The 135,000-nt window shown below is 46.5% G+C and overlaps 1 protein-coding gene across 2 annotated transcripts; it reads left to right on the top strand.

Annotated features, from left to right (window-relative positions):
- Positions 1-21,558: 21,558 nt before the first annotated feature.
- slc6a11b (solute carrier family 6 member 11b) lies at positions 21,559-112,749 on the top strand. 2 transcript variants are annotated; one of them, XM_071336927.1, is made up of 15 exons: positions 21,559-21,710; positions 26,421-26,636; positions 29,362-29,496; positions 34,704-34,844; positions 35,014-35,095; positions 44,022-44,154; positions 64,096-64,230; positions 88,168-88,271; positions 93,152-93,276; positions 95,683-95,795; positions 95,966-96,103; positions 96,708-96,810; positions 100,526-100,626; positions 100,862-101,032; positions 104,405-112,749. In XM_071336927.1, the coding sequence occupies exons 2-15, from the start codon at positions 26,435-26,437 to the stop codon at positions 104,555-104,557; spliced, it is 1,836 nt and encodes a 611-aa protein (XP_071193028.1). In that variant the 5' UTR covers positions 21,559-21,710; positions 26,421-26,434; the 3' UTR covers positions 104,558-112,749. The 2 variants fall into 2 exon arrangements, with proteins under 2 accessions (XP_071193028.1, XP_071193027.1); XM_071336926.1 differs by lacking the exon at positions 21,559-21,710 and adding an exon at positions 22,145-22,819.
- The last annotated feature ends 22,251 nt before the right edge of the window (positions 112,750-135,000 follow it).

Raw genomic sequence — 135,000 nt, 5'->3', positions numbered from 1 at the left:
CAAAGCACACAAATATGCAGCAAAAGGAAATGTCTGACTTTGTCAACATCTTCAATACATTCTATAGGACGGACAAAATGAGAAAGGACTCCAATAACAGGACTACAATAAACAGACTAAATGAATCCATCGTATGTGTTATGACGGTGACGCACTAATCTTTTCAAATCATTCAACATCAATTTGACTGGAGAGGAGAGGAGAGGAGAGGAGAGAGGGGAGAGGGGAGGAGGGGAGTGGAGAGGAGTGGAGAGGAGAGGAGAGGAGAGGAGAGGAGAGGAGAGGAGAGGAGAGGAGAGGAGAGGAGAGGAGAGGAGAGGAGAGGAGAGTGCTTGACCATACTAACATCTGGACAGTATATTCATAAAACTTCTCAGAGTAGAAGTGCTGATCTAGGATCAGATTTCTCTTTTTATATTGTAATGAATGGACAGAGGGGACCTGATCCTTGATTAGCATTCCTACTCTAAAACACATTTTGGACTCCCGTGGCTTAGATTTGTTGGCACCTTGGAAGGTCTCAGTCTCTGGTCTGGTGGGTGGTCTGGTGGTGCGTCTGTTTGTTAACCACCCTACGCTCTGCCTCTCTGGCAGAGAGACACGCCGGCCGAGCAACTCTGTGTCTGAGACCCAATTGGCATATTATTCACTATATAGTGCACTAGTTTTGACCAGGGCTCACATCTTTATATTTTTTGTTTACAAGGGCTCAAAACTAGTGCCCTATATAGTGAATAGCGTGCCATTTGGGTCTCAGACACAGGGACACTGGGGGAATAGTCCCAGACTGTAATACTCTGGAGGAATAGTCCCAGACTGTAATACTCTGGGGGAATAGTCCCAGACTGTGATACTCTGGGGGAATAGTCTCAGACCGTAATACTCTGGGGGAATAGTCCCAGACTGTGATACTCTGGGGGAATAGTCTCAGACTGTAATACTCTGGGGGAATAGTCTCAGACTGTAATACTCTGGGGGAATAGTCTCAGACTGTAATACTCTGGGGGAATAGTCCCGGACTGTGATACTCTGGGGGAATAGTCTCGGACTGTGATACTCTGGGGGAATAGTCCCAGACACAGGGACTCTGGGGGAATAGTCTCAGACTGTGATACTCTGCGGGAATAGTCTCAGACTGTAATACTCTGGGGGAATAGTCTCAGACTGTGATACTCTGGGGAATAGTCTCAGACTGTGATACTCTGGGGGAATAGTCCCGGACTGTGAAACGCTGGGTGAATAGTCCCAGACTGTAAAACTCTGGGGGAATAGTCCCGGACTGTGATACTCTGGGGGAATAGTCCCAGACTGTAAAACTCTGGGGGAATAGTCCCAGACTGTAATACTCTGGGGGAATAGTCCCAGACTGTGATACTCTGGGGGAATAGTCTCAGACTGTGATACTCTGGGGGAATAGTCTCAGACTGTAATACTCTGGGGGAATAGTCTCAGACTGTAATACTCTGGGGGAATAGTCTCAGACTGTAATACTCTGGGGGAATAGTCTCAGACTGTAATACTCTGGGGGAATAGTCCCAGACTGTGATACTCTGGGGGAATAGTCCCAGACTGTGATACTCTGGGGGAATAGTCCCGGACTGTGATACTCTGGGGGAATAGTCTCAGACTGTGAAACTCTGGGGGAATAGTCTCAGACTGTGATACTCTGGGGGAATAGTCTCAGACTGTAATACTCTGGGGGAATAGTCTCAGACTGTGATACTCTGGGGAATAGTCCCAGACTGTAATACTCTGGGGGAATAGTCCCGGACTGTGATACTCTCGGGGAATAGTCCCGGACTGTGATACTCTGGGGACTAGTCCCGGACTGTGATACTCTGGGGGAATAGTCCCGGACTGTGATACTCTGGGGGAATAGTTCCGGACTGTAATACTCTGGGTGAATAGTCCCGGACTGTGATACTCTGCGGGAATAGTCCCGGACTGTGACACTCTGGGGGAATAGTCTCAGACTGTAATACTCTGGGGGAATAATCCCAGACTGTGATACTCTGGGGAATAGTCTCAGACTGTAATACTCTGGGGGAATAGTCCCAGACTCTAATACTCTGGGGGAATGGTCTAAGACTGTAATACTCTGGGGAATAGTCCCAGACTGTAATACTCTGGGGGAATAGTCCCAGACTGTAATACTATGGGGGAATAGTCTCAGACTGTAATACTCTGGGGGAATAGTCTCAGACTGTAATACTCTGGGGGAATAGTCTCAGACTGTAATACTCTGGGGGAATAGTCCCAGACTGTGATACTCTGGGGGAATAGTCCCAGACTGTGATACTCTGGGGTAATAGTCCCGGACTGTGATACTCTGGGGGAATAGTCCCAGACTGTGATACTCTGGGGAATAGTCCCGGACTGTGATACTCTGGGGGAATAGTCCCAGACACAGGGACTCTGGGGGAATAGTCTCAGACTGTGATACTCTGGGGGAATAGTCTCAGACTGTAATACTCTGCGGGGAATATTCTCAGACTGTGATACTCTGGGGAATAGTCCCAGACTGTAATACTCTGGGGAATAGTCCCAGACTGTAATACTCTGGGGGAATAGTCCCGGACTGTCATACTCTGGGGGAATAGTCCCGGACTGTGATACTCTGGGGAATAGTCCCGGACTGTGATACTCTGGGGGAATAGTCCCGGACTGTGATACTCTGGGGGAATAGTCCCGGACTGTGATACTCTGGGGGAATAGTTCCGGACTGTGATACTCTGGGGGAATAGTCCCGGACTGTGATACTCTGGGGGAATAGTCCCGGACTGTGACACTCTGGGGGAATAGTCCCGGACTGTGATACTCTGGGGGAATAGTCCCGGACTATGATACTCTGGGGGAATAGTCTCAGACTGTAATACTCTGGGGGAATAGTCCCAGACTGTAATACTGGGGGAATAGTCCCAGACTGTGATACTCTGGGGAATAGTCTCAGACTGTAATACTCTGGGGAATAGTCCCAGCCTGTAATAATCTGGGGGAATAGTCCCAGCCTGTAATACTCTGGGGAAATAGTTTTATGTATTTAAACTAATTGCATTCTAAACTGAAGATCATGATTAGGTGACTATTGGATTTAGGTGTGTTAGCTGTGTAGTGAAATCTGTTGTGAATGTATTGTAATGTTTGTAAAACTGTATCACTAACTTAATTTTGCTGGGCCCCAAGAAGAGCAGCTGATGCCTTGGCAGGAACTAATGGGGATCCATAATATACCCCCAGGAAGAGTAGCTGCTGCCTTGGCAGGAACTAATGGGGATCCATAATAAACCCCAGGAAGAGTAGCTGCTGCCTTGGCAGGAACTAATGGGGATCCATAATAAACCCCAGGAAGAGTAGCTGCTCTCTTGGCAGGAACTAATGGGGATCCATAATAAACCCCAGGAAGAGTAGCTGCTGCCTTGGCAGGAACTAATGGGGATCCATAATAAACCCCCAGGAAGAGTAGCTGCTGCCTTGGCAGGAACTAATGGGGATCCATAATAAACCCCCAGGAAGAGTAGCTGCTGCCTTGGCAGGAACTAATGGGGATCCATAATGAACCCCAGGAAGAGTAGCTGCTGCCTTGGCAGGAACTAATGGGGATCCATAATAAACCCCAGGAAGAGTAGCTGCTGCCTTGGCTGGAACTAATGGGGATCCATAATAAACCCCCAGGAAGAGTAGCTGCTGCCTTGGCAGGAACTAATGGGGATCCATAATAAACCCCCAGGAAGAGTAGCTGCTGCCTTGGCAGGAACTAATGGGGATCCATAATAAACACCCAGGAAGAGTAGCTGCTGCCTTGGCAGGAACTAATGGGGATCCATAATGAACCCCAGGAAGAGTAGCTGCTGCCTTGGCAGGAACTAATGGGGATCCATAATAAACCCCCAGGAAGAGTAGCTGCTGCCTTGGCAGGAACTAATGGGGATCCATAATAAACCCCAGGAAGAGTAGCTGCTGCCTTGGCAGGAACTAATGGAGATCCATAATAAACCCCAGGAAGAGTAGCTGCTGCCTTGGCAGGAACTAATGGGGATCCATAATAAACCCCAGGAAGAGTAGCTGCTGCCTTGACAGGAACTAATGGGGATCCATAATAAACCCCAGGAAGAGTAGCTGCTGTCTTGGCAGGAACTAATGGGGATCCGTAATAAACCCCCAGGAAGAGTAGCTGCTGCCTTGGCAGGAACTAATGGGGATCCATAATAAACCCCAGGAAGAGTAGCTGCTGCCTTGACAGGAACTAATGGGGATCCATAATAAACCCCAGGAAGAGTAGCTGCTGTCTTGGCAGGAACTAATGGGGATCCGTAATAAACCCCCAGGAAGAGTAGCTGCTGCCTTGGCAGGAACTAATGGGGATCCATAATAAACCCCAGGAAGAGTAGCTGCTGCCTTGGCAGGAACTAATGGGGATCCATAATAAACCCCCAGGAAGAGTAGCTGCTGCCTTGGCAGGAACTAATGGGGATCCATAATAAACCCCCAGGAAGAGTAGCTGCTGCCTTGGCAGGAACTAATGTGGATCCATAATAAACCCCCAGGAAGAGTAGCTGCTGCCTTGTCAGGAACTAATGGGGATCCATAATAAACCCCCAGGAAGAGTAGCTGCTGCCTTGGCAGGAACTAATGGGGATCCATAATAAACCCCAGGAAGAGTAGCTGCTGCCTTGACAGGAACTAATGGGGATCCATAATAAACCCCAGGAAGAGTAGCTGCTGTCTTGGCAGGAACTAATGGGGATCCGTAATAAACCCCCAGGAAGAGTAGCTGCTGCCTTGGCAGGAACTAATGGGGATCCATAATAAACCCCAGGAAGAGTAGCTGCTGCCTTGGCAGGAACTAATGGGGATCCATAATAAACCCCCAGGAAGAGTAGCTGCTGCCTTGGCAGGAACTAATGGGGATCCATAATAAACCCCCAGGAAGAGTAGCTGCTGCCTTGGCAGGAACTAATGGGGATCCATAATAAACCCCCAGGAAGAGTAGCTGCTGCCTTGGCAGGAACTAATGGGGATCCATAATAAACCCCCAGGAAGAGTAGCTGCTGCCTTGGCAGGAACTAATGGGGATCCATAATAAACCCCCAGGAAGAGTAGCTGCTGCCTTGGCAGGAACTAATGGGGATCCATAATAAACCCCAGGAAGAGTAGCTGCTGCCTTGACAGGAACTAATGGGGATCCATAATAAACCCCAGGAAGAGTAGCTGCTGTCTTGGCAGGAACTAATGGGGATCCGTAATAAACCCCCAGGAAGAGTAGCTGCTGCCTTGGCAGGAACTAATGGGGATCCATAATAAACCCCAGGAAGAGTAGCTGCTGCCTTGGCAGGAACTAATGGGGATCCATAATAAACCCCCAGGAAGAGTAGCTGCTGCCTTGGCAGGAACTAATGGGGATCCATAATAAACCCCCAGGAAGAGTAGCTGCTGCCTTGGCAGGAACTAATGGGGATCCATAATAAACCCCCAGGAAGAGTAGCTGCTGCCTTGGCAGGAACTAATGGGGATCCATAATAAACCCCCAGGAAGAGTAGCTGCTGCCTTGGCAGGAACTAATGGGGATCCATAATAAACCCCCAGGAAGAGTAGCTGCTGCCTTGACAGGAACTAATGGGGATCCATAATAAACCCCCAGGAAGAGTAGCTGCTGCCTTGGCAGGAACTAATGGGGATCCATAATAAACCCCCAGGAAGGGTAGCTGCTGCCTTGGCAGGAACTAATGGGGATCCGTAATAAACCCCCAGGAAGAGTAGCTGCTGCGTTGGCAGGAACTAATGGGGATCCATAATAAACCCCCAGGAAGAGTAGCTGCTGCCTTGGCAGGAACTAATGGGGATCCATAATAAACCCCCAGGAAGAGTAGCCGCTGCCTTGGCAGGAACTAATGAGGATCCATAATAAACCCCCAGGAAGAGTAGCTGCTGCCTTGGCAGGAACTAATGGGGATCCATAATAAACCCCCAGGAAGAGTAGCTGCTGCCTTGACAGGAACTAATGGGGATCCATAATAAACCCCCAGGAAGAGTAGCTGCTGCCTTGGCAGGAACTAATGGGGATCCATAATAAACCCCAGGAAGAGTAGCTGCTGCCTTGGCAGGAACTAATGGGGATCCATAATAAACCCCCAGGAAGAGTAGCCGCTGCCTTGGCAGGAACTAATGAGGATCCATAATAAACCCCCAGGAAGAGTAGCTGCTGCCTTGGCAGGAACTAATGGGGATCCGTAATAAACCCCAGGAAGAGTAGCTGCTGCCTTGGCAGGAACTAATGGGGATCCATAATAAACCCCCAGGAAGAGTAGCCGCTGCCTTGGCAGGAACTAATGGGGATCCATAATAAACCCCAGGAAGAGTAGCTGCTGCCTTGGCAGGAACTAATGGGGATCCATAATAAACCCCCAGGAAGAGTAGCTGCTGCCTTGGCAGGAACTAATGGGGATCCATAATAAACCCCCAGGAAGAGTAGCTGCTGCCTTGGCAGGAACTAATGGGGATCCATAATAAACCCCCAGGAAGAGTAGCTGCTGCCTTGGCAGGAACTAATGGGGATCCATAATAAACCCCCAGGAAGAGTAGCCGCTGCCTTGGCAGGAACTAATGGGGATCCATAATAAACCCCAGGAAGAGTAGCCGCTGCCTTGGCAGGAACTAATGGGGATCCATAATAAACCCCCAGGAAGAGTAGCCGCTGCCTTGGCAGGAACTAATGGGGATCCATAATAAACCCCAGGAAGAGTAGCTGCTGCCTTGGCAGGAACTAATGGGGATCCATAATAAACCCCCAGGAAGAGTAGCCGCTGCCTTGGCAGGAACTAATGGGGATCCATAATAAACCCCCAGGAAGAGTAGCTGCTGCCTTGGCAGGAACTAATGGGGATCCATAATAAACCCCCAGGAAGAGTAGCTGCTGCCTTGGCAGGAACTAATGGGGATCCATAATAAACCCCCAGGAAGAGTAGCTGCTGCCTTGGCAGGAACTAATGGGGATCCATAATAAACCCCCAGGAAGAGTAGCTGCTGCCTTGGCAGGAACTAATGGGGATCCATAATAAACCCCCAGGAAGAGTAGCCGCTGCCTTGGCAGGAACTAATGGGGATCCATAATAAACCCCAGGAAGAGTAGCTGCTGCCTTGGCAGGAACTAATGGGGATCCATAATAAACCCCCAGGAAGAGTAGCTGCTGCCTTGGCAGGAACTAATGGGGATCCATAATAAACCCCCAGGAAGAGTAGCTGCTGCCTTGGCAGGAACTAATGGGGATCCATAATAAACCCCCAGGAAGAGTAGCTGCTGCCTTGGCAGGAACTAATGGGGATCCATAATAAACCCCCAGGAAGAGTAGCTGCTGCCTTGGCAGGAACTAATGGGGATCCATAATAAACCCCCAGGAAGAGTAGCCGCTGCCTTGGCAGGAACTAATGGGGATCCATAATAAACCCCAGGAAGAGTAGCTGCTGCCTTGGCAGGAACTAATGGGGATCCATAATAAACCCCCAGGAAGAGTAGCCGCTGCCTTGGCAGGAACTAATGGGGATCCATAATAAACCCCAGGAAGAGTAGCTGCTGCCTTGGCAGGAACTAATGGGGATCCATAATAAACCCCCAGGAAGAGTAGCCGCTGCCTTGGCAGGAACTAATGGGGATCCATAATAAACCCCAGGAAGAGTAGCTGCTGCCTTGGCAGGAACTAATGGGGATCCATAATAAACCCCCAGGAAGAGTAGCCGCTGCCTTGGCAGGAACTAATGGGGATCCATAATAAACCCCAGGAAGAGTAGCTGCTGCCTTGGCAGGAACTAATGGGGATCCATAATAAACCCCCAGGAAGAGTAGCCGCTGCCTTGGCAGGAACTAATGGGGATCCATAATAAACCCCCAGGAAGAGTAGCCGCTGCCTTGGCAGGAACTAATGGGGATCCATAATAAACCCCCAGGAAGAGTAGCTGCTGCCTTGGCAGGAACTAATGGGGATCCATAATAAACCCCCAGGAAGAGTAGCTGCTGCCTTGGCAGGAACTAATGGGGATCCATAATAAACCCCCAGGAAGAGTAGCCGCTGCCTTGGCAGGAACTAATGGGGATCCATAATAAACTCCAGGAAGAGTAGCTGCTGCCTTGGCAGGAACTAATGGGGATCCATAATAAACCCCCAGGAAGAGTAGCCGCTGCCTTGGCAGGAACTAATGGGGATCCATAATAAACCCCAGGAAGAGTAGCTGCTGCCTTGGCAGGAACTAATGGGGATCCATAATAAACCCCCAGGAAGAGTAGCCGCTGCCTTGGCAGGAACTAATGGGGATCCATAATAAACCCCAGGAAGAGTAGCTGCTGCCTTGGCAGGAACTAATGGGGATCCATAATAAACCCCCAGGAAGAGTAGCCGCTGCCTTGGCAGGAACTAATGGGGATCCATAATAAACCCCAGGAAGAGTAGCTGCTGCCTTGGCAGGAACTAATGGGGATCCATAATAAACCCCCAGGAAGAGTAGCCGCTGCCTTGGCAGGAACTAATGGGGATCCATAATAAACCCCCAGGAAGAGTAGCCGCTGCCTTGGCAGGAACTAATGGGGATCCATAATAAACCCCCAGGAAGAGTAGCTGCTGCCTTGGCAGGAACTAATGGGGATCCATAATAAACCCCCAGGAAGAGTAGCTGCTGCCTTGGCAGGAACTAATGGGGATCCATAATAAACCCCCAGGAAGAGTAGCCGCTGCCTTGGCAGGAACTAATGGGGATCCATAATAAACCCCCAGGAAGAGTAGCCGCTGCCTTGGCAGGAACTAATGGGGATCCATAATAAACCCCCAGGAAGAGTAGCCGCTGCCTTGGCAGGAACTAATGGGGATCCATAATAAACCCCCAGGAAGAGTAGCTGCTGCCTTGGCAGGAACTAATGGGGATCCATAATAAACCCCCAGGAAGAGTAGCTGCTGCCTTGGCAGGAACTAATGGGGATCCATAATAAACCCCCAGGAAGAGTAGCCGCTGCCTTGGCAGGAACTAATGGGGATTCATAATAAACCCCCAGGAAGAGTAGCCGCTGCCTTGGCAGGAACTAATGGGGATCCATAATAAACCCCCAGGAAGAGTAGCCGCTGCCTTGGCAGGAACTAATGGGGATCCATAATAAACCCCCAGGAAGAGTAGCTGCTGCCTGTGGCAGGAACTAATGGGGATCCATAATAAACCCCAGGAAGAGTAGGCAGATACTTTAGAGTGAAGTGAGAAGTGTTCTGTAAAAACATCTAAAACATTACTATTGTTCTTTGTTGCACTAACATTTGTCGACTTCTTAGGAGCACATATTTTTCAGAGAGCTGCTTTACAGAGGAACATTTTCACTTCCTGTGACTGGTTGTTTCAGCTACCTCAGCTGAATGTAAGTCTGAATGTAACTGTAAGTCTCTCTGGATAAGAGCGTCTGCTAAATGACTCACTAACTGTAAGTCTCTCTGGATAAGAGTGTCTGCTAAATGACTCACTACTGTAAGTCTCTCTGGATAAGAGGGTCTACTAAATGACTCACTGACTGTAAGTCTCTCTGGATAAGAGGGTCTACTAAATGACTCACTGACTGTAAGTCTCTCTGGATAAGAGGGTCTACTAAATGACTCACTGACTGTAAGTCTCTCTGGATAAGAGGGTCTACTAAATGACTCACTGACTGTAAGTCTCTCTGGATAAGAGGGTCTACTAAATGACTCACTGACTGTAAGTCTCTCTGGATAAGAGCGTCTGCTAAATGACTCACTGACTGTAAGTCTCTCTGGATAAGAGGGTCTACTAAATGACTCACTGACTGTAAGTCTCTCTGGATAAGAGGGTCTACTAAATGACTCACTGACTGTAAGTCTCTCTGGATAAGAGGGTCTACTAAATGACTCACTGACTGTAAGTCTCTCTGGATAAGAGCGTCTGCTAAATGACTCACTAACTGTAAGTCTCTCTGGATAAGAGCGTCTGATAAATGACTCACTAACTGTAAGTCTCTCTGGATAAGAGCGTCTGCTAAATGACTCACTAACTGTAAGTCTCTCTGGATAAGAGCGTCTGATAAATGACTAAAATGCTAATGAATATTATAATAGAGCAACATAAAGGGAAACAGCAGCCAGTGTTGCTTTTCAAAGGACCAGTGACTTCCTGCTTCTCTGGTGACCACTACTCTTTATGCACAGCACTGCTCCGACCAATGACTGACCCCAGTGCTGCATGTTGGTTGGTCTGTTAGCTTGGGCATTATGACACGTTTCTCGTGTGTTTTGATTGGAGGATATTCAATAAAGGAGACCCGGACCAGATCGCAGTGGCTTAAAGTGATTTGCTTCATCAATAAGAATTCGAGACGGAGCATTTTTTGATGTTCTAAACTCAGCAACAACAAAAAAAGAAACGTCCCTTTTTCAGGACCGTGTCTTTCAAAGATATTTCATAAAAATCCAAATAACTTCACAGATCTTCATTGTAAAGGGTTTAAACACCGTTTCCCATGCTCGTTCAATGAACCGTAAACAATTAATGAAGACGCACCTGTGGAACGATCGTTAAGACACTAACAGCTTACATACAGTAGGCAATTAAGGTCACAGTAATGAAAACTTTGGACACTAAAGAGGCCTTTCTACTGACTCTGAAAAACACCAAAAGAAAGATGCCCAGGGTCCCTGCTCATCTGCGTGAACGTGCCTTAGGCATGCTGCAAGGAGACATGAGGACTGCAGATGTGGCCATGGCAATAAATTGCAATGTCCGCGTTTATCATCAAAGGAATGAGTGTGACACCCAGCCCTGTTCTCTGGAGCCGAATCAATTTGGAGGTGGAGGGTCCATCATGGTTATGGGCAGTGTGTCGCAGCATCATCGGACTGAGCTTGTTGTCATCGCAGGCAATCTCAACGCTGTGCGTTACAGGGAAGACATCCTCCTCCCTCATGTGGGGTACCCTTCCTGCAGACTCTTCCTGACATGACCCTCCAGTATGACAATTCCACCAGCCATACTGCTCGTTCTGTGAGTGATTTCCTGCAAGACAGGAATGTCAGTGTTCTGCCATGGCCAGCGAAGAGCCCGGATCTCAATCCCATTGAGGATGTCTGGGACCTGTTGGATCAGAGGGTGAGGGCTAGGGCCATTCCCCCCAGAAATGTCTGGGAACTTGCAGGTGCCTTGGTGGAAGAGTGGGGTAACATCTCACAGCAAGAACTGGCAAATCTGGTGCAGTTCATGAGGAGGAGATGCACTGCAGTACTTAATGCAGCTGGTGGCCACACCAGATACTGACTGTTATTTTGATTTTGACCCCCCCCCCCCCTTTGTTCAGGGACACATTATTCCATTTCTGTTAGTCGCATGTCTGTGGAACTTGTTCAGTTTGTGTCTCAGTTGTTGAATCTTTTTATGTTCATACAAATATTTACACATGTTAAGTTTGCTGAAAATAAACGCAGTTGACTGAGAGGACGTTTCCTTTTTTTGCTGAGTTTATTAGCTACATTCAACCATACATGTTTCAACCAGAATATAGCAAAGAGGATTTTGAAACAAATAATTGGGTTTTGCTAGAAGCTCAGCTACAGCCGATGACAGCAGCTATGATGACTAACACTGTGGTATTTTTCCTGCAAGCTACCTAGCTAGCTGGCTAACTTTAGTTTATTTAATGAAATCCATATTGTGTATTACTGGCTAACATACTAACGTTTACTGTGTTAGAGTGGGGGGAAATCAAATATTTTTTCTGTTTGCTAACTTAGGTAGCTAGGTAGGTTATATTAACTAGCTAGTCTAGCTAGCTAGCCAAGTTAGCTAAACAACTACAGGTGGCCATATCTATGACCAAAGATAGAAGAGGTTTTACAATCAGAGATCTATTGTATCTCGATCGCTATAACGTTACAACCAGCCACCTAAAGCTAAGTTTACCAGAAAATGTGAGCACATGACTGGAGTTGGCTAGCTAGTTAGCCTGCTAACTTGTTATGTGCCACGCCTCACATGCGTTACTTGTTAGCATACATGTGTAACATCAGCAACTGTAACTACTAGCTAGCTATGTAACATAATTGACAAGGGTTGCCGTCGGTTATGATCATAACAGTGAATGTATTTCAAACGCACAGAATTGTAGGCATGACGCAAGATACAATTCCAAACAGATATAAATAACTATTATTTGCTATCCACCTAGCTAGCTAGCTAAATTTACTAGCTAACAGTGAGGAGAAACAATAATACAACAACTTACTCTTGTAAACCTCTAAAACGGATAAACTGGTTTTAAATATCTAAAGATTTGCCTCAGAATGCCTGATAGACATGGCTGCAGTTAGATACTGTCTGCCTACATACCTGCACGGTCTGGTCACTGTGTAAAGGTTGAGAGTTATGCCATATGTCTTTGTATTAGGCTAGATATTTTTCTAAATGTAATCTCTTTTCATGTTCAATTAGTCTACCCTAATGTTGATGTTGTGCTGGCACAAAACAGCTGTCGTTCAAACTGTACAAAATAGTGTAATTTATATATATACACTGCTCAAAAAAATAAAGGGAACACTTAAACAACACAATGTAAGTCCAAGTCAATCACACTTCTGTGAAATCAAACTGTCCACTTAGGAAGCAACACTGATTGACAATAAATTTCACATGCTGTTGTGCAAATGGAATAGACAAAAGGTGGAAATTATAGGCAATTAGCAAGACACCCCCAATAAAGGACTGATTCTGCAGGTGGTGACCACAGACCACTTCTCAGTTCCTATGCTTCCTGGCTGATGTTTTGGTCACTTTTGAATGCTGGCGGTGCTCTCACTCTAGTGGTAGCATGAGCCAGAGTCTACAACCCACACAAGTGGCTCAGGTAGTGCAGCTCATCCAGGATGGCACATCAATGCGAGCTGTGGCAAGAAGGTTTGCTGTGTCTGTCAGCCTAGTGTCCAGAGCATGGAGGCGCTACCAGGAGACAGGCCAGTACATCAGGAGACGTGGAGGAGGCCGTAGGAGGGCAACAACCCAGCAGCAGGACCGCTACCTCCGCCTTTGAGCAGGAGGAGCACTGCCAGAGCCCTGCAAAATGACCTCCAGCAGGCCACAAATGTGCATGTGTCTGCTCAAACGGTCAGAAACAGACTCCATGAGGGTGGTATGAGGGCCCGACGTCCACAGGTGGGGGTTGTGCTTACAGCCCAACACCGTGCAGGACGTTTGGCATTTGCCAGAGAACACCAATATTGGCAAATTCGCCACTGGCGCCCTGTGCTCTTCACAGATGAAAGCAGGTTCACACTGAGCACATGAGCACGTGACAGACGTGATAGAGTCTGGAGACGCCGTGGAGAACGTTTTGCTGCCTGCAACATCCTCCAGCATGACAGGTTTGGCCGTGGGTCAGTCATGGTGTGGGGTGGCATTTCTTTGTGGGGCCGCACAGCCCTCCATGTGCTCGCCAGAGGTAGCCTGACTGCCATTAGGTACCGAGATGAGATCCTCAGAGCCCTTGTGAGACCATATGCTGACACATGCACATTTGTGGCCTTATAGAAAAATAGGAAAATACCTTGTGGTACCTGGGCTTCTTCCTGGAGTGGATTCTAGATGGAGAGAAACATAATTAATTTGCCTATGTGTGTCATTGCAGCAGAACTGTATCCTGTGAACTATCCCTCTCGGTGGATTGGACACGCTGGATTTCAAAGCAGAAGATGACTCGAGGAGCTGAATGGCAGTTTGATCTAAAAGAATAAAATAAATTAACCTTTATTTAACTAGGCAAGTCAGTTAAGAACAAATTCTTATTTTCAATGACGGCCTAGGAACAGTGGGTTAACTGTCAGCCTACCGGGGAACACTGGGTTAACTGCCTTGTTCAGGGGCAGAACGACAGATTTTTACCTTGTCAACTCTAACCACTAGGCTACCTGCCGCCCCATGATCATAACAACACCGTACAAGTATTCCCTGAACTTTACTAGACTGATCATAATGTATTTTATTACTGTATGTTTCTACTATATGTTCTCTTTAATCATGACCACCTCTCCCATTATCTGCTGATCACCAGTTCTCTTAGCTACAGATTGTTACACCAGATCATGTGATTTAACCCCAATTTATTTTGGTATCCATTACAGTGAGTTACAAGATAGGTAGTGTTTGGTGTAGCACAGATAATTATCAACCAACCTTAGTGATACCGTCTTCGTCTTAGATTCGTGGAAACAGGAAGTCTCATCAAATGTCCACTTGCAGGAGCTCCGTTTGAATTGAGAAAATACTTAAGGTATTCCATGAAGTAATCCAACAACGCAGCTCTTATCTGTTCCAAGTCTTCTCTCATTCATCGAGACAGGTGTCTGTCATCATGCGGCACTTCGGGGTGGACACCCTCCTGTCTCGATTAATGAGGACACCCACCTGTCTCGATTAATGTGGACACCCACCTGTCTCGATTAATGTGGACACCCTCCTGTCTCGATTAATGTGGACACCCACCTGTCTCGATTAATGTGGACACCCACCTGTCTCGATTAATGTGGACATCCACCTGTCTCGATTAATGTGGACACCCACCTGTCTCGATTAATGTGGACACCCACCTGACTCGATTAATGTGGACACCCGCCTGACTCGATTAATGTGGACATCCACCTGTCTCGATTAATGTGGACACCCACCTGTCTCGATTAATGTGGACACCCACCTGTCTCGATTAATGTGGACACCCACCTGACTCGATTAATGTGGACACCCACCTGTCTCGATTAATGAGGACACCCACCTGTCTCGATTAATGTGGACACCCACCTGACTCGATTAATGTGGACACCCGCCTGTCTCGATTAATGAGGACACCCACCTGTCTCGATTAATGTGGACACCCACCTGTCTCGATTAATGTGGACACCCGCCTGTCTCGATTAATGTGGACACCCACCTGACTCGATTAATGTGGACACCCGCCTGTCTCGATTAATGTGGACACCCACCTGTCTCGATTAATGAGGACACCCACCTGTCTCGATTAATGTGGACACCCACCTGTCTCGATTAATGTGGACACCCACCTGTCTCGATTAATGTGGACACCCACCTGTCTCGATTAATGTGGACACCCACCTGTCTCGATTAATGAGGACACCCACCTGTCTCGATTAATGAGGGAAGACTTGCTATTCTGAGGGGTAATATTAATGCTAGTCTCTATTGGCTAAGAGTTGAGGAAAGACTGACTGCGTCACCTCTTGTTTTTTTAATAAGAAACATTTTAATGTGTTGGGAAATTCCAAATGGTTTGAATAGTCAACGTACACACAGCACTGACAAACACGCCACCAGACACAACTGTGGAGGCCGTACATTGTTTTACATTTCTATTACAGCTTATTGGATGACTGTCATTCGTATTACATTCACCCAGCTCAATGTAACAGCGATAGGTTAAGGCTACTACATGATATTCAAATTTTTCCTGTACAGGTCAAGAGAATTTTCAGTAATCAAGGTGACAGACAGTGACACATTCAATACAGCCTTGCATCTAGGTGATCTAGGGTGTAATTATTCGTCCAACAGTTTCAAATGACAGTTTTTATTGGACAAATTCAGGTAATGTTTGCTTCCGTTTTAAGAAACGTTTTTCAACAGAATCGGCGTAATGAATACACTCCTGATCACACACAAACAGTTCACTATCATAGCAGCCATATAAAAACAGTATGATCGCTTTCCTCGTTGTATATATAATTCATTCTCGCTACTATCTATGCGTTCTCCTCCTCTCAGCTTTTCCCTTCACTTGTGGACTTCAGCGCACAAACACATCAGCTGTCTGTGAGAAAACCTTTTCCAAACCTTCTGTAGCGTGAGTTACACTGAGAGTCAGGAAGCAAGTTCAGGGAGTGAGTGTTTTAATAAATAAACGGGACATAATACAAAACAAGAAACACGAACAACACACAGACATGAAACAGAAACAATAATGCCTGGGGAAGGAACCAAAGGGAGTGACATATATAGGGAAGGACCCAAAGGGAGTGACATATATAGGGAAGGAACCAAAGGGAGTGACATATATAGGGAAGGAACCAAAGGGAGTGACATATATAGAGAAGGAACCAAAGGGAGTGACATATATAGAGAAGGAACAAAAGGGAGTGACATATATAGAGAAGGAACCAAAGGGAGTGACATATATAGAGAAGGAACCAAAGGGAGTGACATATATAGAGAAGGAACCAAAGGGAGTGACATATATAGAGAAGGAACCAAAGGGAGTGACATATATAGAGAAGGAACCAAAGGGAGTGACATATATAGGGAAGGAACCAAAGGGAGGGACATATATAGAGAAGGAACCAGAGGGAGTGACATATATAGAGAAGGAACCAAAGGGAGTGACATATATAGGGAAGGAACCAAAGGGAGGGACATATATAGAGAAGGAACCAAAGGGAGTGACATATATAGGGAAGGAACCAAAGGGAGTGACATATATAGGGAAGGAACCAAAGGGAGTGACATATATAGAGAAGGAACCAAAGGGGAGTGACATATATAGGGAAGGAACCAAAGGGGAGTGACATATATAGACAAGGAACCAAAGGGGGTGACATATATAGGGAAGGAACCAAAGGGAGTGACATATATAGGGAAGGAACCAAAGGGAGGGACATATATAGGGAAGGAACCAAAGGGGAGTGACACATATAGGGAAGGAACCAAAGGGGAGTGACATATATAGGGAAGGAACCAAAGGGAGTGACATATATAGAGAAGGAACCAAAGGGAGTGACATATATATAGAGAAGGAACCAAAGGGAGTGACATATATAGGGAAGGAACCAAAGGGAGTGACATATATAGGGAAGGAACCAAAGGGAGTGACATATATAGAGAAGGAACCAAAGGGAGTGACATATATAGGGAAGGAACCAAAGGGAGTGACATATATAGGGAAGGAACCAAAGGGAGTGACATATATAGAGAAGGAACCAAAGGGGAGTGACATATATAGGGAAGGAACCAAAGGGGAGTGACATATATAGACAAGGAACCAAAGGGGGTGACATATATAGGGAAGGAACCAAAGGGAGTGACATATATAGGGAAGGAACCAAAGGGAGGGACATATATAGGGAAGGAACCAAAGGGGAGTGACACATATAGGGAAGGAACCAAAGGGGAGTGACATATATAGGGAAGGAACCAAAGGGAGTGACATATATAGAGAAGGAACCAAAGGGAGTGACATATATATAGAGAAGGAACCAAAGGGAGTGACATATATAGGGAAGGAACCAAAGGGAGTGACATATATAGGGAAGGAACCAAAGGGAGTGACATATATAGAGAAGGAACCAAAGGGAGTGACATATATAGGGAAGGAACCAAAGGGAGTGACATATATAGGGAAGGAACCAAAGGGAGTGACATATATAGAGAAGGAACCAAAAGGAGTGACATATATAGGGAAGGAACCAAAGGGAGTGACATATATAGAGAAGGAACCAAAGGGAGTGACATATATAGGGAAGGAACCAAAGGGAGGGACATACAGTGGGGAGAACAAGTATTTGATACACTGCCGATTTTGCAGGTTTTCCTACTTACAAAGCATGTAGAGGTCTGTAATTTTTATCATATGTACACTTCAACTGTGAGAGACGAAATCTAAAACAAAAATCCAGAAAATCACATTGTATGATTTTTAAGTAATTAATTTGCATTTTATTACATGACATAAGTATTTGATCACCTACCAACCAGTAAGAATTCCGGCTCTCACAGACCTGTTAGTTTTTCTTTAAGAAGCCCTCCTGTTCTCCACTCATTACCTGTATTAACTGCACCTGTTTGAACTCGTTACCTGTATAAAAGACACCTGTCCACACACTCAATCAAACAGACTCCAACCTCTCCACAATGGCCAAGACCAGAGAGCTGTGTAAGGACATCAGGGATAAAATTGTAGACCTGCACAAGGCTGGGATGGGCTACAGGACAATAGGCAAGCAGCTTGGTGAGAAGGCAACAACTGTTGGCGCAATTATTAGAAAATGGAAGAAGTTCAAGATGACGGTCAATCACCCTCGGTCTGGAGCTCCATGCAAGATCTCACCTCGTGGGGCATCAATGATCATGAGGAAGGTGAGGGATCAGCCCAGAACTACACAGCAGGACCTGGTCAATGACCTGAAGAGAGCTGTGACCACAGTCTCAAAGAAAACCATTAGTAACACACTACGCCATCATGGATTAAAATCCTGCAGCGCATGCAAGGTCCCCCTGCTCAAGCCAGCGCATGTCCAGGCCCGTCTGAAGTTTGCCAATGACCATCTGGATGATCCAGAGGAGGAATAGGAGAAGGTCGTGTGGTCTGATGAGACAAAAATAGAGCTTTTTGGTCTAAACTCCACTCGCCGTGTTTGGAGGAAGAAGGATGATGAGTACAACCCCAAGAATCCATCCCAACCGTGAAGCATGGAGGTGGAAACATCATTCTTTGGGGCTGCTTTTCTGCAAAGGGGTCAGGACGAATGCACCGTATTGAGGGGAGGATGGATGGGGCCATGTATCGCAAGATCTTGGCCTTAGCCAGTCTCCAGACCTGAACCCAATAGAAAATCTTTGGAGGGAGCTGAAAGTCCGTATTGCCCAGCGACAGCCCCGAAACCTGAAGGATCTGGGGAAGGTCTGTATGGAGGAGTGGGCCAAAATCCCTGCTGCAGTGTGTGCAAACATGGTCAAGAACTACAGGAAACGTATGAGCTCTGTAATTGCAAACAAAGGTTTCTGTACCAAATATTAAGTTCTGCTTTTCTGATGTATCAAATACTTATGTCATGCAATAAAATGCAAATTAATTATTTAAAAATCACACAATGTGATTTTCTGGATTTTTGTTTTAGATTCCGTCTCTCACAGTTGAAGTGTACCTATGATAAAAATTACAGACCTCTACATGCTTTGTAAGTAGGAAAACCTGCAAAATCGGCAGTGTATCAAATACTTGTTCTCCCCACTGTATAAAGGGCAGGTAATCCAGGAGGTGATGGAGTCCAGGTGAGTGTCATAATGCGTGTAACGATGGTGACAGGTGTGCGCCCTAACGAGCAGCCTGGTGACCTAGAGGCCGGAGAGGGAGCACACATGACAGTACCCCCTCCCAGACGCGCCTGCTCCAGCCGCAGGACACCGACCAAGATGACGATCCTGGGGATCAGGAGCGGACCGGTCACCTCTGCTAAGGTGCGGGAACCTGTTGATCCAGCTGAGGTGCGGGAGCATGGCGACCTAGAGCGCCGGAGAGAGAGCATACCTGACAGTACCGTGTCCCCGGGATGGGAGCCTGTCGAGCCAGCTGAGGCAGGGGAACCCGTCGAACCTGCCGAGGCATGGGAATCCGACAAACCAGCTGCAGTACAGTGTACAGTCAGAAAGCAGTTTAGCAGTTCTGCCGGAGGGCCCCGGGGGCAATAAATTAATACAAACAAAAGCTTACCTTGACATGGAAGAGTTCCAGTGTTGGATAGCCATAGCCAGCTAGATAACATAGCATCCCTCTCCGTTTGAGTTGGGTGAGTATGTTTGAGTAGGCTAAACTAGCTAGCTAGCTGCAATCAGCTAAGTGAAAGTGAAAGCAAAAAATATATACAGCCAAATATAGATCTCTCTCTCTCGAACTCTTGCTTCTGCTTAATTTTGGAATTGAATTTGTTCAAAACTGCTCAACTATTGTCTTTCTCTCTCTTTGAGTCAACTACTCACCACATTTTATGTACTGCAGTGCTAGCTAGCTGTAGATTATGCTTTCAGTACTAGATTAATTATCTGATCTTTTGATTCGGTGGACAACATGTCAGTTCATGCAGCAAGAGCTCTGATAGACTGGAGGACATCCTCCGGAAGTTGTAATATTTACTGTGTAAGTCTATGGAAGGAGGTGAGAACCATGAGCCTCCTAGGTTTTGTATTGAAGTCAATGTACCCAGAGGAGGATGGAAGCTAGCTGTCCTCCGGCTACTCCATGGTGCTGCCCTACAGAGTGCTGTTGAGGCTACTGTAGACCTTCTTTGCAAAACATTGTGTTTTTTAATCAATTATTTGGTGACGTGAATATATTTAGTATAGTTTAATTTAAAAAGGATCACTTTTGAAATGTTTCACTATTGAAATGTTTATGAAATTCACTGAAGAGGATGGTCCTCCCTTTCCTCCTCTGAGGAGCCTCCACTGTTTCACAGTCCCCAGGTCCAGAACAAATTTCAAGGAAAAGTACAGTATTATACAGAGCCATGAGTGCATGGAACTTCCTTCTACCTCATATACAGTAAGTGAACAGCAAACCTGGTTAAAAAAACAAATAAAGCAACACAACGCCTCAGTAAGACTAGATGTTGCCAGTAACGGTGGCTAAAAGGGATCCTAATGAATCAAATCAGACATAGAACACATGCAAATGATGACAAACGTTAGTGGAAAAACAAACGTTTTCAAATATATCTTACCTAAAGATGTTATTTATTTATTTTTTGCACTTTTTCTCCCAAATTGGTAGTTAAAGTCTCGTCTCTGCAACTCCCGTATGGACTCAGGAGAGGTAAAGGTCAAGAGCCGTGCGTCCTCTGAAACACGACCCTGTCAAGCTGCACTTCTTCTTGACACACCGCTCGCTTAACCCGGAAGCCGGCCGCAGCAATGTGTCAGAGGGAAACACTGTACAACTGGAAACCGGAAGTCAGCACGCATGCTCCCGGCCTAGAGCGCGATGGGAGAAGGACATCCCGGCCGGCCAAACCCTCCCCTAACCCGGACGACTCTGCGTCACCTCATGGGTCTCTCAGTCGCAGCCGGCTGCGACAGCCTGGGATCAAACCCGGGTCTGTGGTGACGCCTCCAGCACTGCGATGCAGTGCCTTAGACCGCTGAGCCGCTTGGGAGGCCCCCTGCCTAGAGATGTTCTGAGATTACTATGTGTTGGTCGTTCAAAGTAAACAAAGCCATCAAGTTACCTTGTGGGTATCGCATGAATGAAAATACCAAGTTTTGTGGGCATGCCCCATCTACCAAGCGGGGTATCTGCATTTGCTATGAATACCAGGCTTTGTTTTTCACGATGAGCAGACGAATACACAGGAAGTCGAAAATTCCCAATTCTACCAGTGAAATGAAAATTCTCTCGTTCCAGCTTGTGGTTTGGATAATGTTGATGTTTTATGACAAAAACATAATGTTGTTAATATAGTAATGACTATATATCTTGGCAGAAATACCCCTTTAAAGGAAATTGTGTGTTGCCTTGACGAACTCGGAGGGTTGTTTGTGTTGTTTGTATGCTGCCTGAACCTCTGTCTGTGTCCCAAATGCCCCCCCCCCCCCTCCCTATATAGTGCACTCCTTTTGACCAGAGCCTCATGGACACTGGTCCAAAGTAGTGCACTATAAAGGGATTAGGGTGCCATTTGGGACACACCCTTTTGTCTCAACAAAGGATACAACACTGGCAACAATTCATAAATCAATGGTCTCTAGCTCTTTAGGTTGGACTTTCCTTCTCTTGACATTTCCCTGGTGATCAAGTGGCTAGGATTCCGCAAAACAGTTACTTGTACCCCGTAAATTCCTTTAATTCTCATCATTCCCTTGACACGGTTATTCATCCGCTCATTAGGTTCGACGTTCCTTCCCAACACCCCTGAACCAAGGTAAAAAAACTAAACTATTTATAAAACTATTTATAACTATAAAACTATAATAACTGTGTTAAAAAAAGAAAGATTTATAACTACTAAATAACTGTGTTTTGAGCTAAATACTATGATATATCTGCGACATGTCTCTACCTGTACGTCATTGATCTTTACAATATTGATTATTTCCACTTTGTTCAACTAGTTTTGTAAAAAGAAAAGTTTAATCCACCTGTTTTGGAAAAACACATTTTTGAAGTCATCAGAATACCTAGTAACATTTTATTTAAGTGTTCATTCGGTTTTTAAAAGCTAGAACTGGACATTAAATGTAATAAAAGTTTATGACAATGTGTCACTTTGCTACTGTAGCGACCACATGTTACGGGAAACATGCAGTTGTGATGGTTGACAGGTTACTTATTACACACGATGCACTGGAACCACAAAAAGCTTTTATGACTCTATACAGTACATTCACAATACAGTTATGTCAAATTTACATGCAGTCTACTAGTGCACATGATGGCAGAATTTGTTATTTCTCAACAACAACAAAAAACCCTCTATAGAACTATCCAGGTCTTGAATAGATTATTTGCCTGGCTCAACGACAACAACAACAAAGACCCACACACCCAGAATAAAACCTCACACTCTCTGATTCTCTGAGTCGGTGAGCTATAGGCTATCTTTTTCCTCTTTTTGTTCAGCCTGGTTATCTTTCCGTTGGTCTTCGTGACTCCGTCGTCCCCCCTTTTTCCCTGTGCTGTGTAGCGAGAGTTTACAATGGTGTGTGAAACACCGCGCTGTGTGGTTACGGTTACCTCGTGGCTTCTGTCCAACGGGAGGCGTTAGGAGATCACATCGCGCGCATGACCCACCGGCAGCGCAGTTGCATGTTATCCTATCCAGCGCGAGCCTGGTACGAGACATCTACCGCAGCCGGCTAACCGGAATCTTCCTTTATATCAACGGAGACAAAACAAAAACAACCACATTCAACTAACGGCGGAAAAACATCCAGAAGTTCCTTTTTTCTCTCTCCTTCATTATCGCGTCCTGGTTCTCTTCTTAGAATCTAGAGCCACGGAGCGCTTTACTATATAACCTACAGTATATCGGTGAGTAGTGTGACTTCAGACTTCACCTCTTTCTCAATTTATGCTCTCTTTCATCCACTAGACGAAGGGGAAATGCGGGGTCGATACGAATCTTTTTATTTATTTTTTTAATCACTTGTAAGAGTTGATGCTGTGTCGTTTTGCGCTCATTACTTTGTCACACCTACATTTCATTGTGTCATGCTGTTCCAAATTGGAGAGACGATTGTTGCATTTGGGGGGAAACAGCTCTATTTTTTATTTTATTTCAATGTCCGTTTATAAACTATATCATACCAATTTTGTAACAGGTCTTAAGTTGAGGTTCTTGTAGGTTATGGAGACCCCACATTGTAACTGCATGTCAGACAAATCTCTAGTGTAATTTCCTGTGATTGTAGTCGAAGACTCTCAGTCATCCTAAAGTGGTGGAACTCTACTCTACTCTACTCTACATTACACTACTCTACTCTACTCTACTCTACTCTACTCTACTCTACATTACACTACTCTACTCTACTCTATTCTACTCTACTCTACTCTACTCTACTGTACTCTACTCTACCTTTACTCTACTTTACTCTACTCTACTGTACTCTACACTACTCTACTCTACTCTACTCTACTCTACACTACACTACTCTACTCTACTCTACTCTACTCTACTCTACACTACTCTACTCTACACTACACTACTCTACTCTACACTACTCTACTCTACTCTACACTACTCTACTCTACTCTACTCTACTCTACACTACACTACACTACTCTACTCTACACTACTCTACTCTACTCTACTCTACTCTACACTACACTACACTACTCTACTCTACTCTACTCTACTCTACTCTACTCTACACTACTCTACACTACACTACACTAACTCTACTCTACTCTACACTAACTCTACTCTACTCTACACTACACTACACTAACTCTACTCTACTCTACACTACACTACACTACACTAACTCTACTCTACACTACACTACACTACTCTACTCTACACTACTCTACACTACACTACACTACACTACTCTACACTACACTACACTACACTACTCCACTCCACTCCACTCCACTCCACACTACTCTACTCTACTCTACACTACTCTACACTACACTACTCTACTCTACTCTACTCTACTCGACACGACACGACACTACTCTACTCTACTCTACTCTACTCTACACTACACTAACTCTACTCTACTCTACTCTACTCTACACTACACTACACTACACTACACTAACTCTACTCTACACTACTCTACTCTACTCTACTCTACACTACTCTACTCTACTCTACACTACACTAACTCTACTCTACTCTACTCTACACTCTACTCTACTCTACTCTACTCTACTCTACTCTACTCTACTCTACACTACACTACACTAACTCTACTCTACTCTACTCTACTCTACACTACACTACACTAACTCTACTCTACTCTACACTAACTCTACTCTACTCTACACTACACTACACTAACTCTACTCTACTCTACTCTACTCTACACTACACTACACTACACTAACTCTACTCTACACTACACTACACTACTCTACTCTACACTACTCTACACTACACTACACTACACTACTCTACACTACACTACACTACACTACTCCACTCCACTCCACTCCACTCCACTCCACTCCACTCTACACTACTCTACTCTACACTACTCTACACTACTCTACTCTACTCTACTCTACTCCACTACACTACTCCACTCCACTCTACACTACTCTACACTACTCTACTCTACTCTACTCCACTCCACTCCACTCCACTCTACACTACTCTACTCTACTCTACTCTACTCTACTCTACTCTACACTACACTACACTACACTACACTACTCTACTCTACTCTACTCTACTCTACTCTACTCTACTCCACTCCACTCCACTCTACACTACTCTACTCTACTCTACTCTACTCTACTCTACACTACACTACTCTACTCTACTCTACTCTACTCTACTCTACTCTACTCCACTCTACACTACACTACTCCACTCCACTCCACTCCACTCTACTCTACACTACTCTACTCTACTCTACTCTACACTACTCTTACTCTACACTACACTAACTCTACTCTACTCTACTCTACACTAACTCTACTCTACTCTACTCTACACTAACTCTACTCTACTCTACACTAACTCTACTCTACACTAACTCTACTCTACTCTACTCTACACTAACTCTACTCTACTCTACACTACTCTACTCTACTCTACTCTAACTCTACTCTAACTCTACTCTACTCTACCTTTACTCTACTCTACTCTAACTCTACTATACCTTTACTCTACTCTAACTCTACACTACTCTACTGTACTCTACTGTACTCTACTGTACTCTAACCTACTCTACTCTACTCTACTGTACTCTACTCTACTCTACCTTTACTCTACTCTACTCTACTCTACTTTACTCTACTCTACTCTACTTTACTGTACTCTGCTCTACACTACTCTACTGTACTCTACTCTAATCTACTGTACTCTAACCTACTCTACTCTACTCCACTGTACTCTACTCTAACTTTACTCTACTCTACTTTACTCTACTCTACTTTCCTCTACTGTACTCTACTCTACTGTACTCTACTCTACTCTACTGTACTCTAACCTACTCTACTCTACTCTACTCTACTCTACACTACTCTACACTACACTACACTACACTACTCTACTCTACTCTACTCTACTCTACTCTACACTACACTAACTCTACTCTACTCTACTCTACTCTACTCTACTCTACTCTACTCTACACTAACTCTACTCTACTCTACACTACACTCCTCTACACTAACTCTACTCTACTCTACACTACACTAACTCTACTCTACTCTACACTCACTCTACTCTACTCTACACTAACTCTACTCTACACTACACTAACTCTACTCTACTCTACTCTACACTAACTCTACTCTACTCTACACTACTCTACTCTACACTAACTCTACTCTACTCTACACTAACTCTACTCTACTCTACACTAACTCTACTCTACTCTACTCTAACTCTACCTCTACTCTACTCTACTCTACCTTTACTCTACTCTACTCTAACTCTACTATACCTTTACTCTACTCTAACTCTACACTACTCTACTCTACTCTACTCTACACTAATTCTACCTTTACTCTACTCTACTCTAACTCTACTCTACTCTACTCTACACTACTCTACCTTTACTCTACACTACTTTACTCTACTCTACCTTTACTCTACTCAAACTCTGCTCTACTCTACTTTACCTCCACTCTAATCAAACTCTGCTCTACTCTACTCTACTCTACACTAACTCTACTCTACTCTACTCTACTCTACACTACTCAAACTCTGCTCTACTCTACTCTACTCTACTCTACTCTACTCTAACTCTGCTCTACTCTACTCTACTCTACTCTACTCTACTCTACTCTACTCTACTCTACTCTACTCTACTCTACTCTAACTCTGCTCTACTCTACTCTAACTCTACTCTCATTTATCTCATTTATGCTTCAAAATCAAAATATCACTGTATAGTCTTAAACCAGAGGTTAAATCTAATTGAAGGAGTGTAATCGATTTCTTTCATTTCAGGCTGTTGCAACGCCATGACAGGCGAGAAGAAAGTCTCAGTAATCAATGGCAAACCAGAGGACGCCCTGGACTTCGAGTCAGCCAATGACAAGAAGCCGGTCAACGAGAGGGGCCACTGGAACAACAAGATTGAGTTTGTCCTGTCGGTGGCCGGAGAGATCATAGGGCTGGGAAACGTGTGGCGCTTCCCCTACCTGTGTTACAAGAATGGAGGAGGTAAGATATTACACTGTATTATAGATATTCTACTGTATTATAGATATTCTACTGTATTATAGATATTACACTGTATTATAGATGTTCACCCTGACTGGGACTGGATCCTGGATCCAGCGACTATCAGCCCAACATCTAAGCCATTACATGACAGTTGGTCCAGCGACTATCAGCCCAACATCTAAGCCATTACGTGACAGTTGGTCCAGCGACTATCAGCCCAACATCTAAGCCATTACGTGACAGTTGGTCCAGTGACTATCAGCCCAACATCTTAGCCATTACATGACAGTTGGTCCAGCGACTATCAGCCCAACATCTAAGCCATTACATGACAGTTGGTCCAGCGACTATCAGCCCAACATCTAAGCCATTACGTGACAGTTGGTCCAGCGACTATCAGCCCAACATCTAAGCCATTACATGACAGTTGGTACAGCGACTATCAGCCCAACATCTTAGCCATTACATGACAGTTGGTCCAGCGACTATCAGCCATTACGTGACAGTTGGTACAGCGACTATCAACCCAACATCTAAGCCATTACATGACAGTTGGTCCAGCGACTATCAACCCAACATCTAAGCCATTACGTGACAGTTGGTACAGCGACTATCAACCCAACATCTAAGCCATTACATGACAGTTGGTACAGCGACTATCAACCCAACATCTAAGCCATTACGTGACAGTTGGTCCAGCGACTATCAGCCATTACATGACAGTTGGTCCAGCGACTATCAGCCCAACATCTAAGCCATTACGTGACAGTTGGTCCAGCGACTATCAGCCCAACATCTAAGCCATTACGTGACAGTTGGTACAGCGACTATCAGCCATTATGTGACAGTTGGTACAGCGACTATCAACCCAACATCTAAGCCATTACATGACAGTTGGTCCAGCGACTATCAACCCAACATCTAAGCCATTACATGACAGTTGGTCCAGCGACTATCAGCCATTACGTGACAGTTGGTACAGCGACTATCAGCCATTACGTGACAGTTGGTACAGCGACTATCAACCCAACATCTAAGCCATTACATGACAGTTGGTCCAGCGACTATCAGCCCAACATCTAAGCCATTACATGACAGTTGGTCCAGCGACTATCAGCCATTACGTGACAGTTGGTACAGCGACTATCAACCCAACATCTAAGCCATTACATGACAGTTGGTCCAGTGACTATCAGCCCAACATCTAAGCCATTACGTGACAGTTGGTACAGCGACTATCAACCCAACATCTAAGCCATTACGTGACAGTTGGTACAGCGACTATCAGCCCAACATCTAAGCCATTACGTGACAGTTGGTACAGCGACTATCAGCCCAACATCTAAGCCATTACGTGACAGTTGGTACAGCGACTATCAACCCAACATCTAAGCCATTACGTGACAGTTGGTACAGCGACTATCAGCCCAACATCTAAGCCATTACGTGACAGTTGGTCCAGCGACTATCAGCCATTACATGACAGTTGGTCCAGCGACTATCAGCCATTACGTGACAGTTGGTACAGCGACTATCAACCCAACATCTAAGCCATTACATGACAGTTGGTACAGCGACTATCAGCCCAACATCTAAGCCATTACATGACAGTTGGTCCAGCGACTATCAACCCAACATCTAAGCCATTACGTGACAGTTCCTTTACGTGTGTTATAAGAATGGAGGAGGTAAGACATTGATCCAACCATGTTGTAGATCATTCGGAGGGTGCGTGCTACACCTTAGCTGTTCTTCCAAGAGATCACAGGTGTTGTGTTACTGTAATATGTTAATCTGATGGTTAATATGTTAACACCACAACTCCTACTGGTGTTGTGTTAAAGTTACTGTAATATGTTCATCTGATGGTTAATATGTTAACACCACAACTCCTACAGGTGTTGTGTTAAAGTTACTGTAATATGTTAATCTGTAATACTGTAATATGTTAACAAGCATTTCCCTACACTCGCAATAACATCTGCTAACCATGTGACCAATAACATCTGCTAACCATGTGACCATTAACATCTGCTAACCATGTGTATGTGACCATTAACATCTGCTAACCATGTGTATGTAACCAATAACATCTGCTAACCATGTGTATGTGACCATTAACATCTGCTAACCATGTGTATGTGACCAATAACATCTGCTAACCATGTGTATGTGACCAATAACATCTGCTAACCATGTGTATGTGACCAATAACATCTGCTAACCATGTGTATGTGACAAATAACATCTGCTAACCATGTGTATGTGACCAATAACATCTGCTAACCATGTGTATGTAACCAATAACATCTGCTAACCATGCGACCAATAAACATTTGATTAGATTTGAACTCCGCTAGTCCTTTTTTGATTCAAGAAAGACACCCTCTCAATCTGTCTCTTTTGTGTTCCTAATGAAACGTACTGTAAAAAACAGAATCTTCTAGGACTTTCCACTTATAATCTTCATTCAAATGGCTTTTTTCTTACTCCCAAGGACTTGGCCTTTTCCGTGTCCGGGAAACTGGGCCAATGTGTTATTAATAAGAACCGTTGTTTTAACACTAGTCAACGTGTGTGTGTGTGTGTGTGTGTGTGTGTGTGTGTGTGTGTGTGTGTGTGTGTGTGTGTGTGTGTGTGTGTGTGTGTGTGTGTGTGTGTGTGTGTGTGTGTGTGTGTGTGTGTGTGTGTGTGTGTGTGTGTGTGTGTGTGTGTTTTCCAGGTGCATTCTTTGTGCCGTATATCATCTTCTTTATATGTTGTGGTATCCCGGTGTTCTTCCTGGAGACAGCTCTGGGACAGTTCACCAGCGAAGGAGGCATCACGTGTTGGAGGAAATGCTGCCCGCTCTTTGAAGGTAATAATGCCGTATTTATTTTATTCCGATTATGTATTTATACATAATAAAAAATAAAAATGTAATTAATGTCATTAAATAATTATATTTTGGTTATATTATTTACACTAAAGTCAACTATTGGGTAAATATTCCCTTCATAATAATAAAAACGAAATAAACAATCACCCTCTCGATTACATTCACAGTTGGGTATTAGCTAAGTACTTATCCTGTCCATGGTGATTGTGCTTACTGTACATGTTTATCTATCTTATGAACTTATGTCTTTAATTAAAGTGATGATTGATGTTATTTATCCAACATAGTGAGAAAGGAAGTCAAATATTGTTTTAGATTCATCTTTATGTACACTGCTCAAAAAAATTAAGGGAACACTTAAACAACACAATGTAACTCCAAGTCAATCACACTTCTTCTTGGAGTTACATTGTGTTGTTTAAGTGTTCCCTTAATTTTTTTGAGCAGTGTATATCCTATCCATCCCATGCCGGTTTATTTTCTCTGTGTTTTCTTCCAATGAATTTTCATACCTGTATGTTCTGTGTGTCTGTGTTTGTTTAAACCTTCCTGAGTATTTTCTCTCTCTGAACAGCTCATAGGAGTCTATCTCCTGTTTCTGTAGTGAGGCAGCTTGATGTACCAGTACACCCCCTGGACAGGACACTAGTCTATCTCCTGTTTCTGTAGTGAGGCAGCTTGATGTACCAGTACACCCCCTGGACAGGACACTAGTCTATCTCCTGTTTCTGTAGTGAGGCAGCTTGATGTACCAGTACACCCCCTGGACAGGACACTAGTCTATCTCCTGTTTCTGTAGTGAGGCAGCTTGATGTACCAGTACACCCCCTGAACAGGACACTAGTCTATCTCCTGTTTCTGTAGTGAGACAGCTTGATGTACCAGTACACCCCCTGGACAGGACACTAGTCTATCTCCTGTTTCTGTAGTGAGGCAGCTTGATGTACCAGTACACCCCCTGGACAGGACACTAGTCTATCTCCTGTTTCTGTAGTGAGACAGCTTGATGTACCAGTACACCCCCTGGACAGGACACTAGTCTATCTCCTGTTTCTGTAGTGAGGCAGCTTGATGTGCCAGTACACCCCCTGGACAGGACACTAGTCTATCTCCTGTTTCTGTAGTGAGGCAGCTTGATGTGCCAGTACACCCCCTGGACAGGACACTAGTCTATCTCCTGTTTCTGTAGTGAGGCAGCTTGATGTACCAGTACACCCCCTGAACAGGACACTAGTCTATCTCCTGTTTCTGTAGTGAGGCAGCTTGATGTACCAGTACACCCCCTGAACAGGACACTAGTCTATCTCCTGTTTCTGTAGTGAGGCAGCTTGATGTACCAGTACACCCCCTGAACAGGACACTAGTCTATCTCCTGTTTCTGTAGTGAGACAGCTTGATGTACCAGTACACCCCCTGAACAGGACACTAGTCTATCTCCTGTTTCTGTAGTGAGGCAGCTTGATGTGCCAGTACACCCCCTGAACAGGACACTAGTCTATCTCCTGTTTCTGTAGTGAGACAGCTTGATGTGCCAGTACACCCCCTGGACAGGACACTAGTCTATCTCCTGTTTCTGTAGTGAGACAGCTTGATGTGCCAGTACACCCCCTGAACAGGACACTAGTCTATCTCCTGTTTCTGTAGTGAGGCAGCTTGATGTACCAGTACACCCCCTGGACAGGACACTAGTCTATCTCCTGTTTCTGTAGTGAGGCAGCTTGATGTACCAGTACACCCCCTGAACAGGACACTAGTCTATCTCCTGTTTCTGTAGTGAGGCAGCTTGATGTACCAGTACACCCCCTGGACAGGACACTAGTCTATCTCCTGTTTCTGTAGTGAGGCAGCTTGATGTACCAGTACACCCCCTGGACAGGACACTAGTCTATCTCCTGTTTCTGTAGTGAGGCAGCTTGATGTACCAGTACACCCCCTGGACAGGACACTAGTCTATCTCCTGTTTCTGTAGTGAGACAGCTTGATGTACCAGTACACCCCCTGGACAGGACACTAGTCTATCTCCTGTTTCTGTAGTGAGGCAGCTTGATGTACCAGTACACCCCCTGGACAGGACACTAGTCTATCTCCTGTTTCTGTAGTGAGGCAGCTTGATGTGCCAGTACACCCCCTGGACAGGACACTAGTCTATCTCCTGTTTCTGTAGTGAGGCAGCTTGATGTACCAGTACACCCCCTGGACAGGACACTAGTCTATCTCCTGTTTCTGTAGTGAGACAGCTTGATGTACCAGTACACCCCCTGGACAGGACACTAGTCTATCTCCTGTTTCTGTAGTGAGGCAGCTTGATGTGCCAGTACACCCCCTGGACAGGACACTAGTCTATCTCCTGTTTCTGTAGTGAGGCAGCTTGATGTGCCAGTACACCCCCTGGACAGGACACTAGTCTATCTCCTGTTTCTGTAGTGAGGCAGCTTGATGTGCCAGTACACCCCCTGGACAGGACACTAGTCTATCTCCTGTTTCTGTAGTGAGGCAGCTTGATGTGCCAGTACACCCCCTGGACAGGACACTAGTCTATCTCCTGTTTCTGTAGTGAGGCAGCTTGATGTGCCAGTACACCCCCTGGACAGGACACTAGTCTATCTCCTGTTTCTGTAGTGAGGCAGCTTGATGTGCCAGTACACCCCCTGAACAGGACACTAGTCTATCTCCTGTTTCTGTAGTGAGGCAGCTTGATGTGCCAGTACACCCCCTGAACAGGACACTAGTCTATCTCCTGTTTCTGTAGTGAGACAGCTTGATGTACCAGTACACCCCCTGGACAGGACACTAGTCTATCTCCTGTTTCTGTAGTGAGGCAGCTTGATGTGCCAGTACACCCCCTGAACAGGACACTAGTCTATCTCCTGTTTCTGTAGTGAGACAGCTTGATGTACCAGTACACCCCCTGGACAGGACACTAGTCTATTTTCTGTAGTGTTAGGCAGCTTGATATACAGTGCCTTCAGAAAGTGTTACAGCCTGAATTCAAAATAGATGTTCCTCTCTCACCCATCTACACATAATATTTTGTATAGGCTTCCTTCTTTTTCACTCTGTCATTTAGGTTAGTATTGTGGAATAACTACAATGTTGTTGATCCATCCTCAGTTTTCTCCTATCAGAACCATTCAACTCTGTAACTGTTTTAAAGTCACCATTGGCCTCATGGTGAAACCCCTGAGCGGTTTCCTTCCTCTCCAGCAACTGAGTTAGGAATGACAACTGTATCTTTTGTAGGGGCTGGGTGTATTGATACACCATCCAAAGCCTAATATATAACTTAACCATGCTCAAATTAATATTCAACATCTGTTTTTCTACAAATAGGTGGCCTTCTTTGAGAGGCATTGAAAAACCTCCCTGGTCTTTGTGGTTGAATCTGTGTTTAAAATTCACTACTCGATTGAGGGACCTTACAGATAATTGTATGTGTTGGGGAGAGAGATGAGGTAGTCATTCAAAAATCATGTTAACCACTATTATTGAACACAGAAGGAGTCCATGTAATTCATAATGTCATTAGTTAAGCACATTTCTACTCCTGAACATATGTAGGTTTACCATAACAAAGGGGTTGAATACTAATTGACTCAAGACATTTCAGCTTTTACATAAAAAATAAAAATAAAAAATTCTACATTTAATAAAATTCCACTTTGACATTACGGGGTATTTGTGTGTAGATCAGTGACAGGTAATTCTCAATTTAACACATTTTCATTTCCGGATGTAACAAAACAAAATGTGTATGTTGAGGCAATACTTTCCGTAGCCAAGATTATTTTCCATTTAAAGAGTTATTTAGAAGAAGACAAAAAATAAATATGACCAATTGAACGAAATCTATTGCAGGATAAATCAATTTTCAAGAGTTTTCATAGCTGGAATAGGCTATATCTTTAATAAGTTAAAAAAAAACAACGTCTGTCAGATTCAACAGAGATTCCAATTCATTTTAATACCACCCCTTGACCTTTAAGAATCTGACTTGGAAATATGGCAGTATAGATTAGCACAAATTGTTTCACCTGAATATAACCCCAAAAACGAAGGATTCATTAGCCTACTCTGTTGTTTATGTTTTGTGTTGCCATGGACGCCTGATAGGGCTCATTGATTAGAGTTGATAAATAAAGAATGTTCTATGGAATGGCGTGCTTTGAGCGCAACCCGAAAAGTGCAATTTGCACGTGGAAAATGTACACCATATATGATGCGTTTGCTATAGGCCTATTGTTTACGTTTTTTTTTGTTAGTTGACACTTTGAATGTCTCGATAATTTGCAGCTGTTTAAGTTTATCTGGCTCCCGAGTGACGCAGCGGTCTAAGGCACTGCAGCTCAGTGCTAGAGGTGTCTTTACAGACACCCTGGTTCAAATCCAGGCTGTGTCACAACCGGCCGTGATTGGGAGTACCATAGGACGGCACACAATTGGCCCAGTGTCGTCTGGTGTAGGCCTTCATTGCAAATAAGAATTTGTTCTTAACTGAATTGCCTGGTTAAATAAAAATAAAACTATATTTTTTAAATGACTCGACCACCCAATCTTCTGATTTTAGGGCGAACACTCTAGCCACAAGGCCACTAAGGCCACTGAGATGGTCATTGATCTGTCTGTTTCATGCCTATATAATCTCTCTGTCTGTTTCATGCCTATATAATCTCTCTGTCTGTTTCATGCCTATATAATCTCTCTGTCTGTTTCATGCCTATATAATATCTCTGTCTGTTTCATGCCTATGTAATCTCTCTGTCTGTTTCATGCCTATGTAATCTCTCTGTCTGTTTCATGCCTATATAATCTCTCTGTCTGTTTCATGCCTATATAATCTCTCTGTCTGTTTCATGCCTATATAATCTCTCTGTCTGTTTCATGCCTATATAATCTCTCTGTCTGTTTCATGCCTATATAATCTCTCTGTCTGTTTCATGCCTATATAATCTCTCTGTCTGTTTCATGCCTATATAATCTCTCTGTCTGTTTCATGCCTATATAATCTCTCTGTCTGTTTCATGCCTATATAATCTCTCTGTATGTCCATGCCCATGTAATCTCTCTCTATGTCCATGCCTATATAATCTCTCTGTCTGTTTCATGCCTATATAATCTCTCTGTATGTCCATGCCTATGTAATCTCTCTGTATGTCCATGCCTATATAATCTCTCTGTATGTTCTGCAGGTATTGGCTATGCGACCCAGGTGATCGTGGCCCATTTGAATGTGTATTATGTGGTTATCCTGTCCTGGGCTATCTTCTACCTGTTCAACTGCTTCACCACGGAGCTACCCTGGGCCTCGTGTGATCACTACTGGAACACAGGTGAGAACACACCTGTTCAGGTGAGACCCATAATGCATCCTGCTTCACCTGGGTCCTACTTGTTTAAAAAAAAAAAAGTTTAATCATTTATTCTATTCTAGTCTAGTCTGACCATCTACCTCCATGTTGTTCAATACTGAATATGTTCACTGTTTCTGTGTCCTTGTAGAGAACTGTGTGGATTTCCAGAGGAATGGCACCAATTTCACCTTCAACCCCAACGCCACCTCACCTGTCGTAGAGTTCTGGGAGTGAGTACATTGTTTTATAATATATACATACTGTTTGTATAGTATCAGCATCCAGGCTGTATCACAACCGGCCGTGATCGGGAGTCCCATATGACCCCTCACAATTGGCCCGGCGTCGTGCGGGTTTGGCCGGTGTAGGCCGTCATTGTGAATAAGAATTTGTTCTAAACTGACTTGCCTAGTTAAATAAATGTTAAATAAAATAAAAAAATGGATCAAATCTAATTTATAATGATACTGTATAGCTGAACTATACTATACTATATAGCTGAACTGTATTATACTGTATAGCTGAACTATACTATACTATATTGCTGAAGTATACTATATTATACTATATAGATTAACTATACTCTCTGTTGATATCACATACATTATCAAGCATTTCACACGTTATCCAGATACTGACTGTTAGCACTTGGTGGTCTATAGCAGCTTCCCACCAGAATGGGCTTTAGGGGAGGCAGTTGAACCTGTAGCCATATTACTTTAACAGAATGTAACATTAGATTGTCTCTAAGCTTTACAGGAATGTGGTTCTGAATATAAACCACAACACCTCCACCTTTAGCATGTCTGTCTTGCCTGTAGATGTTATAACCATGTATTGCTGCCACTGTATCATCAACGGTATTGTCTAAGTGAGTTTCAGAGATAGTCATATGAATGTCATCTGTTACTAGCAAAGTATTGATGTCATGAACCTTGTTTCTTAACTTCTTGACGCTAGGGGTCAGATTTATTTTAATTTTTTTAAATAACGTTCCCAAGGTAAACGGACTATTTCTCAGGTCCAGATCGTAGAATATGCATATAATTTACAGATTAGGATAGAAAACACTCAAAAGTTTCCAAAACTGTCAAAATATTGTCTGTGAGTATAACAAAACTGATTTTGCAGGCGAACATCTGAGGAAATCTAACCCGGAAATGATTTTTGCCCGTCTTTCTTCCATTTAAAGGGGTATCAACCAGATTCCTTTTCCAATGGCTTCCTCAGGCTGTGGCCAGGCTTAAGACATAGTTTCAGGCTTTTATTTTGAAAAATTTGCGAGATTTTTCAAAACTAGTCAGGTGTCCTTTGATTAGTTCCTGCGAGCGAGAGGGGTAGCTCTCCATTTTCTTTCTCTCTTTTATTGAATAGGTTACGGTCCGGTTGAAATATTATCGATTATGTATGTTAAAAACAACCTAAAGATTGATTATAAAAAACATTTGACATGTTTCTACGAACATTACGGATACTTTTTGGAATTTTCGTCGAACGGAACGAGGCTTTGGTTTTCTGAACATAACGCGCAACCCAAATGGCGTTTTTTTGTTATAAAAGTAATATTCATCGAACAAAAATAACATTTATTGTGTAACTGGGAGTCTCGTGAGTGCAAACATCCGAAGATTATCAAAGGTAAGCGATTAATTTTATTGCTTTTCTGACTTTCGTGACCATGCTAATTTGGGGCTAGCTGTTCTAGCATTGATTGATACACTCACAAAAGCTTGGATTGCTTTCGCTGTAAAGCATATTTTCAAAATCTGACACGATAGGTGGATTAACAACAAACTAAGTTGTGTTTTGGTATATTTCACTTGTGATTGCATGATTATAAATATTTTTTGTAATATTTGGCGCCGTGCAATTCAGCGGTTGTTTAGGAAAAGGATCCCGCTAAAGGGATCCGTAGCGCAGAGAGGTTAAGCTACATATGTTAACATGAGCTGCTTTTAACACTTTTCTGGGATGCTTTATTGTTTTCATTACTTTACTGGGAAGCGTAGAGAGATTATATAGGCATGAAACAGACAGAGAAGTAGACATGCTTATGTTAGTGCAGGGTGAGCTGCACACCGTGGACTTCCTCCTAGGGCACACCGTCCCAGTGCTAACAGTGGACTAGGGCACACCGTCCCAGTGCTAACAGTGGACTAGGGCACACCGCCCCAGTGCTAACAGTGGACTAGGGCACACCGTCCCAGTGCTAACAGTGGACTTCCTCCTAGGGCACACCGTCCCAGTGCTAACAGTGGACTTCCTCCTAGGGCACACCGTCCCAGTGCTAACAGTGGACTTCCTCCTAGGGCACACCGCCCCAGTGCTAACAGTATAACTCTGGTTCATAGGCACATGATTACTGCAGACAATAGCTGTGGGATCAGCAGAGGCATTCAGGGCAGTAAGAGGGACATAAATTAGGTTACTTACATTGTGTCTTCCTACACCCCCTGGGATAAAGTACATTTGCTGAAGCATTGTGATGACTCACTGGTAGGGATTAACTGGGGTCATTGATAAGTCAATGTCTCAACGCAGCCTTATAATTTGTATTTATTTTTACTTAAACTAGGCAAGTCAGTTAAGAACAAATTCTTATTTTCAGTGGGTTAACTGCCTGTTCAGGGGCAGAACGACAGATTTGTACCTTGTCAGCTCGGGGATTTGAACTTGCAACCTTTCGGTTACTAGTCCAACGCTCTAACCACTAGGCTACCCTGCCGCCCCAATAATGCTGTGAAAGGATCCAGGAACACAAATGATTTGGGTGGATCCCATCCTCCTTATAAAACAAGCTTTGATTCCATAAGGTATCAAAATTGACAGTACATGTTAACCCCACGGAGCTGCATTAGTCTCGTAGCCAGTTATGGAGGCCTAACCATCTGCTGAACTGGTCAATACCATGACTTAGGGAGGGCAGGTGGCCAGATATTATGTGGTGTTTGTTGGTGTCAAGCAGAGAACCAATCAGTTCTGTAAACTCCATCTTCAGCTGTTCTGAGCTGTCCTTCATGATGTCCTTGAATCCCACATGAACTATGATAGACTCAATTTCCTGATGCTGGTTTAAAATGTTTGGGAGCAGCTTATTGATGTCCTCGTGCTCCTGGATAGCATAACGTTTTAGTTCCAGGGACTGAGACATTTCTCACCGTTGAACTGTCCAATACAACTGCTGGAGATGGGGGATGGAAAAATCTGCCCATTCCTACCCCTCACACAATTTGTTGAACCTTTCACTGGCCAGGATAGCGTAGGCCTGCTGCTCCTGGCGATAGGTCCAGTACCCAGGGAGCCCAGGACTATTTACCCTGGGAACCCAGGGCCCAGTACCCAGGGAACCCAGGGCCCAGTACCCAGAGAACCCAGGGCCCAGTACCCAGGGCCCAGGGCCCAGTACCCAGGGAACCCAGGGCCCAGTATCCAGAGAACCCAGGGCCCAGTACCCAGGGAACCCAGGGCAGGCGGTTCCCCATCAAATCCAGAGAGAGGGATAAGGAGCCGAACTCGAAGCCGCTGCTGGAGTTCGGAGTCAGCACAGCCGTCCCAGACACAGGCAGTCCCAGAGATGAAAACACGGGTAGATCAGGCACCAGCTATTCCTCAATCTGCGCCGAACCTGGAACATTGGAACTCCGGAATGTCAATATTGTCCCGCATAAGAGCGTAGTAAACACAGCTTCTACAACACTGGAAACGTTCGTTAGCTATTCCAGGTGAAGCGGGCTCCATTGTAACCTAGCTAGCTGTATCCCTGTGGCTACTGTAAGTGTAGCCAGCCTACTGTGACTGTGACTCCAGCAGATTTAAAGTCAATTCCATTTAAATTCCAGTCAATTCAGGAAGTACAATGAATTTCAAATTCCAATTATTTTCAATGCTTTTCAATTAGCAACATTTGGAATTTGGTTTACTTTTTGAATTGACTGGAATTGAAATGGAATTGACCCCAATCCTGGGCTCAGTACATTAGCGTATATGTAGACAGCGTACTGTTGGTTTGGCTACAGTATTCCGGTAAAACAGAGGGGAAACTCAGTGTGCAATCCAAGAGCACTGACAACAATGTCCCATAGCCTACAATTGACATACTTAACCATTTCCCCCAATAATTTTGTCAGTCATTTTAAATTGCTCACTGTCTACCAGCGTCAGTGGAGCTCCTACACAGTCGGAGATGTTATGATGGGGGGACAAATCTGCTCGTGTCAGCATGTTGTGTTGTTGGGAACAGGATTCCTGTCTGGCTGCCAAAGGGCAGGCGGCCATAGAGGAGATGGCAAGGCTACTGTATTACTGTGAGGCTCTACCCCAAATGTCACACTATTTCCTATATAGTGCACTACCCATAGGGCCTTGATCAAAAGTGGTGCATTTATATAGGGAATAGGGTGCGTTTTGGGACACACGTAGCCTGGTTCCTCTCTAGGTTTCTTCCTAGGTTTTGGCCTTTCTAGGGAGTTTTTCCTAGCCACCGTGCTTCTACACCTGCATTGCTTGCTGTTTGGAGTTTTAGGCTGGGTTTCTGTACAGCACTTTGTGACATCAGCTGATGTACGAAGGGCTATATAAATACATTTGATTTGATTTGATTAAGGATATGAAATGCTACTATATGATATCTCTCTGAACCTGGACAATCGTTGACCCGACTATAGGAGCGATGCCAAACAACTAGCGAACGCTCATAGTCATCTACTCTCTAGGAGCAGGTTGAGTCAACGTACCGTAGCAAAACCCTGTTTGGTTACCTGGCGTATTCATTCAGAGGTTAGCCTATCCTGTAGTTAGCCTATTCAGAGGTTAGCCTATCCTGTAGTTAGCCTATTCAGAGGTTAGCCTATCCTGTAGTTAGCCTATTCAGAGGTTAGCCTATCCTATGGTTAGCCTATTCAGAGGTTAGCCTATCCTGTAGTTAGCCTATTCAGAGGTTAGCCTATCCTATGGTTAGCCTATTCAGAGGTTAGCCTATCCTGTAGTTAGCCTATTCAGAGGTTAGCCTATCCTATGGTTAGCCTATTCAGAGGTTAGCCTATCCTATGGTTAGCCTATTCAGAGGTTAGCCTATCCTTTGGTTAGCCTATTCAGAGGTTAGCCTATCCTGTAGTTAGCCTATTCAGAGGTTAGCCTATCCTATGGTTAGCCTATTCAGAGGTTAGCCTATCCTGTAGTTAGCCTATTCAGAGGTTAGCCTATCCTATGGTTAGCCTATTCAGAGGTTAGCCTATCCTATGGTTAGCCTATTCAGAGGTTAGCCTATCCTTTGGTTAGCCTATTCAGAGGTTAGCCTATCCTGTAGTTAGCCTATTCAGAGGTTAGCCTATCCTATGGTTAGCCTATTCAGAGGTTAGACTATCCTGTAGTTAGCCTATTCAGAGGTTAGCCTATCCTTTGGTTAGCCTATTCAGAGGTTAGCCTATCCTGTAGTTAGCCTATTCAGAGGTTAGACTATCCTGTAGTTAGCCTATTCAGAGGTTAGCCTATCCTTTGGTTAGCCTATTCAGAGGTTAGCCTATCCTATGGTTAGCCTATTCAGAGGTTAGCCTATCCTATGGTTAGCCTATTCAGAGGTTAGCCTATCCTATGGTTAGCCTATTCAGAGGTTAGCCTATCCTATGGTTAGCCTATTCAGAGGTTAGACTATCCTGTAGTTAGCCTATTCAGAGGTTAGCCTATCCTATGGTTAGCCTATTCAGAGGTTAGACTATCCTATGGTTAGCCTATTCAGAGGTTAGCCTATCCTATGGTTAGCCTATTCAGAGGTTAGCCTATCCTGTAGTTAGCCTATTCAGAGGTTAGCCTATCCTATGGTTAGCCTATTCAGAGGTTAGCCTATCCTATGGTTAGCCTATTCAGAGGTTAGCCTATCCTATGGTTAGCCTATTCAGAGGTTAGCCTATCCTATGGTTAGCCTATTCAGAGGTTAGCCTATCCTATGGTTAGCCTATTCAGAGGTTAGCCTATCCTATGGTTAGCCTATTCAGAGGTTAGCCTATCCTATGGTTAGCCTATTCAGAGGTTAGACTATCCTATGGTTAGCCTATTCAGAGGTTAGCCTATCCTATGGTTAGCCTATTCAGAGGTTAGTCTATCCTATGGTTAGCCTATTCAGAGGTTAGCCTATCCTTTGGTTAGCCTATTCAGAGGTTAGCCTATCCTATGGTTAGCCTATTCAGAGGTTAGACTATCCTGTAGTTAGCCTATTCAGAGGTTAGCCTATCCTATGGTTAGCCTATTCAGAGGTTAGACTATCCTATGGTTAGCCTATTCAGAGGTTAGCCTATCCTTTGGTTAGCCTATTCAGAGGTTAGCCTATCCTATGGTTAGCCTATTCAGAGGTTAGACTATCCTGTAGTTAGCCTATTCAGAGGTTAGCCTATCCTATGGTTAGCCTATTCAGAGGTTAGACTATCCTATGGTTAGCCTATTCAGAGGTTAGCCTATCCTATGGTTAGCCTATTCAGAGGTTAGCCATAATAGTTTCATTTTATTTACAATATCAAGATACCATATTTTACAGTATACTAGTTTCATGCTACTTACAGTATCGTCATGTCACATTTTACAGTATACTAGTTTCATGCTACTTACAGTATCGTCATGTCAAATTTTACAGTATACTAGTTTCATGCCAATTACAGTATCGTCATGTCATATTTTACAGTATACTAGTTTCATGCTAATTACAGTATCGTCATGTCACATTTTACAGTATACTAGTTTCATGCTACTTACAGTATCGTCATGTCACATTTTACAGTATACTAGTTTCATGCTACTTACAGTATCGTCATGTCACATTTTACAGTACACTAGTTTCATGCTACTTACAGTGTCGTCATGTCAAATTTTACAGTATACTAGTTTCATGCTACTTACAGTATCGTCATGTCACATTTTACAGTATACTAGTTTCATGCTACTTACAGTATCGTCATGTCACATTTTACAGTATACTAGTTTCATGCTACTTACAGTGTCGTCATGTCAAATTTTACAGTATACTAGTTTCATGCCAATTACAGTATCGTCATGTCACATTTTACAGTATACTAGTTTCATGCTACTTACAGTATCATCATGTCAAATTTTACAGTATACTAGTTTCATGCTAATTACAGTATCGTCATGTCACATTTTACAGTATACTAGTTTCATGCTACTTACAGTATCGTCATGTCACATTTTACAGTATACTAGTTTCATGCTACTTACAGTATCGTCATGTCACATTTTACAGTATACTAGTTTCATGCTACTTACAGTATCGTGGTGTTACATTTCCGAAAGTGTTGCTAGTTTTGTGAGGTCAGCATTGTCCGTTCATGGACTCCATGGCAGCCATATTGAAATACAGTGAAGTCACTTGGTATTCTCTGTGGATGTCTTTCTGGCCTGGTCCCAAACCTTAAGACTGGAACCAGGGCCAGACTGGTCCTGAATCTGCATGTGATATCTTGCCAACGCTTATGGTCATTGACATGCAGGACATCTCGGCTATAGATCACAAACTGATCTGGGACCAGTCATGCCAAACAGCACTTTAAACAGATCTGGGACCAGTGTGGGCCTAGTTCAACTATTAAGGTCATTGTTATGCCAAACAGCACTTTAACAGATCTGGGACCAGTATGGCTCTAGTTCAACTGTTAAGGTCATTGTCATGCCAAACAGCACTTTAACAGATCTGGGACCAGTGTGGGCCTAGTTCAACTGTTAAGGTCATTGTTATGCCAAACAGCACTTTAACAGATCTGGGACCAGTATGGCTCTAGTTCAACTGTTAAGGTCATTGTCATGCCAAACAGCACTTTAACAGATCTGGGACCAGTGTGGGCCTAGTTCAACTGTTAAGGTCATTGTCATGCCAAACAGCACTTTAACAGATCTGGGACCAGGCTAGAGCCAGGTCTGGCATTTGATTCTTGTTCAGGCAGGACCCCAGTCAGGACCCCAGTCCAGTCAGGACCCCAGTCAGGACCCCAGTCCAGTCAATACCCCAGTCCAGTCAGGACCCCAGTCAGGACCCCAGTCAGGACTCCAGTCAGGACCCCAGTCCAGTCAGGACCCCAGTCAGGACTCCAGTCAGGACCCCAGTCAGGACCCCAGGCAGGACCCCAGTCCAGTCAGGACCCCAGTCCAGTCAGGACCCCAGTCAGGACCCCAGTCAGGACCCCAGTCCAGTCAGGACCCCAGTCAGGACTCCAGTCAGGACCCCAGCAGTACTGGAAGACTTATTAGCTGCCACTCCAACTCCAGAGTACTGAAAGAACGAGACTGGTTTAAACAGTGTTCTGCCCTTGGCCATGGGTTCTCTGGGTACTGGACCCTGGGTTCTCTGGATACTGGGCGCTGGGTTCTCTGGGTACTGGGCCATGAGTTCTCTGTGTTCTCTGGGTACTGGGCCCTGGGTTGTCTGGGTACTGGGCCCTGGGTTGTCTGGGTACTGGGCCCTGGGTTCTCTGGGTACTGGGCCCTGGGTACCCTGGGTACTGGGCCCTGGGTTCTCTGGGTACTGGGCTCCCTGGGTTCCCTGGGTACTGGGCTCCCTGGGTACTGGGCCCTGGGTTCCCTGGGTACTGGGCCATGGGTTCTCTGGGTACTGGGCCTTGGGTTCTCTGGGTACTGGGCCCTGGGTTCCCTGGGTACTGGGCCCTGGGTTCTCTGGGTACTGGGCCCTGGGTTCCCTGGGTACTGGGCCCTGGGTACTGGGCCCTGGGTTCTCTGGGTACTGGGCCCTGGGTTCCCTGGGTACTGGGCCCTGGGTTCCCAGGGTAAATGGTCCTGGGCTCCCTGGGTTATCTGGGTACTGGGTTCTCTGGGTATGGGCTCTGGGTGGGGGAACACATAGATGATCAATGACCAGGGTTGGACCCAAATCTCTACGGGCCTCTCTCTCTCTCTCACTGTAGACACAGACACTCAATCACTTAATCACCTAATTGATAACGCACATGAAATATGTCATGATATGTCAGTATGTCTTGGGCAGTGTTGGGGGTGCAATCATCATTGAAATGCAATTGATCCCAACCACGGTTTAGGATGTCATGTCTAATGTTAAACAACATTAAAGATACCTTTTATAGAGATATTTTATTAATTGTGTGTCTTTCCTGATGTTTTTTTTTTTGTTTGTTGCTCAAACAGACGTCGTGTCCTCAAGATCTCCAGTGGGATTGAACACGTCGGGAAGCTACGCTGGGAGCTGGCTCTGTGTCTGGCTCTGGCTTGGGTCATCTGCTACTTCTGCATATGGAAAGGGCCCAAATCCACCGGAAAGGTACATTTTTATTTATTTATTAGCTTTAACATTTAACACATAAGGCTGGAGTCAATCCGTATTGCGGAACATTGCCTTTAGATGTCGATCGAGCTCTGAAGCAGAGCTTCCTCGATACTTCCTGGATACGGTATTGAATTGAGTTACATGGAAGGTTCTGCGATCGAGCTCTGAAGCAGAGCTTCCTCGATACTTCCTGGATACGGTATTGAATTGAGTTACATGGAAGGTTCTGCGATCGAGCTCTGAAGCAGAGCTTCCTCGATACTTCCTGGATACGGTATTGAATTGAGTTACATGGAAGGTTCTGCTATCGAGCTACGAAGCAGAGCTTCCTCGATACTTCCTGGATACGGTATTGAAATGAGTTACATGGAAGGTTCTGCGATCGAGCTCTGAAGCAGAGCTTCCTCGATACTTCCTGGATACGGTATTGAATTGAGTTACATGGAAGGTTCTGCGATCGAGCTACGAAGCAGAGCTTCCTCGATACTTCCTGGATACGGTATTGAATTGAGTTACATGGAAGGTTCTGCGATCGAGCTCTGAAGCAGAGCTTCCTCGATACTTCCTGGATACGGTATTGAATTGAGTTACATGGAAGGTTCTGCGATCGAGCTCTGAAGCTGAGCTTCCTCGATACTTCATGGATACGGTATTGAATTGAGTTACATGGAAGGTTCTGCGATCGAGCTCTGAAGCAGAGCTTCCTCGATACTTCCTGGATACGGTATTGAATTGAGTTACATGGAAGATTCTGCGATCGAGCTACGAAGCACAGCTTCCTCGATACTTCCTGGATACGGTATTGAATTGAGTTACATGGAAGGTTCTGCGATCGAGCTCTGAAGCAGAGCTTCCTCGATACTTCCTGGATACGGTATTGAATTGAGTTACATGGAAGGTTCTGCTATCGAGCTACGAAGCAGAGCTTCCTCGATACTTCCTGGATACGGTATTGAATTGAGTTACATGGAAGGTTCTGCGATCGAGCTCTGAAGCAGAGCTTCCTCGATACTTCCTGGATACGGTATTGAATTGAGTTACATGGAAGGTTCTGCGATCGAGCTCTGAAGCAGAGCTTCCTCGATACTTCCTGGATACGGTATTGAATTGAGTTACATGGAAGGTTCTGCGATCGAGCTACGAAGCAGAGCTTCCTCGATACTTCCTGGATACGGTATTGAATTGAGTTACATGGAAGGTTCTGCGATCGAGCTCTGAAGCAGAGCTTCCTCGATACTTCCTGGATACGGTATTGAATTGAGTTACATGGAAGGTTCTGCGATCGAGCTCTGAAGCAGAGCTTCCTCGATACTTCCTGGATACGGTATTGAATTGAGTTACATGGAAGGTTCTGCTATCGAGCTACGAAGCAGAGCTTCCTCGATACTTCCTGGATACGGTATTGAAATGAGTTACATGGAAGGTTCTGCGATCGAGCTCTGAAGCAGAGCTTCCTCGATACTTCCTGGATACGGTATTGAATTGAGTTACATGGAAGATTCTGCGATCGAGCTACGAAGCAGAGCTTCCTCGATACTTCCTGGATACGGTATTGAATTGAGTTACATGGAAGGTTCTGTGATCGAGCTACGAAGCAGAGCTTCCTCGATACTTCCTGGATACGGTATTGAATTGAGTTACATGGAAGGTTCTGCGATCGAGCTACGAAGCAGAGCTTCCTCGATACTTCCTGGATACGGTATTGAATTGAGTTACATGGAAGGTTCTGCGATCGAGCTCTGAAGCAGAGCTTCCTCGATACTTCCTGGATACGGTATTGAATTGAGTTACATGGAAGATTCTGCGATCGAGCTACGAAGCAGAGCTTCCTCGATACTTCCTGGATACGGTATTGAATTGAGTTACATGGAAGGTTCTGCGATCGAGCTCTGAAGCAGAGCTTCCTCGATACTTCCTGGATACGGTATTGAATTGAGTTACATGGAAGGTTCTGCTATCGAGCTACGAAGCAGAGCTTCCTCGATACTTCCTGGATACGGTATTGAATTGAGTTACATGGAAGGTTCTGCGATCGAGCTCTGAAGCAGAGCTTCCTCGATATTTCCTGGATACGGTATTGAATTGAGTTACATGGAAGGTTCTGCGATCGAGCTCTGAAGCAGAGCTTCCTCGATACTTCCTGGATACGGTATTGAATTGAGTTACATGGAAGGTTCTGTGATCGAGCTACGAAGCAGAGCTTCCTCGATACTTCCTGGATACGGTATTGAATTGAGTTACATGGAAGGTTCTGCGATCGAGCTACGAAGCAGAGCTTCCTCGATACTTCCTGGATACGGTATTGAATTGAGTTACATGGAAGGTTCTGCGATCGAGCTACGAAGCAGAGCTTCCTCGATACTTCCTGGATACGGTATTGAATTGAGTTACATGGAAGGTTCTGCGATCGAGCTACGAAGCAGAGCTTCCTCGATACTTCCTGGATACGGTATTGAAATGAGTTACATGGAAGATTCTGCGATCGAGCTACGAAGCAGAGCTTCCTCGATACTTCCTGGATACGGTATTGAATTGAGTTACATGGAAGGTTCTGCGATCGAGCTCTGAAGCAGAGCTTCCTCGATACTTCCTGGATACGGTATTGAAATGAGTTACATGGAAGATTCTGCGATCGAGCTACGAAGCAGAGCTTCCTCGATACTTCCTGGATACGGTATTGAATTGAGTTACATGGAAGGTTCTGCGATCGAGCTCTGAAGCAGAGCTTCCTCGATACTTCCTGGATATGGTATTGAATTGAGTTACATGGTAGATTCTGAGATCGAGCTACGAAGCAGAGCTTCCTCGATACTTCCTGGATACGGTATTGAATTGAGTTACATGGAAGGTTCTGCGATCGAGCTCTGAAGCAGAGCTTCCTCGATACTTCCTGGATACGGTATTGAATTGAGTTACATGGAAGGTTCTGCGATCGAGCTACGAAGCAGAGCTTCCTCGATACTTCCTGGATACGGTATTGAATTGAGTTACATGGAAGATTCTGCGATCGAGCTACGAAGCAGAGCTTCCTCGATACTTCCTGGATACGGTATTGAATTGAGTTACATAGAAGGTTCTGCGATCGAGCTCTGAAGCAGAGCTTCCTCGATACTTCCTGGATACGGTATTGAATTGAGTTACATGGAAGTATCTGCGATCGAGCTCTGAAGCAGAGCTTCCTCGATACTTCCTGGAAACGGTATTGAATTGAGTTACATGGAAGATTCTGCGATCGAGCTACGAAGCAGAGCTTCCTCGATACTTCCTGGATACGGTATTGAATTGAGTTACATGGAAGGTTCTGCGATCGAGCTCTGAAGCAGGGCTTCCTCGATACTTCCTGGATACGGTATTGAATTGAGTTACATGGAAGGTTCTGCTATCGAGCTACGAAGCAGAGCTTCCTCGATACTTCCTGGATACGGTATTGAATTGAGTTACATGGAAGGTTCTGCGATCGAGCTACGAAGCAGAGCTTCCTCGATACTTCCTGGATACGGTATTGAATTGAGTTACATGGAAGGTTCTGCGATCGAGCTCTGAAGCAGAGCTTCCTCGATACTTCCTGGATACGGTATTGAATTGAGTTACATGGAAAGTTCTGCGATCGAGCTACGAAGCAGAGCTTCCTCGATACTTCCTGGATACGGTATTGAATTGAGTTACATGGAAGGTTCTGCGATCGAGCTACGAAGCAGAGCTTCCTCGATACTTCCTGGATACGGTATTGAATTGAGTTACATGGAAGGTTCTGCGATCGAGCTCTGAAGCAGAGCTTCCTCGATACTTCCTGGATACGGTATTGAATTGAGTTACATGGAAGGTTCTGCGATCGAGCTCTGAAGCAGAGCTTCCTCGATACTTCCTGGATACGGTATTGAATTGAGTTACATGGAAGGTTCTGCGATCGAGCTATGAAGCAGAGCTTCCTCGATACTTCCTGGATACGGTATTGAATTGAGTTACATGGAAGGTTCTGCGATCGAGCTCTGAAGCAGAGCTTCCTCGATACTTCCTGGATACGGTATTGAATTGAGTTACATGGAAGGTTCTGCGATCGAGCTATGAAGCAGAGCTTCCTCGATACTTCCTGGATACGGTATTGAATTGAGTTACATGGAAGGTTCTGCGATCGAGCTACGAAGCAGAGCTTCCTCGATACTTCCTGGATACGGTATTGAATTGAGTTACATGGAAGATTCTGCGATCGAGCTACGAAGCAGAGCTTCCTCGATACTTCCTGGATACGGTATTGAATTGAGTTACATGGAAGGTTCTGCGATCGAGCTACGAAGCTTCCTCGATACTTCCTGGATACGGTATTGAATTGAGTTACAAGGAAGGTTTTGCGATCGAGCTACGAAGCAGAGCTTCCTCGATACTTCCTGGATACGGTATTGAATTGAGTTACATGGAAGGTTCTTCAACTCTTTGAACATGGATCTCAGTATTAGACTTCACTCATGGTGACAATATCACCGCAATATCTTACCTGTTGTGTGAAATGGAAATGTGTCTGTGTGTGTGTGTGTGGGGGGGGAGAGGTTGGGGGTGGCAATGATTTGCGTAAAACCTGTTACCGAGAAAGCTCTGTATATTCTTCTTCCTGTGTTAATAACAGCAAGGGGGCTATTTCCTCTTAACTCTGTCCTCTACCCAGAATGCACCTCTTCTCCTTATACTGGCCCCTCTCCTAGCCACTGCCAACATCCAGCCAGAGAACTCCAGCCTCTCTCAAATCAAATCAAATTTTATTTGTCAAATACAACAGGTAGACCTTATAGTGAAATGCTTACTTACGAGCCCGTCAGGAAATACGGATAAGAAAATACGGATAAGAATAAGAAATAAAAGTAACAAGTAATTAAAGAGCAGCAGTAAAATATAGGCTGTCTCATTGTTGTCGGTGTTGTGTCTGTTGTGTCGGCAAACTTAATGATGGTGTTGGAGTCGTGCCTGGCCGTGCAGTCATGACTGAACAGGGAGTACAGGAGGGGACTGAGCACGCACCCCTGAGGGGCCCCCGTGTTGAGGATCAGCGTGGCAGATGTTTTGTTACCTACCCTTACCACCTGGCGGAGGCCCGTCAGGAAGTCCAGAATCCAGTTGCAGAGGGAGGTGTTTAGTCCCAGGGTCCTTAGCTCAGTGATGAGCTTTGTGGGCACTATTGTGTTGAATGCTGAGCTGTAGTCAATAAATAGCTTTCTCACATAGGTGTTAATTCTGTCCAGGTGTGAAAGGGCAGTGTGGAGTGCAATAGAGATTGCATCATCTGTGGATCTGTTTGGGCGGTATGCAAATTGGAGTGGGTCTAGGGTTTCTGGGAAAGTGGTGTTGATTTGAGCCATGACCAGCCTTTCAAAGCACTGAATGGCTACAGACGTGAGTGCTACGGGTCGGTAGTCATTTAGGCAGGTTACCTTAGTGTTCTTGGGCACAGGGACTATGGTGGTCTGCTTGAAACATGTTGGTATTACAGACTCGGACAGGGAGAGGTTGAAAATGTCAGTGAAGACACTTGCGAGTTGGTCAGCGCATGCTCAGAGTACACATCCTGGTAATCTGTCTGGCCCTGCGGCCTTGTGAATGTTGACCTGGTTAAAGGTTTTACTTACATCGGCTGCGGAGAGCGTGATCACACAGTCGTCCGGAACAGCTGATGCTCTCATGCATGTTTCAGTGTTACTTGCCTTGAAGCGAGCATAGAAGTGATTTAGCTCGTCTTGTAGGCTCGTGTCACTGGGCAGCTCCCGGCTGTGCTTCCCTTTGTAGTCTGTAATAGTTTGCAAGCCCTGGCACATCCGACGAGTATCTGAGCCGGTGTAGTACGACTCAATCTTATTCCTGTATTGACGCTTTGCCTGTTTGATGATTCGTCTGAGGGCATAGTGGGATATCTTATACGCTTCCGGATTAGAGTCCCGCTCCTTGAAAGCGGCAGCTTTACGCTTTAGCTTAGTGCGAATGTTGCCTGTAATCCATGGCTTCTGGTTGGGGTATGTACGTACAGTCACTGGGGGGACGACGTCATCGATGCACTTATTATTCAAGCCAATGACTGATGTGGTGTACTCCTCAATGCCATCGGAAGAATCCCAAACATTTTCCAGTCTGTGCTAGCAAAACAGTCCTGTAGTTTAGCATCTGCTTCATCTGACCACGTTTTTATAGACCAAGTCACTGGTGCGTCCTGCTTAAATTTTTTGCTTGTTAGCGGGAATCAGGAGGATAGAATTATGGTCAAAGGGAGAGCTTTGTACGTGTCTCTGTGTGTGGAGTAAAGGTGGTCTAGAATTTTTTTTACCCTCTGGTTGCATATTTAACATGCTGGTAGAAATTAGGCTTAACTGATTTATGTTTCCCTGCATTAAAGTCCCCGGCCAATAGGAGCGCCGCCTCTGGATGAGCGTTTTCCTGTTTGCTTATGGCGGAATACGGCTCATTGAGTGCGGTTTTAGTGCCAGCATCGGTCTGTGGTGGTATATAGACAGTGGTGAAAAATACAGATAAAAGCTCTCTAGGTAGATAGTGTGGTCTACAGCTTATCATGAGATACTCTACCTCAGGCAAGCAAAAACCCCTCTCCAAATCAAATCAAATTGTATTGCTCACATATACACATTTTGCAGATATTATTGCGGGTGGAGTGAAATGCTTGTGTTCCAACAGTGCAGTAATATCTAATAATTCACAACAATACACACATCTAAAAGTAAAAGAATGGAATAAAGAAATATATAAATATTAGATTGAGCAATGCCGGATTGGCATTGACTAAAATACAGTAGAATAGAATACAGTATATACAAATGAAATGAGTAAAGCAATATGTAAACATTACTAAAGTGACTTAGTGTTCGTATCAAGTATCAATTAAGACCCAGATGCAGACCATGTCAAAGTAAGAATGTTTATTACAGCAACAGGGGCAAAGGTACAGGACGGCAGGCTTAGGGTCAGGTCAGGCAGAGGTCAGTAATCCAGAGGTGGGGCAAAGTTACAGGACGGCAGGCTCAGGCTCAGGTCAGGCAGAGGTCGGTAATCCAGAGGTGGGGCAAAGGTACAGGACAGCAGGCAGGCTCAGGGGCAGGCAGAGTGGTCAGGTGGGTGGGTACAGGGTCAGGACAGGCAAGGGCCAAAAACCAGGAGGACGAGAAAAGAGAGAATGGGGAAAAGCAGGAGCTGACACAAAAACGCTGTTTGGCTTGACAAACAAGATGAACTATCAACAGACAAACAGAGAACACATGTATAAACACACAGGGGATAATGGGGAAGATGGGTGACACCTGGAGGGGGGAGGAGTCAATCACAAAGACAGGTGAAACAGATCAGGGTGTGACAGTACCCCCCCCCCCCCCTTCTAGGGGCGCCACATGGCGTCCTACCTGGGCGCATACCTGGTTGACCGGGGTGCCGGCGGTGGAAGTCGGCGATGAGGGCTGGGTCCAGGATGTCCCTAGCGGGGACCCAGCACCTCTCCTCCGGACCATAACCCTTCCAGTCAACAAGGTACTGGAAACCCCTGCCCCGTGGTGAAACCCTCCCAGAGGTCCTGGTACTCCGCGGGAATGGCGGAGAGGTCCGGAGCACCTTCCGAGCCCCCAGGAAACGTCCCGGGGAAGGTTGTGCTAACTTCAGGCAATGGGCGTGGCAGAATGGGCTCCAGCCCATGATGGCACCAGTAGACCAGTTAATGAGAGGATTGTGTCGTTGGAGCATCCCAATACCACAGGAATCAGAGGGGACTTGATGAGCAGGAACATCAGGGTAGCGTCCAAAAGCTCTCATCAGCCCCAGAGTCAATGAGAACCCCGAGAGATTTGGACTGGTCTCCCCACAGCAGAATAGCATGAAAAAGGGTGTGAGCAGGGGGAGCAGGAACGTTCTCCATATGGCCCACCAGAGTACTTGCTCCTACCGGTGAGCCTAATTTCTTTAAAGGACAAGAGGACACGAAGCTCAAAGACCAGGGCACACTGAGCTAGGAATTCCCGACAGGTGCTCGGCTCTCCATTCAAGCGTTCCAGAGGAGGTAAACGGGGCTCCCAAAGGCAGCTTTGATGCACCTGTTCTGACCTCACCTTCTGGATGATAGCTGGGTGAACAGGCAGTGGCTCGGGTGGTTGTTGTCCTTGATGATCTTTTTACCTTCCTGTGACATCGGGTATTGTAAGTGTCCTGGAGGGCAGGTAGTTTGCCCCCGGTGATGTGTTGTGCAGACCGCACCACCCTCTGGAGAGCCCTGCGGTTGTGGGCGGTGCAGTTATCGTACCAGACGGTGATACAACCCGACAGGATGCTCTCAATTGTACATCTGTAAAAGATTGTGAGGGTCCTAGGGGCCAAGCTGAATTTCTTCAGCCTCCTGCGGTTGAATAGGTGCTATTTCAGATTGTCAGTGATGTCCATTTCAGATTGTCAGTGATGTGTGCGCCGAGGAACTTGAATCTTTCCACCTTCTCCACTGCGTCCCGTCTATGTGGATAGTGGGGTGCTCCCTCTGCTTTTTTCTGAAGTCCACGATCAGCTCCTTCATTTTGTTGACATTGAGGCAGAGGCGCCAGGGCCCTCACCTCCTCCATGTAGGCTGTCTCGTCATTGTTGCTAATCAGGCCAGCCAGCTGGTCTGAGGACGCGGCTTGGGATGCTGTCTGGGCCAGCAGCCTTGCGCTGATTAACACACTTCAATGTCTTACTCACGTCTGCCAGGGAGATTGAGAGCCCACAGTCCTTAGGAGTTGGCCACTGTGTTATCCTCAAAGCGGGCGAAGAAGGTGTTTAGCTTGTCCGGGAGCAAGACGTCGGTGTCCGCGACGTGGCTGGTTTTCCCTGTAGTCCGTGATTGTCTGTAGACCCTTGCCACATACATTTCATGTCTGAGCCGTTGAATTGCGACTTCATTTTGTCTCTGTATTGATGTTTTGGCTGTTTGATTGCCTTACGGAGGGAATAACTACACTGTTTGTATTCGGCCATATTCCCAGTCATCTTGCCATGGTTAAAGGCGGTGGTTTGCGCTTTCAGTTTTGCGCGAATGCTGCCATCTATCCACGGTTTTCCTTGTTTGGGTAGGTTTTAATAGTCACAGTGGGAACAACATCACCTATACACTTTCTGACAAACTCAGTCACAGTTTCTGTGTATAATCAACCTCTCTGTGCCTCTCTCTCCCTGTCCCCCTCTCCAACCTCCCTGTCCCCCTCTCTGTGCCTTGTCCCCTTCTGTCCCCCTCTCTAAGTTCCCTATCCCCATCTCTGTGCCTCTCTCTCCCTGTCCCCCGTTCCCACCTCCCTGCCCCCCTCTCCATGCCCCTCTCTCCCTGTCCCTCTCTCCAACCTCCCTGTCCCCTCTCCATGCCTCTCTTTCCCTGTCCCCCTCTCCATGCTTTGTCCCCCTTCTCCGTCCCCCTCTCCGTCCCCATCTCTGTGCCTCTCTCTCCCTGTCCCCCTCTCCATCCTCCCTGTCCCCTCTCTGTGCCTCTCTCTCCCTGTCCCCCTCTCCAACCTCCCTGTCCCCCTCTCTGTGCCTCTCTCTCCCTGTCCCCCTCTCCAAGTTCCCTGTCCCCCTCTCTGTGCCTCTCTCTCCCTGTCCCCCTCTCCATCCTCCCTGTCCCCTCTCTGTGCCTCTTTCTCCCTGTCCCCCTCTCCATCCTCCCTGTCCCCTCTCTGTGCCTCTCTCTCCCTGTCCCCCTCTCCAACCTCCCTGTCCCCCTCTCTGTGCCTTGTCCCCTTCTGTCCCCCTCTCCAAGTTCCCTATCCCCCTCTCTGTGCCTCTCTCTCGCTGTCCCCCTTTCCAACCTCCCTGTCCCCTTTCTGTGCCTCTCTCTCCCTGTCCCCCTCTCCACCCTCCCTGTCCCCTCTCTGTGCCTCTCTCTCCCTGTCCCCCTCTCTGTGCCTTGTCCCCTTCTGTCCCCCTCTCCAAGTTCCCTATCCCCCTCTCTGTGCCTCTCTCTCCCTGTCCCCCTCTCCAACCTCCCTGTCCCCCTCTCTGTGCCTTGTCCCCTTCTGTCCCCCTCTCCAAGTTCCCTATCCCCCTCTCTGTGCCTCTCTCTCGCTGTCCCCCTCTCCATCCTCCCTGTCCCCCTCTTTGTGCCTCTCTCTCCCTGTCCCCCTCTCCATCCTCCCTGTCCCCCTCTCTGTGCCTTGTCCCCTTCTGTCCCCCTCTCCAAGGTCCCTATCCCCCTCTCTGTGCCTCTCTCTCCCTGTCCCCCTCTCCAACCTCCCTGTCCCCCTCTCTGTGCCTTGTCCCCTTCTGTCCCCCTCTCCAAGTTCCCTATCCCCCTCTCTGTGCCTCTCTCTCGCTGTCCCCCTCTCCAACCTCCCTGTCCCCTCTCTGTGCCTCTTTCTCCCTGTCCCCCTCTCCAACCTCCCTGTCCCCCTCTCCAACCTCCCTGTCCCCCTCTCCGTGCCTTGTCCCCTTCCGTCCCCCTCCCCAAGTTCCCTGTGCCCCTCTCTGTGCTTCTCTCTCCCTGTCCCCCTCTCCGTCCCCATCTCCGTGCCTCTATCTCCCTGTCCCCCTCTCCAACCTCCCTGTCCCCCTCTCCATCCTCCCTGTCCCCTCTCTGTGCCTCTCTCTCCCTGTCCCCCTCTCCATCCTCCCTGTCCCCTCTCTGTGCCTCTCTCTCCCTGTCCCCCTCTCCAACCTCCCTGTCCCCCTCTCTGTGCCTCTCTCTCCCTGTCCCCCTCTCCAAGTTCCCTGTCCCCCTCTCTGTGCCTCTCTCTCCCTGTCCCCCTCTCCATCCTCCCTGTCCCCTCTCTGTGCCTCTTTCTCCCTGTCCCCCTCTCCATCCTCCCTGTCCCCTCTCTGTGCCTCTCTCTCCCTGTCCCCCTCTCCAACCTCCCTGTCCCCCTCTCCGTGTCTTGTCCCCTTCCGTCCCCCTCTCCAAGTTCCCTGTGCCCCTCTCTGTGCCTCTCTCTCCCTGTCCCCCTTTCCGTTCTTTGAGCCTCTCCCAGTCCCTTCCATTCTCCCTGCAGTCTTTAAGAACGTAGAACAGATTCAATGAGCCAGAATGAGAAGGGGAGGAGAGAAAGAGAAATGAAGAGAGATGTGGAAAAATGAATGGGCTCACATTGTACAGGAGAAAAGGGGACTCGGCAGCGAAGGAGGCCTATATCTCCTGAAGAGTCTTTTGTCCCAACGTGAAGTAAGCCGAAAGAATGCTCCTTCATGGCCGGGTCTTTAGGGAACAGTCCAAGATTGATTTCTGCTTTCACTGAGAGGAAAGTAGAGCGTTCATGAGGGGCATGCAGAGTTCCTTCTCCTAGCTTCACTCTCGTTTCTTTCTCTCCTCTCTCTCTCTCTCTCCTCGTCACCTCTCTCCCCTCATCCTCTCTCTCTCCCCTCCTCACCTCTCTCTCTCTCTCTCTAGATGTACAGTGAGCTCCAAAAGTATTGGGACAGAGACCCAAATTACACCCCTTTTTGTACACAGTCCCCCCATTTTAGGGGACCAAAAGTATTGAGACAAATTCACTTATATGTATATTAACGTAGTAAAAAGTGAAGTATTTGGTTCCATATTCAATGAATACATCAAGCTTGTGACTCTGGTTGTGTTTCAGATGATTTTGTGCCCAATAGAAATTAATGGTAAATATTTGTATTGTGTCATTTTGGAGTGACTTTTATTATAATATATAATATGTTTTCTACATTAATGTGGATGTGGGAAAATCCTGAATGTTGAGTGAAAAATGAGTGATGATGCAGAAATATCATACCTCCAAGTTCACTTAAAAAAAAAAAAAATTATATTTATATTTATGCATCTGTAACTTGTTCTGTCATCTGCCGTGGGTGGTGTGATGGCAGAGGGTTTGAGATGTGATCATTTTATTAGACTAATTTAAAAACTAGGGGGGCTTTTTCTTTCTCACACTCCCTTCTTCTGCACGCTAGACCAGGATGAACAGAGAAAATCGTGTTTTTAACTTGACTATGGGGCCGGAGGGTGCAGATAATAAGCTGCAGTGAAGCACGTTTGATTCCGTCGAGTCCCATGTATGATTGACATGAGAACTCTTAACAGGAGTTATGTAACTCTCTTCAACATGGCTGAATGACAAGTTGGCGACCACACTGACTTGATGTAGCTAGTCGGGTGAGAGGAGTTGTGACTGTGTGCCAAGCGTTGTGGTGGGGAACATTGAAGGGGTTAAGGAATGCTGTGTGTCTGTGCCAAGACGGCAGGACTCTGCTCTAAAGAACCTAATTGAGACACTAATTCTCTCGAGGGATGGAGGGATGGAGGGATGGAGGGATGGAGGGAGAGAGGGATGGAGGGATGGAGGGATGGAGGGAGAGAGGGATGGTAGGATAGAGTGATGGAGGGAAAGAGGGATTGAAGGATTACGAAATATAGTGGTGGAAAAATCACTCAGCAGAAAGCACATCTTTCCTCTCCGACACACAGAGGAGAGGAAAGAGACACAAATAGAATACTCAGAGCTGTGCTGGGGTTATGGATGACAACATGATGTTCAGTGTCTGGATCAGAAGCTGTCCTCTACACAAATAGGGAGGGGAGTTAACTGTCTCTCTGTCTCTTTCTCTCTCTCCCCTCCTTAAATCCCCTCCGTTTTTTTGTTTCCAATATGTCACGTAATTATCTTTTTGTTTTCTCATGATTTGGTTGGGTCTAATTGTGTTGCTGGGGCTCTGTGGGGTGTGTTTGTGAACAGAGCCCCAGAACCAGCTTGCTTAGGGGACTCTTCTCCAGGTTCATCTCTCTGTAGGTGATGGCTTTGTTATGGAAGGTTTGGGAATCGTTTCCTTTTTAGGTGATTTTAGAATTCAACGGCTCTTTTTCTGTATTTGATAATTAGCGGGTATTGGCCTAATTCTGCTCTGCATGCATTATTTGGTGTTTTACGTTGTACACTGAGGATATTTTTTTTGTCCAAACTTTTAACTGATACAGTATATGGATTATGTTTAATAATATGGTGTTAAATATGTGTACAAATATATACAGTATATAGACATACATACTTTTTTAAAGAATATACCTTTATTATTATTCCCCGCAACCCTACCACCGATCCCCCAATTGGAGTAAACTAATAAACACTTCTGTTTTTACCTTCAATTTATACATCTTATACCCATCTTACAGACACAGTCTACTTTACAATAGTTCTCTCTTGTTTGTTCTTAGTCCTTCCTCTATTTCTAATGTCCATCCAATTTTATTTCCACTTGTAACTGTGCTATTTCACAAAAGCTCCGCACCTATACACATTTCACAGATCCCGTATGCCCTACATTGTTTATCTTGTTATTAGTCCCACCCTTCAGCTCCACTCAACCCCTCCCATCTATCTTCCAACATCATCCATTTCGGATTTTTATTTGCCATATATTTTTCAACTGTGCTGTGATGCTTCACAAAAAACTTGAACCTTCCTATTCTCATAGCTTCTACAGATTGTAAATTAAAAATAAACATTTTTGCTAAAATAATTATTATATTATTGATTGATTGACTATGGCTTTTCAAGTCACCCAGTATTGCTATCTGTAGCGTTAGTTCTAGACAAATGTTGCAATTCTTCAGCCATTCCTGGACCTGTGACCAAAAACAACAGTTAGAGTTTAAAGATCAAGGATGTTTTCCAATACCTCGCAAATAAGGGCACCTATTGGTAGATGGGTAAAAAATTTAAAAAGCAGATGTTGAATATCCCTTTGAGCATTGTGAAGCTATTAATTACACTTTGGAATGCCACAGGTGTCTCAAGTTTTGAGGGAGCGTGAAATTGGCATGTTGACTGCAGGAATGTCCACCAGAGCTGTTGCCAGAGAATGTATTGTTAATTTCTCTACCATAAGCCACCTCCAAAGTCGCTTTAGAGAATTTGGCAATGCGTCCAACCAGCCTCACAACCGCAGACCACGTGTAACCACACCAGCCCAGGACCTCCACATTCGGCTTCTTCACTTGTGGGATCGTCTGAGACCAGCCACCTGGACAGCTGATGAAACTGTGGGTTTGCACAACTCAATATTTTCTGCACAAACTGTCAGAAACCGTCTCAGGGAAGCTCATCTGTGTGCTCGTCGTCCTCACCAGGGTCTTGACCAGACTGCAGTTTGGTGTCGTAACCGACTTCAGTGGGCAAATGCTCACCTTTGATGGCCACTGGCACGCTGGAGAAGTGTGCTCTTCACGGATGAATCCCGGGTTCAACTGTACCGGGCAAATGGCAGACTACGTATATGGCGTCTTGTGGGCGAGAGGTTGGCATCGTAAACTGACTTCAGTGGGAAAACGCTCCCCATCGATGCCCACTCGCATGCTGGAGAAAAGTGCTCTTCACGGATGAATCCCGGTTTCAACTGTACCGGGCAGATGGCGGAAACCGTGTATAGCATCGTATGGGGGAGCGGTTTGCTGATGTCAATGTTGTGAACAGAGTGCCCCATGGTGGTGGTGGGCTTATGGTATGGGCAGGCGTAAGCTACAGACAATGAACACAATTGCATTTTATCGATGGTAATTTGAATGCACAGAGATACCGTGACGAGATCCTGAGGGCTCTGTTTTCGGCTGGCGTTAAGGCGGCGCTAGTGTCAAACGCAATTTCGTCATGTAATTCATCATGCGTTCGTAATGCATTCGTCGTCATGCATTTTCCAGCCCTAATACCAGGTTCGGCAATTTACCTGTCTTATATCAGCTCGCTTGGGCTCAGATGGGCGGGGTGGAAATATTTGAGGCGTGTCTTTAAAAACGTGATCCAAAGGGCTAATTTTAGGCAGCGCTGAAGAGGAATATTTAAGACCAACCAGAAGCTGGTTTTAGCGGTAACTCAGTTGGTTATGGTATGAATTCTGTCAGCGGAAACACAGCCTATCCAGCCGTGATGCACACTACCCATATGAACATGGAACAAGAGTAGCCTAATGTACTTTCGGTGCCTCTATACATCATATTTAGAAGAATAAAAAAAAATGAATATTTGTTTTTTCTTCCCTCCATTCATTTTGTTTGATTAAAAACCAAGCATAGCCACCCCTTGTTTTGCCCAATGCAATCGCGAAGGAGTCAAGACTGTCGATAAATGGTTGGAAATATTAATCAGTAATCTTACTTATTGACAGTATTTGGCATGTCCCTGCTCAGCCATAATGTCATTTACAGCCCTAGCCCCTATATCAGTGAGAATGCTATTGCAGCCATACCAGTAGGCCTAGCCCCTATATCAGGGAGAATGCTATTGAAGCCATACAATTACTTAGAACAATGTGGACTGCAATTGGGTTCAAGTTAAAATATTTATCAAAGATAGGTCTACATTTTGTTATTTTGTTCCTGTAAGCCATTTAACAACTATAACGGATTAACATTGTAATTGGAGTTGGCAATACAGTGGCTTGCGAAAGTATTCACCCCCCTTGGCATTTTTCGGGGGTTTGTATCATTTGATTTACACAACACTTTGAAGATGCAACATATTTTTTTATCGTGAAACAAATAAGAAATAAGACAAATAAACAGAAAACTTGAACGTGCCATTTATTCCAAGACATTTAAATGTTTCCCCTTAAACCACTCGAGTGTTGCTTTAGCAGTATGCTTAGGGCCATTGTCCTGCTGGAAGGTGAACCTCCGTCCCAGTCTCAAATCTCTGGAAGACTGAAACAGGTTTCCGTCAAGAATATTTCTTTATTTAGCGCCATCCATCATTCTTTCAATTCTGACCAGTTTCCCAGTCCCTGCCGATGGGAAAACATCCCCACAGCATGATGCTGCCACCACCATGCTTCAATTCTGACCAGTTTCTCTGCCAATGAAAAACATGGTAGGTTCTCGTAGGTGATGTAGGGTGTTGGGGTTGCACTATGCCTTCCAGACATAGCGTTTTCCTTGATGGCCAAAAATCTAAATTGTAGTCTCATCTGACCAGGGTACATTCCTCCATATGTTTGAGGAGTCTCCCACATGCCTTTTGGCAAAAACCAAACGTGATTGCTTGTTTTTTTCTTAAGCAATGGCATTTTTTCTGGCCACTCTTCCGTAAAGCCCAGCTTTGTTGTTGAATTTTTTGTAAACAAGTTATTTTTTTCATTTCACTTCACCAATTTGGACTATTTTGTGTATGGCCATCAAATGAAATCCAAAAGTTGTAATGCAACAAAATAGGAAAAACGCCAAGGGGGTGAATACTTTTGCAAGGCGCCTGTAAAATACCTTAAATACACAGCTTGAAGTAAACACGTATTTCGCCATGGAGCACGTTCTAATTGTGAGGGGGAGGGGCCAAGCCGTGACACACCCACAACTTGTTTATTCATTAAAACTCAGCCCTTTCTAGCCAAAGCCAGCAAGTGCTCTGATAATTGTGATACTGAAATTTCCTCAGCCCTGTGACCTAGCCTCTGGCCCTGTTCCCTCCCCAGCCCTGTGACCCAGTCTCTTGCTCTGTTCCCTCCCCAGCCCTGTGACCCAGCATCTGGCCCTGTTCCCTCCCCAGCCCTGTGACCCAGCCTCTGGCCCTGTTCCCTCCCCAGCCCTGTGACCCAGCATCTGGCCCTGTTCCCTCCCCAGCCCTGTGACCCAGCCTCTGGCCCTGTTCCCTCCCCAGGCCTGTGACTCAGCATCTGGCCCTGTTCCCTCCCCAGCCCTGTGACCCAGCCTCTGGCCCTGTTCCCTCCCCAGCCCTGTGACCCAGCATCTGGCCCTGTTCCCTCCTCAGCCCTGTGACCCAGTCTCTGGCCCTGTTCCCTCCCCAGCCCTGTGACCCAGCCTCTGGCCCTGTTCCCTCCCCAGCTTTGTTCCCTCCATCTGGCCCTGTTCCCTCCCCAGCCCTGTGACCCAGCATCTGGCCCTGTTCCCTCCCCAGCCCTGTGACCCAGCCTCTGGCCCTGTTCCCTCCCCAGCCCTGTGACCCAGCCTCTGGCCCTGTTCCCTCCCCAGCCCTGTGACCCAGCCTCTGGCCCTGTTCCCTCCATCTGGCCCTGGTCCCTCCCCAGCCCTGTGACCCAGCCTTTTGCCCTGTTCCCTCCACAGCCCTGTGACCCAGCCTCTGGCCCTGTTCCCTCCCCAGCCCTGTGACGCAGTCTCTGGCCCTGTTCCCTCCCCAGTCCTGTGACCCAGTCTCTGGCCCTGTTCCCTCCCCAGCCCTGTGACCCAGCCTCTGGCCCTGTTCCCTCCCCAGCCATGTGACGCAGTCTCTGGCCCTGTTCCCTCCCCAGCCCTGTGACCCAGCTTCTTGCAGGTCTGGGAGGAGAGGAGAGGAGGGGAAGGGAGGGGGATCCCAGCTGAGGCAGTGTGGGAAAATTATCTAGCTCGGCATGTGCACACCCAATTACCCACAACCCCCCGGCAGGTGACCCAGGTCACTGGACTGTATAGAGAAACAGCAGTTGCCCGTATGAATGGACGGGCTGGCGGTCTTGCTTTGTGGAGTAACAAACTTGTTGTGTCCACTTGGGGTACTTGCTTCAAAAGGTGGTTTGTGCTTGTTGATTGACCATTCACAGCTATTCACTGAATTCCCAGTGAAGCAACATTGACAACAGATATGGGATTGAATACCCAGAACATCCCAGGTCTGCATGCAGATGAGATTCATCTAGGTAGTATTTGGGATTTATGCCTAACTCCTATGGATGATGTAATATATAGATGGTATGATATACAGAGCCTTCAGAGAGATTTCAGAGAGATTTTACACCTGTATTGCTTGCTGTTTGGGGTTTTAAGGCTGGGTTTCTGTACAGCACTTTGAGACATCAGCTGATGTACGAAGGGCTTTAGAAATACATTTGATTTGATTTGATTTATACACGTTGATTTGTTCCACATGTTATTGTGTTACAGCTTGAATTCTAAATGGATTAAATATATATTTTCTCTCGCTCATCTACACACCTCATAATTACAAAGTGAGAACATGTTTTTAGACATTTTTGCAAATGTATTGAAAATGAAATACAGATATGTCTCATTTACATAAGTATTCACATCCCTGTGTTAATACTTTGTAGAAGAACCTTTGGCAATGATTACAGCTGTGAGTCTTTCTGGGTAAGTCTCTAAGAGCTTTCCACACCTGGATTGTGCAACGTTTGCCCATTATTATTTTCAAGTAGATTTAGGTCAACACTGTAACTCGGCCACTCAGGAACATTCACTGTCTTCTTAGTAAGCAACTCCAGTGTAGATTTGGCCTTGTGTTTTAGGTTATTGTCCTGCTGAAAGGTAAATTAATTTCCCAGTATCTGGTGGTAAGCAGACTGAACCAGGTTTTCCTCTAGGATTGTTCCTGTGCTTAGCTCCATTCCGTTTATTTTTTATCCTGATAAACTCCCCAGTACTTAACGATTACAAACATACCCATAACCTGATGCAGCCACCACTATGCTTGAAAATATGGAGAGTGATACTCAGTAATGTGTTGGATTTGCCCCAAACATAACACTTTGTATTCAGGACAAAAAGTGAATTTTGCAGTATTACTTTATTACAGGGCTCTCCAACCCTGTTCCTGGAGAGAAGCTCTCCTGTAGGTTTTAACTCCAAACCTGTTCCTGGAGAGATACCTCCTTATACCTATATATGATATGTTCCTACGTGACTGATACCAATAGATTATATATGATATGTTCCTAAGTGACTGATACCTATAGATTATATATGATATGTTCCTATGTGACTGATACCTATAGATTATATATGATATGTTCCTACGTGACTGATACCAATAGATTATATATGATATGTTCCTATGTGACTGATACCTATAGATTATATATGATATGTTCCTATGTGACTGATACCTATAGATTATATATGATATGTTCCTATGTGACTGATACCAATAGATTATATATGATATGTTCCTACGTGACTGATACCTATAGATTATATATGATATGTTCCTACGTGACTGATACCTATAGATTATATATGATATGTTCCTATGTGACTGATACCAATAGATTATATATGATATGTTCCTACGTGACTGATACCTATAGATTATATATGATATGTTCCTATGTGACTGATACCAATAGATTATATATGATATGTTCCTACGTGACTGATACCTATAGATTATATATGATATGTTCCTATGTGACTGATACCTATTCTTCCTGAATTGACTGCCTCCAATTCAAATTGACCTCAACCCTAGAATAATATTATATGTTGTTCTCTTCACTATAGGTCAAATCAAATTTCAAATCAAATGTATTTGTATAGCCCTTCGTACATCAGATGATATCTCAAAGTCCTGTACAGAAACCCAGCCTAAAACCCCAAACAGCAAGCAATGCAGGTGTAGAAGCACGGTGGCTAGGAAAAACTCCCTAGACAGGCCAAAACCTAGGAAGAAACCTAGAGAGGAACCAGGCTATGAGGGGTGGCCAGTTCTCTTCTGGCTGTGCCAGGTGGAGATTATAACAGAACATGGCCAAGATGTTTAAATGTTAAAAAATGACCAGCATGGTCAAATAATAATAATCACAGTAGTTATCGAGGGTGCAGCAAGTCAGCACCTCAGGAGTAAATGTCAGTTGGCTTTTTTAGCACGTCCGGTGAACAGGTCAGGTTTCCATAGCCGCAGGCAGAACAGTTGAAACTGGAGCAGCAGCAAGGCCAGGTAGACTGGGGACAGCAAGGAGTCATTATGCCAGGTAGTCCTGACGCATGGTTCTAGGGCTCAGGTCCTCCGAGAGAGAGAAAGAAAGAGAGAGAGAAGGAGAGAATTAGAGAGAGCATACTTAAATTCACACAGGACACCGGATAAGACAGGAGAAGTACTCCAGATATATCAAACTGACCCTAGCCCCCCGACCGAGGTGGTGTATGCGATTTATGTATTATGTATGATATGTTTGTATGTGACGGTTTCCTTCGCCTATAGATTCTATTATATATTATGTAATATGATATGTTGTCGTGGTTCTGTCCATCTATAGGTGGTGTACGTAACTGCTACCTTCCCCTATGCCATGCTGTTGGTCCTGCTGATCCGAGGGGTGACTCTGCCGGGGGCGTGGGAAGGAATCAAGTTCTACCTGTACCCTGACATCTCCCGCCTGTCAGACCCACAGGTAGGTACCGCCGTTCGATTCAACGTTGCCGCCCGGGTTGCCCTTCTCTCTCAGCCACGAGCAGTTAGTGTCTCAGCAACTGTCACCTTCGATCCAACATGGCATCCCTGTCGCCTTCTCCCTCAGCTGCTGTGACTCTCTCAATAACTGTCAACCTAGGTCTGCTCGATCCAACATGGCATCCCTGTCGCCTTCTCCCTCAGCTGCTGTGACTCTCTCAATAACTGTCAACCTAGGTCTGCTCGATCCAACATGGCATCCCTGTCGCCTTCTCCCTCAGCTGCTGTAACTCTCTCAATAACTGTCAACCTAGGTCTGCTCGATCCAACATGGCATCCCTGTCGCCTTCTCCCTCAGCTGCTGTGACTCTCTCAATAACTGTCAACCTAGGTCTGCTCGATCCAACATGGCATCCCTGTCGCCTTCTCCCTCAGCTGCTGTGACTCTCTCAATAACTGTCAACCTAGGTCTGCTCGATCCAACATGGCATCCCGGTCGCCTTCTCCCTCAGCTGCTGTGACTCTCTCAATAACTGTCAACCTAGGTCTGCTCGATCCAACATGGCATCCCTGTCGCCTTCTCTCTAAGCCATTAGCAGTTTGTCTCACAGCAACTGGGCGAATCTAAATTTGTACCCTGAACCCTTTATAGTGCACTACTTTTGTGCTAGCGTCTTGTCCAGTGGGTGTACTTTTACATCAAGCTGCCTCACCCTAAAGAAACAGGAGATCGGCTCCTGCCCCTATGGACCGTTCTGGCTCCTGGCCGTATGGGCCGTTCTGGCCCTATGGGCCGTTCTGGCCCCTGTCCCTATGGGCCGTTCTGGCCCCTGTCCCTATGGGCCGTTCTGGCCCCTGTCCCTGTGGGCCGTTCTGGCCCCTGTCCCTGTGGGCCGTTCTGGCCCCTGTCCCTATGGGCCGTTCTGGCCCCTGTCCCTATGGGCCGTTCTGGCCCCTGTCCCTATGGGCCGTTCTGGCCCCTGTCCCTGTGGGCCGTTCTGGCCCCTGTCCCTGTGGGCCGTTCTGGCCCCTGTCCCTATGGGCCGTTCTGGCCCCTGTCCCTATGGGCCGTTCTGGCCCCTGTCCCTGTGGGCCGTTCTGGCCCCTGTCCCTATGGGCCGTTCTGGCCCCTGACCCTTTGGGCCGTCCTGGCCCCTGTCCCTGTGGGCCGTTCTGGCCCCTGTCCCTATGGGCCGTTCTGGCCCCTGTCCCTGTGGGCCGTCCTGGCCCCTGTCCCTGTGGGCCGTTCTGGCCCCTGTCCCTATGGGCCGTTCTGGCCCCTGTCCCTATGGGCCGTTCTGGCCCCTGTCCCTATGGGCCGTTCTGGCCCCTGTCCCTATGGGCCGTTCTGGCCCCTGTCCCTATGGGCCGTTCTGGCCCCTGTCCCTATGGGCCGTTCTGGCCCCTGTCCCTATGGGCCGTTCTGGCCCCTGTCCCTGTGGGCCGTTCTAGCCCCTGACCCTTTGGGCCGTCCTGTCCCTATGGGCCGTTCTGGCCCCTGTCCCTATGGGCCGTTCTGGCCCCTGTCCCTATGGGCCGTTCTGGCCCCTGTCCCTGTGGGCCGTTCTGGCCCCTGTCCCTTTGGGCCGTCCTGGCTCTGTGGGCCGTCCTGGTCCTATGGGCTGTTCTGGCTCAGATAAAACATACCTTTCTTAACATAATGTTGGGCCTTGCACCGTAAACCCTATACCCCTATACCATATACCCTATACCATATACCCTATACCCCTATACCATATACCATATACCCTATACCCCTATACCCTATACCCTATACCCCTATACCCTATACCCCTATACCAAATACCCTATAACCATATACCCTATACCCATATACCCTATAACCATATACCCTATAACCCTATACCATATAACCCTATACCCTATAACCCTATACCCTATAACCCTATACCCTATAACCCTATACCCTATACCCTATAACCATATACCCTATAACCATATACCCTATAACCCTATACCATATAACCCTATACCCCTATACCCTATAACCATGTACCCTATAACCCTATACCCTATAACCCTATACCCTATACCCTATAACCATATACCCTATAAACCTATACCCTATAACCCTATACCCTATAACCATATACCCTATAACTCTATACCATATAACCCTATACCATATAACCCTATACCCCTATACCTTATAACTCTATAACCCTATACCCTTATACCCTATACCCCTATAACCCTATACCCTATAAACCTATACCCTATACCCCTTTAACCCTATACCCCTATACCCTATAACCCTATAACTATATAACCCTATACCATATAACCCTATACCCTATAACCATATACCATATAACCCTATACCCTATAACCCTATACCCTATAACCCTATAACTCTATAACCCTATACCATATACCATATAACCCTATACCCTATACCCTATAACCCTATACCCTATAACCCTATAACTCTATAACCCTATACCATATACCATATAACCCTATACCCTATAACCCTATACCCTATACCCTATACCCTATACCCTATAACCATATACCCTATAACCCTATACCCTATAACTCTATACCCTATAACCCTATAACCATATAACCCTATACCATATACCATATAACCATATACCCTATAACCCTATACCATATAACTCTATACCCTATAACTCTATAACCCTATACCCCTATACCCTATAACTCTATAACCCTATACCCTATACCCCTATAACCTATAACCCTATACCCTATAACCCTATACCCTATAACCATATACCCTATAACCCTATACAATATAACCCTATACCCCTATACCCTATAACTCTATAACCCTATACCCTTATACCCTATAACCCTATACCCCTATAACCCTATACCCATATACCCTATACCCTATAACCCTATAACTCTATAACCCTATACCATATACCATATAACCCTATACCCTATACCCTATAACCCTATACCCTATAACCCTATAACTCTATAACCCTATACCATATACCATATAACCCTATACCCTATAACCCTATACCCTATACCCTATACCCTATACCCTATACCCTATAACCATATACCCTATAACCCTATACCCTATAACTATATACCCTATAACCCTATAACCATATAACCCTATACCATATACCATATAACCATATACCCTATAACCCTATACCATATAACTCTATACCCTATAACTCTATAACCCTATACCCCTATACCCTATAACTCTATAACCCTATACCCTATACCCCTATAACCTATAACCCTATACCCTATAACCCTATACCCTATAACCATATACCCTATAACCCTATACAATATAACCCTATACCCCTATACCCTATAACTCTATAACCCTATACCCTTATACCCTATAACCCTATACCCCTATAACCCTATACCCCTATACCCTATAACTCTATAACCCTATACCCTTATACCCTATACCCCTATAACCTATAACCCTATAACCCTATACCCTATAACCCTATACCCCTATACCCCTATACCCTATAACTCTATAACCCTATACCCGTATACCCTATACCCCTATAACCTATAACCCTATACCCTATAAACCTATACCCTATACCCTATACCCCTATAACCCTATACCCTATACCCCTATAACCCTATACCCTTACAACCCTAAATCCCTATACCCCTACAACGCTGTTCACACAGGACTAGTATTACTATAGAACGTCGGGTATGTTAATATTACCCCAGCATGTCCGTTTTTCCAGTGGACGATTGCGCTGAGATTAGTTTTACCAAGCTGCCCATGTACTCATTTTTCCCCCCTTATTCACAGTTGACCGTTATGACAGAAGCCTGGAGGCTCTTCTCAGCGTGAAGATATTTCACATGTCTAGGGATAGTCTAATAGTGACCTAATGACCTTCAGTTCACATATCTAGGGATATTGACCTCATGAACTTCAGTTCACATATCTAGGGATAGTCTAATAGTGACCTATTGGTCTTCAGTTCAGAGAAAGTCAAAATAACAACATGTCTTTTAAAAGTACGGCACTAGGAAAGTTGATATGTGATAAAACAGATCATTTATCTGTGGGCTACGTACAGAGCACTTTGTTTTTAAACATCCATTTGTTCCCATGTTCTTACCAAACTGGGCTCTCAGCACCTGTTAAACTCTGTAATATCCCTCAACACACCAGCGATGACGATTCACACGGGGGAAGTATTATCAGAGGACATTGGAGTATTCTGAAAAACGTTATGTTTTTATTGCTGGGATAATAAAAACGACTGACATGGCAGATTCGGACGGGACCAAAATTACGGATGTGGTGATTTGTGTCCGTGCAAACTATTACATTACCTGAGCTCCCCCAGTAAAACGTATCCATCCGAATAGAGCTCCCCCAGTAAAACGTATCCATCCGAATAGAGCTCCCCCAGTAAAACGTATCCATCCGAATAGAGCTCCCCCAGTAAAACGTATCCATCCGAATAGAGCTCCCCCAGTAAAACGTATCCATCCGAATAGAGCAGCCCCAGTAAAACGTATCCATCCGAATAGAGCTCCCCCAGTAAAACGTATCCATCCGAATAGAGCAGCCCCAGTAAAACGTATCCATCCGAATAGAGCTCCCCAGTAAAACGTATCCATCCGAATAGAGCAGCCCCAGTAAAACGTATCCATCCGAATAGAGCAGCCCCAGTAAAACGTATCCATCCGAATAGAGCAGCCCCAGTAAAACGTATCCATCCGAATAGAGCTCCCCAGTAAAACGTATCCATCCGAATAGAGCAGCCCCAGTAAAACGTATCCATCCGAATAGAGCAGCCCCAGTAAAACGTATCCATCCGAATAGAGCAGCCCCAGTAAAACGTATCCATCCGAATAGAGCTCCCCCAGTAAAACGTATCCATCCGAATAGAGCTCCCCCAGTAAAACGTATCCATCCGAATAGAGCTCCCCCAGTAAAACGTATCCATCCGAATAGAGCAGCCCCATGTATCCGTTCTATGTGTATGTGATATGCAGGGGAAAGGGGACCGTTCAGGACTCTCAGAGCGGTGACAGCAGTGGTAGCTAGCTGCCAGGAAGCACAGATGGTGTGGTGCTGACTACAGGAGGTAGAGGTGTGGTGATGGGGTGCTGACTACAGGAGGTAGAGGTGTGGTGGTGGGGTGCTGACTACAGGAGGTGGAGGTGTGGTGATGGGGTGCTGACTACAGGAGGTAGAGGTGGGGTGGTGGGGTGCTGACTACAGGAGGTAGAGGTGTGGTGGTGGGGTGCTGACTACAGGAGGTGGAGGTGTGGTGATGGGGTGCTGACTACAGGAGGTAGAGGTGGGGTGGTGGGGTGCTGACTACAGGAGGTAGAGGTGGGGTGGTGGGGTGCTGACTACAGGAGGTAGAGGTGGGGTGGTGGGGTGCTGACTACAGGAGGTAGAGGTGGGGTGGTGGGGTGCTGACTACAGGAGGTAGAGGTGGGGTGGTGGGGTGCTGACTACAGGAGGTAGAGGTGGGGTGGTGGGGTGCTGACTACAGGAGGTAGAGGTAGGGTGATGGGGTGCTGACTATAGGAGGTAGAGGTGGGGTGGTGGGGTGCTGACTACAGGAGGTAGAGGTGGGGTGGTGGGGTGCTGACTACAGGAGGTAGAGGTGGGGTGGTGGGGTGCTGACTACAGGAGGTAGAGGTGGGGTGGTGGGGTGCTGACTACAGGAGGTAGAGGTGGGGTGGTGGGGTGCTGACTACAGGAGGTAGAGGTGGGGTGGTGGGGTGCTGACTACAGGAGGTAGAGGTGGGGTGGTGGGGTGCTGACTACAGGAGGTAGAGGTAGGGTGATGACTAAAGGAGGTAGAGGTGGGGTGGTGGGGTGCTGACTACATGAGGTAGAGGTGTGGTGATGGGGTGCTGACTACAGGAGGTAGAGGTGGGGTGGTGGGGTGCTGACTACAGGAGGTAGAGGTGGGGTGGTGGGGTGCTGACTTCAGGAGGTAGAGGTGGGGTGGTGGGGTGCTGACTACAGGAGGTAGAGGTGTGGTGGTGGGGTGCTGACTACAGGAGGTAGAGGTAGGGTGATGGGGTGCTGACTATAGGAGGTAGAGGTGGGGTGGTGGGGTGCTGACTACAGGAGGTAGAGGTGGGGTGGTGGGGTGCTGACTACAGGAGGTAGAGGTGGGGTGGTGGGGTGCTGACTACAGGAGGTAGAGGTGGGGTGGTGGGGTGCTGACTACAGGAGGTAGAGGTGTGGTGATGGGGTGCTGACTACAGGAGGTAGAGGTGGGGTGGTGGGGTGCTGACTACAGGAGGTAGAGGTGGGGTGCTGACTACAGGAGGTAGAGGTAGGGTGATGACTACAGGAGGTAGAGGTGTGGTGGTGGGGTGCTGACTACAGGAGGTGGAGGTGTGGTGATGGGGTGCTGACTACAGGAGGTAGAGGTGGGGTGGTGGGGTGCTGACTACAGGAGGTAGAGGTGTGGTGGTGGGGTGCTGACTACAGGAGGTGGAGGTGTGGTGATGGGGTGCTGACTACAGGAGGTAGAGGTGGGGTGGTGGGGTGCTGACTACAGGAGGTGGAGGTGTGGTGGTGGGGTGCTGACTACAGGAGGTAGAGGTGGGGTGGTGGGGTGCTGACTACAGGAGGTAGAGGTGGGGTGGTGGGGTGCTGACTACAGGAGGTAGAGGTGGGGTGGTGGGGTGCTGACTACAGGAGGTAGAGGTGGGGTGGTGGGGTGCTGACTACAGGAGGTAGAGGTGTGGTGGTGGGGTGCTGACTACAGGAGGTAGAGGTAGGGTGATGGGGTGCTGACTATAGGAGGTAGAGGTGGGGTGGTGGGGTGCTGACTACAGGAGGTAGAGGTGGGGTGGTGGGGTGCTGACTACAGGAGGTAGAGGTGGGGTGGTGGGGTGCTGACTACAGGAGGTAGAGGTGGGGTGGTGGGGTGCTGACTACAGGAGGTAGAGGTGGGGTGGTGGGGTGCTGACTACAGGAGGTAGAGGTGGGGTGGTGGGGTGCTGACTACAGGAGGTAGAGGTGGGGTGGTGGGGTGCTGACTACAGGAGGTAGAGGTGGGGTGGTGGGGTGCTGACTACAGGAGGTAGAGGTGGGGTGGTGGGGTGCTGACTACAGGAGGTAGAGGTAGGGTGATGACTAAAGGAGGTAGAGGTGGGGTGGTGGGGTGCTGACTACATGAGGTAGAGGTGTGGTGATGGGGTGCTGACTACAGGAGGTAGAGGTGGGGTGGTGGGGTGCTGACTACAGGAGGTAGAGGTGGGGTGGTGGGGTGCTGACTACAGGAGGTAGAGGTGGGGTGGTGGGGTGCTGACTACAGGAGGTAGAGGTGTGGTGGTGGGGTGCTGACTACAGGAGGTAGAGGTAGGGTGATGGGGTGCTGACTATAGGAGGTAGAGGTGGGGTGGTGGGGTGCTGACTACAGGAGGTAGAGGTGGGGTGGTGGGGTGCTGACTACAGGAGGTAGAGGTGGGGTGGTGGGGTGCTGACTACAGGAGGTAGAGGTGTGGTGGTGGGGTGCTGACTACAGGAGGTGGAGGTGTGGTGATGGGGTGCTGACTACAGGAGGTAGAGGTGGGGTGGTGGGGTGCTGACTACAGGAGGTGGAGGTGTGGTGGTGGGGTGCTGACTACAGGAGGTAGAGGTGGGGTGGTGGGGTGCTGACTACAGGAGGTAGAGGTGGGGTGGTGGGGTGCTGACTACAGGAGGTAGAGGTGGGGTGGTGGGGTGCTGACTACAGGAGGTAGAGGTGGGGTGGTGGGGTGCTGACTACAGGAGGTAGAGGTGTGGTGGTGGGGTGCTGACTACAGGAGGTAGAGGTAGGGTGATGGGGTGCTGACTATAGGAGGTAGAGGTGGGGTGGTGGGGTGCTGACTACAGGAGGTAGAGGTGGGGTGGTGGGGTGCTGACTACAGGAGGTAGAGGTGGGGTGGTGGGGTGCTGACTACAGGAGGTAGAGGTGGGGTGGTGGGGTGCTGACTACAGGAGGTAGAGGTGGGGTGGTGGGGTGCTGACTACAGGAGGTAGAGGTGGGGTGGTGGGGTGCTGACTACAGGAGGTAGAGGTGGGGTGGTGGGGTGCTGACTACAGGAGGTAGAGGTAGGGTGATGACTAAAGGAGGTAGAGGTGGGGTGGTGGGGTGCTGACTACATGAGGTAGAGGTGTGGTGATGGGGTGCTGACTACAGGAGGTAGAGGTGGGGTGGTGGGGTGCTGACTACAGGAGGTAGAGGTGGGGTGGTGGGGTGCTGACTACAGGAGGTAGAGGTGGGGTGGTGGGGTGCTGACTACAGGAGGTAGAGGTGTGGTGGTGGGGTGCTGACTACAGGAGGTAGAGGTAGGGTGATGGGGTGCTGACTATAGGAGGTAGAGGTGGGGTGGTGGGGTGCTGACTACAGGAGGTAGAGGTGTGGTGGTGGGGTGCTGACTACAGGAGGTAGAGGTGGGGTGGTGGGGTGCTGACTACAGGAGGTAGAGGTGGGGTGGTGGGGTGCTGACTACAGGAGGTAGAGGTGTGGTGATGGGGTGCTGACTACAGGAGGTAGAGGTGGGGTGGTGGGGTGCTGACTACAGGAGGTAGAGGTGGGGTGCTGACTACAGGAGGTAGAGGTAGGGTGATGACTACAGGAGGTAGAGGTGTGGTGGTGGGGTGCTGACTACAGGAGGTAGAGGTGGGGTGGTGGGGTGCTGACTACAGGAGGTAGAGGTGGGGTGGTGGGGTGCTGACTACAGGAGGTAGAGGTGGGGTGGTGGGGTGCTGACTACAGGAGGTAGAGGTGGGGTGCTGACTACAGGAGGTAGAGGTGGGGTGGTGGGGTGCTGACTACAGGAGGTAGAGGTGTGGTGGTGGGGTGCTGACTACAGGAGGTAGAGGTGGGGTGCTGACTACAGGAGGTAGAGGTGGGGTGTTGGGGTGCTGACTACAGGAGGTAGAGGTGGGGTGGTGGGGTGCTGACTACAGGAGGTAGAGGTGGGGTGGTGGGGTGCTGACTACAGGAGGTAGAGGTGGGGTGGTGGGGTGCTGACTACAGGAGGTAGAGGTGGGGTGGTGGGGTGCTGACTACAGGAGGTAGAGGTGGGGTGGTGGGGTGCTGACTACAGGAGGTAGAGGTGGGGTGGTGGGGTGCTGACTACAGGAGGTAGAGGTGGGGTGGTGGGGTGCTGACTACAGGAGGTAGAGGTGGGGTGGTGGGGTGCTGACTACAGGAGGTAGAGGTGGGGTGGTGGGGTGCTGACTACAGGAGGTGGAGGTGTGGTGATGGGGTGCTGACTACAGGAGGTAGAGGTGTGGTGGTGGGGTGCTGACTACAGGAGGTAGAGGTGGGGTGGTGGGGTGCTGACTACAGGAGGTAGAGGTGGGGTGGTGGGGTGCTGACTACAGGAGGTAGAGGTGGGGTGGTGGGGTGCTGACTACAGGAGGTAGAGGTGGGGTGGTGGGGTGCTGACTACAGGAGGTAGAGGTGTGGTGGTGGGGTGCTGACTACAGGAGGTAGAGGTAGGGTGATGGGGTGCTGACTATAGGAGGTAGAGGTGGGGTGGTGGGGTGCTGACTACAGGAGGTAGAGGTGGGGTGGTGGGGTGCTGACTACAGGAGGTAGAGGTGGGGTGGTGGGGTGCTGACTACAGGAGGTAGAGGTGGGGTGGTGGGGTGCTGACTACAGGAGGTAGAGGTGGGGTGGTGGGGTGCTGACTACAGGAGGTAGAGGTGGGGTGGTGGGGTGCTGACTACAGGAGGTAGAGGTGGGGTGGTGGGGTGCTGACTACAGGAGGTAGAGGTAGGGTGATGACTAAAGGAGGTAGAGGTGGGGTGGTGGGGTGCTGACTACATGAGGTAGAGGTGTGGTGATGGGGTGCTGACTACAGGAGGTAGAGGTGGGGTGGTGGGGTGCTGACTACAGGAGGTAGAGGTGGGGTGGTGGGGTGCTGACTACAGGAGGTAGAGGTGGGGTGGTGGGGTGCTGACTACAGGAGGTAGAGGTGTGGTGGTGGGGTGCTGACTACAGGAGGTAGAGGTAGGGTGATGGGGTGCTGACTATAGGAGGTAGAGGTGGGGTGGTGGGGTGCTGACTACAGGAGGTAGAGGTGGGGTGGTGGGGTGCTGACTACAGGAGGTAGAGGTGGGGTGGTGGGGTGCTGACTACAGGAGGTAGAGGTGTGGTGGTGGGGTGCTGACTACAGGAGGTGGAGGTGTGGTGATGGGGTGCTGACTACAGGAGGTAGAGGTGGGGTGGTGGGGTGCTGACTACAGGAGGTGGAGGTGTGGTGGTGGGGTGCTGACTACAGGAGGTAGAGGTGGGGTGGTGGGGTGCTGACTACAGGAGGTAGAGGTGGGGTGGTGGGGTGCTGACTACAGGAGGTAGAGGTGGGGTGGTGGGGTGCTGACTACAGGAGGTAGAGGTGGGGTGGTGGGGTGCTGACTACAGGAGGTAGAGGTGTGGTGGTGGGGTGCTGACTACAGGAGGTAGAGGTGGGGTGATGGGGTGCTGACTACAGGAGGTAGAGGTGGGGTGGTGGGGTGCTGACTACAGGAGGTAGAGGTGGGGTGGTGGGGTGCTGACTACAGGAGGTAGAGGTGGGGTGGTGGGGTGCTGACTACAGGAGGTAGAGGTGGGGTGGTGGGGTGCTGACTACAGGAGGTAGAGGTGGGGTGGTGGGGTGCTGACTACAGGAGGTAGAGGTGGGGTGGTGGGGTGCTGACTACAGGAGGTAGAGGTGGGGTGGTGGGGTGCTGACTACAGGAGGTAGAGGTAGGGTGATGGGGACTGACACAGGAGGTAGAGGTGGGGTGGTGGGGTGCTGACTACATGAGGTAGAGGTGTGGTGATGGGGTGCTGACTACAGGAGGTAGAGGTGGGGTGGTGGGGTGCTGACTACAGGAGGTAGAGGTGGGGTGGTGGGGTGCTGACTACAGGAGGTAGAGGTGGGGTGGTGGGGTGCTGACTACAGGAGGTAGAGGTGTGGTGGTGGGGTGCTGACTACAGGAGGTAGAGGTAGGGTGATGGGGTGCTGACTATAGGAGGTAGAGGTGGGGTGGTGGGGTGCTGACTACAGGAGGTAGAGGTGGGGTGGTGGGGTGCTGACTACAGGAGGTAGAGGTGGGGTGGTGGGGTGCTGACTACAGGAGGTAGAGGTGGGGTGGTGGGGTGCTGACTACAGGAGGTAGAGGTGTGGTGATGGGGTGCTGACTACAGGAGGTAGAGGTGGGGTGGTGGGGTGCTGACTACAGGAGGTAGAGGTGGGGTGGTGGGGTGCTGACTACAGGAGGTAGAGGTAGGGTGATGACTACAGGAGGTAGAGGTGTGGTGGTGGGGTGCTGACTACAGGAGGTAGAGGTGGGGTGGTGGGGTGCTGACTACAGGAGGTAGAGGTGGGGTGGTGGGGTGCTGACTACAGGAGGTAGAGGTGGGGTGGTGGGGTGCTGACTACAGGAGGTAGAGGTGGGGTGCTGACTACAGGAGGTAGAGGTGGGGTGGTGGGGTGCTGACTACAGGAGGTAGAGGTGTGGTGGTGGGGTGCTGACTACAGGAGGTAGAGGTGGGGTGCTGACTACAGGAGGTAGAGGTGGGGTGTTGGGGTGCTGACTACAGGAGGTAGAGGTGGGGTGGTGGGGTGCTGACTACAGGAGGTAGAGGTGGGGTGGTGGGGTGCTGACTACAGGAGGTAGAGGTGGGGTGGTGGGGTGCTGACTACAGGAGGTAGAGGTGGGGTGGTGGGGTGCTGACTACAGGAGGTAGAGGTGGGGTGGTGGGGTGCTGACTACAGGAGGTAGAGGTGGGGTGGTGGGGTGCTGACTACAGGAGGTAGAGGTGGGGTGGTGGGGTGCTGACTACAGGAGGTAGAGGTGGGGTGGTGGGGTGCTGACTACAGGAGGTAGAGGTGGGGTGGTGGGGTGCTGACTACAGGAGGTAGAGGTGGGGTGGTGGGGTGCTGACTACAGGAGGTAGAGGTGGGGTGGTGGGGTGCTGACTACAGGAGGTAGAGGTGGGGTGGTGGGGTGCTGACTACAGGAGGTAGAGGTGGGGTGGTGGGGTGCTGACTACAGGAGGTAGAGGTGGGGTGGTGGGGTGCTGACTACAGGAGGTAGAGGTGGGGTGGTGGGGTGCTGACTACAGGAGGTAGAGGTGGGGTGGTGGGGTGCTGACTACAGGAGGTAGAGGTAGGGTGATGACTAAAGGAGGTAGAGGTGGGGTGGTGGGGTGCTGACTACATGAGGTAGAGGTGTGGTGATGGGGTGCTGACTACAGGAGGTAGAGGTGGGGTGGTGGGGTGCTGACTACAGGAGGTAGAGGTGGGGTGGTGGGGTGCTGACTACAGGAGGTAGAGGTGGGGTGGTGGGGTGCTGACTACAGGAGGTAGAGGTGTGGTGGTGGGGTGCTGACTACAGGAGGTAGAGGTAGGGTGATGGGGTGCTGACTATAGGAGGTAGAGGTGGGGTGGTGGGGTGCTGACTACAGGAGGTAGAGGTGGGGTGGTGGGGTGCTGACTACAGGAGGTAGAGGTGGGGTGGTGGGGTGCTGACTACAGGAGGTAGAGGTGGGGTGGTGGGGTGCTGACTACAGGAGGTAGAGGTGTGGTGATGGGGTGCTGACTACAGGAGGTAGAGGTGGGGTGGTGGGGTGCTGACTATAGGAGGTAGAGGTGGGGTGGTGGGGTGCTGACTACAGGAGGTAGAGGTAGGGTGATGACTACAGGAGGTAGAGGTGTGGTGGTGGGGTGCTGACTACAGGAGGTAGAGGTGGGGTGGTGGGTTGCTGACTACAGGAGGTAGAGGTGGGGTGGTGGGGTGCTGACTACAGGAGGTAGAGGTGGGGTGCTGACTACAGGAGGTAGAGGTGGGGTGGTGGGGTGCTGACTACAGGAGGTAGAGGTGGGGTGCTGACTACAGGAGGTAGAGGTGGGGTGGTGGGGTGCTGACTACAGGAGGTAGAGGTGGGGTGGTGGGGTGCTGACTACAGGAGGTAGAGGTGGGGTGGTGGGGTGCTGACTACAGGAGGTAGAGGTGGGGTGGTGGGGTGCTGACTACAGGAGGTAGAGGTGGGGTGGTGGGGTGCTGACTACAGGAGGTAGAGGTGGGGTGGTGGGGTGCTGACTACAGGAGGTAGAGGTGGGGTGGTGGGGTGCTGACTACAGGAGGTAGAGGTGGGGTGGTGGGGTGCTGACTACAGGAGGTAGAGGTGGGGTGGTGGGGTGCTGACTACAGGAGGTAGAGGTGGGGTGGTGGGGTGCTGACTACAGGAGGTAGAGGTAGGGTGATGGGGTGCTGACTATAGGAGGTAGAGGTGGGGTGGTGGGGTGCTGACTACAGGAGGTAGAGGTGGGGTGGTGGGGTGCTGACTACAGGAGGTAGAGGTGGGGTGGTGGGGTGCTGACTACAGGAGGTAGAGGTGGGGTGGTGGGGTGCTGACTACAGGAGGTAGAGGTGTGGTGATGGGGTGCTGACTACAGGAGGTAGAGGTGGGGTGGTGGGGTGCTGACTACAGGAGGTAGAGGTGGGGTGGTGGGGTGCTGACTACAGGAGGTAGAGGTAGGGTGATGACTACAGGAGGTAGAGGTGTGGTGGTGGGGTGCTGACTACAGGAGGTAGAGGTGGGGTGGTGGGGTGCTGACTACAGGAGGTAGAGGTGGGGTGGTGGGGTGCTGACTACAGGAGGTAGAGGTGGGGTGCTGACTACAGGAGGTAGAGGTGGGGTGGTGGGGTGCTGACTACAGGAGGAAGAGGTGGGGTGCTGACTACAGGAGGTAGAGGTGGGGTGTTGGGGTGCTGACTACAGGAGGTAGAGGTGTGGTGGTGGGGTGCTGACTACAGGAGGTAGAGGTGGGGTGCTGACTACAGGAGGTAGAGGTGGGGTGTTGGGGTGCTGACTACAGGAGGTAGAGGTGTGGTGGTGGGGTGCTGACTACAGGAGGTAGAGGTGGGGTGCTGACTACAGGAGGTAGAGGTGGGGTGTTGGGGTGCTGACTACAGGAGGTAGAGGTGGGGTGGTGGGGTGCTGACTACAGGAGGTAGAGGTGGGGTGGTGGGGTGCTGACTACAGGAGGTAGAGGTGGGGTGATGGGGTGCTGACTACAGGAGGTAGAGGTGGGGTGGTGGGGTGCTGACTACAGGAGGTAGAGGTGGGGTGGTGGGGTGCTGACTACAGGAGGTAGAGGTGGGGTGGTGGGGTGCTGACTACAGGAGGTAGAGGTGGGGTGGTGGGGTGCTGACTACATGAGGTAGAGGTGGGGTGGTGGGGTGCTGACTACAGGAGGTAGAGGTGGGGTGGTGGGGTGCTGACTACAGGAGGTAGAGGTGGGGTGGTGGGGTGCTGACTACAGGAGGTAGAGGTGGGGTGGTGGGGTGCTGACTACAGGAGGTAGAGGTGGGGTGGTGGGGTGCTGACTACAGGAGGTAGAGGTGGGGTGGTGGGGTGCTGACTACAGGAGGTAGAGGTGGGGTGGTGGGGTGCTGACTACAGGAGGTAGAGGTAGGGTGATGACTAAAGGAGGTAGAGGTGGGGTGGTGGGGTGCTGACTACATGAGGTAGAGGTGTGGTGATGGGGTGCTGACTACAGGAGGTAGAGGTGGGGTGGTGGGGTGCTGACTACAGGAGGTAGAGGTAGGGTGATGACTACAGGAGGTAGAGGTAGGGTGATGACTACAGGAGGTAGAGGTGGGGTGCTGACTACAGGAGGTAGAGGTAGGGTGATGACTACAGGAGGTAGAGGTGGGGTGCTGACTACAGGAGGTAGAGGATTGGCTCCTGCTGAAGTACCAGCATCTCTTATAGTGTAGCCTATAGCAGCTCTAACATACGGACCCTGTTATAGCAGCTCTAACATACGAACGCCTGTTATAGCAGCTCTAACATACGGACCCTGTTATAGCAGCTCTAACATACGGACCCTGTTATAGCAGCTCTAACATATGAACCCTGTTATAGCAGCTCTAACATACGAACCCTGTTATAGCAGCTCTAACATACGAACCCTGATATAGCAGCTCTAACATATGAACCCTGTTATAGCAGCTCTAACATATGAACCCTGTTATAGCAGCTCTAACATATGAACCCTGTTATAGCAGCTCTAACATACGAACCCTGTTATAGCAGCTCTAACATATGAACTCTGGTACGGTAATATCCTGTAGCAGCTCTAACATATAAACCCTGGTACGGTAATATCCTGTAGCAGCTCTAACATATAAACCCTGTTACGGTAATATCCTGTAGCAGCCCTAACATATAAACCCTGTTACGGTAATATCCTGTAGCAGCTCTAACATATAAACCTGGTACGGTAATATCCTGTAGCAGCTCTAACATATAACCCTGTTACGGTAATATCCTGTAGCAGCCCTAACATATAAACCCTGTTACGGTAATATCCTGTAGCAGCCCTAACATATAAACCCTGTTACGGTAATATCCTGTAGCAGCCCTAACATATAAACCCTGTTACGGTAATATCCTGTAGCAGCCCTAACATATAAACCCTGTTACGGTAATATCCTGTAGCAGCTCTAACATATAAACCCTGTTACGGTAATATCCTGTAGCAGCCCTAACATATAAACCCTGTTACGGTAATATCCTGTAGCAGCTCTAACATATAAACCCTGTTACGGTAATATCCTGTAGCAGCTCTAACATATAAACCCTGTTACGGTAATATCCTGTAGCAGCCCTAACATATAAACCCTGGTACGGTACTATCCTGTAGCAGCTATAACATATAAACCCTGTTACGGTAATATCCTGTAGCAGCTCTAACATATAAACCCTGTTACGGTAATATCCTGTAGCAGCTCTAACATATAAACCCTGTTACGGTAATATCCTGTAGCAGCTCTAACATATAAACCTGGTACGGTAATATCCTGTAGCAGCTATAACATATAAACCCTGTTACGGTAATATCCTGTAGCAGCTCTAACATATAAACCTGGTACGGTAATATCCTGTAGCAGCTCTAACATATAAACCCTGTTACGGTAATATCCTGTAGCAGCCCTAACATATAAACCCTGTTACAGTAATATCCTGTAGCAGCCCTAACATATAAACCTGTTACGGTAATATCCTGTAGCAGCTCCAACATATAAACCCTGTTATAGCAGCCCTAACATATAAACCCTGTTACGGTAATATCCTGTAGCAGCCCTAACATATAAACCTGTTACGGTAATATCCTGTAGCAGCTCTAACATATAAACTCTGTTACGGTAATATCCTGTAGCAACTCTAACATATAAACCCTGTTACGGTAATATCCTGTAGCAACTCTAACATATAAACCCTGTTACGGTAATATCCTGTAGCAGCTCTAACATATAAACCCTGTTACGGTAATATCCTGTAGCAGCTCTAACATATAAACCCTGTTACGGTAATATCCTGTAGCAACTCTAACATATAAACCCTGTTACGGTAATATCCTGTAGCAGCCCTAACATATAAACCCTGTTACGGTAATATCCTGTAGCAGCTCTAACATATAAACCCTGTTACGGTAATATCCTGTAGCAGCTCTAACATATAAACCCTGTTACGGTAATATCCTGTAGCAGCCCTAACATATAAACCCTGTTACGGTAATATCCTGTAGTAGAACTCTGTTACGGTAATATCCTGTAGCAGCTCTAACATATAAACTCTGTTACGGTAATATCCTGTAGCAGCTCTAACATATAAACCCTGGTACAGTAATATCCTGTAGCAGCTCCAACATATAAACCCTGGTACAGTAATATCCTGTAGCAGCTCTAACATATAAACCCTGTTACGGTAATATCCTGTAGCAGCTCTAACATATAAACCCTGTTACGGTAATATCCTGTAGCAGCTCTAACATATAAACCCTGGTTCAGTAATATCCTGTAGCAGCTCCAACATATAAACCCTGGTACAGTAATATCCTGTAGCAGCTCTAACATATAAACCCTGTTACGGTAATATCCTGTAGCAGCTATAACATATAAACCCTGTTACGGTAATATCCTGTAGCAGCTCTAACATATAAACTCTGATACGGTAATATCCTGTAGCAGCTCTAACATATAAACCCTGTTACGGTAATATCCTGTAGCAGCTCTAACATATAAACCCTGTTACGGTAATATCCTGTAGCAGCTCTAACATATAAACCCTGTTACGGTAATATCCTGTAGCAGCTCTAACATATAAACCCTGTTACGGTAATATCCTGTAGCAGCTCTAACATATGAACTCTGGTACGGTAATATCCTGTAGCAGCTCTAACATATAAACCCTGTTATAGCAGCCCTAACATATAAACCCTGTTACGGTAATATCCTGGAGTAGAACTCTGTTACGGTAATATCCTGTAGCAGCTCTAACATATAAACTCTGTTACGGTAATATCCTTTAGCAGCTCTAACATATAAACCCTGGTACAGTAATATCCTGTAGCAGCTCCAACATATAAACCCTGGTACAGTAATATCCTGTAGCAGCTCTAACATATAAACCCTGTTACGGTAATATCCTGTAGCAGCTCTAACATATAAACCCTGTTACGGTAATATCCTGTAGCAGCTCTAACATATGAACTCTGGTACGGTAATATCCTGTAGCAGCTCTAACATATGAACTCTGGTACGGTAATATCCTGTAGCAGTCCTAACATATAAACCCTGTTATAGCAGCTCTAACATATAAACTCTGGTACGGTAATATCCTGTAGCAGCTCTAACATATAAACCTTGTTACGGTAATATCCTGTAGCAGCTCTAACATATAAACCCTGTTACGGTAATATCCTGTAGCAGCCCTAACATATAAACCCTGTTACGGTAATATCCTGTAGCAGCCCTAACATATAAACCCTGTTACGGTAATATCCTGTAGCAGCTCTAACATTTAAACCCTGTTACGGTAATATCCTGTAGCAGCCCTAACATATAAACCCTGTTACGGTAATATCCTGTAGCAGCTCTAACATATAAACCCTGTTACGGTAATATCCTGTAGCAGCTCTAACATATAAACCCTGTTACGGTAATATCCTGTAGCAGCCCTAACATATAAACCCTGTTACGGTAATATCCTGTAGCAGCTCTAACATATAAACCCTGTTACGGTAATATCCTGTAGCAGCTCTAACATATAAACCCTGTTACGGTAATATCCTGTAGCAGCCCTAACATATAAACCTGGTACGGTAATATCCTGTAGTAGAACTCTGGTACGGACAGTAAAACTAGAGTGCAGAACCTATATATACTATGTAATAGCAGTTATTGAGCAGTAAGCCAACTAGGCAGAGAGATGAGTGTGTATTTTATGTTCGAGGCATCATGACATCACTCGACAGAACAGAGGCATCTTGACCAGAGCTCAAGACAGCAGGTAGCTGGGGTTGCCAGGCAACTGCTTTTTCCTGCGAACGCCAGGATTGTCTGTTTATTATGGGGTGTTGTTCAGCTGTGAGGATGAGTAGGCTATGACACGGTGTTAGTGTACTAATAACGTGTGACAAATTTGTCCGGGTTACGTCAAATGAACACGATATCTCTGGGTTATTAATGATACAAAATCTGAGTGTTAGAATCTAGGCTGGCAAGAAATAGTCTCCACTGGGTAAGTACTAGGTTACATAGCTATGTTACTTACATATGTATAGTACATGTATCATGTTGACTAGATTAACATGTGGCACCATGGAAACTCTAGTCCTTATCAGGCCTGTGTGCATCCATTGGTGTACGCAGTCATCCAGCCAGTCATCCAGCCAGTCATCCAGCCAGTCAGCCAGCCAGTCAGTCAGTCAGCCACTCACCCAGCCAGTCAGTCAGCCAGCCAGCCAGTCAGTCAGTCAGTCAGTCATCCAGCCAGTCATCCAGCCAGTCATCCAGCCAGTCAGCCAGCCAGTCAATCAGTCAGCCAGTCAGCCAGTCACCCACCCACCCACCCACCCACCCAGTCAGCCAGCCAGTCAGTCAGCCAGTCAGCCAGCCAGTCACCCAGCCAGTCAGCCAGCCAGTCAGTCAGTCAGCCAGTCAGCCAGTCACCCAGTCACCTAGTCACCCAGTCACCCAGTCAGCCAGTCAGTCAGCCAGTCACCCACCCCCAGCCAGCCAGCCAGTCAGTCATCCAGCCAGTCATCCAGCCAGTCATCCAGCCAGCCAGTCACCCACCCAGCCAGTCAGTCAGCCAGTCCTTTACTACACTGGGCTGCTCTCTGCTCTCCATATTGATCGCGGCCTGTCTTTGGTGAACCTCAGGGAAAGCGTCTGGATCAAAGCCTGCTGCTTGTCCTAGTCTTTACAGCTGCCATTGACTGCCAATGCGCTGATTATCATGCATGAGATGTGGATACTAGTAGTAGACTCCTCTGTGCTGATTAATGAGGAAGAGGGAATGTGTGAGAGTAAAGGAGAGCCAGAGAAGAAAGAAAAAGAGAGGGAGAGATCGGGATTGAGGGAAGAAAAAAGACAGAGAGCAGGAGAGACAGTGAGGAGAGAGAGAAGAAAAGAGAGAGAGAAGAAAGCACGAGAACATTAATAAAGTGGGAGAGATGGAGGGATAGAGAGAGAGAGAGAGAGAGAGAGAGAGAGAGAGAGAGAGAGAGAGAGAGAGAGAGAGAGAGAGAGAGAGAGAGAGAGAGATATTGTATATTATCTACCTCACTTGCTTTGGCAATGTTAACACATGTTTCCCATGCCAATAAAGCCCCTTGAATTGAATTGAATTGAATTGAATTGAGAGAGAGAGAGAGAGAGAGAGAGAGAGAGAGAGAGAGAGAGAGAGAGAGAGAGAGAGAGAGAGAGAGAGAGAGAGAGAGAGAGAGCAACACCATGCTTCTGACACCATGTTTAATTAGATTTTAACAGGGACAATACAGGGTTTGTTCTCTCTGAGGACGGTTGTGTGCCCCCTCCCCTCTCCCTCTCCGCCTCCACCTCTCCCTCTCCTTCTATCTCTCCCCCTCCACCTCTCCTTCTATCTCTCCCCCTCCACCTCTCCTTCAATCTCTTCGCCTCCACCTCTCCCTCTCCTCTATCTCTCCCCCACCTCTCCCTCTCCCCATACTTCACCTCTCCCTCTCCTTCTATCTCTCTCCCGCTCCCTCTCCCTCTCCCCATACTTCACCTCCACCTCTCCTTCTATCTCTCTCCCTCTCCCTCTCCCTCTCCCCATACTTCACCTCCACCTCTCCTTCTATCTCTCTCCCTCTCCCCATACTTCACCTCCACCTCTCCTTCTATCTCTCTCCCTCTCCCTCTCCCCATACTTCATCTTCCCCTCTCCTTCTATCTCTCTCCCTCTCCCTCTCCCCATACTTCATCTCTCCTTCTATCTCTCTCCCTCTCCCTCTCCCCATACTTCACCTCTCCCTCTCCTTCTATCTCTCTCCCTCTCCCCATACTTCACCTCCACCTCTCCTTCTATCTCTCTCCCTCTCCCTCTCCCCATACTTCATCTCTCCTTCTATCTCCCCCACCTCTCCCTCTCCCCATACTTCACCTCCACCTCTCCTTCTATCTCTCTCCCTCTCCCTCTCCCCATACTTCATCTCTCCTTCTATCTCTCTCCCTCTCCCTCTCCCCATACTTCACCTCTCCCTCTCCTTCTATCTCTCTCCCGCTCCCTCTCCCTCTCCCCATACTTCATCTCTCCTTCTATCTCTCTCCCTCTCCCTCTCCCCATACTTCACCTCTCCCTCTCCTTCTATCTCTCCCCCTTCATTCTGATGAGTGAGTTCTGATGATTCACTTCTGCTCTCAGAATAATCTGCTGCTTTAGGATTTTACTGGAACGTCTTCCACAGCAAAGTGTTGTGTAGTCTGGAAAACAAAGATGTTTTAGGGAAGACAGACTGAGAGAGAGATTCCAGTCAGTGTCTATGCTTAGTCGGACCATGAGGTTGCATCCTACCTTGCATCCCAACATCACCGAACACCAAACCCTGAAACACTGGCCCTCCATCCATCCAGACTCCAAATTAGGAATCAGGCAACACATCAACAAGTAATTCCCGGGACCAGAGCCCTCCTTCAGCCCTGTGAGATGTGGCCAGAGCTGGAGCCATGGCAACACATCAACACCTTCAGCCCTGTGAGATGTGGCCAGAGCTGGAGCCATGGCAACACATCAACACCTTCAGCCCTGTGAGATGTGGCCAGAGCTGGAGCCATGGCAACACATCAACACCTTCAGCCCTGTGAGATGTGGCCAGAGCTGGAGCCATGGCAACACATCAACACCTTCAGCCCTGTGAGATGTGGCCAGAGCTGGAGCCATGGCAACACATCAACACCTTCAGCCCTGTGAGATGTGGCCAGAGCTGGAGCCATGGCAACACATCAACACCTTCAGCCCTGTGAGATGTGGCCAGAGCTGGAGCCATGGCAACACATCAACACCTTCAGCCCTGTGAGATGTGGCCAGAGCTGGAGCCATGGCAACACATCAACACCTTCAGCCCTGTGAGATGTGGCCAGAGCTGGAGCCATGGCAACACATCGACAGTAGTTTGTGTGTGTGTCCATCCGTGTGTTCGCCTCCGTGTGTGTCTCTCCGTGCGTGTCTGTGTCTCTGTGTGTGTCTCTGTGTGTGTCTCTGTGTGTGTGTGTATCTGTGTGTGTCTCTGTGTGTGTCTCTGTGTGTGTCTCTGTGTGTCTGTCCGTGTGTGTCTGTTCGTGTGTGTCTCTTTGTGTGTCTCTCCGTGTCTGTCCGTGTGTGTCTCTCCATGTCTGTCCGTTTGTGTCTGTCCGTGTGTGTCTCTTTGTGTGTCTCTCCGTGTCTGTCCTTGTGTGTCTCTCCGTGTGTTTGTGTGTATGAACTGAAAGGACATTAATGAACATCAGAACCATAGAGAGACTGTTATTGGACGGAGGTAGAGTACTATCAGAAACATAGGGAGAATGTTATTGGACGGAGGTAGAGGACTATCAGAACCATAGGGAGAATGTTATTGGACGGAGGTAGAGGACTATCAGAACCATAGGGAGAATGTTATTGGACGGAGGTAGAGGACTATCAGAACCATAGAGAGAATGTTATTAGACGGAGGTAGAGGACTATCAGAACCATAGGGAGAATGTTATTGGACGGAGGTAGAGGACTATCAGAACCATAGGGAGAATGTTATTGGACGGAGGTAGAGGACTATCAGAACCATAGGGAGAATGTTATTGGACGGAGGTAGAGGACTATCAGAACCACAGGGAGAATGTTATTGGACGGAGGTAGAGGACTATCAGAACCATAGGGAGAATGTTATTGGACAGAGAGGGACATCAGAGTGTTGGCGGGGTAGGACTATCAGAACCATAGGGAGAATGTTATTGGACGGAGGTAGAGGACTATCAGAACCATAGGGAGAATGTTATTGGACGGAGGTAGAGGACTATCAGAACCATAGGGAGAATGTTATTGGACAGAGGTAGAGGACTATCAGAACCATAGGGAGAATGTTATTGGACGGAGGTAGAGGACTATCAGAACCATAGGGAGAATGTTATTGGACGGAGGTAGAGGACTATCAGAACCATAGGGAGAATGTTATTGGACGGAGGTAGAGGACTATCAGAACCATAGGGAGAATGTTATTGGACGGAGGTAGAGGACTATCAGAACCATAGGGAGAATGTTATTGGACCGAGGTAGAGGACTGTGTCTGAGAGGTCAGCTGGGTTTCCGTGGAGACAGGGTGCAGGGAGCTAAAACTGTGAGTTGTGGATTGTTTTTCCCACTAAATGAGATGAATGGGAGAGTACGGCTGAATGGGGATGTTATAGCCAGTTGGCACCCTATTCCCTATATAGTGCACTACTTTTGACCAGGCCCTATAGGGTAGGAGTGCACTATAATAGAGAGTCGTTTGGGACGCATGTTAGCATAAATCCATTGTGCCTCTCTAGGCTCTGCTCTGTTCGTTCTCTTGGTTTGTACACTCGCTGACAGTGTCTCTGTGTAGCTTCATAATCCCCTCCACTTCATGTGTGTCTTTTGGATGTTTGAAGTTGTAAATATTGATGATAGGAGGTCTCGGGGTTGCTTTCAGGGAAATTGTCTCTGAATCTCAAACCAAAACCCCATTGTCCTAGGCACATTTCCTCTTAGGGACGTACGGAGATATGAGAGGATCGGGTATTACGTAGGTATAAGCAAATATGGGGATAATTCCCCTTGGTTTATCAGCGGGCAAGATGGACACCCTAACGTCTATTCAACCCTCTGAGATCAAGGGCTAAGGATTTGATATTCAGTCTCACCACAGCGCAACATGCAGAGGCAGAAATTAGTTTTGGAATATGAATGAGTGTAAATGAAGCCCAGAGGCAGTTTTAACGTCTAATCTACTCGGCGGATGTTGATCTATGATTTATGAGTTCTGTTCTCTCCCTTGGCACGGAGAGGATTGAAAGCCTCTGCTATCTACGCTAGAGGTTTGTCTTAACTACGGTCATTTGGAACATCATTTCATTTCCATGACTGTAACAATCAGATGCATAAACTGGTAAAGTACCGTCAAGGGTTCAAGGTTCAAGGGTCTAGGGTTCATGCATGTACCGTAAAAAATGTTTCTTAAAACTACATTAAAAAACAAAAAGCATTGATCTGAATACAAAACAGGGATTCTGAACCTGTTGTCTGTCTTCCTTCAGTATAATATTGACACCTTGCCGCAGTCAGTACTTTATGTGACGGTGTGTGTGATGCTGTGTGTGTGATGCTGTGTGTGATGGTGTGTGTGATGCTGTGTGTGTGATGCTGTGTGTGATGCTGTGTGTGTGATGCTGTGTGTGATGCTGTGTGTGTGATGCTGCGTGTGTGATGGTGTGTGTGTGATGCTGTGTGTGTGATGGTGTGTGTGTGATGCTGTGTGTGATGCTGTGTGTGATGCTGTGTGTGATGCTGTGGGTGATGATGTGTGTGATGCTGTGTGTGATGCTGTGTGTGATGCTGTGTGTGTGTGTGTGTGACGGTGTTTGTCTTGTGGTCCTCAGGTGTGGGTGGATGCTGGGACTCAGATCTTCTTCTCCTATGCCATCTGTCTGGGGTGCCTGACAGCCCTGGGGAGCTACAACAGTTACAACAACAACTGTTACAGGTTAGACTGACACACAGACAATACTACCGGTTAGACGGACACACAGACAATACTACCGGTTAGACTGACACACAGACAATACTACCGGTTAGACGGACACACAGACAATACTACCGGTTAGACTGACACACAGACAATACTACTGGTTAGACTGACACACAGACAATACTACCGGTTAGACTGACACACAGACAATACTACCGGTTAGACTGACACACAGACAATACTACCGGTTAGACTGACACACAGACAATACTACCGGTTAGACTGACACACAGACAATACTACCGGTTAGACTGACACACAGACAATACTACCGGTTAGACTGACACACAGACAATACTACTGGTTAGACTGACACACAGACAATGCTACCGGTTAGACAGACACACAGACAATACTACCGGTTAGACTGACACACAGACAATACTACCGGTTAGACTGACACACAGACAACACTACTGCTTAGACTGACACACAGACAATACTACTGGTTAGACTGACACACAGACAATACTACTGGTTAGACTGACACACAGACAATACTACCGGTAAGACTGACACACAGACAATACTACCGGTTAGACTGACACACAGACAATACTACCGGTTAGACTGACACACAGACAATACTACCGGTTAGACTGACACACAGACAATACTACCGGTTAGACTAACCCAATGATGGGGTATTGTGTGTAGGCCAGTGACTAAATGTAATCTAAATGTAATCAATTTGAAAAAGTCAAGGGGTGTGAATAATTTCTGAAGGCTCTGTATGTCTGCTCCAGGGACTGTATTAGTAAATGTCTGTTACAGGGACTGTATTAGTAAATGTCTGCTCCAGGGACTGTATTAGTAAATGTCTATTCCAGGGACTGTATTAGTAAATGTCTGCTCCAGGGACTGTATTAGTAAATGTGTGTTACAGGGACTACATTAGTAAATGTCTATTCCAGGGACTACATTAGTAAATGTCTATTCCAGGGACTGTATTAGTAAATGTGTGTTACAGGGACTGTTTTAGTAAATGTCTATTCCAGGGACTACATTAGTAAATGTCTATTCCAGGGACTGTATTAGTAAATGTGTGTTACAGGGACTACATTAGTAAATGTGTGTTACAGGGACTACATTAGTAAATGTGTGTTACAGGGACTGTATTAGTAAATGTCTATTCCAGGGACTGTATTAGTAAATGTCTATTCCAGGGACTGTATTAGTAAATGTGTGTTACAGGGACTGTATTAGTAAATGTGTGTTACAGGGACTGTATTAGTAAATGTGTGTTACAGGGACTGTATTAGTAAATGTGTATTCCAGGGACTGTATTAGTAAATGTCTATTCCAGGGACTGTATTAGTAAATGTCTATTCCAGGGACTGTATTAGTAAATGTCTATTCCAGGGACTGTATTAGTAAATGTGTGTTACAGGGACTGTATTAGTAAATGTCTATTCCAGGGACTGTATTAGTAAATGTGTGTTACAGGGACTGTATTAGTAAATGTGTGTTACAGGGACTACATTAGTAAATGTGTGTTACAGGGACTACATTAGTAAATGTGTGTTACAGGGACTACATTAGTAAATGTGTGTTACAGGGACTACATTAGTAAATGTGTGTTACAGGGACTGTATTAGTAAATGTCTATTCCAGGGACTGTATTAGTAAATGTCTATTCCAGGGACTGTATTAGTAAATGTGTGTTACAGGGACTGTATTAGTAAATGTCTATTCCAGGGACTGTATTAGTAAATGTGTGTTACAGGGACTGTATTAGTAAATGTGTGTTACCGGGACTGTATTAGTAAATGTGTATTCCAGGGACTGTATTAGTAAATGTCTATTCCAGGGACTGTATTAGTAAATGTCTATTCCAGGGACTGTATTAGTAAATGTCTATTCCAGGGACTGTATTAGTAAATGTGTGTTACAGGGACTGTATTAGTAAATGTCTATTCCAGGGACTGTATTAGTAAATGTTTGTTACAGGGACTGTATTAGTAAATGTGTGTTACAGGGACTGTATTAGTAAATGTGTGTTACAGGGACTGTATTAGTAAATGTGTGTTACAGGGACTGTATTAGTAAATGTGTGTTACAGGGACTGTATTAGTAAATGTCTATTCCAGGGACTGTATTAGTAAATGTGTGTTACAGGGACTGTATTAGTAAATGTGTGTTACAGGGACTGTATTAGTAAATGTGTGTTACAGGGACTGTATTAGTAAATGTGTGTTACAGGGACTGTATTAGTAAATGTCTATTCCAGGGACTGTATTAGTAAATGTCTATTCCAGGGACTGTATTAGTAAATGTCTATTCCAGGGACTGTATTAGTAAATGTCTATTCCAGGGACTGTATTAGTAAATGTCTATTCCAGGGACTGTATTAGTAAATGTCTAATCCAGGGACTGTATTAGTAAATGTCTATTCCAGGGACTGTATTAGTAAATGTCTATTCCAGGGACTACATTAGTAAATGTGTGTTACAGGGACTGTTTTAGTAAATGTGTGTTACAGGGACTACATTAGTAAATGTGTGTTACAGGGACTGTATTAGTAAATGTCTATTCCAGGGACTGTATTAGTAAATGTCTATTCCAGGGACTACATTAGTAAATGTGTGTTACAGGGACTGTATTAGTAAATGTGTGTTACAGGGACTACATTAGTAAATGTGTGTTACAGGGACTGTATTAGTAAATGTGTGTTACAGGGACTGTATTAGTAAATGTCTATTCCAGGGACTGTATTAGTAAATGTGTGTTAAAGGGACTGCATTCGTAAATGTCTATTCCAGGGACTGTGTTAGTAAATGTCTATTCCAGGGACTGTATTAGTAAATGTCTATTCCAGGGACTGTATTAGTAAATGTCTATTCCAGGGACTGCATTTGTAAATGTCTATTCCAGGGACTGTGTTAGTAAATGTCTATTCCAGGGACTGTATTAGTAAATGTGTGTTACAGGGACTGTTTTAGTAAATGTGTGTTACAGGGACTGTTTTAGTAAATGTGTGTTACAGGGACTGCATTAGTAAATGTGTGTTACAGGGACTGTATTAGTAAATGTGTGTTACAGGGACTGTATTAGTAAATGTGTGTTACAGGGACTGTATTAGTAAATGTCTATTCCAGGGACTGTATTAGTAAATGTCTATTCCAGGGACTACATTAGTAAATGTGTGTTACAGGGACTGCATTAGTAAATGTGTGTTACAGGGACTGTATTAGTAAATGTCTATTCCAGGGACTGTATTAGTAAATGTCTATTCCAGGGACTACATTAGTAAATGTGTGTTACAGGGACTGTATTAGTAAATGTCTATTCCAGGGACTGTATTAGTAAATGTCTATTCCAGGGACTACATTAGTAAATGTGTGTTACAGGGACTGTATTAGTAAATGTGTGTTACAGGGACTACATTAGTAAATGTGTGTTACAGGGACTGTATTAGTAAATGTCTATTCCAGGGACTGCATTAGTAAATGTGTGTTACAGGGACTACATTAGTAAATGTGTGTTACAGGGACTGTATTAGTAAATGTGTGTTACAGGGACTGTATTAGTAAATGTCTATTCCAGGGACTGTATTAGTAAATGTGTGTTACAGGGACTGCATTCGTAAATGTCTATTCCAGGGACTGTGTTAGTAAATGTCTATTCCAGGGACTGTATTAGTAAATGTGTATTCCAGGGACTGTATTAGTAAATGTCTATTCCAGGGACTGTATTAGTAAATGTCTATTCCAGGGACTGCATTCGTAAATGTCTATTCCAGGGACTGTATTAGTAAATGTGTGTTACAGGGACTGTATTAGTAAATGTGTGTTACAGTGACTACATTAGTAAATGTGTGTTACAGGGACTGTATTAGTAAATGTGTGTTACAGTGACTACATTAGTAAATGTGTGTTACAGGGACTGTTTTAGTAAATGTGTGTTACAGGGACTGTTTTAGTAAATGTGTGTTACAGGGACTGTTTTAGTAAATGTGTGTTACAGGGACTACATTAGTAAATGTGTGTTACAGGGACTGTATTAGTAAATGTGTGTTACAGTGACTACATTAGTAAATGTGTGTTACAGGGACTGTTTTAGTAAATGTGTGTTACAGGGACTGTATTAGTAAATGTCTATTCCAGGGACTACATTAGTAAATGTGTGTTACAGTGACTACATTAGTAAATGTGTGTTACAGGGACTACATTAGTAAATGTGTGTTACAGGGACTGTTTTAGTAAATGTGTGTTACAGGGACTGTTTTAGTAAATGTGTGTTACAGGGACTGTTTTAGTAAATGTGTGTTACAGGGACTACATTAGTAAATGTGTGTTACAGGGACTACATTAGTAAATGTGTGTTACAGGGACTGTATTATGGTGTAAGTGTACTTTTTAATTTGGCCAGTTTTGTCACAGCAAATAATCCTTCAGCAACAGGATTTGAACCCATTCACACTGTTCTGCCAATGTTATGTTGCTTGATCGGTAATTAAACTAGTAGCTGAACAAAATTAGGGCTACATGAAAAAGGCAATGCTGTAATTATAACGATGTGTTAGTGCAGGTTTTTAATGTGTTTATGTAAATCCTGTGGTGCAGGAAAACAACAGAGTGATCAAATTAAAATTATCTCTCTCTCTCTCTCTCTCTCTCTCTCTCTCTCTCTCTCTCCGTCTGTCTGTCTGTCTGTCTGTCTGTCTGTCTGTCTGTCTGTCTGTCTGTCTGTCTGTCTGTCTGTCTGTCTGTCTGTCTGTCTGTCTGTCTGTCTGTCTGTCTGTCCGTCCGTCCGTCCGTCCGTCCGTCCGTCCGTCCGTCCGTCCGTCCGTCTGTCCGTGTGTCTGTCCGTGTGTCTCTCTGTCTGTTCCACAGGGACTGCCTCATGCTGTGCTGTCTGAATAGTGGGACCAGCTTCGTGGCGGGCTTCGCCATCTTCTCTGTGCTTGGCTTCATGGCCTTAGAACAGGGGGTGCCCATCGAGGCCGTGGCAGAGTCTGGTAAAAAGGATCATCCTGTTCTCTTTAGCACCAGCCAATGTCAAATAAAGGATAAAAGGCTGTTGCCGAAAAGCGTCCATTTGATGAGTGCAGGTTTTCCATTTCTTTCCAACCTTGCACCCAGAGACCTTTGTTAAAGGACTGTCGAGCTGCATGCCAGTTCGTGGTTCTACTGACAAACCCAGCCTTCTGTATGACTGGAACTACAATGTGATGGAGGATGATGATGATGTAACTGCCTTCCTCTCAGAAGCTCTTAGAGCAGCAGAACCACCGCTGTGCTCTGTCTTATTCAAGTCCAACATGAATGATTCAGCTGAGGCAGAGGCAGAGGCAGAGGCAGAGGCAGAGGCAGAGGCAGAGGCAGAGACAGAGGCAGAGGCAGAGACAGAGGCAGAGGCAGAGGCAGAGGCAGAGGCAGAGACAGAGGCAGAGACAGAGGCAGAGGCAGAGACAGAGACAGAGGCAGAGGCAGAGGCAGAGGCAGAGGCAGAGGCAGAGGCAGAGACAGAGGCAGAGGCAGAGGCAGAGACAGAGACAGAGGCAGAGGCAGAGGCAGAGACAGAGGCAGAGGCAGAGGCAGAGGCAGAGGCAGAGGCAGAGACAGAGACAGAGGCAGAGACAGAGGCAGAGGCAGAGGCAGAGACAGAGGCAGAGGCACGAAGTGGGGCAGGTGGGAGGAGTATGGCAGGAGATTAAAGGAGTTTGGGAGGAGTTTGGCAGGAGATGGGAGGTGTTTGGCAGGAGATGGGAGGTGTTTGGCAGGAGATGGGAGGAGTTTGGCAGGAGATGGCAGGAGTTTGGGAGGAGTTTGGCAGGAGATGGCAGGAGTTTGGCAGGAGATGGCAGGAGTTTGGCAGGAGTTTGGCAGGAGATGGCAGGAGTTTGGCAGGAGATGGCAGGAGTTTGGCAGGAGATGGGAGGTGTTTGGCATTAGATGAGAGGAGTTTGGCAGGAGATGGGAGGAGTTTGGCAGGAGATGGGAGGAGTTTGGCAGGACTTTGGCAGGAGATGGGAGAAGTTTGGCAGGAGATGGGAGGACTTTGGCAGGAGATGGGAGGAGTTTGGCAGGAGATGGGAGGAGTTTGGCAGGAGATGGCAGGAGTTTGGCAGGAGATGGGAGGACTTTGGCAGGAGATGGGAGGAGTTTGGCAGGAGATGGGAGGAGTTTGGCAGGAGATGGCAGGAGTTTGGCAGGAGATGGGAGGAGTTTGGCAGGAGATGGGAGGAGCTTGGCAGGAGATGGCAGGAGTTTGGGAGGAGTTTGGCAGGAGATGGGAGGAGTTTGGCAGGACTTTGGCAGGAGATGGGAGGAGTTTGGCAGGAGATGGGAGGAGTTTGGCAGGACTTTGGCAGGAGATGGGAGAAGTTTGGCAGGAGATGGGAGGACTTTGGCAGGAGATGGGAGGAGTTTGGCAGGAGATGGGAGGAGTTTGGCAGGAGATGGCAGGAGTTTGGCAGGAGATGGGAGGAGTTTGGCAGGAGATGGGAGGAGATGGCAGGAGTTTGGCAGGAGATGGGAGGAGTTTGGCAGGAGTTTGGCAGGAGATGGGAGGAGTTTGGCAGGAGAAGGGGGGAGTTTGGCAGGAGATGGGAGCAGTTTGGCAGGATATGGGATGAGTTTGGCAGGAGATGGGAGGAGATGGGAGGAGTTTGGCAGGACTTTGGCAGGAGATGGCAGGAGTTTGGCAGGAGATGGGAGGAGTTTGGCAGGAGATGGCAGGAGTTTGGCGGGAGATGGCAGGAGATGGGAGGAGTTTGGCAGGAGATGGGAGGACTTTGGCAGGAGATGGGAGGAGTTTGGCAGGAGATGGGAGGACTTTGGCAGGAGATGGGAGGACTTTGGCAGGAGATGGGAGGCCTTTGGCAGGAGATGGGAGGAGTTTGGCAGGAGATGGGAGGACTTTGGCAGGAGATGGGAGGACTTTGGCAGGAGATGGGAGGACTTTGGCAGGAGATGGCAGGAGATGGGAGGACTTTGGCAGGAGATGGGAGGACTTTGGCAGGAGATGGGAGGAGTTTTGCAGGAGATGGGAGGAGTTTGGCAGGAGATGGGAGGAGTTTGGCAGGAGATGGGAGGACTTTGGCAGGAGATGGGAGGACTTTGGCAGGACTTTGGCAGGAGATGGGAGGACGTTTGGCAGGAGATGGGAGGCAGTGAAAGGACAGACCAGTTTGCTCACAGAGGACTCTACTGTTTGTCTGCAGATTTGTGATTATTTACATGTAAATAACAAATTGCTGACATGTGTAATATGTTCTTCTGAATCTCTGCATGTCCTTGATCACATTGAGTGCCATGTAGACACAGCCAGCAGTATCTATCAACGGCCTAACCTCCCTACTCTAAACCCTGAAGCTGTGTGTTGTTGTTGTTAATGTTGTTGTTGTTGTCGTTTACACCAGGTCCAGGCTTAGCCTTCATAGCCTACCCTAAAGCTGTGACCATGATGCCTCTGTCTCCTCTGTGGGCTTGTCTCTTCTTCATGATGCTCATCTTCCTGGGGCTGGACAGCCAGGTTAGGACACCAGAAGGGGGAGGGAGGGAGGGAGAGGGTGGAAGGAGGGAGGGAGGGAGGGAGGGAGGGAGCAGGGACGGAGGGAGAGAGAGAGAGGCAGGGAAGGAGGGAGAGAGAGAGGAAGGGAGGCAGGGAAGGAGAGAGAGAATGAGTTGTGTTGTGTTGTGTAGTTTGTGTGTGTAGAGAGCCTGGTGACAGCGGTAATAGACATGTACCCAGAGACCTTCAGGAGAGGCTACCGTCGAGAAATGCTCATCCTGGGCTTGTCTATATGCTCCTTCTTCGTGGGGCTCATCATGTTGACAGAGGTAAGACCAAAGTACTTCCTGCTTGTACTTCCTGCTTGTACTTCCTGCTTCACTCCCATTGGTACACTCAATATGGCCACTGGTCCACACACCACAACACATTGACTTGAATGGAAATATCTGTTCTTGTAGTTATATTTCTGCCTGTTTCCAAATGAGCGTTTCATATAAGGAACCATACCACCAATACACTTCGCAGCCCGTGATTTTAAGGCTGTTCAGAAATGGGTCAAAAATGGTGTTGAATGCTTTTACACTGAACTGAAGGAGGCTTTCGTCCTGCTGAAAGCTCTTTCTGCTCAGTTCTTCTGTAAAAGCAAAGGCACGGATAAATCTCACGTGTAGCTGCCCTATGAATTACGCCATCGTTCAAATGGGCTCACCTCTAAACGGCTGACCCACAGTGGTGCTGGTTCAGATTATTTAGCACAGAAGCCAGTAACTAAAACCCAAGTCACCCAACTGGAACCATTCTCTCAGTTCAATTCAAACTGTTTTGTCTGATCATGTGTTGATGTGATCATGTGATCATGTGTTGATGTGATCATGTGTTGATGTGATCATGTGTTGATGTGATGATCTGATCATGTGTTGATGTCGTCAGGGTGGAATGTACGTGTTCCAGCTGTTTGACTCGTACGCGGCCAGCGGGATGTGTCTGCTGTTTGTGGCCATCTTCGAGTCAATATGTATCGGCTGGGTATACGGTAAGTCTCTCTCTCTCTCTTGCTCTCTCTTGCTCTCTCTCTCTCTCTCTCTCTCTCTCTCTCTCTCTCTCTCTCTCTCTCTCTCTCTCTCTCTCTTTGTCTCTGTCTCTCTCTGTCTCTCTCTCTCGCTCCCTCTCACACTCTCTCTCGCTCTCTCTCTCCCTCTCACACTCTCTCTCTCTCTCTCTCTCCCTCTCACACTCTCTCTCTCTCTCTCACTCATTCACTCATTCACTCACTCACTCATTCACTCACTCACTCACTCACTCACTCACTCACTCACTCACTCACTCATTCACTCACTCTCTCTCTCTCTCTCACTCTCTCTCTCACTCTCACACTGAGTGTACAAAACATTAAGGACACCTGCTCCTTCCAGGACATAGACTGAGCTATGATTCCTTATTGATGTCACTTGTTAAATCCACTTCAATCAGTGTAGATGAAGGGGAGGAGACGGGTTGAAGAAGGATTTTTAAGCCTTGAGACAATTGACACATGGATTGTGTATGTGTGCCATTCAAAGGGTGAATGGGCAAGACTAAAGATTTACGTGCCTTTGAATCCGGTATGGTAGTAGATGCCGGGTGCACCGGTTTGAGTGTTTTAAGAACTGCAATGCTGCTGGGGTTTTTCACGCTCAATAGTTTCCCGTGTGTATCAAGAACGGTCCACTACCCAATGGACATCCAGCCAACTTGACACAACTGTCGGAAGCATTGGAGCCAACATCCCTCCCTGTGGAACACTTTGGACACCTTGTAGAGTCTATGCCCCGACGAATTGACTCAATATTAGGAAGGTGTTCTTAATGTTTTGTACACAAAGTGTATTTAGTTATCTTAATATACTGAACAAAAATGTAAACGCATCATGTAAAGTGTTGGTCTCGTGTTTCATGAGCTGAAAATTAAACATCCCAGAAATGTTCCATACGCACAAAAAACATATCTCTCAAAGATTATTTGTCTCAAAATGTGTTTGTCAATTTTGTGCACACATTTGTTTACATCCGTGTCAGTGAGTATTTCTCCTTTGCCAAGATAATCCGTCCACCTGACAGGTGTGGCATATCAAGAAGCTGACTAAACAGCATGATCACTCTAAAATGTGCAGTTTTGTCAAACAACAAAATGCCACAGATGTCTCAAGTTTTGAAGGAGTGTGCAATTGACTGCAGGAATGTCCACCAGAGCTGTTGCCAGAGAATTTAATGTTAATTTCTCTACCATAAGCCGCCTCCAACGTCGTTTTAGAGAATTTAGCAGTAGGTCCAACCAGCCTCACTACCACAGTTTGTTGATGTCAACGTTGTGAACAGAGTACCCCACGATGGCGGTGGTGTTATGGTATGGACAGGCATAAGCTACGGGAAACAAACACAATTGCATTTTATCGATTGCAATTTGAATGCACAGAGATACAGTGATGAGATCCTGATGCCCATTGTTCCGCTATTCATCCTCCTCCATCACCTCATGTTTTAGCATGATGATGCACCGCCTCATGTCGCTAGGATCTGTACACAAATCCCTGGAAGCTGAAGATGTCCCAGTTCTTCCATGGCCTGCGTACTCACCAGACATCTCTTTGAGCCTGTTTGGGATGCTCTGGATCAACGTGTTCCAGTTCCCGCCAGTATCCAGCAACTTCACACAGCCATTGAAGAGGAGTGGGACAACATTCTACAGGCCACAATCAACAGCCTGATCAACTCTATGTGAAGGAGATGTGTCGCGCTGCATGAGGCAAATGGTGGTCATACCAGATACTGACTGGTTTTCTGATAACATAACTTATAACATAACATAACGCACATAACTTTTTTTTTTTATATCTGTGACCAACAGATGCACATGTGAAATCCATAGATTAGGACCTAATGAATCTATTTCAATTGACTGATTTCCGTATATGAACTGTAACTCAGTAAAATCTTTGAAAATTGTTGCGTTTCTATTTTTTGTTAATCTAACCCGTCAATATGCATTGGCTGGATGTACAGTAAGTCATATCGCTCTAGCTTTCTCTTACAGTGAGATCCAAACGTATCGGGACAAATGTGTTGTAGTTTTGTCTCTGTACTCCAGCACGTTGGATTTGAAATAAGACAATGAATATGAGGTTAAAGTGCAGACTGTCAACTTTCATTTGGGTGAACCGTTAAGAAATTACAGGACTTTTTGATTCACTTTTATTGTAAATAACAATAGAATATGTTTCTAAACACTTCTAAATTAATGACGATGCTACCATGATTACGGATAATCCTGAATGAATCATGAATAATGATGAGTTAGAAAGTTACAGACACACAAATATCATACCCCCCCCCCCAACATGCTAACCTCCTCTGTTATTGTAATGGTGAGAGGTTAGCATGTCTTGGGGGTATGATATAAAATGCTAACCTCCTCTGTTATTGTAATGGTGAGAGGTTAGCATGTTTCGGGGGTATGATATAAACGGCTAACCTCCCCTGTTATTGTAATGGTGAGAGGTTAGCATGTCTTGGTGGTATGATATAAAATGCTAACCTCCTCTGTTATTGTAATGGTGAGAGGTTAGCATGTTTCGGGGGTATGATATAAACGGCTAACCTCCCCTGTTATTGTAATGGTGAGAGGTTAGCATGTCTTGGTGGTATGATATAAAATGCTAACCTCCCCTGTTATTGTAATGGTGAGAGGTTAGCATGTCTTGGTGGTATGATATAAAATGCTAACCTCCTCTGTTATTGTAATGGTGAGAGGTTAGCATGTCTTGGGGGTATGATATAAAATGCTAACCTCCCCTGTTATTGTAATGGTGAGAGGTTAGCATGTCTTGGGGGTATGATATAAAATGCTAACCTCCTCTGTTATTGTAATGGTGAGAGGTTAGCATGTTTCGGGGGTATGATATAAACGGCTAACCTCCCCTGTTATTGTAATGGTGAGAGGTTAGCATGTCTTGGTGGTATGATATAAAATGCTAACCTCCCCTGTTATTGTAATGGTGAGAGGTTAGCATGTCTTGGGGGTATGATATAAAATGCTAACCTCCCCTGTTATTGTAATGGTGAGAGGTTAGCATGTCTTGGGGGTATGATATAAAATGCTAACCTCCTCTGTTATTGTAATGGTGAGAGGTTAGCATGTTTCGGGGGTATGATATAAACGGCTAACCTCCCCTGTTATTGTAATGGTGAGAGGTTAGCATGTCTTGGTGGTATGATATAAAATGCTAACCTCCCCTGTTATTGTAATGGTGAGAGGTTAGCATGTCTTGGTGGTATGATATAAAATGCTAACCTCCTCTGTTATTGTAATGGTGAGAGGTTAGCATGTCTTGGTGGTATGATATAAAATGCTAACCTCCTCTGTTATTGTAATGGTGAGAGGTTAGCATGTCTTGGGGGTATGATATAAAATGCTAACCTCCCCTGTTATTGTAATGGTGAGAGGTTAGCATGTCTTGGGGGTATGATATACAATGCTAACCTCCCCTGTTATTATAATGGTGACAGGTTAGCATGTCTTGGGGGTATGATATAAAAGACGTATCATATGATATCTATCAGTTTGCAGCCTTACTTACTGTCTGTCTGTCTGTCTGTCTGTCTGTCTGTCTGTCTGTCTGTCTGTCTGTCTGTCTGTCTGTCTGTCTGTCTGTCTGTCTGTCTGTCTGTCTGTCTGTCTGTCTGTCTGTCTATCTGTCTGTCTGTTTGTTTCAGGTAGTGACAGGTTCTATATGAACATCGAGGATATGATTGGATACCGGCCTGCCATCTTCATCAAATGGTGCTGGATGCTGCTGACCCCAGGCATCTGTGCTGTGAGTTCAGAACACTGGATCGACCAATCAACCATCTTCAATTTTTTCATTCCCTGTGTTTAATAAATGTCTTCTCTTCCTCTCCTCTCCTCTCCTCTCCTCTCCTCTCCGGTCCGCTCCTCTCCGCTCTCCTCTCCTCTCCTCTCCTCTCCTCTCCTCTCCTCTCCTCTCCTCTCCTCTCCTCTCCTCTCCTCTCCTCTCCTCTCCTCTCCTCTCCTCTCCTCTCCTCGCCCAGGGTATCTTCCTGTTCTTCCTGATTAAGTACAAGCCTCTGAAGTACAACAACGTGTATATCTACCCAGACTGGGGCTACGGTATAGGATGGATGATGGCCCTGTCCTCCATGGTCTGCATTCCCCTTGGAATCATCATACAGCTGTGGAAAACACCCGGAACCTTCTCAGAGGTCTCCCTAACCCTACAACGTTACTGATACACTATCAATCAATCACGCAATCAACCTTCTCAGAGGTCACACTGATAGTCACACTGATAGTCACATTGATAGTCACACTGATAGTCACGCTGATAGTCACACTGATAGTCACGCTGATAGTCACGCTGATAGTCACACTGATAGTCACACTGATAGTCACGCTGATAGTCACACTGATAGTCACATTGATAGTCACACTGATAGTCACACTGATAGTCACATTGATAGTCACGTTGATAGTCACATTGATAGTCACATTGATAGTCACACTGATAGTCACGCTGATAGTCACGCTGATAGTCACATTGATAGTCACACTGATAGTCACGCTGATAGTCACGCTGATAGTCACGCTGATAGTCACATTGATAGTCACGCTGATAGTCACGCTGATAGTCACACTGATAGTCACGCTGATAGTCACACTGATAGTCACGCTGATAGTCACACTGATAGTCACACTGATAGTCACGCTGATAGTCACACTGATAGTCACGCTGATAGTCACATTGATAGTCACACTGATAGTCACGCTGATAGTCACACTGATAGTCACACTGATAGTCACATTGATAGTCACGCTGATAGTCACATTGATAGTCACACTGATAGTCACGCTGATAGTCACACTGATAGTCACACTGATAGTCACGATGATAGTCACGCTGATAGTCACACTGATAGTCACGCTGATAGTCACGCTGATAGTCACGCTGATAGTCACACTGATAGTCACGCTGACAGTCACGCTGACAGTCACGCTGACAGTCACGCTGATAGTTACACTGATAGTCACGCTGATAGTCACACTGATAGTCACGCTGATAGTCACGCTGATAGTCACGCTGATAGTCACACTGATAGTCACGATGATAGTCATGCTGATAGTCACGCTGATAGTCACACTGATAGTCACGCTGATAGTCACGCTGATAGTCACACTGATAGTCACGCTGACAGTCACGCTGACAGTCACGCTGATAGTCACGCTGATAGTCACGCTGATAGTCACGCTGATAGTCACGCTGATAGTCACGCTGATAGTCACGCTGATAGTCACGCTGATAGTCACGCTGATAGTCACGCTGATAGTCACACTGATAGTCACACTGATAGTCACGCTGATAGTCACACTGATAGTCACGCTGACAGTCACACTGATAGTCACGCTGATAGTCACGCTGATAGTCACGCTGATAGTCACGCTGATAGTCACGCTGATAGTCACGCTGATAGTCACGCTGATAGTCACACTGATAGTCACACTGATAGTCACGCTGATAATCATGCTGATAATCATGCTGATAGTCACGCTGATAGTCCATCCGTGGTCACGTTTTCTAAAAGTTCTCCAGTGTTCACATTTCTACTCAATACAACACGTTGAATTCACACTTCAAACTGTTGTATAATAGAATACTGCATAGATTGACGGATTTGCTCATATCCAAAGGTCTCCCTGTGATTTGGGTTGGAGGAATGGGAGGAAGGAAAATACATGCATAATGATGTGTATGTCATTGTGTCAGTCAAGGGGACAACACTGCATGAAACCTTCTCTACTCTTCAGAGACACTCTCCCTCCCTTCCTCTCTCATAAACACACACACACACACACACACACACACACACACACACACACACACACACACACACACACACACACACACACACCACTCCGTCTCTCCCACAAACACACTGCTCCCAACTTTTAAAACATGCTCCAACAGAATTTAAGGAGCACCAGAAATACATGTATTTTTGATATTGTTTAGGCTTCCGTTAGGCCTACATTCTGTATACTTCTGGCCCTTCTTTGGACACTGTGTTAACTAACCTCCAGATGAGCTTCAATGCCATACAACTCTCCTTCCATGGCCTCCAACTGCTCTTAAATACAAGTAAAACTAAATGCATGCTCTTCAACCGATCGCTGCCCGCACCTGCTCGCCCGTCGAGCATCACTACTCTGGACGGTTCTGACTTAGAATATGTGGACAACTACAAATACCTAGGAGTCTGGCTAGACTGTAAACTCTCCTTCCAGACTCACATTAAGCATCTCCAATCCAAAATTAAATCTAGAATCGGCTTCCTATTTTGCAACAAAGCATCCTTCACTCATGCTGCCAAACATACCCTCGTAAAACTGACTATCCTACCAATCCTTGACTTCGGCGATGTCTTTTACAAAATAGCCTCCAACACTCTACTCAGCAAACTGGATGCAGTCTATCACAGTGCCATCCGTTTTGTCACCAAAGCCCCATATGCTACCCACCACTGCGACCTGTACGCTCTCGTTGGCTGGCCCTCGCTACATATTCGTCACTAAACCCACTGGCTCCAGGTCATCTATGGGTCTTTGCTAGGTAAAGCCCCGCCTTATCCCAGCTCACTGGTCTCCATAGCAGCACCCACCCGTAGTACGAGCTCCAGGAGGTATATTTCACTGGTCACCCCCAAAGCCAATTCCCCACTCGCCATCCCGGCTAAATTATATATTTTTTAAACTGAGTGAGGGCTGGTAGGGAATGCTGAGAGAAGCAGGCGAGTGAGGGCTGGTAGGGAATGCTGAGAGAAGCAGGCGAGTGAGGGCTGGTAGGTTGATGCTGAGAGAAGCAGGTGAGTGAGGGCTGGTAGGGGATGCTGAGAGAAGCAGGCGAGTGAGGGCTGGTAGGGAATGCTGAGAGAAGCAGGTGAGTGAGGGCTGGTAGGTTGATGCTGAGAGAAGCAGGTGAGTGAGGGCTGGTAGGTTGATGCTGAGAGAAGCAGGTGAGTGAGGGCTGGTTGGACCTGAGCATACAAGAGACTACTGGCTGTTGCTTCAATTCGTAAACAAAACTGACTTCATGAACATTTTATAACAGTGTGTTCTTTAGATCGTCCCGTTTGGTACGTTGTCAAGGAGGGCGGCCGCGTGTATTTAGCGATGCAGAGGTCCTCGGTTCGAGACCGGCATGAGCCGAACAAGGAGGAAGTGATACTCGCTAAGCAAGCGGCGTGACGTCCGTAACACTCACATCACTGCAGATAGCATTACCAATGAGGGCTCAGATATAAACCATATGTGAGGCGGAGGACGCAAAACGGACCTTAGATCCATTGTCCCACCTCAGCAGGATCTAATGAGAATCTCCCTTCTCCTTCTCTCCCCAATCTGTCCTCCTCTCCCTCCTCTACCACTGGATGTCATAAGGTGAATGCACCAATTTGTAAGTCGCTCTGGATAAGAGCGTCTGCTAAATGACTTAAATGTAAATGTAAATGATGTTCCTGACCACCCCCAGTCCAGATCTCAGTCATATAACGCCTCTCTCTCCCTCTCTCCCTCCTCTACAGAGGATGACGTTCCTGACCACCCCCAGTCCAGATCTGGTGATGAGAGGTAAACTGGCTGGTATGAGCCCCTTCACCATCAGACCCAAGCCCAGCAAAGAGTCAAAGAAAGCTGCAAAGATATCTACCATCACAGAGAAGGAGACCCATTTCTAACGCTTCTCAAAGTCCTGTCACTGACCAAGCCTCTGTCTGTCCACAACCACAACCACAACCACAATGAAGACAACAACAACAAGAAACAAACAAACAAACAAACAACAAACAGAAGAGAATAAAGGACTGTTTTATTTTGTTTGTTTTTTTTAAAAGAGAAAGAAGTTTTCACATAATTATTAGTCATGCTTCTTTTTTTTTTTTTGGCGCAAACTTTATTAACACATCATCTACGTTAACATTATGACTTAAAGATATATTTTTTAACGATTAGAAGAATATCAAGTTTATTGATTGAGATCGGCACGATATCTTGCCAAGTTATTTGTGTCACTGTACTCTTAGGATGCTATCAATGTGCTGTACAACTCTAGGTCTTTATCTAACTCATGCACTGAGTATACAAAACATTAAGAACACCTTCCATGACCCCCCCCAACTCAATTCGTCGGGACATGGACTCTACAAGGTGTCGAAAGCGTTCCACAGAGATGCTGGCCCCCTTTGTTGACTCCCAATGTTTCCCCACATTTGTGTCAAGTTGGCTGGATGTCCTTTGGGTGGTGGATCATTCTTGAGACAAACAGGAAACTGTTGATCGTGAAAAACCCACAGCAGCATCTACTAACACATCCCGTTCAAAGGCCCATTCACCTTCTAAATGAAACACATACACAATCCATGACTCAATTATCTCAAGCCTTAAAAATCCTTCTTTACCATGTCTCCTCCCCTTCATCTACACTGCTTAAAGTGGATTTAACAAGCGAGATCAATAAGGGATCATAGCTTTCACCTGCATTCAGATGGTCGGTCTATGTCATGGAAAGAGCAGGTGTTCTTAATGTTTTGTCCAGTCAGTGTACAGCAGTACTGCTGGGACCATTCTGAAGTGTATTGTGTGTTTAGAGAGGATCTCCTTCACAGGGATGTTATAAACTTATAGAGAGAACCTCCTTCCCAGGGATGTTATAAACTTATAGAGAGAACCTCCTCCCCAGGGATGTTATAAACTAATAGAGAGAACCTCCTCCCCAGGGATGTTATACATTTATAGAGAGAACCTCCTCCCAGGGATGTTATAAACTTATAGAGAGAACCTCCTCCCAGGGATGTTATAAACTAATAGAGAGAACCTCCTTCCCAGGGATGTTATACATTTATAGAGAGAACCTCCTCCCCAGGGATGTTATAAACTTATAGAGAGAACCTCCTTCACAGGGATGTTATAAACTTATAGAGAGAACCTCCTCCCCAGGGATGTTATACATTTATAGAGAGAACCTCCTCCCAGGGATGTTATAAACTTATAGAGAGAACCTCCTCCCAGGGATGTTATAAACTAATAGAGAGAACCTCCTTCCCAGGGATGTTATACATTTATAGAGAGAACCTCCTCCCCAGGGATGTTATACATTTATAGAGAGAACCTCCTCCCAGTGATGTTATAAACTTATAGAGAGAATCTCCTCCCCAGGGATGTTATAAACTTATAGAGAGAATCTCCTCCCCAGGGATGTTATAAACTTATAGAGAGAACCTCCTCCCCAGGGATGTTATACATTTATAGAGAGACCCTCCTCCCCAGGGTTGTTATACATTTATAGAGAGAACCTCCTCCCAGGGATGGTATAAACTTATAGAGAGAACCTCCTCCCCAGGGATGTTATACATTTATAGAGAGAACCTCCTTCCCAGGGATGTTATACATTTATAGAGAGAACCTCCTCCCCAGGGTTGTTATACATTTATAGAGAGAACCTCCTCCCCAGGGATGTTATACATTTATAGAGAGAACCTCCTCCCCAGGGTTGTTATACATTTATAGAGAGAACCTCCTCCCCAGGGATGTTATACATTTATAGAGAGAACCTCCTCCCAGTGATGTTATAAACTTATAGAGAGGATCTCCTCCCCAGGGATGTTATAAACTTATAGAGAGAATCTCCTCCCCAGGGATGTTATAAACTTATAGAGAGAACCTCCTCCCCAGGGATGTTATAAACTTATAGAGAGAACCTCCTTCCCAGGTTTGCAAAATTATATAAACTTTCCCCAAGTTCTTGGGTTTTCCAGAAACTCTGGGTGGAGGATTTGTGCCCGGCTACCCCCGTGATTCTGTGATTTTTGTAACTCTACCCTTCCCTCGTCTTAAAGAGGTAGTGGAGCACTGTGCTCCAGCCCTGGTTGAAAGCTCCTTAGTCCCCTTCGTCATCTCTGACTGACTCGCAGGCCGAGTTAGTTTCAGTGTCAGTGTCAGCAATGCCGTCTACTTTCTCCTCAGTCGTTTCACAGCGATTAGAGTTTAATCTAAACAGACGATGCGCGTCTCGTCATTTCTTCGGTTCTGCTCTGCTCCGTTCGGCTCAGAGTCCAGATAGATAGAGAGACAGACAGAACCGTCTCCCTCTCCCCCCCCTCCTCTTCCTCCTTCTCCTCCCTCGTCTTCCTCCTCCTCGTTGATTGTGACACTAGCTGGTTTTGGCCTTAAGTAGGGGGCGGAATGAGCTGGTCTCATCCACAGTCGCCCCGCCCCATCTTCCTTGTCCAATCAGCTCTTTGTGGCCACTAGCTGCTAATTGGTCCTGTCTACTGCGGTGTGACTAGTCCGCTTCCTGGAGAGCATGCAGTGCAGGCTTTTTCTCCAGCCCTGCGCTAACAGACCTGATTTTACCTAATCAGCTGCTGCTCATCAGGACCTTGATTGGCTGATTCACACTTCATTCTACCAATCATCAGGATTGTGATTGGTTCAGATGAATCGTGCTTGTTAGGGGGGAAAAAACCTGGAGGAGTGTTGATTGGCCCACCGGTGTTCATCCAACACTGTGCCTGGAGGAGCGTTACTTTCTATCTCTGTGGTCTCTACTCTCTCTATCACCACTATATTATCTGTGGTCTCTACTCTCTCTATCCTCTCTGTTATCTGTGGTCTCTACTCTCTCTATCCTCTCTGTTATCTGTGGTCTCTACTCTCTCTATCCTCTCTGTTATCTGTGGTCTCTACTCTCTCTATCCTCTCTGTTATCTGTGGTCTCTACTCTCTCTATCCTCTCTGTTATCTGTGGTCTCTACTCTCTCTATCCTCTCTGTTATCTGTGGTCTCTACTCTCTCTATCCTCTCTGTTATCTGTGGTCTCTACTCTCTATCACCTCTCTGTTATCTGTGGTCTCTACTCTCTCTATCACCTCTCTGTTTTCTGTGGTCTCTACTCTCTCTATCCTCTCTGTTATCTGTGGTCTCTACTCTCTCTATCACCTCTCTGTTATCTGTGGTCTCTACTCTCTCTATCACCTCTCTGTTATCTGTGGTCTCTACTCTCTCTATCACCTCTCTGTTATCTGTGGTCTCTACTCTCTCTATCACCTCTCTGTTATCTGTGGTCTCTACTCTCTCTATCACCTCTCTGTTATCTGTGGTCTCTACTCTCTCTATCACCACTCTGTTATCTGTGGTCTCTACTCTCTATCACCACTCTGTTATCTGTGGTCTCTACTCTCTCTATCACCACTCTGTTATCTGTGGTCTCTACTCTCTATCACCACTCTGTTATCTGTGGTCTCTACTCTCTATCACCACTCTGTTATCTGTGGTCTCTACTCTCTATCACCACTCTGTTATCTGTGGTCTCTACTCTCTATCACCTCTCTGTTATTGGTGGTCTCTACTCTCTATCACCACTCTGTTATCTGTCGTCTCTACTCTCTCTATCACCACTCTGTTAGCTGTGGTCTCTACTCTCTCTATCACCTCTCTGTTATCTGTGGTCTCTACTCTCTCTATCACCTCTCTGTTATCTGTGGTCTCTACTCTCTCTATCACCTCTCTGTTATCTGTGGTCTCTACTCTCTCTATCACCTCTCTGTTATCTGTGGTCTCTACTCTCTCTATCACCTCTCTGTTATCGGTGGTCTCTACTCTCTCTATCACCACTCTGTTATCTGTGGTCTCTACTCTCTATCACCTCTCTGTTATCTGTGGTCTCTACTCTCTATCACCTCTCTGTTATCTGTGGTCTCTACTCTCTATCACCTCTCTGTTATCTGTGGTCTCTACTCTCTCTGTCATCTTCACTGACGTTTGTGCAACTTAAATAATGTGTGGCGTTATTTTAACAGCTTGTTTTAACACTGGAGATTGATGTATATGTTTACATCCTAGTAGAAATGTTTTGTGGTCTTATTTCTTTATAGATGAAGTGTGAAAAGGCATCCTAAACTGAACCCTATTTGCTAAGTAGTGCACTACCCATTGGTCTCTGGTGAAAAGTAGTGCACTACCCATTGGTCTCTGGTGAAAAGTAGTGCCCTACCCATTGGTCTCTGGTGAAAAGTAGTGCCCTACCCATTGGTCTCTGGTGAAAAGTAGTGCACTACCCATTGGTCTCTGGTGAAAAGTAGTGCCCTACCCATTGGTCTCTGGTGAAAAGTAGTGCACTACCCATTGGTCTCTGGTGAATCTATGTTGGGAATACCGTGCCATATGAGACAAACAAATAGGCAGGGCCTTCAGAAAGTACTCGTACCCCCAATTGTCTTCTTACCCATCTACACACAATACCTCATAATGACAAAGTCAAAACATGTTTTTAGAAATGTTTGCAAAGTGTATTGAAAATGAAATACAGAACTACCTAATTGACATAAGTATTCACACCCCCGAGTCAATACTTTGTAGAAGCACCTTTGGTGGCGATTAAAGCTTTGAGTCGTCTTGGGTATGTCTGTGTCAGCTTTGAGTCGTCTTGGGTATGTCTGGATCAGCTTTGAGTCATCTTGGGTATGTCTGTATCAGCTTTGAGTCGTCTTGGGTATGTCTGTATCAGCTTTGAGTCATCTTGGGTATGTCTGTATCAGCTTTGAGTCATCTTGGGTATGTCTGAATCAGCTTTGAGTCGTCTTGGGTATGTCTGTATCAGCTTTGAGTCGTCTTGGGTATGTCTGTATCAGCTTTGAGTCGTCTTGGGTATGTCTGTATCAGCTTTGAGTCGTCTTGGTTATGTCTGTATCAACTTTGAGTCGTCTTGGGTATGTCTGTATCAGCTTTGAGTCGTCTTGGGTATGTCTGTATCAGCTGTGAGTCGTCTTGGGTATGTCTGTAACAGCTTTGAGTCGTCTTGGGTATGTCTGTATCAGCTTTGAGTCGTCTTGGGTATGTCTGTATCAGCTGTGAGTCGTCTTGGGTATGTCTGTATCAGCTTTGAGTCGTCTTGGGTATGTCTGTATCAACTTTGAGTCGTCTTGGGTATGTCTGTATCAGCTTTGAGTCGTCTTGGGTATGTCTGTATCAGCTGTGAGTCGTCTTGGGTATGTCTGTAACAGCTTTGAGTCGTCTTGGGTATGTCTGTATCAGCTTTGAGTCGTCTTGGGTATGTCTGTATCAGCTGTGAGTCGTCTTGGGTATGTCTGTATCAGCTTTGAGTCGTCTTGGGTATGTCTGTATCAGCTTTGAGTCGTCTTGGGTAGGTCTTTATCAGCTTTGAGTCGTCTTGGGTATGTCTGTATCAGCTTTGAGTCATCTTGGGTATGTCTGTATCAGCTTTGAGTCGTCTTGGGTATGTCTGTATCAGCTTTGAGTCGTCTTGGGTATGTCTGTATCAGCTTTGATTCGTCTTGGTTATATCTGTATCAGCTTTGAGTCGTCTTGGGTATGTCTGTATCAGCTTTGAGTCGTCTTGGGTATGTCTGTATCAGCTTTGAGTCGTCTTGGGTATGTCTGTATCAGCTTTGAGTCGTCTTGGGTATGTCTGTATCAGCTTTGAGTCATCTTGGGTATGTCTGTATCAGCTTTGAGTCGTCTTGGTTATATCTGTATCAGCTTTGAGTCGTCTTGGGTATGTCTGTATCAGCTTTGAGTCATCTTGTGTATGTCTGTATCCGCTTTGAGTCGTCTTAGGTATGTCTGTATCCGCTTTGAGTCGTCTTGGGTATGTCTGATTCCGCTTTGAGTCGTCTTGGTTATATCTGTATCAGCTTTGAGTCGTCTTGGGTATGTCTGTATCAGCTTTGAGTCATCTTGTGTATGTCTGTATCCGCTTTGAGTCGTCTTAGGTATGTCTGTATCCGCTTTGAGTCGTCTTGGGTATGTCTGTATCAGCTTTGAGTCGTCTTGGGTATGTCTTTATCAGCTTTGAGTCGTCTTGGGTATGTCTGTATCCGCTTTGAGTCGTCTTGGGTATGTCTGTATCCGCTTTGAGTCGTCTTGGGTATGTCTGTATCCGCTTTGAGTCGTCCTGGGTATGTCTGTATCAGCTTTGAGTCGTCTTGGGTATGTCTGTATCAGTTTTGTACATCTGGATTTGGGGATTTTCTTCCTTGCAGATTTTCTCAAGCTCTGTTAAGTTGGATTGGGAGTGGAGGTGAACAGCAATCTTCAAGTCTTTCCACAGATTGTCTATTAGATTCAAGTCTGGGCTTTGGCTAGGCCACTCAAGGACTTTCACATTCTTGTTCTGAAACCATTCCAGTGTTGCTTTGGCTGTCTGCTTGGGGTCATTGTCCTGTTGGAATGTAAATCTTTGCCCCCAGTCTAAGGTCGTTTACACTCTGAAGCAGGATCTCTTCAAGAGTTTGTTGTGTATTTGGCTCCATTCATTGTTCCCTCTGTCCTTACCAGTTTCCCAGTCCCTGCCACTGAAAAGCATCTCCATAGCATGATGCTGCCACCACCATGCTTCACAGTTCGATGGTGTTAGATGGGTGATGAGCTGTGCCTGGTTTTCTCCAGACATACCGCTTTGCGTTCAGGCCACAGAGTTACATTTTTGTCTCATCAGACCACATAATCTTTTGCCTTATGTGCTCAGAGTCTTTCAGGTGCCTTTTTGCAAATTAACTCCAGGCGTGCAGTCATGTGCCTTTTTTCTCAGGAGTGGCTTCCGTCTCTCCCATAAAGCCCAGACTGGTGAAGTGGTGTCCTTCTGGTAGGTTCTCCCATCTCAGCCAAGGAAACTCTGTAGTTCTGTCAGAGTGGTTCAATGGGTTCTTGGTCACCTCCCTGGCCAAGGAACTTCTTGCCTGGTTGTTTAGTTTGGTCAGACAGCCAGCTCTAATCAGTCTGGTAGTTCCATATGTTTATTCCTTTCCCAATGATGCTGACCACTGTGCTCTTGGAAACTTTTCAACATTCTAGAAATTGTTTTATACCCTTCCCCAGATATATGCCTCGTCACTATTCTCTATTGGAGATCTATGAACAGTTCCTTGGACTTCGTGAAATATGATGTAGTTTCTGCTCTGACATACACTGTCAACTGTGGGACCTTGTAGAGCCAGGTGTGTTTCTTTCTAAATCATGTCCGAACAATTCAATTGGCTACAGGTTGGACTCCAATCAAGTTGTAGCGACATCTCAAGGATGATCAAAGCAAATTGAATTGCACGTAAAGCTCAATTTGGAGTGTCTTAGCAAAGGGGGTTTGAATACTTGTGTGTAATTTGATATTTCCTTTTCAATATATTTTCAAAAATGTCTAAAAACATATTTTCACTTTGTCATTATGGAGTTTTGTGTGTTGATTGGTAAGAACAAATATACAGTACCAGTCAAAGGTTTGGACACACCTACTCATTTGAGGGTTTTTCTTAAATTTTTTACTATTTTCTACATTGTTGAGTAATAACGAAGACATAAAAACAATGAAATAACACATATGGAATCATGTAGTAACCAAAAAAAGTGTTAAACAAATCAAAATATATTTGAGATTTGAGATTTTCTTCAAAGTAGCCACTCTTTGCCTTGATGACGGCTTTGCACACTCTTGGCAAATATATATATTTTTTTTTTGGTTACTACATGATTCCATATGTGTTATTTCATAGTTTTGATGTCTTCACTTTTATTCTACAATGTAGAAAATAGTCAAAAAATAATAATAAGAAAAACCCTTGAATGAGTAGGTGTTCCAGCACTTTAGACTGGGACTGTACATTTAATCCATGTTGAATTCAGACTGTAATACAATGTGGAATAAGTCAATGCTTTCTAAAGGCACTTTTTCTTTTTTGTTTCTTTGGAATCTTTCGATATGTCACTCAAACAAACATACGTTTTTGAGAAAAAGAATAGGATAAAAAAAGGTTGTTTAATGTTACTGTTTTACACAGATTGTTTTGGTATTCAAATCACAGGGCACAAGAACTGCTTGCTTACCCCATTTTTAAAAATAAATATTACAAAAAAGAAAAAAGAGAGAGTTTGACTTCCATCTCATGTGGTTACTACGAGTACACTGTTGTTGTAGTTAGGGGATCAGCAGCATGAAACCCTGTTGTATTTGTTGGCGTTCATCCTTATTATTATTCCGTCGTGGAATATTAACTTTGAGATGGTAAGACCTAGGAAGGTGCAACTTGGCAACTTACCCTCTCATTTACATAATTTATCCAGAGTGACTTACAGTAGTGAGTGCATACATTTTCAAGGGGTAATTGAACCCACAGCCCTGGCATTGCAAGCGCCATGCTCTACCCACAGAGCTACACAGGAATCATGCAATCCCATGCCAATTGGGCCACATGGTCACATGCGTCGGGACTGCCGCCCGTGGTGACTCCTTGCTGTCCCCAGTCCGCCTGGCCTTGCTGCTATTCCAGTTTCAGCTGTTCTGCCTGCGGTTATGGAACCGCCACCTGTCCCAGACCTGTTGTTTTTCAACTCTTGATGATCGGCTATGAAAAGCCAACTGAAAATTATTCATGATTATTATTTGACCATGCTTGTCACTTATGAACATTTTTGAACATCTTGGCATAGTTCTGTTATAATCTCCACCCGGCACAGCCAGAAGAGGACTGGCCACCCCTCATAGCCTGGTTCCTCTCTAGGTTTCTTCCTAGGTTTTGGCCTTTCTAGGGAGTTTTTCCTAGCCACCGTGCTTCTACACCTGCATTACTAGCTGTTTGGGGTTTTAGGCTGGGTGTCTGTACAGCACTTCGAGATATTAGCTGATGTACGAAGGGCTATATAAAATAAAATTGATTGATTGATTGATGGTGGCGCTTTAACAATTGAAAATGTTGAAAGTGCAACGATAGGTTAAGTGCCTGTCTCAAAGGAACAATCTTTCGGTGACTGGCCCAACCTCTTAACCGCTAGGCTACCTGCCACCTAATCAGTCATGGTTATTCACATCATAACAAATCTGGATGTACATCGTCAAAAAACACTGTCAACACTCAACGTAGGCAACATTTAAATCAACCACATGGTGGCCCTATAACGGACACATGTTTATATCTCTTGATCTGTTTGACTCAGAGTGATGAAATTTGGCACACATGCTCAGGGATTTAGACTATGTTTATGGTTATTTTTTTGACCGCATTTGGGGGCTCTGTTTAACAGGAAAACCATTCATGCAAGATCATTGGTTCATAGCGACCATATTGTTTGGACTAGAGTCTTGAGAAAATGTTGCGTAAAAAACAGGTGTATTCATAGATGCTATATACCAAATTTCGTACCGACTGGTCCAGTTGTTCAGGAGAAGAAAACGTTTAAAGTAGTTAACAAAACAGTCCAAAATACATCAAAACTACATTGAATGATCTTGTTGATTTGTGATGGTAAAGAGTAAAGAGTACAGAAGTGTCCAATGTGTCCTAATGGTGGCACAGTGGGCCCACAGCTTGAACGCCGGCAATGCTGTGTGCAGCTATATTTATTATTATTAAGGGTTTAAGCAGTGACGCTGGTGAAACCCTATCGTATATATTGCCGTTCATTATTAGGGGTTCAAGCAGCGAAGAAGAAAAGGCCCAGGACTGTGCAACTTAGCAAATATGGTAAAGGCCCCAAGGGCCACATGGTGGCGCTATAACAAGCAATTAAAATTGCACACCTTGAAAGGTCAGACCCCGTGTAGCCTAGAGACATGACATTGTTTCATAGGTTTCACATTCGCAGCAAGATGAATTTTCCACCATTTAGAATTTTGTGAAAATCACTTAAAATGTTTCTCCTTTAGCACTGATTTGTATGAAACTTAACATGTAGGTCTTTTACTTGATCTTTATTTAACCAGGCAAGTCAGTTAAGAACAAATTATTATTTATAATGACGCCCTACCCCAGCCTGGAGGACCCTGGGCCAATTGGGCACCGCCCAATCACAGCTGGTTGTGATACAGCCTGGAATCGAACCAGGATCTGTAGTGACACCTCTAGCACTGAGATGCAGTGCCTTTAGACCGCTGTGCCACTCAGGAGCCCTGAAATATTTATTAGTAACAAAAAACAACATGGCCACTATTGACAGATGAATGTTCACATGGTTGTGGTCAAGCACATAAATGCATACAAATCAGACAAGGATGTTCGTATTGTGACAAAAATGGGTACACATTTTCCAAACACTGTCAAGAATCAACATAATCAAGCACATTTAGATCGACCACACAGTGGCACTATATCGGGAACATGTTTATACCACTTAAACTCTTTTACTCAGAGTGAAGAAATTTGGCACACATGCTCAGGGAGGTAAGTCTAGCTAACCGCATGGTGGCACTGTTGGACAGGAAAAAAACATTCATGCCAGGCCATTGGTTCATAGAGGCCATGTTGTTTTAGCTAGACTCTTGGAAAACGTTTAAAGACGTCCATCCATAGATATACTAAATTGTGTTCTAATCGGTCCATTGGTTCAGGAGAAGAAAACATTTAAATTAATCAATATCATTAAAAAGGTATCCGAAAAACATCAAAAGCATTTTGCATGATATTGTTGATTTTGAGCTCTGATATTTGCCATGCGTGTTAAGGAGTACAGAAGTAGCTCATCCTAGGGCGATGTCTCCAATGTGTCCTGATGGTGGCACAGTGGGCCCACAGCTTGAACCCCGGCAATGCATGAAGCTATATTTATTATTAATGTACTCAGCAAAACAAGAAATGTCCCTTTTTCAGGACCCTGTCTTTCTAACTTGACAGGTCTTCATTGTAAAGGGTTTAAACACTGTTTCCCATGCTTGTTCAATAAACCATAAACAATTAATGAACATGCACCTGTGGAACGGTCGTTAAGACACTAACAGCTTACAGACGGTAGGCAATTAATGTCACAGTTATGAAAACTTTGGACACTAAAGAGGCCTTTCTATTGACTCTGAAAAACACCAAAAGAAAAATGCCCAGGGTCCCTGCTCATCTGCTTGAACGTGCCTTAAGCATGCTGCAAGGAGGCATGAGGACTGCAGATGTGGCCAGGGCAATAAATTGCAATGTCCGTACTGTGAGACACCTAAGACATCGCTACAGGGAGACAGGACGAACAGCTGATTGTCCTCGCAGTGGCAGACCACGTGTAACAAAACCTGCACAGGGTCAGTACATCCGAACATCTTCGGGACAGGTACATGACGGCAACAACAACTGCCCGAGTTACACCAGGAACGCACAATCCCTCCATCAGTGCTCAGACTGTCCGCAAAAGGCTGAGAGAGGCTGGACTGAGGGCTTGTACGCCTGTTGTAAGGCAGGTCCTCACCAGATATCACCGGCAACAACGTCGCCTATGGGCACAAACCCACCGTCGCTGGACCAGACACGACTGGCAAAAAGTGCTCTTCTCTGATGAGTGGCGGTTTTGTCTCACATGGGGTGATGGTCAGATTCGCGTTTATCGTCGAAGGAATGAGCGTTACACCGAGGCCTGTATTCTGGAGCGGGATCGATTTGGAGTTGGAGGGTCCATCATGGTCTGGGGCGGTATGTCACAGCATCATCAGACTGAGCTTGTTGTCATTGCAGGCAATCTCAACGCTGTGCGTTACAGGGAAGACATCCTCCTCCCTCATGTGGTACCCTTCCTGCAGGCTCATCCTGACATGACCTTCCAGCATGACAATGTCACCGGCCATACTGCTCGTTCTTTGCGTGATTTCCTGCAAGACAGGAATGTCAGTGATTTTGACCCCCCCTTAGTTCAGGGACACAATATTCCTTTTCTGTTAATCACGTCTGTGGAACTTGTTCAGTTTATGTCTCAGCTGTTGAATCTTGTTATGTTCATACAAATATTTAGACATGTTAAATTTGCTGAAAATAAACGCAGTTGACAGTGAGAGGACGTTTCTTTATTTTGCTAAGTTTATATTTATTATTATTGTTGTTTTTTCTGCCATTTTGGTGAAAAAAAAGCAAATTCCCGTGAGATGAAAATGACCAGGACTGTGCACCTTAGTAACATGGTAAAGGCCCAAGGGCCACACCTTCTAATGCAATACCATGACAAATGGCCACATGATGGCGCTATAACAAGCCATTGAAAATTCTAACTTTGAAAAGTCACGACGCTCACCCTGTTTGATCTAGAGTCATGAGATTTAGTTCATAGTTCCCTCTCCTCACAAGGAACAAATTTGACTCAAGAACCCATAAAGTTCGCCATGATGGATATTGTGAAAATCAATTAAAATCCTCTAGCACCAATTGACGATCTTAGAAAAACTTGATATTTGGCATATATGGACCAAAGTTTGTAAACGCACCATAATCCAGGCTAGTTCTTTAAACAAGCATTCACGATCAACAAACATTCACGTGGGTGTGGTCTGTCACATAAATGCATATAAATCAGTCACAGATCTTTGTATTTTAACAAAACTTGGATTTTCCAAACACCGAAGACTCTGAAAATATACAAGCACCTTCATATCGACCACACAGTGGCACTATAATGGGCACAGATTTATATCTCTTGATCTATTTTACTCAAAGTGATCACATTTGGTACACAGACTCAAGAATATGAGTCTAGCTGTAAAATATTGTTGAGTTTGGTCACATTGTGGCACTGTTGGAAATGATAAACCATTCATGCAAGCTCATTTGCTCATAACGGCCATAATATTTCAGCTGGAGTTTTGTAAAATAGTTCGGAAGTCAACATCATGAAAAATTCACCAAACTACATGAAACGCCAAAAAATATTGCATGATCAGTTTGATGTTTGTGGGCTAGAGTCCTAAAAATTGGTACATAAGTTCCTCACAAGGAACAGATTTGCCTCAAGAGCCCATGAAGTTTGCCTCTTTGTCCTATATTTTTTTTTTTAATCCCAGCCTTTTGCCTTTTGGTAGGCTGACATTGTAAATAAGAATTTGTTCTTAACTGACTTGCCTAGTAAAAAAAAAGGTTAAATAAATAAACCCCCGTTCTAGTTAAAAAAAAATTTAAAAAAAGTTTACCATTATAGATTTTCCGCCATTTTGAATTTTGGGAAAAACACTCAAAGCGCTACTCCTCTGCACAAAATCTGATTGATTAATAACCGATTGCAGACATTAATAACCGAATGGCCCAGCGGTTCTGGAGAAAAAGACGTTTAAAGTAGTCAACTTCATTGAAAATGGTCCAAAATACATCAAAGCCTATTTTATTGCATGGTCAGTTTGATTTTAAGCTCTGATATTTGGCAAGCATGGTAAACAGAAGTACAGAAGTAACTCGTCCTAGGTCAATGTGTCCAATTTGTTCTGATGGTGGCACCGTGGGCATACAGCTGAACCCCGGTGTTGCTGCCGGGAAGATATACTTGTTGTGGTTCTTCTTCGTCTTCTTCTTCTTCTCACTGTCACACTTTAAAACTTAAACTTGTTCTAGTTCCTAAGGCTCCAGCATCGTCTTGCTCTGATCCGATAAAAATGACATAATAAAGCCGCTTTGAAGTTTCAGCATCAGCATGACCACTGCCTCTGGCCTGCACTGCCCTCAGACAGAGCCTGCGTCCTAAATGGCACATAGGGCCCCACACAACCTGCATAGGGCCCTGGACCAAAAGTAGTGCGCTATATAGGGAATAGGGACCCATTTGGGACTCATCCAGAGTCTCAGCTGTGCTGGTGTTCTGTATCCCAGGGTTACAGAGGAGGCAAGGCACGGATGAGGATTTATAGAATATCACATGCTAGTTCCCGCCCAGGCTACCCTCCAAGATAGAACTAATATTTGGTGCAGCAGGCAGAAGGAAGGAACGAACATCATCCCAAATCTCACAGGCAGAAGGAAAGAATGAACGTCATCCCAAATCTCAGCTCTCGCCCAAGAAGTGTGGCAACCTGGATTGGATGCCAGATTGGTTGATAAGTTTAGAAAGGAGAAGGGTAAACAAACAATTCTAGTGTTTGTAAACAAACTGTAGTGATACACAAACAGAAATATAACAGATGTATACAGATGTGGGATCTTAATTTGAGCTAGTTTTCTAGAGCAGGAAAATAATCCTGCAGCAACAGGAAATGTGATGTATTATGTTTATAATTTATGGCCATTTTTATTAGGGTCTTTTTAGAAACTTTAAACTTTAGAAGCATTTTTCAACCTTGAATACACTACAAGTTTGCATTTCCTGCGGTGCAGAAAAATTCCTGCAACAACAGGACGATCAAATTAAGATACGGCATCTGTACAATGCCTTGGCTGATATGGTGTATATACAGTATATTCGGAAAGTATTCAGACCCATTGACAATTTTCCACATTTTGTTACGTTACAGCCTTATTTTATTACATTACAGCCTTAAACAAAAAATGTCTTCCAGGTTTTCATCAAGGACCTCTCTGTACTTCATCTTTCCCTCGATCCTGGCTAGACTCCCAGTACCTGCCGCTGAAAAAAATCCCCACAGCATGATGCTGCCACCAATTCAAGGGGTCTGAATACTTTCCGATTGCACTGTATATATACACAATGCTATTAGTAGCCATTTTGCATCTGATTTTGTTTTGGTTACAAATGCATTTCGTTATTGCAATCCACAGCATCATAATAGGATTGAGATGCCATGTGGCAGCTGTCAAACATGTCGTTGTTTCCCTGTCATATCTATAGGATATCTGCCCTGTGTTGTTCTATGTTTCTTCTTTTCTTTTGATAGAGGGAAAGGCAGAGAGAAAGAGGGAGGGGTGGAGACGGAGAGGGAAAGAGGGAGAGAAAGAGGGAGGGTGGAGACGGGGAGGGAGGGGTGGAGACGGAGAGGGAGGGGTGGAGACGGAGAGGGAGGGGTGGAGACGGAGAGGGAAAGAGGGAGGGGTGGAGACGGAGAGGGAGGGGTGGAGACGGAGAGGGAGGGGTGGAGACGGAGAGGGAGAGGTGGAGACGGAGAGGGAGAGGTGGAGACGGAGAGGGAGGGGTGGAGACGGAGAGGGAGGGGTGGAGACGGAGAGGGAAAGAGGGAGGGGTGGAGACGTAGAAGGAGGGGTGGAGATGGAGAGGGAGAGGTGGAGACGGAGAGGGAAAGAGGAAGGGGTGGAGAGAGAAAGAGGGAGGGGTGGAGACGGAGAGGGAGGGGTGGAGACGGAGAGGGAAAGAGGGAGGGGTGGAGACGGAGAGGGAGAGGTGGAGACAGAGAGGGAGGGGTGGAGACGGAGAGAGAAAGAGGGAGGGGTGGAGATGGAGAGGGAAAGAGGGAGAGAAAGAGGGAGGGGTGGAGACGGAGACGGAGGGGTGGAGACGGAGAGAGAAAGAAAGGTGACAAGAGAAGTAGAGAGATCAATAGAGAGACATAGAGATCAATAGAGAGACATAGAGAGAGATCGATAGAGAGACATAGAGATCGATAGAGAGACATAGAGATCGATAGAGAGACATAGAGAGAGATCGAGAGACATAAAGAGAGATCAATAGAGAGACATAGAGAGAGATCGATAGAGAGACATAGAGATCGATAGAGAGACATAGAGATCGATAGAGAGACATAGAGAGAGATCGAGAGACATAAAGAGAGATCAATAGAGAGACATAGAGAGAGATCGATAGAGAGACATAGAGAGAGATCGATAGAGAAACATAGAGAGAGATCGATAGAGAGACATAGAGAGAGATTGATAGAGAGACATAGAGAGAGATCGATAGAGAGACATAGTGAGAGATTGATAGAGAGACATAGTGAGAGATTGATAGAGAGACATAGAGAGAGATCGATAGAGAGACATAATGAGAGATTGATAGAGAGACATAGAGAGAGATCGATAGAGAAACATAGAGAGAGATCGATAGAGAGACATAGTGAGAGATTGATAGAGAGACATAGAGAGAGATTGATAGAGAGACATAGAGAGAGATCGATAGAGAGACATAGTGAGAGATAGATAGAAAGACAGAGATTAGTAGAGAGACATGAAGAGAGTGAGAGAATGAAGCGGACATTTCCACTGGCTCATGCAGTAGTGCTGCAGTGTAATGAAAACTTTACATCCAGGAGCCAGCATCGTTCTCTCTCTCTCTCTCTCTCTCTCTCTCTCTCTCTCTCTCTCTCTCTCTCTCTCTCTCTCTCTCTCTCTCTCTCTCTCTCTCTCTCTCTCTCTCTCTCTCTCTCTCTCTCTCTCTCTCTTTCTCAGCTTTAATGGAATGCAAATGACAGCTAGCAGAGGAGATGAGACAGGGAGGGAGGAGAGTAGAAGAGGATGCTGTCTGACTGGGAGGATGGACCTCAGAGTAGTGTGATTGCCCCGGGGACAAGAAAAAATTATGAAACGCGAGGAGGATGAAGTGGAGGATGGACAGGAGGACGGAGAGGAGGATGGACAGGAGGACGGAGATGAGGACGGACAGGAGGGCGGAGAGGAGGACGGAGAGGAGGATGAGAGAGAGTAATATCATATGGTTACACTAGTGGAGAGAGAGTAATATCATATGGTTACAATAGTGGAGAGAGAGTAATATCATATGGTTACAATAGTGGAGAGAGTGTAATATCATATGGTTACAATAGTGGAGAGAGAGTAATATCATATGGTTACAATAGGGGAGAGAGTGTAATATCATATGGTAAAGGGTACATTTTCTGTTTTTGCCTCTGTATTTAATTTAATGTCAACAATATTCAAGTGTAATATCCAACTGACCAGGTGGGGGCAGTATCGTCCAGACAGACTCTTTACTTCCTCCATTACACCCATCGAAAAGCTTCTCTCTCCCTCTCCACTGCTATACGCTGATAAAGCCCTTTCTTTGGCTAAAAGTAAAGTACATAAAAGGTTTCTGTTCTATTTATATATTTTTCACAGGACACTCTTTAGAGTATTTTATTTGACATGCAACACTGGTAGAACAAGTGCATGGGAACCATATAGACCCCTGGAATTAGAATATCACCAATCTCAACAGAACAGAAAGCATTGTTGGGATTTTGACTGCAGGTTGCTATTAAACTGCTCTCTCTGCTCTGTTCTGTTGTGTTCTGTAGAAGCAGGTAGCAAAAAAAGTGTTACTGATGGATGAAACTAAACACTTCAGCCCCTTAACAGCCCCTTAACAGCCTGCCTCGCTCAGATTATTAAGACTCCTTATGCCATTTGCTCTCTTCTCAGACATCTCTCCTTTCTCCGATAATATGCAGTTTGACCATAGACAGTCTCTGTTGTAAACAGAGATAACTGTCTGAGGGTGCCGGCTTCAAGTGCTGTATTCAGAGCTCAACTGTAAATCTAGCTTGTAAATTCACCACGTACCGTGTGTAGGCTATAACCTGTACACGCTCAGTCATCTCTCCGTTCTGTGATATCCTTTACATAACCGTGTACATCCTCAGTTGCGTGACATTGAGGACGTATAACTATCTGTTCCATACTGTGGACTGTCTTCTCACTCCTCCACCCTCTCTCACTCCTCCACCCTCTCTCTCTCCTCCACCCTCTCTCTCTCCTCCACCCTCTCTCACTCCTCCACCCTCTCTCACTCCTCCACCCTCTCTCACTCCTCCACCCTCTCTCTCTCTCTCACTCCTCCACCCTCTCTCACTCCTCCACCCTCTCTCACTCCTCCACCATCTCTCACTCCTCCACCCTCTCTCTCTCCTCCACCCTCTCTCACTCCTCCACCCTCTCTCACTCCTCCACCCTCTCTCTCTCCTCCACCCTCTCTCACTCTTCCACCCTCTCTCTCTCCTCCACCCTCTCTCACTCCTCCACCCTCTCTCACTCCTCCACCCTCTCTCACTCCTCCACCCTCTCTCACTCCTCCACCCTCTCTCACTCCTCCACCCTCTCTCTCTCTCTCTCACTCCTCCACCCTCTCTCACTCCTCCACCCTCTCTCTCTCCTACACCCTCTCTCTCTCCTCCACCCTCTCTCTCTCTCTCTCACTCCTCCACCCTCTCTCACTCCTCCACCCTCTCTCTCTCTCACTCCTCCACCCTCTCTCACTCCTCCACCCTCTCTCTCTCTCTCTCACTCCTCCACCCTATCTCACTCCTCCACCCTCTCTCACTCCTCCACCCTCTCTCTCTCTCTCTCTCTCACTCCTCCACCCTCTCTCACGCCTCCACCCTCTCTCACTCCTCCACCCTCTCTCACTCCTCCACCCTCTCTCACTCCTCCACCCTCTCTCACTCCTCCACCCTCTCTCACTCCTCCACCCTCTCTCTCTCTCTCTCACTCCTCCACCCTCTCTCACTCCTCCACCCTCTCTCACTCCTCCACCCTCCCTCTCTCCTCCACCCTCTCTCCCTCCTCCACCCTCTCTCACTCCTCCACCCTCTCTCACTCCTCCACCCTCTCTCTCTCTCTCTCACTCCTCCACCCTCTCTCACGCCTCCACCCTCTCTCACTCCTCCACCCTCTCTCACTCCTCCACCCTCTCTCTCTCTCTCTCACTCCTCCACCCTCTCTCACTCCTCCACCCTCTCTCACTCCTCCACCCTCTCTCCCTCCTCCACCCTCTCTCACTCCTCCACCCTCTCTCTCTCCTCCACCCTCTCTCACTCCTCCACCCTCTCTCACTCCTCCACCCTCTCTCACTCCTCCACCCTCTCTCTCTCCTCCACCCTCTCTCTCTCCTCCACCCTCTCTCACTCCTCCACCCTCTCTCACTCCTCCACCCTCTCTCACTCCTCCACCCTCTCTCACTCCTCCACCCTCTCTCTCTCCTCCACCCTCTCTCACTCTTCCACCCTCTCTCTCTCACTCCTCCACCCTCTCTCACTCCTCCACCCTCTCTCTCTCCTCCACCCTCTCTCACTCCTCCACCCTCTCTCACTCCTCCACCCTCTCTCACTCTCTCTGATATCCCATGACATTGTCCATTTTAAACAGACATTACTTTCTCTGCATTGAGAACTCATTGGGTTCATAGCCTAGTGTAGTGTTTATTAATCCTGTCATAACCTAGTGTAGTGTTTATTAATCCTGTCATAGCCTAGTGTAGTGTTTATTAATCCTGTCATAACCTAGTGTAGTGTTTATTAATCCTGTCATAGCCTAGTGTAGTGTTTATTAATCCTGTCATAGCCTAGTGTAGTGTTTATTAATCCTGTCATAACCTAGTGTAGTGTTTATTAATCCTGTCATAGCCTAGTGTAGTGTTTATTAATCCTGTCATAGCCTAGTGTAGTGTTTATTAATCCTGTCATAGCCTAGTGTAGTGTTTATTAATCCTGTCATAGCCTAGTGTAGTGTTTATTAATCCTGTCATAGCCTAGTGTAGTGTTTATTAATCCTGTCATAGCCTAGTGTAGTGTTTATTAATCCTGTCATAACCTAGTGTAGTGTTTATTAATCCTGTCATAGCCTAGTGTAGTGTTTATTAATCCTGTCATAGTCTAGTGTAGTGTTTATTAATCCTGTCATAGCCTAGTGTAGTGTTTATTAATCCTGTCATAGCCTAGTGTAGTGTTTATTAATCCTGTCATAGCCTAGTGTAGTGTTTATTAATCCTGTCATAGCCTAGTGTAGTGTTTATTAATCCTGTCATAACCTAGTGTAGTGTTTATTAATCCTGTCATAGCACACATCCTGTCACACACATGTGTGTGTGTGTGTGTGAGAGAGACATTGCACAGTTTCTGTCTCTGTTGAAACTATAGGATGTTTTCTGTCAAGCATGGTTCGGTTCAGACAGCTGTCCTTGCAGTGGGGTCTCTGTTACACACACACACACACACACACACACACACACACACACACACACACACACACACACACACACACACACACACACACACACACACACACACACACACACACACACACACACACACACACAGGAGGAGAGAAGGCAATCTATAATGAAAAGGGAAAATAATATAGTTTAAACCGGGGGTTGGCGGACAGGGCGCGGTGTGCGGGGGGCGGGGGGGCGGTGGGCGGTGGGGTAACTGGAATTTGGAAGAAATTATTGTTGTCATTTTAATGTGTTATTTATTTGCTAAACAATGTTATTATCGGTATTAGTGGACTGGTCGGTATGATTGTAGTGACGATCGGGTTGATGGTAGTGACGATCGGGTCGATGGTAGTGACGATCGGGTCGATGGTAGTGGAGGTCTGGTAGATAGTAGTGGAGGTCTGGTAGATAGTAGTGGAGGTCTGGTAGATAGTAGTGGAGGTCTGGTAGATAGTAGTGGAGGTCTGGTAGATAGTAGTGGAGGTCTGGTAGATGGTAGTGGAGGTCTGGTAGATAGTAGTGGAGGTCTGGTAGATAGTAGTGGAGGTCTGGTAGATAGTAGTGGAGGTCTGGTAGATGGTAGTGGAGGTCTGGTAGATAGTAGTGGAGGTCTGATAGATGGTAGTGGAGGTCTGGTAGATAGTAGTGGTGGTCTGGTAGATGGTAGTGGAGTAGTAGTGGAGGTCTGGTAGATTAGTAGTGGAGGTCTGGTAGATAGTAGTGGAGGTCTGGTAGATAGTAGTGGAGGTCTGGTAGATAGTAGTGGAGGTCTGGTAGATGGTAGTAGAGGTCTGGTAGATAGATGTCTGGTGTGAACTTCTCTCTTGAGGTCATGCCAATGCATCTCATTATGGTTGAGGTCAGGACTCTGACTGGGCCACTCCAGAAGGCTTCTGTTGAAGCCATTCTGTTGTTAATTTACTTCTGTGTTTTGGGGTCATTGTCCTGGTGCATCGTCCAACTTTTGTTGAGCTGCAAAATGTCTTGATAAACTTGGGAATACATTTTTCCGTTGAGGATCGCTAGCTGTCCAGGCCCTGAGGCAGCAAAGCAGCCCCAAACCATGATGCTCCCTCCACCATACTTTACAGTTGGGATGAGGTTTTGATGTTGGTGTGCTGTGTCTTTTTTTCTCCACACATAGTGTTGTGTTCCTTCCAAACAACTCAACTGTAGTTTAATCTGTCCACAGAATATTTTGCCAGTTGCGCTGTGGAACATCCAGGTGCACATTTGCAATTTCAGACTTGCAGCAATGCTTTGTTTTTGGACAGCAGTGGCTTCTTCCGTGGTGTCCTCCCATGAACACCATTCTTGTTTAGTGTTTTACGTATCGTAGACTCGTCAACAGGGATGTTAGCATGTTCCAGAGATTTCTGTAAATCTTTAGCTGACACTCTAGGATTCTTCTTAACCTCATTGAGCATTCTGCGCTGTGCTCTTGCAGTCATCTTTGCAGGACGGCCACTCCTAGGGAGAGTAGCAACAGTGCTGAACTTTCTCCATTTATAGCCAATTTGTCTTACCGTGGACTGATGAACATGAAGGCTTTTAGAGATACTTGTGTAACCCTTTCTAGCTTTATGCAAGTCAACAATTCTTATTCTTAGGTATTCTGAGATCTCTTTAGTTTGAGGCATGGTTCACATCAGGCAATGCTTCTTGTGAATAGCAAACTATAATTTTGTGAGTGTTTTTTATAGGGCAAGGCATCTCTAACCAACATCTCCAATCTCGTCTCATTGATTGGACTCCAGGTTAGCCGATCCCTGACTCCAATTAGCTTTTGGAGAAGCCATTAGCCTAGGGGTTCACTTTGTGACATCGGCTGATGTAAAAAGGGCTTCATTATATATACATTTGATTTGAGAAGTCATTAGTCAAGGGGTACACATACTTTTTCCAACCTACACTTTGAATGTTTAAATGATGTATTCAATATAGACAAGAAAAATACAATAATTTGTGTGTTATTAGTTTAAGCACACTGTGTTTGTCTATTGTTGTGACTTAGATTAAGAATTTATGCAGAAATCCAGGTAATTCCAAAGGGATCACTTACTTTTTCTTGCCACTGTCTGCAATGTCCTGATGTTCCACAATACAGACAGCTCTTGGTGCTCATTCTGCGTAGGTGTTCAGCAGGAGACAATCTGACCCTGCCCAGTTGCATGGGCTCTGGAGGAAGCGATTCGAAGGCCCTCTGTGATTCCCGAGGGAACTCGGGTGACATCGGCTTTTCCCGGGGACTTTCGGTATTCCTCTGAGGGAAGGTGTGTCACGCCCTGACCTTAGTTATCTACGTTTTCTTTATTATTTTCGTTAGGTCAGGGTGTGACGAGGGTGGGTATGCTAGTTTTTTTATTGTCTAGGGGTTTTGTATGTCTAGGGGTGTTTGTAAGTCTAGGCATATGTAGGTCTATGGTGGCCTGAATTGGTTCCCAATCAGAGGCAGCTGTTTATCGTTGTCTCTGATTGGGGATCATATTTAGGTAGCCATTTTCCCTTTTGGTTTTGTGGGTTCTTGTCTATGTGTAGTTGCCTGTTCAGCACTCTTTGTATAGCTTCACGGTTTGTTTTGTTATTTTTGTTCAGTGTTCATTCTTATAATAAACAGGATGTACGCTTATCACGCTGCGCCTTGGTCTCCTCCCTACGACGGACGTGACAAGGTGGGTGCCGTGGATGAGCAAGTGTGACCGGGAGCAGACCTCCTGTTGTGTTGTCTCTCTTGTCGTGATATGTGTTTTGTCCTATATTTGTATATATATATATACATATATTTATTTTTTTATCCCAGCCCCCGTCCCCGCAGGAGGCCTTTTGCCTTTTGGTAGGTCAATACACTGAGACTAGAGGAACTGATTGTCAAGCAGAGTCTTGTTAACCCTACACTGACTGGCTGGCTGGCTGACTGGCTGGATGGCTGGGTGGCTGGCTGGCTGACTGGCTGACTGGCTGGATGGCTGGGTGGGTGGGTGGCTGACTGGCTGGGTGGCTGGGTGGCTGGGTGGCTGGGTGGCTGGCTGGCTGGCTGGCTGACTGGCTGGATGGCTGGGTGGCTGGCTGGATGGCTGGCTGGGTGGCTGACTGGCTGGGTGGGTGGGTGGGTGGCTGGGTGGCTGGCTGGATGACTGGCTGGCTGGCTGACTGGCTGGATGGCTGGGTGGGTGGCTGGGTGGCTGGATGGCTGGGTGGCTGGGTGGGTGGCTGGCTGGGATGGCTGGGTGGCTGGCTGGCTGACTGGCTGACTGGCTGGATGGCTGGGTGGGTGGGTGGGTGGGTGGCTGGCTGACTGGCTGACTGGCTGGATGGCTGGGTGGGTGGGTGGGTGGGTGGCTGGGTGGCTGGGTGGGTGGGTGGGTGGCTGGCTGGCTGGCTGGGTGGGTGGGTGGCTGGCTGACTGACTGGCTGGCTGGCTGGCTGGCTGGCTGGATGGCTGGCTGGGTGGCTGGGTGGCTGGATGGCTGGGTGGCTGGCCTGGCTGACTGGCTGGATGGCTGGGTGGGTGGGTGGCTGGCTGGCTGACTGGCTGGCTGGATGGCTGGGTGGGTGGGTGGGTGGGTGGCTGGCTGACTGACTGGCTTGCTGGCTGACTGGCTGACTGGCTGGATGGCTGGATGGCTGGGTGGCTGGCAGGATGGGTGGCTGGCTGGCTGGCAGGATGACTGACTAACTGACTGTCTGACTGGCTCCTGGCTGGCTGGCTGGATGGCTGACAGGCTGGCTGGATTGCTGGATTGCTTACAGGCTGGCTGGCTGGATTGCTGACAGGTTGACTGACTGACTGACTGTCTGACTGGCTCCTGGCTGGCTGGATGGCTGACAGGCTGTCTGGATTGCTGGCAGGCTGGCTGGCTGGATTGCTGACAGGCTGGCTGGCTGGCTGGATGGCTGGCTGGCTGGCTGGATTGCTGACAGGCTGGCTGGCTGGCTGGCTGGATTGCTGACAGGCTGGCTGGCTGGCTGGATGGCTGGCTGGCTGGCTGGCTGGATGGCTGACAGGCTGGCTGGCTGGATGGCTGACAGGCTGGCTGGCTGGATGGCTGACTGGCTGGCTGGCTAGCTGGATGTCTGACTGGCTGACAGGCTGGGGAGTCAGAAAGCTAGATTAGGACAAGGAGCCACTGACTGCTGGACTCAGGCCTGATTTAGCTGCAGCCCACGGTGCCCGACACACACTCATCAGCCCTGTCCTCCCTGAGCCTGCCTGACATGTGGGGATGTAAGGGTGAGTATATCAGTCGGCTGTGTGTGAGTGTGTTGTGTGTGTGTGTGTGTGTGTTGTGTGTGCATGTCAGTGTGTGTGAGTGTGAGTGTGTTGTGTGTGTGTGTGTTGTGTGTGCATGTCTGTGTGTGTGTGTGTGTGCTGGACTGACTGTGGAGTATTTCTGTCTGTCTAAAGTACTTTTGTGGGGAAAAATTCATTCTGATTGGCTGGGCCTGGCTCCCAAGTGGATGGGTCTGGCTCCCCTGTGGGTGGGCCTGGCTCCCCTGTGGGTGGGCCTGGCTCCCCTGTGGGTGGGCCTGGCTCCCCTGTGGGTGGTTCTGGCTCCCCTGTGGGTGGGCCTGGCTCCCCTGTGGGTGGGCCTGGCTCCCCTGTGGGTGGTTCTGGCTCCCCTGTGGGTGGGCCTGGCTCCCCTGTGGGTGGTTCTGGCTCCCCTGTGGGTGGGCCTGGCTCCCCTGTGGGTGGGCCTGGCTCCCCTGTGGGTGGTTCTGGCTCCCCTGTGGGTGGGCCTGGCTCCCCTGTGGGTGGGCCTGGCTCCCCTGTGGGTGGGCCTGGCTCCCAAGTGGGTGGGCCTGGCTCCCAAGTGGGTGGGTCTGGCTCCCCTGTGGGTGGGCCTGGCTCCCATGTGGGTGGGCCAGGCTCCCCTGTGGGTAGGCCTGGCTCCCAAGTGGGTGGGCCTGGCTCCCCTGTGGGTGGGCCTGGCTCCCCTGTGGGTGGTTCTGGCTCCCCTGTGGGTGGGCCTGGCTCCCCTGTGGGTGGGCCTGGCTCCCAAGTGGGTGGGCCTGGCTCCCCTGTGGGTGGTTCTGGCTCCCCTGTGGGTGGGCCCATGCCCTCCAAGCCCACTCTTGGCTGCTCTCCTACCCAGTCATGTGAAATCCATAGATTAGGGCCTAATTTATTTATATAAATTGACTGATTTCCTTATATAATCTTTGCATGTTACGTTTATATTTCTGTTCAGTATTGGATACTATATACTAGATGCTAAATACTAAATAATATATACTAGATACTATATACTACATAATATATACTACATACTATACACTAGATACGACATACTATATACTACATACTATACACTAGATACTATATACGATTTACTATATACTACATACTATATACTAGATACTATATACTACATACTATATACTACGTACTATACACTAGACACCACATACTTTATAATATATACAACATACTATATACTTAATTCTAGAAGAGAAGAGAGAAGGGTACTTTATTAATCCATATGAGGTATTTTTCTGTACCCAACCCCTCTGATAAACTGTAAACAAACACACATACACACAAACACACAAACAAACATACACACAAACACACAAACACACAAACACACATACACACAAACACACAAACAGACCAACACACATACACAAACACGCAAACACACAAACACACATACACACAAACACACAAACAGACAAACACACATACACAAACACACAAACACACATACACACATACACACAAACACACAAACAGACAAACAGACAAACAGACAAACACACATACACAAACACACAAACACACATACACACATACACACAAACACACATTCAAGGCTCAATTCAATCTGGATCAACATATTATAAACCTCATCATGAGACAGCCATCGGTACAGAGAGACGAGAGACATAACATATTATAAACCTCATCATAAGACAGCCATCGGTACAGAGAGATGAGAGACATAACATATTATAAACCTCATCATGAGACAGCCATCGGTACAGAGAGACGAGAGACATAACATATTATAAACCTCATCATGAGACAGCCATCGGTACAGAGAGACGAGAGACATAACATATTATAAACCTCATCATGAGACAGCCATCGGTACAGAGAGACGAGAGACATAACATATTATAAACCTCATCATGAGACAGCCATCGGTACAGAGAGATGAGAGACATAACATATTATAAACCTCATCATGAGACAGCCATCGGTACAGAGAGACGAGAGACATAACATATTATAAACCTCATCATGAGACAGCCATCGGTACAGAGAGATGAGAGACATAACATATTATAAACCTCATCATGAGACAGCCATCGGTACAGAGAGATGAGAGACATAACATATTATAAACCTCATCATGAGACAGCCATCGGTACAGAGAGACGAGAGACATAACATATTATAAACCTCATCATGAGACAGCCATCGGTACAGAGAGACGAGAGACATAACATATTATAAACCTCATCATGAGACAGCCATCGGTACAGAGAGACGAGAGACATAACATATTATAAACCTCATCATGAGACAGCCATCGGTACAGAGAGACGAGAGACATAACATATTATAAACCTCATCATGAGACAGCCATCGGTACAGAGAGACGAGAGACATAACATATTATAAACCTCATCATGAGACAGCCATCGGTACAGAGAGATGAGAGACATAACATATTATAAACCTCATCATGAGACAGCCATCGGTACAGAGAGACGAGAGACATAACATATTATAAACCTCATCATAAGACAGCCATCGGTACAGAGAGACGAGAGACATAACATATTATAAACCTCATCATGAGACAGCCATCGGTACAGAGAGACGAGAGACATAACATATTATAAACCTCATCATGAGACAGCCATCGGTACAGAGAGACGAGAGACATAACATATTATAAACCTCATCATGAGACAGCCATCGGTACAGAGAGACGAGAGACATAACATATTATAAAACTCATCATGAGACAGCCATCGGTACAGAGAGATGAGAGACATAACATATTATAAACCTCATCATGAGACAGCCATCGGTACAGAGAGACGAGAGACATAACATATTATAAACCTCATCATGAGACAGCCATCGGTACAGAGAGACGAGAGACATAACATATTATAAACCTCATCATGAGACAGCCATCGGTACAGAGAGACGAGAGACATAACATATTATAAACCTCATCATGAGACAGCCATCGGTACAGAGAGACGAGAGACATAACATATTATAAACCTCATCATGAGACAGCCATCGGTACAGAGAGACGAGAGACATAACATATTATAAACCTCATCATGAGACAGCCATCGGTACAGAGAGATGAGAGACATAACATATTATAAACCTCATCATGAGACAGCCATCGGTACAGAGAGACGAGAGACATAACATATTATAAACCTCATCATGAGACAGCCATCGGTACAGAGAGACGAGAGACATAACATATTATAAACCTCATCATGAGACAGCCATCGGTACAGAGAGACGAGAGACATAACATATTATAAACCTCATCATGAGACAGCCATCGGTACAGAGAGATGAGAGACATAACATATTATAAACCTCATCATGAGACAGCCATCGGTACAGAGAGACGAGAGACATAACATATTATAAACCTCATCATGAGACAGCCATCGGTACAGAGAGATGAGAGACATAACATATTATAAACCTCATCATGAGACAGCCATCGGTACAGAGAGACGAGAGACATAACATATTATAAACCTCATCATGAGACAGCCATCGGTACAGAGAGATGAGAGACATAACATATTATAAACCTCATCATGAGACAGCCATCGGTACAGAGAGACGAGAGACATAACATATTATAAACCTCATCATGAGACAGCCATCGGTACAGAGAGACGAGAGACATAACATATTATAAACCTCATCATGAGACAGCCATCGGTACAGAGAGATGAGAGACATAACATATTATAAACCTCATCATGAGACAGCCATCGGTACAGAGAGATGAGAGACATAACATATTATAAACCTCATCATGAGACAGCCATCGGTACAGAGAGACACAACATATTATAAGTTGTCTGTGTGGATATGAAGTTGACACAAACCATAGCATTTAACATAAGCACAATGATTTATGAGTCACACACTGCATGAGGTCCTTCGGGCAAATGGAGGCAACATCATTATGGTAAAACCGAGGCCCTTCAGGTGAAAGGAGGCAACATCATTATGGTAAAACCGAGGTCCTTCAGGTGAAAGGAGGCAACATCATTATGGTAAAACCGAGGCCCTTCAGGTGAAAGGAGGCAACATCATTATGGTAAAACCGAGGTCCTTCAGGTGAAAGGAGGCAACATCATTATGGGAGATCTCTAAGCATGTGTATTCTTTATTCTCCAAGGGAAGCCATACCAAAACAACAAAACTAGATCACTTTAAATGTTCCTTATAATTATTATTATTATAGAACTACCCAAAATGCTGTTTTAGACATTGACACAAGTCAAGCTATCTTGTCAGTGTTGACAGCAACGGTGTTTAAGCCTACAGCCAATCAGCTTGGCAATCAGCAGTTCTAGGAAATCAACGGTAACACAGGAAGACGTCTATCAGCTACATTTACACCTGCATCTCCTTACGGTACAGCTTAACTGAACACGTTGGAACAATGGAGCCCCATTGATAAGTATGTGGGGGAACGTTGGGTGATGCGAACATGGGCGAGGGAGCGTGAACAGGGCGGGACCAAAGTTGGGGAAAGCTAAACTTTTGCTATGTACTCTGAGACATCGCGGTGCTATTGACCAATCGAAGCTCGCTATAGCTTCCAGCCCCTACTGGATTGGCTGTTGCTACCATGCACTAACTAGTATGCTTGCTAGCGTGCTAGCATCCACATTTGGCTTGGCACCTAACACCCTCACACACTTTTACAGATTGCACAATTGAGAGCATCCTGTCGGGCTGTATCACCGCCTGGTACGGCAACTGCACCGCCCGCAACCGCAGGGCTCTCCAGAGGGTAGTGAGGTCTGCACAACACATCACCGGGGGCAAACTACCTGCCCTCCAGGACATCTACAACACCCGATGGCACAGGAAGGCAAAAAAGATAATCAAGGACATTAACCACCCGAGCCACTGCCTGTTCACCCCGGTACCATCCAGAAGGCGAGGTCAGTACAGGTGCATTAAAGCTGGGACCGAGAGACTGGGAAAACAGCTTGTATCTCAAGGCCATCAGACTGTTAAACAGCCATCACTAGGTGGCAACCACCCGGTTACGTAACCCTGCACCTTATAGGCTGCTGTCCTATATACATAGACATGGAATTACTGGCCACTTTAATAATGGAACACCAGTCACTTTAATAATGTTTACATATTTTTGCTTTACTCATTTCATATGTACAGTACCAGTCAAAAGTTTTAGAACACCTACTCATTCAAGGATTTTTCTTAATTCTTTCTATTTTTTCTATAAAAGTAAGTGAAGACATCAAAACTATGAAATAACACATATGGAATCATGTAGTAACCAATATATTTGAGAGTCTTCAAATAGCCAACCCTTTGCCTCGATGACAGCTTTGCACACGCTTGGCACCTTATCCGGGGTCAAAGACCCAAAGTCTACTTCAGTGCTTAAATTTAGTCCGTTCTTGCAAGGTTACCTTGCTTCTCGTGCTAACATACTGTACAACCAAGCAAGAACGGACTAAATTTACACTGCTCCCGGCAAATGCAGTACCTTACCATCTGTGCTTAAAGCAGAGCCTCCAGTCTTCTGGGAAGACATACACATGTAATTGACTAGGAACGGTTGGAACCCGTACAGAAATGTACCATCAGTGACTTTGAGAAATCCGTGCTTGTGACTAAGAGAGAAATCGACCATGTTTTCTCTTTCTATGTTTAGCTCCAGGAGCGAGTCACCCCACTGTTCTGTCTTGAAACTCACAAAGGAGTCAGGTGATCAACATTTCGAGTCAATCAGAGACGAGCTAAAGTCTCTCGTCAGAGAAGTTAATTGTATAAACATATCTGCAGCGGATCTACATCACTGGCAACTTTTTTGGGCCATAATGAGAATATGTCTGAGCTTCTGCTTCCAACGCCACGAACGCCTCTTCAGTCACGCTTGGATCTGAATGTAAAAATGAGCCGTTAGCATCTTGATCCACTGATAGGCATTGCATGCTAGAAATATCTTTGGCCTTTTAAATCAGTACAGAATAGGCACGGACATATACAGATGATTGTATCAGTATATACAGTGCATTCGGAAAGCATTCACTTGACTTTTTCCCCCATTTTTTTTATTTTATTTTTTATGTTACAGCCTTATTCTAAAATGTATTAAATCGTTTTTTCCCCCCTCATCAATCTACACGTAATACCTCACAATGACAAACCAAAAACAGGCTTTTAGAAATGTTTACAACTCTATCACAAATTTAAAAAAAATGAAATATCACATTTACTTAAGTATTCAGACCCTTTACTCAGTACTTTGTTGAAGCACATTTGGCAGAGATATCAGCCTCGAGT

This window comes from Salvelinus alpinus, chromosome 12, assembly GCF_045679555.1.
Source record: "Salvelinus alpinus chromosome 12, SLU_Salpinus.1, whole genome shotgun sequence".
Classification (NCBI taxonomy): Eukaryota; Metazoa; Chordata; class Actinopteri; order Salmoniformes; family Salmonidae; genus Salvelinus; species Salvelinus alpinus.
The sequence above is the reverse complement of the archived record's forward strand: the minus strand, read 5'-3'. Positions and strand labels throughout refer to the sequence as shown.

Bases quoted from the DNA above. Each gene is read 5' to 3' on its own strand.
- slc6a11b (XM_071336927.1), top strand. From the start codon at position 26,435: ATGACAGGCGAGAAGAAAGTCTCAGTAATCAATGGCAAACCAGAGGAC. The intron at 88,272-93,151 runs GTTAGACTGACA...TCTGTTCCACAG, and splicing joins TACAACAACAACTGTTACAG to GGACTGCCTCATGCTGTGCT. The intron at 95,796-95,965 runs GTTAGGACACCA...TGTGTTGTGTAG, and splicing joins TCCTGGGGCTGGACAGCCAG to TTTGTGTGTGTAGAGAGCCT.